This window comes from Carassius carassius, chromosome 12, assembly GCF_963082965.1.
Source record: "Carassius carassius chromosome 12, fCarCar2.1, whole genome shotgun sequence".
Taxonomy (NCBI): Eukaryota; Metazoa; Chordata; class Actinopteri; order Cypriniformes; family Cyprinidae; genus Carassius; species Carassius carassius.
Window position 1 is genome coordinate 10,392,001 of NC_081766.1, and position 144,179 is coordinate 10,536,179.

The 144,179-nt window shown below is 37.0% G+C and overlaps 9 protein-coding genes and 1 long non-coding RNA gene across 15 annotated transcripts; 4 read left to right on the plus strand and 6 right to left on the minus strand.

The window, feature by feature from the left end:
• Positions 1–1,657: 1,657 nt before the first annotated feature.
• LOC132154758 (electromotor neuron-associated protein 1-like) lies at positions 1,658–15,210 on the plus strand. The gene is made up of 5 exons (XM_059563425.1): positions 1,658–1,866; positions 8,993–9,094; positions 10,998–11,080; positions 11,584–11,724; positions 11,934–15,210. The coding sequence occupies exons 1-5, from the start codon at positions 1,719–1,721 to the stop codon at positions 15,057–15,059; spliced, it is 3,600 nt and encodes a 1,199-aa protein (XP_059419408.1). The 5' UTR covers positions 1,658–1,718; the 3' UTR covers positions 15,060–15,210.
• Positions 15,211–17,989: 2,779 nt separating this feature from the next.
• On the plus strand, positions 17,990–21,165 carry LOC132154760 (interferon-induced protein 44-like). Its single transcript, XM_059563426.1, has 8 exons — positions 17,990–18,433; positions 18,700–19,183; positions 19,280–19,331; positions 19,576–19,771; positions 19,885–20,037; positions 20,261–20,432; positions 20,540–20,640; positions 20,739–21,165. Exons 2-8 carry the CDS (start codon positions 18,706–18,708, stop codon positions 20,922–20,924), a joined length of 1,338 nt encoding a protein of 445 aa, XP_059419409.1. The 5' UTR covers positions 17,990–18,433; positions 18,700–18,705; the 3' UTR covers positions 20,925–21,165.
• A 54-nt stretch (positions 21,166–21,219) lies between these two features.
• On the minus strand, positions 21,220–25,595 carry LOC132154761 (rab GTPase-activating protein 1-like). The gene is made up of 8 exons (XM_059563427.1): positions 24,293–25,595; positions 23,838–23,906; positions 23,552–23,662; positions 23,339–23,443; positions 23,169–23,252; positions 23,011–23,082; positions 22,727–22,918; positions 21,220–22,007 (listed from the first exon to the last, which is right to left on the minus strand). The coding sequence occupies exons 1-8, from the start codon at positions 24,389–24,391 to the stop codon at positions 21,813–21,815; spliced, it is 927 nt and encodes a 308-aa protein (XP_059419410.1). The 5' UTR covers positions 24,392–25,595; the 3' UTR covers positions 21,220–21,812.
• Positions 25,596–26,345: 750 nt separating this feature from the next.
• On the minus strand, positions 26,346–30,179 carry LOC132154169 (protein FAM163A-like). The gene is made up of 2 exons (XM_059562777.1): positions 30,048–30,179; positions 26,346–28,058 (listed from the first exon to the last, which is right to left on the minus strand). The coding sequence occupies exons 1-2, from the start codon at positions 30,138–30,140 to the stop codon at positions 27,699–27,701; spliced, it is 453 nt and encodes a 150-aa protein (XP_059418760.1). The 5' UTR covers positions 30,141–30,179; the 3' UTR covers positions 26,346–27,698.
• A 16,325-nt stretch (positions 30,180–46,504) lies between these two features.
• Positions 46,505–59,047, minus strand: LOC132154762 (nardilysin-like). Its single transcript, XM_059563428.1, has 31 exons — positions 58,999–59,047; positions 58,366–58,645; positions 57,848–58,094; positions 56,175–56,256; positions 55,921–56,074; positions 55,638–55,711; positions 55,453–55,548; positions 55,248–55,370; positions 55,104–55,161; positions 54,955–55,028; positions 54,803–54,872; positions 54,405–54,482; positions 54,186–54,306; positions 53,827–53,885; positions 53,641–53,695; positions 53,358–53,462; positions 53,100–53,223; positions 52,407–52,493; positions 52,182–52,301; positions 52,025–52,076; positions 51,690–51,840; positions 51,480–51,607; positions 50,623–50,785; positions 50,376–50,407; positions 50,146–50,284; positions 49,973–50,020; positions 49,225–49,277; positions 49,055–49,138; positions 47,866–48,073; positions 47,671–47,760; positions 46,505–46,912 (listed from the first exon to the last, which is right to left on the minus strand). Exons 2-31 carry the CDS (start codon positions 58,539–58,541, stop codon positions 46,694–46,696), a joined length of 3,270 nt encoding a protein of 1,089 aa, XP_059419411.1. The 5' UTR covers positions 58,542–58,645; positions 58,999–59,047; the 3' UTR covers positions 46,505–46,693.
• Positions 59,048–63,588: 4,541 nt separating this feature from the next.
• Positions 63,589–68,664, plus strand: LOC132154763 (SLIT and NTRK-like protein 3). Its single transcript, XM_059563429.1, has 2 exons — positions 63,589–64,198; positions 65,253–68,664. Exon 2 carries the CDS (start codon positions 65,277–65,279, stop codon positions 67,923–67,925), a length of 2,649 nt encoding a protein of 882 aa, XP_059419412.1. The 5' UTR covers positions 63,589–64,198; positions 65,253–65,276; the 3' UTR covers positions 67,926–68,664.
• Positions 68,665–108,124: 39,460 nt separating this feature from the next.
• Positions 108,125–126,761, minus strand: LOC132154764 (programmed cell death protein 10-B-like). The gene is made up of 8 exons (XM_059563430.1): positions 126,602–126,761; positions 120,312–120,473; positions 119,491–119,544; positions 119,170–119,287; positions 118,906–119,032; positions 118,334–118,412; positions 108,750–108,832; positions 108,125–108,596 (listed from the first exon to the last, which is right to left on the minus strand). The coding sequence occupies exons 2-8, from the start codon at positions 120,399–120,401 to the stop codon at positions 108,515–108,517; spliced, it is 633 nt and encodes a 210-aa protein (XP_059419413.1). The 5' UTR covers positions 120,402–120,473; positions 126,602–126,761; the 3' UTR covers positions 108,125–108,514.
• Positions 126,762–127,905: 1,144 nt separating this feature from the next.
• On the minus strand, positions 127,906–134,534 carry LOC132154765 (Golgi integral membrane protein 4-like). 5 transcript variants are annotated; one of them, XM_059563432.1, is made up of 13 exons: positions 134,014–134,534; positions 132,946–133,020; positions 132,720–132,769; positions 132,557–132,610; positions 132,288–132,438; positions 132,066–132,148; positions 131,799–131,885; positions 130,100–130,433; positions 129,778–129,848; positions 129,177–129,314; positions 128,512–128,580; positions 128,320–128,407; positions 127,906–128,135 (listed from the first exon to the last, which is right to left on the minus strand). In XM_059563432.1, the coding sequence occupies exons 1-13, from the start codon at positions 134,198–134,200 to the stop codon at positions 128,068–128,070; spliced, it is 1,455 nt and encodes a 484-aa protein (XP_059419415.1). In that variant the 5' UTR covers positions 134,201–134,534; the 3' UTR covers positions 127,906–128,067. The 5 variants fall into 5 exon arrangements, 2 of the variants coding, with proteins under 2 accessions (XP_059419415.1, XP_059419414.1); XR_009437192.1 differs by having other exon boundaries at positions 127,906–128,149; positions 128,330–128,580; positions 132,720–132,796; positions 134,014–134,530; XR_009437193.1 differs by having other exon boundaries at positions 127,906–128,149; positions 128,330–128,580; positions 134,014–134,528.
• LOC132154768 (uncharacterized) lies at positions 131,898–133,038 on the plus strand. The gene is made up of 2 exons (XR_009437195.1): positions 131,898–132,195; positions 132,328–133,038. It is a non-coding gene; the product is annotated as an uncharacterized LOC132154768 (long non-coding RNA).
• A 458-nt stretch (positions 134,535–134,992) lies between the features above and the next one.
• LOC132154769 (pentraxin-related protein PTX3-like) lies at positions 134,993–140,047 on the minus strand. Of its 2 annotated transcripts, none has more exons than XM_059563434.1 (3): positions 139,727–140,047; positions 138,215–138,769; positions 134,993–137,370 (listed from the first exon to the last, which is right to left on the minus strand). In XM_059563434.1, exons 1-3 carry the CDS (start codon positions 139,896–139,898, stop codon positions 136,754–136,756), a joined length of 1,344 nt encoding a protein of 447 aa, XP_059419417.1. In that variant the 5' UTR covers positions 139,899–140,047; the 3' UTR covers positions 134,993–136,753. The 2 variants fall into 2 exon arrangements, with proteins under 2 accessions (XP_059419417.1, XP_059419416.1); XM_059563433.1 differs by having other exon boundaries at positions 138,215–138,772; positions 139,727–140,046.
• Between the last annotated feature and the right edge of the window lie 4,132 nt (positions 140,048–144,179).

Genomic DNA, 144,179 nt, shown 5'->3' on the forward strand with positions numbered 1-144,179 from the left:
GTATGTATTGTGATAGTTAAATTAATAAAAACAAATTTGTTAACATTATGCTGAAATTTTGCATAGATACTCCGTTGTAGGCTACCCTGCCATGACATCATGCACTGCAATATCTGTTCTCTCATTACACTGACCATTTCATTACTCACATAATTATTTTTATCTGAAGTGTGATGCAGGTGAGGAGTGTGCAGTACGTAAAGGTACAAGAGTTGGCAAGTTATGCGGCTGTCCACAAGGAACATCATGCCACTTTTTTATTTTGAAATGCCTTAAATGAGACAAAGGATATCTGGGAGAAAAATCTACAATTTGTCCTGATGCTATTTTGCCTTTTACTTCAGACATTGTAGTATTATAATTGAGTTTTTTCATATTACTGTTGTGTAAAATGAATGGAAGTTCAAAATAAAGTCATGAACTATGGTTTACTTGTTTTGCTTACTTTATTTAAAGTATAGGCTACAGAACTTGATTGAGTGGATATATATATGTATGTGGGTGATTCTATAATTGGGGATACAATTGGCATTTCATAAAGTAAAAAAAACAAATTGTGTTCACTAACAGAAATGATTTTCAGTAGCTTATTGAAAACATATTACATTTTAATAATTCAGTGCTTGCCAAACACAAGGTACCTCCTTTTTTTTTTTTTTTTTTTACTTTTAATGAAAAATCTGATATCTTTATGGTACTGTCAACTCTGTTACGGACAAATTAGGCAATGTGTAGAAATAACAATAAATCATAAAAGGAAAAATCCTTCTTGTATCATTAGACAAACAGATAATATTTCACCAATGCATACCTTAAAAATGACAAAAATGTCTCCACAGAATTGTCCACTTGGAGCAAATATTTTTCATCTGAAAATGTACTGTATTATGTACAATATCCAGTAAAAAAAAGAAAAATGTTGTTGAAATATTATAAGGGTGCATCATATCTCATTAATAATTTTAAACAACAATTATTTATTAGTTATTTGTAAAAATTGTTCATAAACAGAGTTGACTCTTTAAGTAATAGGATTTTAAAGTAACAGAATTGACAGAATTATCTGGTGGACTGTCAGTTATGCTACACTATTGTCAGCATTGTTTCTCGACCTTGGTAACAGAATTTGACGGTAACAGAATTGACAATTTTATTTAATTTTTGCCAAAAATATTCCACTTGCTAGCATAAATGCTAAGAGCACATGCTGAAATCATGAATAAAATTCCTTTAAATAACCCAGTTTGTGATCATTAATAAATGTTGTTTTCCTTTTGATATTTTGGTAACAGCGTTGACATTCTTCATATAACTCTTGGTATAAGAACTTTTTAGATTAAAATATTTTCTCAGAGAGAACACACAGACTTTTTAGTGCTTCAGATCTTATCAGTGTGGGAAAGTCTCATCATTTCCTGTATCTTACATAGTTGTGGGAGATAATTCTACTAATTTAAAGGCAACATATGGCATGGTAACAGAGTTGACGCAAGATTTATGGACACATTTTTATAAGAAAAAAGTTATTTTTAAAGAATGTTGTAGAATTAAGTAAATTAGTATTTAGGGAATTTATAAATAAAATGAATGAAATAATACAAAAAGAAAAGTAACTAAAATACACTTCCATTCAGCTGCAGTTCCATTCAAGTTATCCGCTTGTTCCTTCAAAAATGCTTGATTGTTTGTGTATTACATCATAAGAATAACTTTCCAACATGGCGTCGGGTCTAAGAGCAGTGATGGAATCGGAGGACCTGACAGCCCATCCTGGATTCAGAAATGACAAATACTCAATGTTGATTGTCATCGGTGCGCTCTATAGACCGCATTTACTGGACTATATTGTGGTGGAGATTGAACGAGGTAATGCTGTTTTACATTAAATAATTAAATAATGGCAACGTTAATCAATGCTTTTATAATATTACGTAAGGAAATTAACATTATATCTAGAATCTGTATGTTGTAGAACAGGTTGCGTGAATTCTGGAGATTTCATTCTTTTGATTTCAAGATTTACTGGTTGCTTGGTGAATTGAGATGGCTGAAGCACAATCACACAATGTGTAACTTACTGCGCCAGACAGTTTCTCTCGCGTTCAGCAATACATGGAGATGTATTAGCATTTAAACAATGTTTAAACCATGTTTATTCTGTTAAAATATTCTTAGCCTACAGCTGTTCCCTACACTGCAGTATTATAGCAGCAGATCAGTTTTCTTGTATGCTTAACTACATTTGCTTTACATGTTCAGTATATGATAGCTATAAAAACGAATGTGTCATTTAAGTCATTATGTGTTCTTCCTGCCCAACAGTTTAGACTCGGATCTGGACGTTTGCACCCACTTCAATGATCGGTTTTTGCTTGCATGTATCTTTTAATGGCCATTAGCCTGACGAGGACTCTACTTTAAAATAGCTGGTCTAAGCTAAGACAAATAATAATCATCTTAGACTAGCTAAAAACCAGCTACATGCTACAAAACACAGCTACCAGCTTAAGATGGATTTTCCAACAATACAGTCTTCCACATTTCAATAACAGTTAGAGAAAAGTTTTTTTTGGTACCATTTTGATGTGACCATAGAAGGCTTTAACGACATGTCAGGCCATCCTTAAAAATATTCTTGTTTGCCGTAACCCGACCGACCCTGTCAATTTAGCACCGACTCAATTTTTTTTTTTTTTTTGCCTTTAGTCCGACCGACTTGCCGATTGTAAATGTGCGTTAAGACCGACCAATTATTTTTTTTACTTTTCAAACAACTAATACAAACGCAATAAAATACTATTAATTATATTTAAGTAAGGATTGTAGCTAAATATATAAATTGCCTTGGCCTACATACAAATGAAGGCTATCTTCTTTAATTAAAAAAAAACCCTTGACGTCATCTGTGTTTACACGGATGTCACACTGTGGCCTGTGCGTTCGCTTCGTCTCATACTCTCACTCACTGTCAGAACGGTTCGCGCTTGGTAATGATGGCTGCGGCTGCAGTAAACTAAATGTTCGCGGTCACTGTTCAAAGTCATACGGGTTCGGGCACCATAATACATCTAAAAAAATTCATTAAAACAGCTCGAAACCGCTTTCAACTGTGCCCAGATCTTTTCCCATCCCTTCTCCTCTCTAGTCTAAAACCGTGACCGTGTAGACTGTCACTTTATGTTCGAAAATCTATTGCACGAATCAAGCACGAATCAACCAACACAAGTTTCGAAAACGAAAATAAGAAAATAATTTTAACGACCTTTTCTCGGAGCGCGTCCAGGTATTTTTTTTTTTTTTGAACAGGCGTCACACAGCAACTGCAGCTTCAGACAAACACGCATAACAGCAAATAATACTTCTGCACAATGTTTCTCTTTTTACAACAGAAATGTGAATTCAGCCGGTATTCAGTATCATACAGTTTCGGGCTTGAATCGCCTAGGGCTGTCAAAATAGCTGAAAAAACTAAATTCGAATTTTTACTTTAATATGATCAAAATTCGAATTGTATTCGAATTTTAAATGCATAATTTTAGTTAGGGTGAATAAAAAAAGCTTTTTGCTTCTCTTCTGAGGCTCAAGATAGCGCATCGAGCAAAATATTACTGCATGTTTATTCAAAGCATTAGAATACATGGTAACACTTTAGAATACTGTTTCTTACTTACTACATAACTAATAAGGAATTATTGAAGAACTAACAGGTGATTATTCATTAACACTTAACTCACTACTGTTAACTACTAAGAAAGATGTGTTAACTAATCAGTATGTAATAGAATTTTATGATTGTGTTAAGTAACAGTTAGCTAATCAGTAACTAATATATTCTGTCATACCTCCTGAAGAACTACTATTAATAATCTACTAGTTAGTGTTGAAGAAAAATAACTATGAAGTAACTACTAATGAACAGTTATACGCAAAGAAAAACACTGTAATAATCAGGCTGTGTCCCACAAATCAAGTACTTGAGTAAAAGTACAGATACCCCAATAAAATATTACGCCAGTAAAATTATAAGTAGGTCTATTCATTTCCAAAATTACTTGAGTAAAAGGACAAGTACAAAGTACTACTACAGTAGCAACTTTGTTACAGCCCACTTATTAGCCTATAATGGATATGAAATATGGATTTTGTTTGCTTCTAAATGTTTAACTTTTGATTATGAAATGTTTGTTAAATTAGTTCAAATGTGGGCAGTATACATGTTAAAATGGAATAAAATATGCTGTATTAAGAAATGTTCTCATCTGAAATAAACAGATGAGAGTATTTTAAAAAGTTTATGATTACTTTTATAGGTTGTTCTTAGTCAAAATGATGTAGTTTATTATTATTTACTAATAGGTTCACTTTAGAATTCTGTAAGTCCTGCAAAATTATGTGATAATTCTTTATTAATTACTAATGGGTTCCCTATGTTTTCACTTTAGAATACTGTTTCAGATTCTAAGTAATTCTTCAGGAATTATTTGATAATTCTTTATTAATTACTAATGGGTTCCCTATGTTTTCACTTTAGAATACTGTTTCAGATTCTAAGTAATTCTTGAAGAATTATCTAATAATTCAGCCTGATCTCACAATCAAAACGTACACATTTAGACGTAAATTAAAACTGTCCAATACGTATGTGCCTTTACGTATTTACAGTGTCGTTAACGTATTATCTGGACGTAATTAGAGGTTCGATACGTAACTAAATTTACGTAAAAACAACCTCAAATACGTACAGATAGAACGTTTTCTCTGACCAGTCAGTTATCCATAGAAGCTCATTAAGCTGCTTTTCAATGCGTATCGGATTATTATTATTATTTATTTTATTTTTTTTCCCTTTTTATAATTTTTTTTATAAATGTAAGATCCCTAAACCCCACCCGAACCTAAACCTACCCATTTTATACAGAATGTTAAAAGAATACAACATAATAAAACACAATTTTAGTAAAAATATAACATTAAAATGTTATTTTGAGCCACTAAAGTTAATCCTACACCTACCGCTAAACCTACCCATAACCATTTCTTAAAACTACATAACGTTACTGTTATAAATAAACAAATAACAGACAAACAAATGTAACATTAATCATTTATTCTTTGCGAAAATATTAACAGTGGTACCAAAAGTAGTTCAAATGATAATGAGTTCCAGTCGCAGTCCTCTCTGAAGGTAATAGTTTTTATAAGGTGCAGAGCAGAATTTAATTTATTAATCCGTGAAATTATGAATCTTCTCTCTGTGAAGGCGCACTGGCGCAGTAGCAGTACTGATTTCAAATGTCTATCAACTGAAACACAGCATGTCGCAATCTGTGACGAATAAGGTGAGAACCAATGAGAGTTCGATATCAGTGCCGTAAACCATGTCGTAACGTTTCTCGAGGGTGGCGCACTGGCGCTATTTTCAAATTCGAATCATAATCATATCATAACAAGCGCGGGCTTTGACTGTGACGGTCGCTGTTGCTGAGAATGAAGATGAAGATCGATTGATAAAGGGCTGAATTTGGATATGTTCCTTGCAAACATCTGGATTCTAGAGATATGGAGTACAGCAAACAAATAAAATGGATGTGATTTGTAATTTTATGCTGTGCTTTTGTGTATCTATGGTTGTAATGCCAGTCATTGGATAGGAGAAAATCGCACAGCAAAATATTACAAAATGGTTAAACAATTACATAAATTGTATTCATTTTAAGGTTTCAAAGTGTAGTCTCGTTTAACATTATGTAATCCCCGAAACGAGTTTGCAGCATGCACAGAAATGTTATTTCCTATTAAGTAGATGAGTAAACTGCTTTCAATAAATTCACTAAAAACATGTATTGATATGACAAATACAACAGATTTAAATCATTAAGGCCACGATTTTAATATTAATACATGTGAATTTATATACATTCACACTTTACGTTAGATTATTTAAGCTTTTTAGCTGCTAACACGTAAGTATTTTTACGTTTTACTGCTATAAATACGTCAAAGTTGTACATTTTTATGTGCATGAAAACGTAAGTAATGTACCTGTGGTAGAACCACATTTAACATAAAAATACACACGTATTCTCATGAGATCACGTTGCAGCTGAATAATTCTTTATTAATTACTAATGGGTTCTCAACATTTTCACTTTAGAATAGGCCTAATGTTTCAGGTTCAAAATAAGTCCTTCAGAATTATTTGATAATTAATTATTAATTACTAATGGGTTCCCTATGTTTTCACTTTAGAATACTGTTATAGATTCTAAGTAATTCTTCAGGAATTATCTGATAATTCTTTATTAATTATTAATGGGTTCCCAATATTTTCACTTTAGAATAGGCCTAATGTTTCAGGTTCAAAATAAGTCCTGCAGAATTATTTTATAATTCTTTATTAATTACAAATTGGATACTTATATTTTCACTTTTCCTCAGGCTTTGCCTTACATACAGAAATTGAATTAATGGTAATGTGGTATATGCTGAGGAGGGCACACATACAGTACTGTATATAAAATATAAAAACTAAGGTAATTATCGCAAGGCACTGGAGTCGTGGTGTGGTTCCTGTCGGAAGCTGAGTTCTTACAAAACACACTCACAAAACAATTTACTACATAGGCAAAACCTCTATAAAATGTATTGCATTTATTAATATTGCATTTTCATACTACTAATAATATTGCTAATAAATTTTATATGAAAGGGTCACAATTCAATGTAATTGTGTAAAACTGTTCATTAGTAGTTACTTCATAGTTATTTTTCTTGAACCCTAACTAGTAGATAATTAATAGTAGTTCTTAAGGAGGTATGACAGAATACATTAGTTATTGATTAGCTAACTGTTACTTAAGATAATCATAAAACTATATTACATACTGATTAATTAACACATCTTCCTTAGTAGTTAACAGTAGTGAGTTAAGTGTTAATGAATAATCACCTGTTAGTTCTTCAATAATTCCTTATTAGTTATGTAGTAAGTAAGAAACAGTATTCTAAAGTGTTACCGAATACATGACTGTGAAAAAAACATAATATTTAAAATAATGTTTATGAACCAATTATTATTAATTAAGTTGCTTAAAGAACTATAAACAAAACAGCATCATGTATGCATGCATTGTTTAATAACTAAAAAGGGCGGAAAACCAGTCACACAGGATACATTTTTTCATTTAAAAACATGAGATGCGCGAAATATGCGTTCTGTGTGAACGGCTTGGTTTCAGTTTTGATGTAAACAAGATCTTCTCCACATTTATTATTATTATTTTTTTTTAAGTGGCTTCAACTGGATAGGCTAACATAACCTTATAATGCAATGACACATATATTGTCATCGCATCTCGTGCGCGTACACGAGGTGAAAGATGAGAAAGCAGATATTGCGTGTCGAGCTCGTCAGCCTTTGAAAGTTGTGTAGACACAGCTGTGCGCGCGGCGAGATGGAATGGAACACGTACCGGGGCTCATAAGGCAGCTTCCTTAATGCACACCTAAAATTCATATGCGCATTCGAATGTGGATTTTTATTTTAAATTCGACGAATATTCGAAAAAATATTTTTTTTGATAGCCTAAGAAAATCGCCTATGCAATTTTTTTTGTTGTTGTTGAAATTTAATCGTAAACACAGCCATGTTGAAGCCTGCAGTAAATGTTTTGCATTATGGCAGTCCACTCTGCTTATTGTTTTTCGAAAATGTTGCACTCCTGTTTGTCATTTTGCACGTAACTTCACGCCAATAAATCATCAGAAATATTGGTCTTTACAAATAGATTGAATCTTTACATTCCTCCTGCCAGTTGTCCGTGGATTTACCTATATTTGGTGTTATTTGCCGTATAAAACTTTAGACATGCAAAATCGATTTTACAATCGATTCAATGAACACTCGTCACTCAAATCAAACAGGATTTTTTTCACAAAAGTGACAACCCAAGAAAGCAAAGTAAACGTTCTCTCATTTGTAGGTTGCATTGATATGTAGCGGTGGATGTAAGTAAAACAGTACCTCATTTTTTTTTCTCACCTAAAATTCATGCAATAGCCTAAACATGTTTTTGACAAAGATTTAAATTTATTTGTGGTCTATATAGCCTGCATCAAAATGAGGTTTGCAATGATGCGCCCGAAGGCACGGGTTGAAGACCCAGTCAGTGACGTCACGATATGCTAATTTGTTTAAATTCATACCGACGTCATCACCATCACAAACATTTTCTTTTTTTTTTACATTGAAACTTGAAAAAAAAAAATACTGTTACTGCAAACCAAAATATTTTTAAGGATGGCCTCATATTGACAGCTGTGTTGGCAATCAAATAGCCTCCATGGAAGTGATAAGGCAAAAATGGAAATTTGTCTACAAAGAGAGATGATTAACAAACAGTTCATAGTAAAATGAAATGGAAGTAAATATGGAGGGAAAAAACTCTTTCATTTAGGTTTAGCCTGACACAGGAGTAATTTGTCAGGATTTAAATTTTACTTAGACTATTAATATTACAATTTAGTTTATCGCCAGTCCACCAGTTCCTTTCTATCCATATCAGGAAATTTAACTGATTTGTTTTTTGCTATTTATGCCAACATTGTTAGATGTTTTCTTATTTCAGTCCTAGCAGTGATGAGTCGGCTTCTTTTTTTGGTTATAACAGATGAGAACATGTTGTCAGAGGCTTTTATATTTTATAAATACAGAAGACCAGTGCCACAAAACTGCTTTTTTGAGGGCCAGTCATCCAGCCATCTCATTTATCTCTGAAAGCCACATTGTGTCTCACATGATGTTTCAGTTACATGCTGACTGCAGTGCTTTTGCTCTGGGGGGATTAGCCTGCTTTCTCTCAAATCAGCGTTTATTGTTTTTAATAATAAATCCAGTACAGTAAGTTGAAAAAAATACATTAGCACATGTTTTAATATACTGAGTTTTGAGTTTATATTATATTTTACATATATTTTAATCGCTTTAACACAGGTGTTCGTGCATGGGATGTGGACCTGACAGTGTGCAATTTGGATGAGCAGCTGAAGCTATTCGTTTCTCACAAATCTTCTTATCAATCCAAAGACATAAGAGGTAAGGGTTGCCTTCTTTTGGATTGGTAGTGAAAGCTGGGTACTTAAAGTACAGTAGGCTACACTTTTAAAGAACACTGGGCAATCTTTTGGTGCACATTTGAAGCACATGATATATGTGTGGGAAGCAATCTTATGAATTAACAAAGAAGCAACTGTGAAGTTCACCCCAGCACAGCTCCATATACAGTATCAGACATGCACAACATTATTCCAGTAAATAATGGAATATGGTCATATTAAGCCAATATTTCAGTTTCTAGACATCTAAAAATAACAACTGGCACATTCCCTTATTAAAAGAAATATGGGTCATGCAAACACAAGAATAGCAGAAAAGCATGAATGAATTAGATTATTCAGAATATGCTGATTACCATAAACACATGGAAATTCCAGTGTCCACTGAGGATGTATATCTGTTCCTTGCTTAGTTTACATGTAGAAATTCAATAAATATCTGTTAATTACAGCCACTCTGATGTAAAAATGCAGAAGTATGCTCTCTTTGCTTTACTGGGACGAAATCATTCATTTATTATCATGTTAATATTTACAGTGGGTATAGAAAAGAATCACCCCTTTAAAATAAGCACATTTTGTTGCTTTGCATCCTGAGATGAAGACGGACAAAGTTTTTGTTTTAACCAGCTGTATTTACTCAGTGCAACTTATAACATCCAAGTGAAAGATATAACACCAACATGTCAGAAAAAAAAAGAAACACAGAGTTGGAAAATGGATCACGCCCTCCTAAAAATGGCTTGTAAACTCAATCAGTTGTAGCTAATCACCTTCTCAATGGCACACAAAGCCATTTGACTTTCAACTGTGGTCATTTTGATTAACTCAGCATGAAAAGAGCTTTCCTGGAGCATTTCAGTACTTGGTAGGGCAACTAAAGCAAACAATCACTAGTGGCACCAGTCAATCTCTGGGATAAAGTTGTGGTAAGGCACAAGTAAGGAGATGGATTCAAAGGCTTTATCAATGCCTAGAAGCACAGTGAAGTCTATTATTAAGAAGTAGAAGGTATTTGGTAAAACAAAGACCCTCTATGAATAAGGACTTCTCTTTAAACTGGATGAAAAAGCCAGGACGAAACTGGTCAGAGAGGCTACCAGGAATTTATGACAAAGATGGGTCATTGTTTGAATGTAACAACAATATCACAAATTCTCCACAAACGTGGCTTGTATGGGAAGGTTGCAAGAAAAAAAGCCACTCCTCAAGAAAGGCCACATTCAGTCAAGATTGAGCCCAGACATAAACCTCATTGAAAATCTGTGGAATGAATTGAAGACTGCAGTCCACAAACAGTTAGGGGGAGGGGGGATTATTTTCTGTGCCCACTGTATATTGTGTAATGAGAACTGTCTAAATTGCACAAAGTAAAAGTTGTAGGTTGGCTAATCTGCTATTTCAGTAGACACAGCAGAAAGACGGGAGGAAAGTACTTTCTACCAATTGTTTATTCTTTGGCTGCTGTTGGAAAAACAGCAGCGGAACATTCTGTTGCAGTAGTTTTGAAAGTAATTTTGCTGACAAACTATAGATAGACTTTTGAAGCTCTAATACTCATGGAAAACACTTTAAATTTGTATTACTCTGGTTGAGAATTGACTGTCAGTATCAAAAGACTGAAGTTTGGCTCATGATTAAAAAGATTACAGCATGTCCAAATATTCAAGTTCTTACATGGTAGAATAATGCATGTTTTTTTCCACTTTAAAATTTAATGCAGTTTGCTTTGACTTTTTGTGCATTCCTTTTTTAAGATAAGTAGATAATAATGCATTAAGGTATGCTATTGAGAAAATCCACATATGCATGGCATATTTGAGTACTTATTCTGATTAATTCCCTTTTTTTATTTTGTCTGTCTCCCAACAATCCCATCATAGGTCAGAAGACATTTCATTTCAGTTCAGATGTACTGGACATTAAAGTGGTAGTAAATCCATCTGAAGGGTTTCTCCACTCTGAGGTGTGTGACTAAAAGGCATCTCCTCTTTTCTTCCTCAATTCCAATTGTTTGTATTACATGAGAATCAATTAATGACAAGGGTCAAATTACATTACATATTAAGGCTAAAATTATACAGTGCCTCAGCAATATTAAACACCATAGCCATAAATTGATTAAACCCAGAGTAATATTTGAAAATGAATGATTAAAAAATCTCTAATTTAATAAACATAAACATTTGTAACAAAAATATATAGATATACATAAATATAAATAAAGTATGTGTGGATGGGTGCGTGTGTGTACTGTATGCACATATGTTATCTGCACATTTGTTGTTTTCATACACTTTCAAGTCTTTTTGTCTAAATTTTGTAATACTTTGTAGAAGCACATTTTTACAGTAGTGACAGATTGAAATTGAATTAATTGAAATTAATTGAATTAATTGAAATAATTTCTAAAATAGTTAAATATAGATTTAAATATTTTTGAAATTTAAGAATATATTTTTAATTAAGGTCCACAGCTTGATATCATCCATACCTCGACACAAACTGCTGGTGCTCACCGGACAGTCTCTTGAGGACTCCGGGGATCTGGTCCTGCACACGGGGCAGTTCACTCCAAATGATTTCACCCAGATCTTTTCAGATGAAGAGGTTTGTCGTACTGTAAATGTGTATGCTTATGTTTTAAATGTCCTTTTAACTGTCTCCACATAAGCTATGGATTTGAAAAACTATCCATCTTTGTATATATCATAATATGACTTTTCTGAGGATTACAAATTATTCTGTTGTGCAGTAATATAATAGCTGTTTTCACATATGTTTGAATTCATGCCTTTTTTTCTTTACATATCCAACAGATTCAAGCTCTGTTAAATTCTGTTAGCATACATGGCAAAGCAAACCTTACATTAAGCTGCCCTAAAACTGGAAAATGGAAAAACTCAGTGCTAGGGAAGCACAACATACATGACATTATTGACATTAAGGTGAATCCTTTAATGGTACTACCCAAAATGGGGGGCCTTCAGGAGTTCACAGACCACCTCTTTGAGTCCTCCGAGCCACAGTCTCCATTTGACCTCTTAGAGCCTCCTGGCACAGTGGGATTTCTCAAGCTGTGCCGTCCGTGCTGTTATGCCTTTCCAGGAGGGAGAGGCGACTGTGCTTTTTTTGCTGTCAATGGCTTCAATGTTTTGGTCAATGGTGGAGCAGATCCACGCTCTTGCTTCTGGAAGCTCATCAGGCATTTGGACCGTGTTGACTCAGTGTTGCTTACACATGTTGGAACAGACAACCTAACGGGAGTTAACAGCCTGTTAGAGAGGAAGGTTGCAGAGCTTGAGGAAAATAAAACTGTCTTACAGGAAAAGGAGCAATGGGTGAAGAATCTAATCTCTCCAGAGCTTGGTGTGGTTTTCCTCAATGCCCCAAATAGACTTAAAAAACTTCAGGGTAATCCTAATGTACTACAAAGCAGTGATCTAGCAGCACTTATTTTACAGCATTTGGAAAAACTAAAGATCTCACCAGAACCACTTTTACGCAATTCAAGTGGCTCCATAGAACCAGTAATCCTGTTCCAGAAAATGGGAGTGGGATGTCTTGAACTGTACATCCTTAATCCAGTCAAATGTAGCAAAGAAGTAGAGTTTTTCATGAATAGCTGGCCAGATAATAATTCTAAATCCAAGAGTTTAGATGACCACCTAACCTCTTTGGTCTCTATATGTGCTTTGCTTGTTTGGCATCCTGCTAACCCAGTGGAGAAAATCATTAGAGTTCTCTTCCCTGGCTCTACACCACAAGGAAAGATAATGGATGGTCTAGAGAGACTGAGGTATCTAGAGTTTCTCAAGCGGCCTGTAGTGTGCTCCAAAGATTTTGAAACATCTAAATCAGAAAAGAATCCAAAAGTTGCAGAGAGTCAGGATAGTCCCAAATCTGGGAAAAAAGAATCCAGACCAAGCAATGGTGCCTCAAAGGACAGAGCTCTTTGTGGAGATCTAGAACTAAAAGACAAAACCAAAGGCATAAATGGGAATGATCCAAGAAGTGAAGAAAAATTGAAATCTGTAGAAAGCAATGTGAAACATAAACCCTCAAGACTAGTTACAAGAAAGGAGTCTTTTAAGGACAGGAGTAATAAAAAAACAAACATATCAGACTCAAAGAAACTAGAAAATGGACAGAGAAAAATATCAGGTAGCAAGGATTCTTCGATGAGAAGACCAAATTTAGATAGCAAAACTGAAGAGAGAAAGCCTTTTGGGAAAGATATCAAGAAAACCTTCACTGGATTACTGAACTCAAACAAACCTGGTAATGTAAAAATTGAAGCTAAATTGAACAAAAAGGCTGAAGACAAAGCCCAAAACTTCAAAACTAACAAGGAGCAGCAAAACCAGAAGTTGTCAACAGACTCTGAAGATGTAAATCGCTCCATAATGCCTTCACCAGAAGATATGACAGCAGAATTTCTGGAAATGGATCAAGAGCAACATGAATTACTTGTGAAGAGGCAAACTGTTGACTCTGGGAACCTGAAAAATGTCTTGACGATTAGTGTGCAGTCTCAGTGTAGCAGCATAGCAAACCCTAGCAAGGCTGCAGCATCTGCAAGACCATCTGTCAAGATAAAAAATGAGCGCTATGTGAATCTAGACCTCACTCCAACTGAAAATACTTTGCTCGATGGGTATTTGAAAGAAAATATTTTAATTGGGCATGAGGAAGTTTGTGTCAGTCCTGATGAAAAAACATTAGAACTAGCATCTCCTAGATCAGGTCCAAATAGTGCTGGTCATACTCCTTATCACTTGTCACCTGAAGAGACCTGGGCCTCAAAAGATCATAGTAGTTTTGGGGTTAAGATATGTCTTAGTTCAGAGAACCAGCAAATGGGATTATCAAAGTTTTCAGAGTCCGGATGCCCTGAAAGTGACCAAGAGAGCATCTCAACTTCCTCCAAAGAGAAGCATTCTAGCTTCCTGTCTCTTAGCTCTTTAAAGGATATAATGCCTGATATATCTCCCACTGTTACCACCACTCACTCAATGCCTGCGGAAGTAAGTTCACCGCAGTCCACTGAGGTTGATGAGTCATTTTCAATGTCTTTTGAACAAATGCTGCCAACGGTAAGTGAGTCCACCAATGAAGACGAAACATCCTATTCCAATGGACACCATGTCATTTCTGATTTTAAAGTAGGGATATCTTTGTCTTTAAAGAAGCCTCACACCCAGAGGGCACCTCACGATTGCCCAGAAGGGTGTCCGTCTGGACTTCATGGTCTATTGCTTGATACTACCCATAATGTTGACCTCTGCTTGGTTTCTCCATGTGAGTTTAAACATTTCAAACTGGTTGTTGATCAAGAGGATCCACTCTCACGAGATTTTATTAACACCTGTCCATTGAAGCTTTCTGATGATAGTGACCACTCCCAAGATTCAGCTAAGTCCCTTCCCCCTTCATGTTCAGGTAACAAGACCACTCATCCAGTTCAGGAGACCCCTCTCACTTCTAGCACTGACCATTTCCCAATGGCAACAGACTCACATCTGGGTGTAGAGGTTTGCCCATCCATTACAGCTGACGGACTTCTGGATTCTGATGAAGAAGGTGGAGTCCACCTGCAAACACAGAACCTAAACGATGATTTCAATTCTTACAGAGGAAATCATTCTTTACCAAAGGATCCCCCACCTGCACCTGTGAAAGACTTACCTCCACTTCCGCCTCAGCCTGATGCTTGTATGCCTGATCGTGTTAGTGATGTAAAGCCTGGTGCAACAAAAGGCAGAAAAGCAGCAGGAGTTATGCAGAGGTTAACATCTAGTGTTTCAACAAAAGGCACGAAAACCAGAGCTGGAAGTCAGGGCACTTCTGTTATTGGCTCGAGAAGTAGTTCAGCAGGAGACATAATGGCAAGTCGTAGCACAGGCTACACTTCTAAAAGATCCGCAACAGCAGGTTTGAACTGATTTTACATTGTTCATTGTTGTATGCAAGTACATATTTATTTGACACTTACTTGTGTCTTGATTCATCAACAGGTAGCAAGGTTGGCACATCTGTATACTTGGATCTGGCTTACCTTCCGTCAAGCCATGCAGTTTCCACTGTTGATGTTGAGTTTTTTAGCCGCTTACGATCATCGTGTTACATAATAAGTGGGGATGACACACTCAAGGAAGGCCAGATGAGGTCCATTCTGGATGCATTATTAGAGGGAAAATCTGTATGGCCTGAGGATGTGCCGGTATGTATGAGTAGATATGTGCAACAGAATTCAGTTGCTTTAAAATCTATTACATTTTTAGGGGGATAATGTTACATACTTAGTCTGTATTATCTTCCAGGTGACCCTGATTCCCACATTTGAATCAATGGTGATGCACGAGTGGTACCAGGAAACCCAAGAAAAACAAAGTCAACTTGGAATTACAGTCCTAGGTAGCAACAGCACTGTGGCTATGCAGGAGGAGACATTCCCTGCTTGTAAAGTAGAGTTCTGCTAGATGAAAAGTAAAGACACATGTTTTCCATTTTCCATATGTGTATCCTATGCTTAAAGTCACACATTTACAGTTTTACCACTTGCATGCTCTTGGCATATATGGCAAACTACATATATTGGGTTTGTGAAAGATTCCTTAGCAGGTGGCTGAGGCCTAAAATACACAATAAAATCACAAGTATTAAATCAACACCCATAGATGTATTTACTTTAGGAGTATAACTGTACTGGTTTATAATTAAGAAGAGTATTTACTAGATTCCCACTTTGCGAAAATAGTCGTAATTAACTACTGCAAACTTGAACATAGCCTAGAGTTCAAATCTAATCACATTATCTCACATTCTAACTGTGCATGAAGACCATTACAAACAATCATTCAGGCAGACAAATTACACAAATTAGCAGTGCCATTTTAGGCTAGATTGAGGATGTTACATATATTTCTATTTCAATTGTCCATACAGATCAGATCACAAAACATGACAAAACAGACCTATTTTTATACTTTGAGATTTCCTTTGTTTTGGGTTGCTCTTAAAGGATGACATTTAAGCCATTTCTCAGTCCCTTTGACTGTTTGGGGACCAGCAGCTTCACACTGTCACACAAATATTGTATGAATGTATTGCACTATAATAGAATATCACTATGAAATCTGTAGAAATATGGTGGCATTTAACTGATATTTTAATTCATCCCATTTGGAAATGTAATAAGTGGTAGAAGTGCCAACTGCTTGACACCAAGTATACAGTAACTTGTAACTGCAGTACAGAGGCTCTGATATCTACCATATGCCTTAATGAGTTTCTGTTAAATACTAACTGCTGTAGGACATAATGGCCTTTATTCATTTACTGTACTGCACTGTAAAGAGAATGTCTGGTATGTTTGTGGGGCGCAAAATAATTAAAAAATCCATGAATTGCTACACTCACATAGAGGAAAGTGTGTATACATATATGTAATATGAATTATATGAATTAAAACATTAAAATGTCATTGTAAATACTGTGCAGATTCCTTGCCATTATGATAAATTAAAACAATCCCACAATGCACTGAGACATGATTATTGAAAAAATAATCAACCAATACAGATAAAGTTGACAGAAAAAATCTAAATATATAAATATATTTAATTCAGAACTGAAAATTAACAATGAAAACAATTCAAGCTAATTAAACTGAACTGTTTTACCAATGTTCCATTTAAGTTCAGATGATGAAATGAAGATAAGAAAAAAAAAAAGAAATTGTGATCAGCATTTAACCCATCCAAGTACACACACACCTTGTACACACACCCGGAGCAGTGGAAAGCCATGCGCCTGGGGAGCGATTGGTGGGGTCAATGCTTTGCTCAAGGGTTTCAGCTCAGTCTTATTTTGAGGGTGGAAGTCTGACTCTCTTACCATGAGGCTTCTTCTTCTTCTTCATGGACATTGTCCCATGCTTCAGTGGAAGATTTCTGACACCAGTCAGGAACATCGGTGTAATTATTAACTTTTTTTTTTGCACTTTTGCATTTGGTTAGGTTTTGAACATGTATGCCGGCTCAGAAAAACTGAAAAGAAAAAATGCAGCCAGTTTGTTATGGGCTGTATGAGTCTGAAATTGTTTCATCCAGCAAGCTGTTTGAGTTTGCAGCTGGTGTCTATGTAGATAGCTAGCTATTTGAATAAGACCACATCCGAGCCACACATGGAGTCCAAGGCAGCAATTTACCTGTCTTGTGTCGACCTGCCCCATGGAGAGGGCTGGGGTAAACAGTAACTCACTTAAACCATTTAGAGACAAGCACTGATATGGGCCACAGATCTGTTTTTGACAAGGTGAAGAGGGTGTTGTAGAGGGCGGTAGATAGTAACTTGGGGAGAAGAAATGTTGAATCAAGTCACTTTTTTGTTTTTCAACAAAAAATGATTATCATAGCTTCATAAAATTATGGTTGAACCACTGATGTCACATTAGGGTGAGTAATTAATGACAGAATTTTAATTTTTGGAGTGAACTATCCTTTTAAAAATGAAAATGACAATATTTCCACTATAACCAGAAGATGGCTGCAAAGGATCATTGGCTCATTTGCCATTTCCACTACCTAACGTAGTTCTCGAGACATTATGAAATCACTATTTTAACATTTAAAAACCACTAAAAACATTGTAAACATAAAAAGTTCAGCACTTGTTTGTACTGATAGGAAGCAACTCATCGGACCTACATGGTATCTAGACTAAACTGAAGTTTGAATATTTCTTGACAGCTCAGGTGAGTCCATGACTGAGTTGATTAGTGAAATCGATTGCAGGGCGGGGTTTGGACCTATTTTGCACCCCCCCCCCCCCCCCCCCCATCCCCCAGCTAAAACTGCTCTACTCCTCTGGAGACAAATGCATTGGATCGGTCACATTTGAGCCACTCTAACACGAGTCAAGTTTTTTGTATTACTTTTGAGTTCTTACATTATTTTAATTAAACATCAACAATAGGCTATTTAAACACAAAATAAAAGTTTAGAGCAGTATAGTTACATTGTTTGCATAAGAAACATTTTCGATCCTCAGAGCGTTGTAAGTAACAAAAAAGAAATTGGTGGAATGGAGCAGGCCTGAACTGGCCATCGGGAGCACAGGGAGAATTCCTGATGGCCCAACTAGGTGTCACTGCAGCTTGGAGTAATGGGCGTGCCGAAAAGTTTTTGACGTGACGTCACGCTTAATTTCTTTATTAAAAAAAAAATTAAAAGTGAGTTGCGTTTCAGCAAAAACGAAACTAATCTCTTTCAGGGTACCAAACGGAGAAGGCAGGCGACTTACGACTCCATCCAACGTAGGCTATAGTTTCATGTTTTATTTATTTATTTTTTTGGTCAATAATTTTTTTTTATTTATTTATGAATTTTTTGCATTACCTACTTGATATAAATTAACAGTTTGGATGAATCGAATCCTTTCAAATAAATTTTGGTCGATGAATTTAGGGACAAAATGCTTCAAGCTTATATGTGTTGGACGTATTTTTATACTTTGAAATATCTTTTATTTCTTTTTCTTTATAACAGCGTGCTTTAAAAGTGTTGGTCGTATGTTTTTCAGATCATTATGAGCACTGTGAAATCCAGCTTGAACAAATGGCAGAATAAGAAGCTCTGCTCATTGTTAAACTATGCCAACCTCAGCCTGCTGTTCAAAGCCAGTGTGCATGGCTACAATGTCAATACATTTCACCAAAAGTGTAATATGCAGGGACCAACTGTTATTGTAGCTTACAATAAGTCTGGATATGTTTTTGGAGCTTTTACTAGCAAGGATTTTCGTCAAACCAACCAAAATGTTGTGGATGAAAAAGCTTTTCTCTTCAGCTTTAATGACAAAGAAATTAAAGAAGATCCTACACGTGTGCTCAGTGGAAATCCCCAGTTTGCTTTCACTGACACGGGTCCAAACTTTGGTTCTTTAGTGTTTCTTTATAATAGCACAGCCACCGTCTACAGTAATCCTGGAGCATACCAATTTGATCCACAGCAAATGCATGGGAATGACTTACAGCTTACAGAATGTGAGGTGTACAGAGTGGAAGGTTGGTATTATTTTGTGCTACTTTTTAGAGAATTGCTGAAAGAGTAATGCACTTTCAGTAATTGTTCTGTGAATAACTAATCTGGATTTTCATCAGAATATGGAGCACTCATGGAGAAACCATGGAGAAATGTGCAGTGGAACTCTGAGTGAGTAAAGCAGACCAAATTCACTGTCTTCTCTGTATATCATTGCTCTTTTATTGAATTTGATTGCTTCTATTGTTCTCATTTGTAAGTTGCTTTGGATAAGAGCGTCTGCTAAATTACTAAATGTAAATGGTCCTTAAAATAATTTAAATGTTAATTTGGTGTGTTGCTATTTTAAGAATTGTTCACTGTGTTCCTGTGAGTGTTTAAGGAATTTGCCAATGATACTTAATAATGTTTTTAGGAGAAGAAAGGCACTCTTAAGCATCATCTATGGTTGGAAGCCTTCTGTTAGCTCAGTTAAACAGGCTCGGATTCTACTGGTGGGTCCTGTTGGTGCTGGAAAATCAAGTTTCTTCAATTCCATCAACTCTGTATTCAAGGGTTATGTGAGCAGCCAGGCCAACACTGGCACTGCTGGCACCAGTTTGACTACTCAGGTAGACATCTATCCTGATTATGCCACCTCTGATGTGTATATATATATATATATATAATATATTAGTATGTATTTGTGTATTGAAAATAATTGGTAAATATTTGTGCCATGTAGTTCCGTACCTACTACATAAAACCAGGCAGCGGTGTCAGCCATGTTCCCTTCACTCTGTGTGACTCGATGGGTCTGGAGGAAGGTTTGAACACTGGCCTGGATGTAGATGATTTTGCCAGCATTTTGAAGGGACACATTCAAGACAAGTATCAGGTGAGAACGTAAGGTAAAAAGTAAACATAATAGTTAACAAGTCTGGAAGATGTTTAACTTTTAAATTAGTTAGAAGAACAAAAAATTATGAACATTGCTTTATATATATATATATGTGTGTGTGTGTCTGTGTATTATTCTTATTATACTTTCTTTTATTCTATATTTTCTGTCTGAAATCAGAATGATTTAAAGATATTCTACATATCTTTTGTTTTCTCAGTTTAACCCATCAATGCCTATACAGCCTGACTCCCCTCATTTCTGTAAATCTCCTGGCTTGAAGGACCAGATTCACTGTGTGGTGTATGTGATTGATGCCTGCAAAGTCAAGCTCCTCCCAGACAAAATGATCAACAAGTTTGCAGTTTTTCGAAGGAAAACCAACCAGCTGAGTTAGTGACAAAAAATAATGAAGCAGATTTGAATTAATTTCAAGTGACATGAGTGTATTGTGTCATTTAAATGATGGAAGTTCAATTAACATTGTTCTGTTCATCAGATATTCCCCAGATGGTTCTGCTGACTAAGGTGGATGAAGCCTGCCCCTTAGTGGAGGATGATCTAAAAAATGTCTACCAGAGCCACTACATCAACAAAATGGTACTTTAACATACAATTCTATGTAGTCGGTACTGTTCTGTTTCCCATAATGTTCTTTTTCACATATTGAGTATTTCTGATGAGCTGTTTTGTGACAGATGCAGGAGGTAAGTGCTCAGCTTGGAGTCTCTCTGTCTGCTGTGGTCCCAGTGAAAAACTACTGCCATGAACTGGAAATAAACTCTCAAACTGACATACTGCTTCTAAATGCTGTTGTTCAGATGCTCAGAGCCACTGAGGGATATTTTGATGATCTTTACAATCCTGATGAGCGGTCTGAGTAGAGCTCAGTCTATTTTTCCCTGGCTGACCTGAAGGTTCTGCATGCATTTCAGAATTAGCAAATCGTATCTTTCCGTTTGCATCCATATTTACTTGTTTATATTGTTTTAGGTCACAAGCTCATCTCTTTTTATGTATTATAAGGTCCGCTAATATTTCTGCTATTACTTTGAACATGCAAACTATTTGTGATCCAAACCATGTAACCAGATATCAAATATTAAAAGCTTTTTTCTCTGTATTCGTGAACAGCTGTTTAAAATTTAAATTAAGGCCATTTTGTCATTATGTTGATAATTGTCTTTACTTCATAAAGTTTATTTGTTGTAGAACATAATGAAAGAAATACATTCACATTATACAGTACCAACAGTGGACCATAAAAAGCATTAGAAGGCAGTTGTTACCTTAAAGACCTATTTATACCTGATCTATAACCCTTAAATTACTTTTGTTAATGTAACCAAATGTAGTTAGGTTGATTTAGTGAAATTAAATTAAATTAAACTCAGCTCATTTAGATCTTCCCACATGAGGCGTAATCTTTAGGCTCACTAGAAAAAAACATTTTGCAGTGTGTGACGTTTTTTTAAAGCGTTATGCTTAAACTCACAGCAATACATAAACTTGATATAGTCTTCATGTGAGATTGCCTTAAGATGATGTTGCACTCATCTCTGGAAGGGAAGATATTGCTTCCTGCTGTCACCCATCCTTTGAGAATCCTCTCATTCCCAATGTTTACAACCATACGGATCTAGAAATGTCCTCTGGTTTGAGGGAAAAGCCTTCTCATAATTTGTGAGACTCATTTCAGGAATGCTCTCATTAAATAATTTTCTTCTCCACCAGTATGCTTAACCTTTTCATACTTTGGCTGCTCTCCCTTCTCAATGGGCCCAGGAGAGCCTCCTGGTGACCCAGCTGGAGTGGGGGTTGTGAGTGGGGCTCCAGGCAGGATCTGTTTGAGAGTAGTTCTGATGGCCGCTGGCAGCTGTCCTGAAAGAGCCCAAAGTTTTTCTCAGCCATGTGTTTTTAGCAGCCTGAAGTTCAGCCGTCAGTAGTGCATTTTGGTGCTCCAGCTCCTTAGGACATCAAGATGATAGACAGAAAAAGTGAAATAGCATTTGTAGTATAAAAGTATAACTTTATAGTCCTTAATGAGACACTTCAACAACACTTAAAAATAAGTTTTGATTAATTAAAGGTGCAGTAAGTGATTTCTGAGTAACGAATCAGACTGAGCACCAAAACATACTTGCAACCAATCCCCAGCAAGGGGTGTGTCCAGTCATGATGGTGGAGGTGCCTGTTGCATGCGGCATGTTTGTGAATATAGGGGTGGAGCTATCAAGATAGGGTTGTGATACTTTTGGGTACTGACAGCGTATCAACAGCATATCTCAGAAGTGCTTAGAATAAGGTAATGCATTAGGTATCATGAGCAATGAACAACATTTTTAACAGCATTTATCTATTGTAATGCTAATAAATTTACTATGGCTCATTTTTCACTCTCAGAAAAACAGTAACAAAAGCAGTCACTGGGGCTGTACCTTAACTCTTTAGGTACTGATATACTGTATGCACCTTTAAAGTACATATATGCACTCTTTAGGGATAAATAAGGTACAAATGTGTACTTTTATGTAGTGGATGAAAAGTTTCCATCTCTAATTAATTTTTTATTTATTTAATTTTTACATGAAAAGTTAAACAAGAAAACTTCTAATATAGCTTTTCTTTGTTAATTCAGAAACACTTCCAGAATTAGAAGTGTTAATAATAACAAAAAGACTCTTACCTGTATCTTGCATTTGGACTCCACCATTTGTAGCTTGGTCTGGGCCAGCTCTCTCTCTAATTCTTGGACCTGTTCTCTGAGAGATGCCTTGACTTCATCCTTAGCACAGGTATCTTCATCCTCAGAGCACAGTTGAAGCAATCCATCCATACTAAAGATGTGTTGGCAGTGCTCACACTCCAACATCTTGCTCTGAAAAAGTATCACGTATCACTAAATATCATGCTACTAAAATAAGTCTAATGATTAAGGTCAAAGTGCTTTGAGGTCCGTGTGTTTCTTACCTTGATAACTGCCAACTCTTTGTCTGCTTGAGCTTTCTGGTTTTCAAGTTTAGCATTCAACTGAGAGCAAATCTATAGGATGCAATAAATTGGGCTGAAATTTGGCATCAAATGTTATCATGTCTATTGAATTTATAGAGTTCTAAATGAATGCTTACCTGCTTGTAGTCTGCAATGATGTTGTTTGATCTTTTAATGTCTGCTTCTGCTTTGTCCAGCTCTCTCCTAAACATCTCTTTTAGCTGTCAAACATATCAATACTTAAGACAAGGGCAAAGAATGTCAAAAAACACTTTGTGTACATCAGTGATGTTAAAACTAAGCCTACCTGTGAAGCCTCCTCCTCCTTTCCTCTTTTCTCGTCCTCTGTAACCATCAGAAGCTGTTTGGTTTTCAAAAGCTCCTTGGTTAATTCATCCACCTGGTCCTCGGTCTGAAAAACACAGCAGATCTATCTCAACATACTGTACACAGCAAATTAAACAGAAAATGAAACTGGCCTTTGCGTATGGCATACGCAACTCGTAATAATTTGACAGACCTGATCTAAAGCATTCCTCAGTGCAATCTTGCTGGTGACAAGTTTTTGTGCAAGGTCATCATTCTCCTGCTCCAGGCGCAAACTGTTCTTATGAAGCTTACGGTTTTCTCTCTGGAAAGAGAAAACATTTTTTTATCCCACAGATCTAAAACCTTGAAGTATTCAATGCATGATTATGAAATTTTCACAAAATGTAAATGAAATAAAGAGCTACAGTTTTTGTAGATGTGTGTGTTGCAAAAGGAGGACAGAAGCTTTTTGTTTTCATCAGGGTGTGATCTCTTACCTCATACCTGTCGAGTGGGTCTTCTGGCTGCACTTGGTTTTCCCTTAATTTTGGCTTTTTAGAGGGCACCTGTTCAAAAAGACGATTCAAAGAAGTCTCAGGTGTGCAAACTCTTCAAGGCATGAAAAGAATGTACTGTAACATTATACTGTAATGATTGCATAATTGCAATTGATTTTAATAAATATGAATTCATTATTATTAATAAAAATGCTAAAAAGTAAAATAATAATATACAAAATTGATTTCATATATTATGCACAATATGACAATGATCTACTTTTTTATTAATGTACATGTATATATATAATTACATGTAAATTGATGATATATTTCTGCATTGTTGTAAAAAGATTTGAATCAAAACATGCTATTGTGCTATACCTTAAAAAACCCAGCATCCCAGGTTTGAATCAGTATGAGACTAACATGAGGTCAAAGGGTGCTGAACTTACCACTTGTTTTGGTAGAGTCTCCACTACTAGACTAGCCAGGATCTCCTCCTCTGACATATGGGCATCATAAGCCACAGCAATAGACACTTCTTCCATCATTTTGGCAGGTAAGTAGAACGCAAATGATCTCTAAATACAAAGTAGGTAGCTAAACTTGTCTGGAGAAATGACAACAGGTTTGACAGGCAGCAGTCTATATCTGTCTATCTCAATTCAAGCCCTGCCCTAACGTAACACTATGGGAGGGATTTCATTTCATTCCACCTTTGTCCTCTGGATCTTCACTTACCTAACAAGCAGGTGCAAATACTCTTCCAAATTCTCCTGATTCAACTTCCTTACAATATTGTTCCACAATCTAGCACCCAATACTAATTATTTCCAAACACAATTATCTCATTGCTGAAGCAGAACTAAGTTAAATATTATTTGAATGATTAATCCAACACAAGTAGGACCTGGAACAGATATATTTTTCAGAAGAGCTTTTATCGTCACTGTTTAGTTTGCTAGCCTGCCTGTCTGTTAAACTCAGGGCTAAAGACTGTGAAATTGAAATTTTTGCTGTAATCCTTTAGGTCGCCTCATACACAAAAACACTGCAGTTTTCCTGGGAAAAGCAGGTGCCAATACATTCCTCTATTCCTTAAGCTTCTTATCTGGCCACTGTATATGTTCGGCAGGAATGATGGAGGCTGTGAACTATTTTTATCATCTCACTGCGGCTTCAGGAAGGCATTATCTATCTATCTATCTATGCAGCTATTATTAATCAAAACTCGTTAAGAAGCACTAGAGTTTCTTATAAAACAGTTTGCTTCTTTGTCTGAAATACAGAGATAATCTGTTGTGGTCATCAGCTGGAATAAAGCCAAGCTAATAAGGGAGAAAGAGAAGGGGCCAAAAGAGAGCAAAAGTGGGGGAGGATGTTATTAGTAATTGAAAGAAGGGAGGAGAAGAGAGCAATAAAGACAAAGAGCAAATTGTCATGGTGTTCAAAGGTTCTTGTACTAGAGGAGGCGGCCACTTTTCAGACTTCAGGTTTCGTCATGATCTTGTGAAGCAAACAAACAAACTCACAGCTCTCTACAGGGAACATTCACTGTGACGGGGGAGTGACTCTCACATCAGTTTGTTAAGTGTGCTGCTTGTTATAGCTGAAAAACAAGAGGAAAGCTTCATCATGCTGAGAGTGAAATTCTTTTACATATGCTGAACTGCAATGCAAATGAGATACATGAAACAGCTATTTGTTTAAACAAGATCTTAAACTGGTCCTTCAAGTAGTTTGAAACAATAGACGGAATGCAGTCTCGGCCCTGCTTGGCACTCCCAGATCTGACAAATATCAAAGTGAAAAAACAAGCTGCAAAGAGAAAACCGATTAGTGAAGGTTTTTTCAAAATTACATAAATGCTGTTTCCTCACGCAGTGGTTTTGTATACTATACTATACTGTTTAAAATATAAAAAAAAGAAGAAATTATTAGTTTTATTAAGATTGCATACATTAAATTGATCAAAACAGATAGTAAAAACATATATATATATATATATATATATATAATTTTTTTTTTTTTTACTATTTCACATAATTTCTTCTCCACCAGTCACATTGTTGTTCTTTTGAACTTATTATTGAAAAAAGAATTCAGAAAAAAATTACTGAATCATGGCTCCCACTAAAATATTAAGCAGCATAAGTGTTAGGAAATGTTGTTGAGCATCAAACAAATCAAATCATTGTAATGATTTCTGAAGGATCATGTGACACTGAAAACTGGAGTAAGGCCATTGAAAATTCTGATTTGCCACCATAGGTATAAATCATATTTAAATGAAAAATAAAATAAAATAAAAACAATTAAATGCTAAGAATACTTAACAAAAGTCTATCGATCTATCTATCTATCTATCTATCTATCTATCTATCTATCTATCTATCTATCTATCTATCTATCTATCTATCTATCTATCTATCTATCAGTAAACAAAAGCATTTGCAGTTGGCTCTTAGATATAAATAGATATAGACTTGACAGGAAACATTTCAATCATTGAAATAATTAGATCTTTATGTACATGTTTTGGTACAGATGTGAAATGGCTTTTATTACTCTGATCACAATTGACCAATTTTATAAAAGTCTACAGGCATTTATAAATGCGTCCTTTATTTTCAAAAGCATTCTGTGAAATATGTGGACAATAAGCTACTCTTTTTTTTCTTCAGTATTTTAAACCATAGACTGATATTCTCCATATTTTTTCACATTTTCCCCAAAATGTAAAATAGAAGTGCCATCCTGTGGTCTGTATTGTGAACCAGTTACCAAGAAAGAGTGCTTCAGACAGAGTGAACATAGACATCAGAGTGTACAATTTATAAACTATATGGCTAATGAAACAAATATGTGAGAAGATATAATTTACAAAAAACCTATGCAAAGACAAGGAACGAATATCATTCAAGTATCATTTCAACTGCCATAATACCATACAAAAAGGAACAAGATAAATAAATGCATATGAATGTTTTCCAGTCATTTTACTCTCAGTGCCTTGAGAAGATTTTTGGAAATGTTTTGTACAATTGAAGGTTTCAGCAACTGCACTTTAAAAAGCTCTTATTAATCCTAGTATGTAGTGGATACGGACAAAGAAATGAGTGTGAATTAATAATTCAACTCCGACCTAAATCTTATTTGCTAATTCAGCAACTGTCAACACATCTGTCTCTGTGCCATTGTGAATTTGAGTTAATGTGACATATATTCAAATATGAACTGATCAATATAATCATCATCAATTATTCATTTAACATTTTCCCTACAGATCAACACACGTGAAGACAATCACATTTTGGATAATTTCTCATCCTACAATAAGTTTTTCAAAGACAAAGGCTCAGTATATCAGGGATATTTAGATAAAGCTGAATGTCATGCTCTTTCCAACAAAGATACTTTTTTAAAAAGCTATTGAAATTTGTGTGTAATGTTTGCCTTTTATGTCACGATAAACAACAAAATACTTGAGATGAGCCTAAAAAAGCTTCCTATTTCGATTTTCTAACTATAATATATGCTTTATCTGACTTTTCCATATAAATAAAATACCCAATTTAACGTTTAAGACTTAAAAAGGCCAAAAATGCCACAAACAATTAATGTCATATAACACACAGCCCTCAAAGCACGAAGAGGGAGGGATGTGTAAGAAAGAGGTAAACAGCAGGTAAAACAAAAGATAATGGAAGATTAAAGATGGCCATAGACCTGTGTGGAAGAATAACATGGCATCCTGTAGGTCATTTTGACCATTGGCGCATGGAGATGTAACGGTCCCAATTGCTCTGGTCCACAGATGTGACTCTGTTGCTGGGTCCATCTCCAGGTCTGTGAGGGTCAAACGTCAGTGCTGATGGCTCGTGTATTGGTGTAAAAGTCTGGGGTACTGCGATGACTCAGCACGGGGCCGTACATGGCGGCCAGACCAAGGGCAGTAGCACCATGGTTCTCGTAGTGAGTGGGCATGTAGGACAGGCGTTCACCGCCGTTCCGCATCTCATCCGTGCCACGGAGGTAGTAGGGTGAGCAAGTCGGGCAGTAGCTGTGAGCCGGAGTGGGGTCGTATGGCAGTGAGAGAGGTGTGACGGCCGGCCCATCCACTCCCGGAGCACTGCATGTGTTGCAGGCGAACTGTGGCTGAGGATCTCCGACTGAGCCCGCCTCCCCTTCTGACTCATTCCTCTTACAGCAGTAATACTAGGATGGAGGGATGATTTGATATACAGAGGAAACCAGATTAGGAATTGGGCCTTCAATGTAGATCTTCCTCAAATTGTTGAGTCACACGCTGAACTTATTTGAACACAGAACACGGAATGATTCTGCAATGGATTTTAGTTATTCCAATAATAGAGCATATTTCACTGTTGTGCTTAAATAAGTTAAAAAGTAAAAAAAATAAAAATAAAACCCTTTTTTAACTTTTGCTCTTTTTTCCCATTCATCTGTCTTTTCAAACAAAAAAAGTTGTTCTGTGTGAATGGCTCCTAATTCGACATTCAGGAATTTTCTTTGGGTTTTTATAATAGTGAATAGTAAGTAGTAAAATATGGTTTGCAGTTAGCACTACGTAAAGAGACGTTCACATTTCAAATTAGAATTTTGCAACAATATTTAAAGGCACAATATGTAATTTTTCTGCTTTAAAAATAGCAGAAAATCACTATATCTATGTTATATAAATTTTTTGTTGTGTACTTACATTATCCCGACAGTTTCCACGAAGTTTAAAATCCGGAGAAAATTATAGTTTAATTAGAAGACACGGCACGTTTCTTTATTTCCGTTTTGTCGCCCGTCTATGGCGTCATATAAACTTTGACCCCTCTAGTTTATCTAACTTCCTGCGGAACCGCCAAATACAAAGGTGAACAGAAGCAAAGCTTGCATTCTAATAAACAGGTATGCATCCATTCAGCTAACTGTATCTATCCGTATATTTTGTGAAATGATGATGTCTTGTGTAAAACGCAGACGGACTAGCTCTCATGTAGAGTATAATGTAAATCTACATGTGTTCTATATCTAGCTGGATAAAGTAGCTTCAAATGCAGTTCACTATCTTGTTCGATATCATAGTATAAACGTAGCCTAATTATAATTATTAACGAAAGGCAACCGTGTTTTTTTTAACATATATTACTACTAGCTAGATGGAATATTGATTTGATAGGGGTCTGATAATTCATATATCTCTCCGTTCGAAAATACGTGATTGTCAAAATACTAAGGCCGGTGACACACTGGCTGCGTGGCGTCTCTGCTGCTGCTGTAGGTGACATAGAGGGAGACCGCCGACAGACCAGGCTCTTGTCTTCATGACAACAATATCTATACTTCATGTTGAACATAAATATAAAGCCTACTGATAAAGGACACCGCCAACAGTATTGACGGCAAAATATACTTATGTTTGACAGGTGCAATATTTGAAAATTTATAATTATTTATTTATTTTTTAAATTACATTTGTACCTGAATTTATGTCAACCTATAGACTTTCAAACATCAAAATGTCATGAATTAATATGTATTTGTGTACAAAATTACATATAAAAATATTTTCCTATTATATTTTGCCTGGAAACGCTTCCAACACGCGTGCGTGTCGCGTGAAAATAGGCGTCGGTTCTATTTCTAGCAAGCACGCGTTTTCCGCGCGGCTCAAGCCGCGCCTGAGACACGCGTCTCATGCAGGCAGTCTGCAAGCTCTAACCTATTAATATGGGAGCCAAATTAAAAACTGACACGCCACGCAGCTGAGACGCTTGCGCCACGCATCCAGTGTGTCGCCGGCCTCAGTTAAAATGAGTGAGGAATGTGGGGAGCGACAGAGCGCGTGTTCCAATGAACAACAACTCCCATGAGCCTACGCTCTTTCCCGACGTCATCAAAGTACGCCTCATGTTATTGTTTTGATTGAGTGACCCCTGGTGGCCAAACATTCCATACTGCACGTTTAAACGTAAAAAACAAAACAAACAAACAATGGAAACCCATATCTCAAAAACACTAATTCTCTGCTGGGTTGTGGGACTACAAACTTTACAGCTCGCACATATTACATGCTGTTTAAACTAAATGCATTTTTGCATTTGCCCTATTTGACCATTGGGTCTTTTGCAACCTCTAGCTCATGACATATGGCTCCTTAGCCCTCCAATGAAATGTAAATGCAATGCTCACCTGGAGTCTACAGTAACAAAGCACTGCAATGATACACAGGAGTATCACTGTTGCGAGAATTCCTCCGGTTATGACAACAGTTCCAGCTGTCATCCGACCAGATCTCCATCAAACCCTGAGAAAAAAAGAGAGGGAGTCAATTGTCTTACTGAAACTCCATTCTGTACATAAAAACAGACAGATACTGCAAACAGTAACTTCAGTTGAATGATATGTGTCAACGTCTGTGTATGGATTGCATTCAGCACTTACATTAGAAGAGAGCAGAGTGGACAAAAGGCGACAGAGTATTTATTCTTCTCCTGATGCACTGCTCATGGGTTGCAGACACTAAACTGCACAGTTTCTGGATATCAAAGAAGAAGTGAAACATGTGATGTGAATGACAGATTTGTAAGAACTTCTGTTTCAGCAATAGTATAACAGCCACAATAGCCATTCTGTCCAGAAGGAGGCAGTACAATATAAGATCTGCATGGAATCACAGCTATACACATTATATTTTTAACATTTATTCAACTAAAAATAATGTGTTAATAGGTTTGTGATACTACAAAGATTATAAGCACAAGTTAAGCATGGCAAAATTTCACATATCTTAATATTGTACCAAGATCATAATTCAAAGCAATAAACAAGTAGTTTGAATCAAAGGTAACCAAAGCCAATGTCAGAAAATAGAAAAAAGAGACAGCAAACATGGTGGAAAACCTAAAAAACTGAATAGAACATTATACTGACTTTATGGCTCAGAGCCTGACATAAAATACTGTATAGAAGTACTTTACCAATGAGAAACAAGTAAACTTAGAAGCAACATTGCTACAGAGCACCTTATGTTAAGATATAATTGAAACAAAATTAACTAGTAAAAAAAAATCAATGTCCTCTTAAATGCAGAACCCAGACTTATCTAGTTCAAAATCAGGGATGTTATCTCATCCATCACAAGGCCTCTTCCTGTCAATTTTTCAGGGTAAAAGCACTAAATTATATACAGGAATGGTGGAATGCTAATGCTGTTAAAAGCAATGTGCCATCTATTCTCTCTGGATTGTGGCCAAGCAGTGTGTTCCTGTCCACTGTCCTGCTTGCCAGCAGTTAAACTCTAAGAAAGTACGGATGTGGGATTTATTTGTGGACTGCTGGAGGTTAAACTGACTGACATGTCTGGACAATTACATACAGTTGTTGAATTGGAGAGTGTTTGTGTTCATCCAAGTATTTTCTTGTGCTAAATTTGTGGCGATACTGTGAAATCACATCAAAATGCTGGGATTTCTGCACACAATTCCAAAATACAAAGTATGCTCACTTCGTCACCATCTTGGCAACAACCCAATTTTCTGTTATTTTCTAATTTCTACTAGAACGAGGAAAAGTCGTAATGCTTACGTAAGGCATAAATGAAAAAAAAAAAGTCCCTGACACAAATCGATTAAGAGCTAGCCTACTCATCAAAAGAGTTTGACATTAAATTATTTTAGTTTAAAATATATGTATATTAAAAATAATGTATATTATCTTAAAGCTTCAACTAAGAAAAATAGTCTAATGTAGAAAACAATTGAACTAACAACAAGACAAATACTGCAATGTTCTGTGTGGAAAAAATGATCAGAACTTCACATCTCTAGTAAGAATAGCATGCTACTCTGAATTCAGCCCTGTGAAGATTTTACCAATAAGGTAGTCTTTTACCCAAAAGCTAGATGGGACTTCCTTTCTTACAGCCACCTTGTAAAACAATACCATTCAAGTGGCTTGTCTATTTTTTCTTATACACAATATCTCTCTGACCACACATACTTCATAACCATATTACAGATAAAACCACACTGCAGTGCACACTGGAGCCAAAAAAAAATGAGAACCATTAAATTAAGCTGTGCTTAAAATTGGTCCTCAAGACCCTGGAGAGATTCTTTTCTAAATGGATAGTCACTTATTCACAGTGAAAAGTAAAAGACACCACTGGGCTCAATGAACACTTTGATAATAGAACTACCATACTGTTCATTTGGCGGATTACATTCCAGTGTTTTTGAATTTAGCTCAGACTCGCAAGCTGACGATGGCTTCCCCATCCCACACACATGTTCATTCAGTTGATGTTTGAGAGATTGTTTGTTGTATATTTTCATTTGTTTATTCATGAAACATGCATAATAATATGAGATGACCATCCCATGTATATTATGTAGGTATGTGAGGAGATGTTGACCGAGATGTGCTGCAAAGGGAAGTGTAACCCAGCGCAGGCCTTGTCAGCAAGCTCGTTTATCACCTGGCTTACTCTATTACACCAATGAGTCTGCAGATCAATAGACAGATGCTCGTATATCTCCGTTGCCATGGTACCTAGGGCTGCTGACCCACTTCACCCCAAATACCCCAACACCCCTCACTTTCATCCATTCTCTTGCTCCTTTTCTTTTATTCCATTTCCCCCTTGATTTCTAGTTACCACTATATTTTAGTGCATCACCAGCACACGTCAGCCATCTTCACATTGCGAAAGCAGCACAGAAGCCACATATGAAGCTTTACATGTACTATGAAAATGTGTTTTGGTCATTATTCCAGTCTCCAGTGTCACATGATTCTTCAGAAATCATTCTATTATGCTGATTTGGTCCTCAAGAAACATCTCTGGATTATTATCATTGTTTAAAAAATACTTTTGCTTCTTAATATTTTTGACACACTGACTCAGGATTCTATGATGAAAAATTCAAAAGATCAGTATTATATGACATTTTTTGTAACATTAAAATGTCTTTTCAGTCGCTTACAGTACATACTGAATAAAAGTATTTAGTTCTTTCAAGCTAAATATTACTGACCCAAACTTTTATAATATAATATAATATAATATAATATAATATAATATAATATAATATACGTTGTATTTTTTTTTAAGGGAGCACACTTCCCCTCAGTGCTCTGGTAGAGTGTGGCATCTGTCCTCCCTGCCTTTGCTCCAGAACAGTTATGAACTTGGATATCTGGCAGCTCTATTTGACCTCTTATCTGTCTGACCGCAGCAGACCCAATATAGCTTTGGGGTTCGACATGTTTATGACACAAATATGCCTACAATGTTAAAAGTAAAATCAAATCACATCAAACATGACAGAAAAACAATACTGAACTTAATGTAGCATCTAGAAGTCACATTAATGTCTCCAAACAGAGGCTGTCGTATAACCACATGTTAGCAAAACTCCTAGATGTTCAAAACTCTTCAAGAGTGCTCCTATGAAACATGAACTCACAGGAAAAGCGCAAAAAAACACACACAAAAAAACAATAAACACAAAGAACACTAATTAGATTGTGCCTGAGCTTAGCAAAGCTAATACTAGAAAGGATACCATGCTAAAAAGACCAGTTTCTAGTATGAAATTCCATGCTAGTCCAGGCTGGTTTATTCAATGCTTTTAGTTCTAGTCTTATTGGTTAAGCTAGTTAAGAAGCCTGGTGGGAAAATCAGCATTCCATGCTAGGCACCAACATCCAAAACAACATACAGTATGCTGGTGAGCAACTATGGTGGTCTTTTCAGCAGCAATGTTGTTTTCTCAGTGTAAATAACATCTCTGTTATGTATGTAACCATGGTTCCCTGAGTAGGGAACGAGATGCTGCGGTGACGTCATAGTATGGGAACAGCCCTCGATGTGACGAATGTCTGAAGCCCTATACCATCCCGCCAATCCTATTGGCCAAATAGCGCTTGGCACCACCCTACGCATGCGTACGCATTGTATACCTGGGTGCCGCGCGTTATTTCGCTCAGATTTCATGAACTGAAGAAGAAGAATGCTATCAAGGTATGGAACGGCTGGGACCGCAACATCTCGTTCCCTACTCAGGGAACCATGGTTACATACGTAACCGAGATGTTCCCTTTCATAGGTCACTTCGATGCTGCGGTGACGTCACCGTATGGGAATCCTATACCATAACGCCTGACGTACCTCATAGCTGGGATCCAAGGAAGCATCTGCTCAAGCGGAGAGAACCCGGGAGCCAGGAGACATCCTCACATCAAGACTGTAAAACTTGATAAAAGTGCTCGGTGAGGACCATCCTGCTGCAGCACAGATATCATACATAGAAGACCCACTGAGAAAAGCTTGTGAAGAAGCCACTGCTCTCGTGGAATGAGCTCTAATTCCTAAGGGCGAAGCGAGTCCGCGCGCCTCATAGGCTAAAGATATTGCCTCCACCAGCCAATGGGACATGCGCTGTTTTGTGACAGCATGGCCTTTATTCTTATGTCCGAAACAGACAAACAGCTGGTCAGACTCACGCCATGGGGCTGTACGAACAACATAAGTCTTTAGCGCTCTGACAGGGCAAAGACTTAGATCTCCTGACCCCGCCTCTGCAGGGGGTAAAGCCTCCAAGACCACTTGTTGAAAACGGAAAGGGTTAGAAGCGACCTTAGGGACATAATTAGGCCTCGGTCGCAGCAATACCTTCACAGAGCCTGGTGCAAATTCCATGCACGAGGGTGAAACAGAAAGAGCCTGTAAATCCCCAACTCTCTTGAGGGAGGATAAAGCCACAAGAACTGTCTTCAGAGTCAGGATTTTATCCGGTATAGTTTCCAGGGGCTCAAACGGATGCCCTGATAAACCTTGCAACACAATAGATAAATCCCATGAAGGAACTTGCACAGGGCAGAAAGGCCTGTATAAAACGAGAGACCAAAGAAGAATATTTCTCGCCAGCCTGCACAGGGGGCGAGAGCGTAATCCTCCTTGATGATTCAGATACGACACAACCGCTATGTTGTCTGACCTGAGCAGTACATGACTGCTGATCAGCAGATTCGAGAAATACTGGAGAGCTAGAAAAACTGCCAGTAATTCTAACCTGTTTATATGCCAACTGCGTTGTGTCGCTGTCCACACTCCGTGAGCTGGGTGCTCTTGACAAACAGCTCCCCAACCGTTCAAAGACGCGTCCGTCATGACAGTCTCTCGGAAAGCACAAATCCCCAGCCGAACTCTGGCTAGAAGGAATTCGGTTGACATCCACTGTTTTATTGACATAACACACCTCCGTGTCACCGAAATCGTCCGATGCGGAAGACAACGGGGTGAAATGTTCCGACTTTTCGTCCACCACTGAAAAGGGTGCATATGAAGTAATCCCAGACAGATTACAGGGGATGCCGCTGCCATTAGACCTAAAAGTCTGAGGCACAAGCTCAACATCACTGTGCGACCCGCTATTAAGCGACGCACGCATGACGCGATCGACTGAGCGCGTGGGAGAGATAGCTTTGCTGTCATCACGCGAGAGTCCAAGTCTAGTCTATTCACAGAAAGGTTATCCGTTGAGAGGGAATTAAAACACTCTTCTGGAAATGTGTGCGTAAGCCCAGGCTGTTTAGATGATTCAGCACAAGATCCCGGTGAGATTGTGCTTGAGTCTGTGATTGTGCTAACACCGGCCAATCGTCTAAGTAGTTCAACACGCGAACGCCCTGGAGCCGCAACGGGGCCAGAGCTGCGTCCATGCATTTTGAAAAAGTACGGGGAGCCAGAGCTAAGCCAAAGGGAAGAACGCGGTACTGATACGCTTTGCCCTCTAAAGCGAATCTGAGGAACTTCCTGTGTCTCTTGATGATCTGAATATGAAAGTATGCATCCTTCAGATCGATCGTGACAAACCAGTTGTTTGGTTGAATCTGAGACAAAATAGACTTTACCGTTATCATCTTGAATTTGATCGTCCTGAGTGTAAGATTCAAACGGCGTAAATCCAGAATGGGTCGCAACCCGCTGTCTTTTTTTGGCACCACAAAATAGCGGCTGTAAAAACCTGACTCCATCTGAGAGGGGTGTACTTCCTCTATAGCCCCTTTGCTCAGCAGAGTTGACATCTCCTGTCGCAGCACCGCTATTTCCTTTGGTTTCACAACCGTGGGAAGAATTCCGCGGGAAGGAGGTGGGCCTTTTAGAAACTGAATTGTGTATCCATGACAAATTGTGCGTAACACCCATTGTGAGACAACATTAGCGGTCTCAAGATTTCCGCTTTCTGCAACGCTTTCATACACGTTAAAATGTCCGGGCACGAAAAGCTTGCGGCGTTCGTGAACAGGGGAAGTGCATGCGTCAAAGTCGTTGTGTCTCGTTGTGTATAATCCTGAAACGTGTCCACGGCAGGAATTAATCCAACAAGATGAACATCGGGCTCTGCCGCTAGCGAAAAAGCGGCAGCTGTATGAGCCGTCATAAACGGGTCGTCTTTGCCAGACCCTTGAACCGTCCCTCGGATTCTGAAAGCTGAATTGCGCAGAGTGTCTGAGGGAACCCTCGGCATGATAACGCGATCCAATGCTGCTCGAAGCGCCCTTTGCGGCGAGACAGTAAGTGTTTGAGTGTGGGGACTGCAGTGAGAGGGTTGGATGCGCAGAAGCGGTCCAACACCGCTCTCTAGTGTAGGGCACATTCCCTGGCAAACAGCGAGAGTATTAGGAGCTGCTATTCGGGGCCCGAGAACGAGAGGCATTAGCCGTCGAGCTCAGGTCTAATCTCTTCCATTGTCGCTGGCAAGCCGGTGGAAAAACCTTAGGACCCCAATCCTTACGAGGGGGTGCCATAGACGAAGGCTCTTCCCGTGAGGCAACTCTTTGGCGGTGAGACGAGGTTGAGCGAGAACGCGCGGGCGCCTGCCGGCATTCAACCTCCCTAGGGCTGCGAGGAATCAGCTGGCGGAATGCGGCTGATTGCTGTTTCGCTGCTTTAAATTTCTCCACCACCGAAGTGACAGCCTCTCCAAACAAACCATCCTTAGAAACAGGAGCGTCCATAAGAAAAGATTTGTCCTTTTCTTTGATATCGGTGGGATTAAGCCAGAGGTGGCACTCAACCGTAATCAAACCAGCCATGGAACGGCCCACTGCTCGAGCAGTATGTTTGGTAGCGTGTAGCGCCAAATCCGTTGCTCGTCGTAGCTCTTTCACGGCCTCGGGTATGATACCCTCCCCTTCATCGAGTTCCTTTAAGAGCTCCGCTTGGTAGGCCTGAAGGACCGCCATAGAGTGGAGCGAAGCAGCCGCCTGGCCAGCGGCCATGTAGTATTTCCCGATGAGGCTGGACGTGACTTGACACGCCTTAGAAGGAAGAAGGGGGCGAGACTTCCATGCCGCGGCCGAATTAGGCGCAAGATGTTCGGCGAGAGTCTTTTCCACCAGAGGCATCGCTGCATAGCCATGGTTCGCCATGTCAGAAATGGTGGTGAAATCCGCAGCGATTAGTGATACCACCGAGTACGGCTGTTTCCAGGACCTCGAAACCTCCTGGTGGAGGTCCGGGAAAAAAGGCAAGGGCCTTCGGGGCTGCACAGTTGTACGACTGGTTAAGAAACGGTCGTCCAGCTTAGATGAAGGCTAGGCCTCTGCCTTCTCAACCTCCCAATCCAGTCCCAGTTTACCCACCGCGCGAGAAACCACATCCAACAGCTCGCTGTAGGAGGGGGAAAACACACTTCTCCTGTCCACTAGGAGGGAGAGAGCTAGCGTCGGCCGCAAAGTCCACAGACCCCGTGGCCGCGGTGGATAAAGTGTCGTCGTTGTAATGTCCACAACCGAAGGAGATAGCATCGTATGCCTCCGGTGTGGGCTGTAAATCCTCGTTAGAGAAAACGACTGGTTCGACAAAGCTCTTTTTCTGCACTAGGGTAGGGGAGAGCGAGCGATGTGGAGAAAATTCCAGCGCCGCGCTGTCCTCAAAATCCATGTTGCACGTGTCTCCCCAAGCTATCGCCTGGTGCAGTGCCTCGGCAGCCGCAGAAGTGACATGACGGGGGTTAGACACGGGGGCGACATTAGAAAACATGTCTACCCTTGAGCGCAGTACTCTAAGCCGCAGGCCATTACAGTGGGGACAAGAAGAAGAAAGGCCGCTAAGCGCCGCCTGTGCGTGATGTAAGCCTAAACATACTACGCACCTTTCATGGGAGTCTCCCTTTGTGACGAACCTGGTACATGGTTCCTTACATTTGCGAAAATTCATCGCGTCAGCGAAGAGGAGTTAACACTGCTCGGAGAAACGTGTTTAAATCTGTGTGACTATTAAACAGCTAATTTTCCTCAATTTTCTCATTATCCTTTCTAATGATTACACCAGCTTTGCAACACAACAAGCACAGCAGTTTGGTGCTAATAGAAAACATCTTGCAAAGAACTGAGATTGCACTCTGTGTGGACAGCCCAGTTCGAGCTTTCATTTACTCTAATTGCAGTTCTAGCCTTTATAGCATCCACTTAAACCACTGGGTTTAATAAGAGAAGAAAAAGAGAGACGGAAATCAAATCCCATTCAGCATAAATTTTCTCATAATCCTTGTTCGTTGTGGAGAATTCTCTTACAGTGGGCTGGTTTCTTAAAGGATTTAGAAAGATCATGTTTGGTTTCTCTTTGGGGGCCTAAAATAGAATTGAATTGAAAGTCAAATGTTTTATATTCGTGTATTTGTCTTATCGCAGGTCACTGTGGTGTTTTTCTTTCTTATTCTTCTTCTTTTTTAATTGCGGATTGTTCTCAGACTTTTAGACCAGAACAGGAAACAGATTAATAATAATAGTCCTTATGTCTTTGTGGGATACAACTCTTCAAACTCTTATTCTATTTTTCACTTTTTGTTTTCCAAGACATCAAATTTAAAATCGAAATTGCCAGAAAACACAACATTTTAGATTTTTTCATGATACAAATGAAACCTCCAAACCTTTAATGTAGCTTTAGTTTTAGCCTCCCTCTCCAGCTGGGACTGTATATGCCAGCGGGTCTCTGTTTCCTGATTTATGGATGGCCAGCGTGCACATCCCGCCCCAAGGACAAATCAAGAGACAGCTTCAGATGTCAGGCTATAAAGCAGCTGCTGACTGGGTTCTTATTCAGCAATTGCCCCTACCCCACTTAATTCACTGGCATTTATTTAAAGCACAAAGAGGGACCATGAAAAAATTGTGGAGAGATTTAAAAAAGAAAAGAAAAATTATGGACAAGAGGCTTATGGTTTAGGGAATTAGATACAACCTGTGCACAAATGCTATAAACTACAGACAAACTATAGAGACTAAAGACTAAATGAGACTAAATACTATAAACTAAATATTTAATAAAACAAGAATAAAAATAAACAGAATATTTTTTATAACTTATTTTAAATTATATGTATATATATATATATATATATATATATATATATATATATATATATATATATGTGTGTGTGTTTTTATTCCATAAATATTTGTCATGTTCAGAAATCACAAATTTATATAAATAATAGCAAGAGCATATAGTATAGCATATAGTTTTAAGAAATAGTTGTAGATTTAGGAGTATTGTGGCAACAAAGTTGTATTAATATTGGCAAATATATTTTTTATATCAAACTGAAAAAAAAAGTTTTATACTGTATGAAGCAGAATTTTTCCTATCGATAGTTAATGTAAAAAATGCATATATATTTGCTTGAATTGCTCACAGATAAAAGCTTGATTGCTTGTATCACTATAAAATGTAAACTATATTATCACCCATCTCAAATATGATAAATGTGACTAAGCCATAAAGATATTAATATATAAACATTAACATCATGAAAAGTGGTATACAAATAAATTTGTTCTGACTAGTAGACAACAATTTCAGGTCTAGAAATCAGTCATGTAAAATAAATAGTAAAACAAATTGTTCCCACATTTCAGTCATGACCACTGCTAAAAACTCCAAACCAGGCTACAATACATTAGGTGCCATGCTAATGAGTCCATTCAGGAGAAAGTGAACTTTTGAAATCACTGTTTACACAGCACAAGTCATTCAAAGTGCAAATGCCAATGCAATGAACCATGCACTTGTCCAACTCAGCAGTAAGTATTAAAGCTGTCTCTTTGGATAGCTCAAGCAATACTGAGCGGATGACTCAGTGCTCTGTTCACTCATATACACAATGTAATTTGTTTTTGATGTGTTCTATACATAAGTCAGCGACAAACAGAAACCGCTGCAATCACAATGCTGAGAGGCTTCTCTTGACACAGCTTGTCGGCCTGATCTATGATGTCACTTATAACAACACTGTGGGAGATAGTAAGGTGAACGTCCTTCTTCATTATTAAAATGAATCTCTTCTCCACAGCCATGAGAGCCAGTTCTCGCTCTGTGAAATGGAGAGGCAGGAGCTCAGATCATTTTTGAATGAATCCCTTCTCCTGATATATCCACTCTTAAATAATGGCCTGAATATTTCGTTGAGGAAGCCTCTTACTTTGCACTTGAAATCATGGCAAGCCTGCAATTTTAAAGTCGTCCTTTTTCAATTATTCAAATATCACTCCTGTAACAATATTTTTCCATCACCGGGCCATTTAGCCAGGTAGTGAAGGACAGATTTTCCACCCCATTCTCTTCAAAAAGCACTCATCTCTGCTGTGTGAGAGAATATATTTATGTTGAAATCTGGGGCAGCTGCATGGATTTAAAAAATGAACAGAGAGAAGAGGAATATCATCATTCATTTTTCTTGGTCTAAGAATATAAATGCAACCCTATCCATTTATATCTTAAAGATAATGATTATTTAAATATTAAAGTTGTTCCTAACTGGCTACAAGGCAAATGTTTCAAATTAAGGTTCTGCCATTGAAAAAAAAAACATCTTAATAGGTCCTTTTAAAAGAATGGTTCACCCAAAAATTCACATTCAGGCCATCCAAAATGCAGATGAGTTTGTTTCTTCATTAGAACAGATTTGGAGAACTTTACATCACTTGCTCACCTATTAATTATCTGCATTGAATGAGTACCATCACAATGAGAGTCCAAATGAATGATAAATACATCACAATAATCCACAAGTAATTCACATGACTCCACAGTCCATCTATTAACGTATTGTGAAAAACTGTGTTTGTAATAATCAAATCCATCATCATTTCATACTTCAAACCATTACTTCAAACTACAATATGAGTCCTCTATCCATAATGCTTTCTCCAGTGAAAAAGTAAACTTGTCTGAATCAGGTGTGAAATAAGCAATTGTAAACAATCCAAACTGTTATCAAATATATCAAAGGATTTTAATGTTAGAGGACACCAGAGTATTGATTTTTCACTCTAGCAAGTGTTATTATACTCATATTTTGGCCAAATGTTAAAATTCCTTGATAGGTTTTTTCAACCTGTTCCGATAAAGAAGTAAACTCTTCATCATGGATGGCTTGAGGGTGAGTAAATCTTAAGCAAATTCAAATTTTTGGGTCAATTATTCTTCTAAATACTGCAGTAAATGGCTAACAATCGTCTACCATTTCCCCTTTTAATCATATTATAGTATTACGTCATGTTCATGTACACGTGTCATCATCCTTTAGCTTTCAACTGCATTTCTTGCCACAGACAAGAATTGTTTTCAGAAAAGCCCTTGATGGGATCTCTCTTGTCAAGGAGACTCACAGTGAGGCTTTAAAAACTTCAGACTTAATGGTTTACCATAGCTTGACTCAAACAAACATGCTCCCTCAAGCAGTACATCTGCCAAGTGCACACTGCTGGAGAGCTTGCCATGTAAATCCAGCAAAACAAACAGTTGAAAAGCAGCTCCAAACACACCAGGCCCCCTTGGCAGATAGAGCATCACTGGCCTAGAAATCATGTATCCACTAAAACAGCATCTGTGTATCTGTCATGTCTCCTAGAAACAGACAACATATGCTTTCCCCTTGTGGAAAACATGACTTTTTCGCCAAAAGCTATAGCTCAGCGGGAAACATATGACTACTATCCTGCTTAAACATCACAAACAGGTCATCCATCTCTCTATCTATACATCTATCTAATTCATACACATTGATCTTAAATGCAAAAAAAAAAAAAAAAAACAACAACAACAAAAAAAACATAATACTAAATACAAAAATATATTTGGAGATGGTGGCCATAGTGTCCCAGAATCACCATATTTTAGGATTCTCCCACCTTCATAAATGTATTGTGTCCTGTGGTTCTGTATAGTAACCCCACTTTCATGGCTGTTGCATGCTTGCTTACTACAAAATGTGTAAAAAAAAAAGGATCCACAACCTGACAAATTTTGAATTGGCACTTCATCACTTACATTACACTTCAAAATCCAAATCAATCCATTTCAGCACAAGTGCATGTCTACTCATATGGAAGGACATCTCAGTTACCTTATAACCTGTCTGTCCTCCTTCCAGAATGTTTGTAATGCAGTGTGCAGGGTATTATTCCAAATGACTGATGCTTGTCAGTAGTGAACACTACTGTATCCGTTCATCTGGGAAATGCTCGTGTGAGGCTTTGCTTCGTTAGCAGAAATGCAGCGTCTTCTGCACAGCGGGCTTTGATTATCTATCTGAATGGATGGCTGTCACATCATCATTTGTTGCGGCTGTAATTCCGTAGAATCCCTGCGAACAGCCGCGTGTATGCTGTGAGAGAAAATATATAACACATCCGAGCTCGCAAATAAATGAGTGGCATTACCCAGATTGCAAATCAGAGAACGGTATGTAGTGTGCAGCATGTGAAGAGCGCCGGCGGTCGCTCAGGAGGATGCAACAGCCTGCGAGGAGATGATGTTGCGCGCGCGGAAAGGGTCAGGAAATGAACCCACACCTTTACAGACGTTAAGCTAGAGCAAAGCGTCAGCCTGCGAGCGTGCGTCATGTTTCACATGACCACTGTCCAGAGAATAGCCTGCACCGTAGAAAGAACATGACACTTGGCTTTATATTTTAGAAACGTGCTTGGTGAGTTATGATAGTCAGGTAATTAGGAAATATAAATAAAATTATAATTTAAAAAGAATCTATTGGTTACATAAAAGTAAAATATACTGCAAATCCACTGCATTCATCTACAGTATCTATCCCAAAATAACTATATATAAAAATAAATAAAACAACAACAATATATCCAAGCCAAATTAAACACTTTATATAAATGGTATATTAAGAAGAACAGGATTTTTTCATGTATCAGTGTTGTTGCAAGAAACTGGCAGATAAATCTTCAAAATGTAGCTACTTTTAAAAACCACTTATTTAAAACAGACCATGCTGGTCTACTGATATTTTATTGCATATTTTATATTGCATGATCGGACCAAATGAACACTTTAATATTTTAATATTTAATTTTATTAAATTATTAAATGTAATATTCAACTAAGAGCATAGATTTTGATAAATAAATAAAAAAATCAAATAAAAATTGAGTGAACATTCCATTAAAATATCCCAATTTCTCAATTTGTTTTTGGCAACATGCAAAGCTAATAAAAATACATTGTGTGCAAACGTTCCAGTATGTGGGAAGATTAATGAGGTTTGAGGTTGACTTAAATGAAGACACAAGCATGCACATATACGCAAATCCTATCATAGACTCAAGCTCTCCCTCTCTTTGTGTATGCACACACACACACACACACACACACACACACACAGAGTAAGGTGCCACATTATTGACAGATTTGATTATGAGGGCTGGCAGGGATTCGTTGCATAAATTAGAATAGTACCAGCAGAGGGGTTCTGTAATAAAGCTGAATGAAGGAGATTAAGAGCCTGCTCAACTCATCTGTGTCAATCCATGTAATGTAGGAAAAGTGCTTTAGTGCAAAGATGCCATATTGTTATATGACATCTTTGTAATTAAATATTTACACACGACACGGGAATGTCATTCCCTCCTTCCTGACTTCCATTACACTATGCCTTTATATGCAAATAAATAATTTCATTAAAATGCCACCTCGATAAGCATGTCAAGGTCTTGAACAAGATTCTTACAGCACATGACTTAAACAGTATATACACTCACCGGTCACTTTATTAGGTACACCTGTTCAATTACTTGGTAACACAAATAGCTAATCAGCCAATCACATGGCAGCAACTCAATGCATTAAGGCATCTAGATGTGGTGAAGACGACTTGCTGAAGTTCAAACCGAGCATCAGAATGGGGAAGAAAGAGGATTTAAGTGACTTTGAACCTGGTTGTTGGTGCCATATGGGTTGGTCTGAGTATTTCAAAAACTGCTGATCTACTGGGATTTTCACACACAACTAGCTCTAGGGTTTAAATGAATGGTCCGAAAAAGAGAAAATATCCAGTGAGTGGCAGCTGTGTGGATGAAAATGCCTTGTTGATGTCAGAGGAGACTGGGCAGACTGGTTAGAGATGATAAAAGGTTAGCGATGATAAAACTCTAATAACCACTCGTTACAACCAAGGTATGCAGAATACCATCTCTGAATGCACAACACGTTGAACCCTGAAGCAGATGGGCTACAGCAGCAGAAGACAACAACGGGTGCTGCTCCTGGCAGCTAAGAAAAGGAAACTGAGGCTACAATTCACACAGGCTCAGTTGAGCATCATTTAAATGCCACAGCCTACCTGAGTATGTTGCTGGCCATGTCTAATCTAATACTACATTTATGGAATATGATTATGTAATCCAAATGACATGCAATCAGTTACTACCCAGTATTGATTATAATGTTCAGCTTTTTAAATTCATAATAGTGCAGTTCAACAAAATTTAAAAAAGGTTATAATTACAACTATGAATTTAAATGTTCTTAAATTAGTTAAATTAGGCTGTCTGAATCTATCATTAGACTCCAGTGTCTCAGTATCAAAGGGCCAGAACCAATTAACCGGTCTTACAGAAGCCCTTATTTCACTCCCTGTGCTTTGCTGCCTGGGAGGCACATAATTCATCTCCTTCTTATATTTAACATGATCTGTAGGAGCAGTGAGACTCGCAGCTCCATGAGTAAAACTGAGAGAACTCCTTGTAGAGTAGGAAGAGTACTTCCACCATATAAGGGCCTTATTTATTCATATTATCCAATCGTTTTCTGTCTTCGCTACACCTCCTCCCATTTAAGCAGCTTGTCAATTAAGACACCCTGCAGGAGTGAGATAAAGTGACAGCGTAATGACAAATCGTCGAACTACAAAAGGCAGGCAGTGTATGCCAAGACAGTCTTATTATTTAGAATGTGATCCCTCTGAAACTGTGCCAATTTCAGCAGACTGATGAAACTCTAGCCCGTGTACTGCACCTCTACAGAGCGCTTCAGGACATCAGATGAAAGGCGGGGTGGTGAGAGAAGAAGAGCTATTCTGGAGTACAAAGAGATCGACTATCTTGCTGTGCTGTTATGTGCCACCTGCCTGGACAAAGAGAACACAATGCCAACTCCATGTGGTGCCTGGTAAGTGTTGGCACTTTGACTGTTCTCCACGTATTTTCAGCTGAATTTAAGGTCACCTTTGGAGAGTTGAGGGCACGCTTTTTAAAATGACTTATCACAAATGCTATAAATCACATACAGTTCACATGATTATAATATTGCTATACTGTAAATGGCACATTTTCAACATAGTCAACATGAAACATTATTTGCAACACATTTTACTTAATCCGATAAACAGGATATTAATTTAGCAGAAGTGTAGTGAGATTTCTATTTGCGTGTTTTCTATAAAATTGTATTAGTGCAGTGGTAGAGCCCCCACTGGATTTTATATACAGTATGATACATTTTATAACATGTTCACATATTTGGAGTGTTCTCTTATAAATTTTCCTCAATTAAAAAAAAAATCTTTATTGACATAGCCAGTGTTACTGAAAACTTTCTTCATTTCAATAGGGATTCTATTAAAAATAATGATAATTTGCAGTTCAGTGACCGTGTCAGATGGTGAAACAGTTCTGTAAAGCATCTTCAGACCAATTCAAATTTCATGGTTTTCAACCATTCATTCAAATAGTCTTGTAAGTGTGAAATCTTATTTATTTATTTTTGGTCTGGAATCTGGCTACACTGGTCACATTGTAGCATGTCGTTCTTGCATGCATCCATATGAACGTTTCTTTCCATTATTCCAAAGCAGCCTACATTATGTTTTTGTTTATCCTTTGATAAAGAAGGCAAACTTAAAAATCAACACTCAGGTAAAATCGAGTTACAGCTTCATGGTACTTTTAATAAATATATATTTGCATGTTCTGATTTTAAGCAGTGATATTAGGACTTGCTCAGTTTACAAACTGAAGTTATGCCAAATGCAGAATCATGCTATAGCAATAATAGAAGCATCATAATTTTGGTCTTGCATGCTCAAATGCCCACCTCTGAAGTACTACTACATATTCTCCGTATCAGGCATCAGCTGGCTACATAAAAAGCAGTCCAGCAATCTCTCTTTTCATTCATATACATTTCATAATTTTCAGCAGTGTCATTAATATTATAAATGTATTAGTACAAACTTAACACTGCAGACCACTTAATAAAATACACACAATTTTGAGTAGTTTAAAGTCATGTTTATGTTTGAAAGGTCCACTACAGCCAAGGAGGGAGCAATGTCATTTTAACAGCAGGGCTCATTATATGAACGCACACATGGCTGAAAATCGTTTCAAAAGTATGAGAGCATTGGGAGACCACCGGCCCCTGTTCATCCTTGCTCAAGTAAACAAGAAGAAAGGATGGAAGATGGATGTTGGGGGTGCGTTCCCGTGTGCCAGCTGGCAGAGTGAGTCCATGCTTTTGTTTATTTGAGAATTTTGTGGTAAGGGTAGAGATTGAGGGAGGAAGTGAAGGCCTGGATGTCTGTGATAGTAGTAACTGAAGCCAGTAAAGTGGAAGCAGGAAGGAAGGTGAGTTTGGAAACCTCTCCATACAATGACATCTTACTGCCTTCCTCTTCCTCTCCAGTGGCCGGATGTTCTTCACTAGGAGGGTCATTCTCTTCTACTCCATAACCAACAACCTGAAAGGAAACCATTCATCATTCAGACTTTCATTTGTTTCACAACGGTATATTTACTAAACAATATATGAACCAACAGATTTGCATTACACAGAGGAAAATAGTTCTTTTTAGGATACTTTTTTGTTGTTGTTATTTCTTTTGCATAAAGAGGGTCATACACAATTGTATACAATTGCTTCTTCAAAGTATACAGAACAGACTGACCCTCTGGACACCTCCAAACACCCACCCCCCAGCACTCCCCCAAGTCCAGACCACCTTAAATAAAATTGAAAAATCAAAAACAAAATTGCCTGCAAAAGTTGGAAGGAATTTAGTCCTTAAAAAAAAAAAAGTGAGTTCTTGGTAAACGCACAAACGGAGGAATAAAATACCTGAAAACTGAAAATAATACTAAGAGTTTAAAGTTACTATGCAAAAAAATATCAGTAAGTACATTAATAAACGTATATGGTTATTTGATAAATGTGAATTTTAATCCATCACAATTTTAAATATATTACAAAATGTATTTACAGCTACAGGAACATCTACTTTAATATCATATATATATATAAACACAAAATATGCATAAAAATAATAAAAATGGAGAAAGATGCCCCCCAGCAGGGACTGGATCTATATATATTAAGGGGAATTAACTGAAAAAAAAACGGAGACAAAAAAAGGCATGTAGAATTTCAATAAATCAAATCTTTGTAATTAGATTCAATGCAGAGATGAATCTCAGGAGAGTGATGTGCTGCAATGCTTACATGTACACTGAGCTTCCTGTTGCCTTCACCCCGGTGTCCCATGAACCAATTCACAAGTTCAGCCTTGGTCATGAGTTTCAGTGCATCAATCTGTTGTACAAGTAGAAAAATGACAATATCCAAGTATATTCCCACAATTCATCATTAACACATTGCTAAACTGTCAGCCTTTGCTCATGTGCAACAGGGCCTCACCTCTCGACTGAGTCTGTCGAAGACAAATTGCTGCGTGACCACCTCTGTCCAGTTCCTGTCCACCTCCTCGCCGAGATGGGTGTCTTCGCAACCCTTCAGCTTGACGAGAGCAGTCACCTGTGTCTTAAAAGCCTCATCACTCAAACTGTTCATCTTTTCTCCAAAGCTCACCAGAAACTCCTCAATCTTTGTCTCCACCAGCTCAGTGCTAGAATGCAGAAAGTGAGAGCAGAATAAGAGAAGAGTTTTGCCCATTTAACGCCACTTTGAAATATTTCAGTACCCAAATTAATGGTTTACATTATTTACTGTGTGGAAGCCATTGTTTGCAGCATTCAGTAAACTTAACTCAAGAGAAAATACTTTTCATATGCACTACTGTACTAGGAAATCAGGGTTCCTACAATTACGGACCATTAAAAATGGTTTTGAAAGAAGTCATATGCTCACCAAGGTTACATTTATTTGATAAAAATACATTAATACATGTTCAAATGTAATTTATGTGCAGTTGAACTTTTAACAGCCATTACTCCAGTCTTCAGTGACACATGATTATGATACATTTCTTATTATTACTAATGTTGAAAACAGCTGTGCTGCTTAATATTTGTGAAAACCGTCATACTTTTTTCAGGATCCTAGTCATTTCTTTCAGAAAAAAAAAACTAAAACTTACTGACCTCATACTTTTAACACTATTTCTATTTTTCCAGTGGTTTGTGAAGATTTGTAAAAAAAAAATAATAATAAAACCCTGAATAGAAAACTTTTTTTTTTTTGCTAGAGAAATACTTTACAATTAAAATAATTTTATACATAAATTTCTGACTTATAAGATATTTTTTTCCAAAATCACAATTCCCTTATATTGATTACTGTTTTACTCATTTATTATCTGATATAAAGTATATTAACACAAGATTATAAGATGTTATGTATGCAATAAGATGTTATGCATGATGTAAGTACGTGAATGCATTGTTAACATCTAGTGTAGGCTGTATTTCACTTCAGAAATAATAAAAAGAGCCAATCAGTGTAAAGTAACACTGCAATTTAGTCAAGATAGAGGTGGAGATAAAGGTTAATTATGATTCTGAAGTCAAGAGGCAGCAGCTGCAGCACATAAATCAGATAATTCTGATGCAGCAGTGAACTGCAACCAAAAAGCACAGTGAGAACTCACTTGAACTTGGTGGCCTGAGTCTCTACTGTGACTGAGAATCCAAGGACACCTGATGTATTTCTACAGGTTGGGTAGACATGATATCTGTGAAAACGGATGGAGTCATCTAATTAAAACCAGCAACTGGAACAAGATAATATCTTAATGTCATCTCTGCACCACAGACTTACCCCAGTGTCTCTTTGGTTCGGAGGAAGTCAAAGCATGGCTCCTCCATGTGCATCTACAACACAGCAGCCACAATGAGAAAACACGAGTTTAATAAAACAGTTAATGTTTTTATCCCATATGTAGGAACACGCTTTTTTCTGCAGCCACCGCAGTAGAATTGGACAGAAGTCTGATATTGGATTTAGCTGATGTAAGGTGCAGAGGAGTAAGAATGTCTGATTAATTGGCCAATGGTTTTTAAAATAGCTATATTTAATGTGTGAAAAAACAACATTTGCTTAGTTTTTCTTTAGTAAAGCTTTAGTTTTATATGCAAAAATTGTTTCAGCCGATATCTGGTACTTCCCAAAGCTGTTATCAGCAGCCATTCATCGTCAGAAATAAATAAATCGTTGGACCTTTAGAACAGTACATTACACTTTACAACGAGAGCCAGCTCAACCTCTTTAGAGTGTTCTAAAGTAACTGCTGAGAAAGACAGAGAACTGGACAGCATCCAAAGTCAGTCTTCAGTATAAAACTAAAGTGGATGAGTTGAGCTTATGGCCATGCAGATGTGTGTGCTCAGCGCCCTAGAGAGCAATAATTGAGAACTTCTTTTGAATCTGGCAGAAGGGACTGACTTTATTGCTTAAAAAACCCTGGGGCAGCTGTTCCTATACGTTTTATACATATATAAAGTTACAGTAATATTTACTGTAAGCGATACCCTTATGTAGTCAGCCAGCAAAACAGAGTCATACTCACCACTAGTAGCTCCATAAGAGTGTGCTCACGCAGGTTCTTAGGACCAGACTACCAAAAGACACAGGCAGATATTAGGGACGATCACTGCTAATTTGGGAATACGACATAAAAAAAGGTGAATATGCCTAGATGTTTTGTCCAGTTTGCTGATCTAAACCAAAAACAAGTATTACCTGGTAATACACAGTGACCTCGGAGTTTGCATCTCCCTTGTTGAGAGACTTCACTTTGCACAGATGATGTTTCTGAGGAAGCTCTACCACTCTGAAGAGAACAGGGACCTCTACTGACAGCTTCTTGAATTGCAATTTGCTGAAAGTGAAAAAAAAAAAAAAGCTATATAAAACTTTCTTTTACTGTGGTACTGCTATAAAAAATAAACTTGTGGAAAAAAAGCACTTACTCTGTAACATACTGCAAAAAGCCCATGGATTCCTACAGAAATTAAAAATGACAAAATCTTAGTTTCTTAACAGAACAACTGTGGGCCTGACTGTAAAAGCTTTTTGCTTTTACAAGTATTATATAATTTCATAATATTCTAGGTGTACATCAATACAACAATTTGCAATTGTGGGATATTTTGAACCTGGAATGATCCATGAAAAACAAATACATGCAAGGTGTATATAAAATGTGAGAAAACTCACAGTGCTGGTGAAGTTTCCCTGCACTAGTCCTTCAGCATATAGCTCAGACTTGAAGCTGCTCACAAACTCCATGAGCTCGTCCACACTGAGACCATCCAGCACAGCCTGGTACTTCTGAATTGTCGACCAGCGAGAGTGCTCTAGAATCAGCAGCCTCACGTCTCTGAGGAGGCATGTATAGACAGACAAAGAGCAATGAGTGGAAGACCATGCATTTTTGAAAAGATATACATAGCAATAGCTATATAGATGCTGGCATATGGGACTACGAGGGTTGCCATATGCTACCATTCAAAAGTCTGGGGTGAATACATTTCCTGAGCACCAAATCAGAATATTAGAATGATTTCTGAAGCACCATGCGACACTGAACCAAAAATGATTGACTCCTGAAACAGTAATGGCTCCTGAAAATTAAGATTTTACCTCATAGGTAATACATTTCAAAATATATTAAAACAGGAAACTGTAATAAGATGACTTATTTTTTTCTTCGTGATCAAGGACTTCTTTCAAAAAAATTTTTTTTTTTTTCAATCGTTCTAACCCCAAACTTATGAACGGCAGTGTATAGACTAGTATTTACACCGATCTTTTATGGTGACATGTATTTGTACAAAATCACAATTGCAAGAAAGAAATGTCACATGCTAAAATGTTGCAAACCATAGACCGGCAGTGTAAAAATGCTGTAAATAGGCTTGAAAGACATTAATTAGTCCATCAAATTTGCATTTTCTAAATTAAAGAAAACTTTAAAAGTTAACAAAAAAAAAACATTGCTGTGTACGATGTTACTACTCGTTGGCAGGTCTATAGGTGTAAGCGGAGAAAAGGTAAACGTGAAGGAGACACACTTTCCAAGCTTTTCAGGCTTGATGAGGATGTTAAAGTAGGTTTTCTTCAGCTGCTCTGCAAACATGCTGAATACATCAGGAGCAGTGGAGAAATCAGCAAGGTAATCCACAATCAGGTTGAACAGCAACTGCAACAAATGTCAGAAATTAAAAGATTTTTTTTTATTAAACCAATTTCTGTATACAACTTGATTTGAGCTTGTTACTTACCGGTAGTTTGTGGTTGAAGCCCTTAACCTTGATGACAAGACCATGCTCCCCTGCAACCGATTTATATTCTAGCTGGGCCACATCAGCTTCGTAGGCTGGCTCTGCCAAGTTATGCACCAGGATATTCACAAACAGGTCAAAAAGCACCAGGCTGGGTGGAGGTGAGAAGAGAGAACAAAAAGATGGAAAAGTAAGTGGATGAACAAGTATAGAAACTAGCGATAGTGATTCCTGAGACCCGAGTAGACACACTAATGGCTAGATGGGGTTTCCATGGCTACAGCATTTACAAGATCTGCCTGAATGACTAAGTTTTCACATGATCTTCAGCTTACTTTTTTGGAGACTTCTGAATCACAGGTGATATAAGGTGGAACCGCACATACGCTGTAGGAATAGAGAGAAACGTAAGTGTGAGCTGGGTAATAGAACAGAGTGCTACTGGACATCAGAGACATGATATATTGAGTGTAGAGACAAATACAATGACACCTTTGGGGATCTTGAACTTGTTGTCCTTCTTATACCACAAACACCCTCTGCCATTGTTCATTATTCTGACAGGGTACTCTGTGTCTGGACAGTCAGAGGTTTTGAGGGTGAAATCAGTGGCTGGAGGTAAAAAGAGACACAGGAACAATGGCACATGGCCTTGAAACAAGCTACAGATACAGTACACAACAACAAAACTAGAAGACATCAACTGAAGACACCCACCAATGTACTTATTTTCAGCAGGTAGGTGAAGGCTCGGGTTTAACTCAAAGTCTCCTGCCCAGAGCTCTCTCCAGTGCTGCTGTATCTCTGTAAGAAAAAAAAATGGGGCTTTTGTTTCCAGTGTTACACACAATATAGAAGAAATAGTGCTTAATGGTATTTCTTGCATAATGTGTTAAACCTAAGATGAATTAAGAATACATTTCAAGTAGATTTGAAACCAGGAAATAATTATTATAAAAATTCAAAGAAAAATGATCAAAGAAATTAAGAAATAACAAATAAATATTTTACTAAAGCAACAGGCAGAAACAGCTTGTTGTGCTTGGACTTAAGATGTATTTCTCATTTAAGTAATCACCTATAATCTACTAGTATACTAATATCAGTTGTCATTGCCTGCAGTTATGTTCAAAACCAGAATACTCCTACACAGTCAATGTACTTAATTTTGGCATCAGATATTCTTTTAAATATCTTTTAAATCTTTTAAGTATATGTAAATGTATATAATTTTGTGATTGAGCTTATTGTGACAAGTACATCTCCAGTGTTAACAATTCAGCAGTGGATTCTGACATTCACTTCCAGACTAATTTAATATGCACACAGATTGTAAGTTCTCAAACTTCTCATCCTGAATCTTGTATTTTAAACTGAACTAAAAATAGGGAGTTAAAAAGATGTGCAAACCCTCTACACTGTACTGAGTCCCAAACCACTTTTCTCTGAGTGGGCACTGGCCTTCATGCTCAGGAGACAACAGGAGCAAGTTAGCCTTCTCTGGTGTGAGGAGTTTCAGTGCAACAGAGATCACCTAAGAGAGGAAAAAAAAGATCATAAGTACTTTGTTTTCTTTCATTTGGCATGCTAAAATTGCACAAATATGTACCCATATTTTCCAAAACCTGTAATAAATCAAAATCAATGCTGCATGTGATTGTCAACTACCTCTGGTTTGAACTCAAACATGAGCTGGTCTCCTGTTAAGAAGTCTTCTTTTGGGAACAGCTGCATGTTTTCACAGATATCCTCCACGTACTCAATAGGATCAGTCTGTAAAAGCAACACAGAGTGCAGAGTCTACAAACAAATACTAATGTGCATCTCTTTTCAAATTGCTTCTAATAGCCAGAAATACAAAAAAAACTAAACAAAAAAAACAAACACCATTGTTGGTATGAAACAACTAAGCGTTCATTGGCTGACAACAGTTTACAATGTGTAACCTTACCTGCTCCTGATAGTGGAATTCATTGGCCTCAATTTTTTGAATTTCTTCATATATTCTGCCAAAGAGAAGCAAAGTTTTTTTTATGGTATCGTTCAAGCTACATTATTCAATGTAATATGTGTAAAAGTTCTGCAAAAAAAAAAAAAAAAACAAAAAAAAACATCCTTTACGAAAAAAGGCGCCTACCTCTGTTGGGGCCCAAGAGTCTGAAGCATTTTCAAGTACTGGAAGACGAGATGAGCAACCTGAATGAAGAAGAAAATCCAAATTTATTCTGAGTGGGACTAAACTTTACAGCAATCGTGTCTGTTATAATTTAGGAAAAAGGGTGTGTTTGTGCCTCAGAGGCTTTGTAATCCTATTTTACACATATCTAGCTAAGCTGTTGGTTTCTCAGCTTCCTCACAAATTTCTCTAATGACATTAAGTGTGAAAACAATATTATATCTTCAGGATGCTTGTAACCATAGCGCATGATTTTGGCATGCACTGGTGTAGGATCACAGAAATGTAAAACAAGGTCTAGACTGATGACCCTTGCAGACCTCATAGAAGTTCTGGAAGCCCTCATCAGTCAGAGTTATGGAGATACTAAAAATGGAATAGGTGGTGTTCTGATCAAAACCAGTCTCACTGTTTCCGCCAAACAAAGCTAGAGCCCAGCACCTAGACAGAGAGAAAGAGATTAAATTTTCTGACTTTAGTGCAAAATTGATGCTACATTGTCATTTATTAAAAACCAAATCGTGAGAGAAAGGACTTACTTCCTCCTAAGCACGGACAGGATACTTCCAGTCCCCTCGTGGCCAATCAGCCAAGCGATGTAATGCAGAGGCTTTACCCTGAGGACCAACATAAAGAGTTTTTGTTAAGCACCATATTTGAGAAATAATATTGGCATTCCAATATAGACCAACAAAATCAATATGTTAGTCCAAGTGAAATGGCTTTATGAATGCAGTTTTGTTGTTTGACATATTTGCTACTGAAAAAGGAAGTTGAGGTGACACATATCAGAGCCATGGATATATTATAGATGCCCTCAATGCGGACACAGACTTAGATCAACAAAACTCTAATTTTGAATTTCATTGCGTTTCTAACAGCACTTTTGAAAGATGTTGTATGAATGAATGTCAGTAAAAATGATTGATGACTAAACCTGTAGTGCTTCTCTTGCGGTGGAAGAGCCCATGTGATGGTGAGGGCATGTACTTTTCTAACAGGCACCACTGCAACAAACAACAAACAAAACATTATTATTAGGCTCTAATTTCGTTAAACCTCATTTGAACACTAAGTTCTACGACATACCTCGGTAAAGTTTGTTGAAAGCAGGTGTTTCAAAGGGGCTCAACTGGTCAGAAAAATCAGGTTTCGGCTGCCCACTGAAAAGCATTGAGAAACTCTTTAAACATATTCATATTTTCACATCTTACAGACAGGACTTGGGTTGAGCTTACTTGTTGGGCACCTGACTGAAGATTTCTCTAACCCATTCCTCAAGGGTGTCAAGACTCTCTATGAAGGTAAGAGTAGAAGATACTTTAGGATAATTTTCTATTAGAAAATCCATATCCAAGTTAAGTCCTGCATACTGTACCTACCTTTAGACTGCACAGCTAAGGTCATATAGTGGGCAGAGTAGTACCTCTTCCAAAACTCACGGAGCCGCTTGTAAACATTGATATTCTTTTCCCTAGGCTCAGTCTTCAGGGTCTGTGCATTTCCTTAAATACAATCACAAGATCATCAAAAAACAACAACTTTAGAATAAACCCAGAAGCTACTCTAAAGCAGATCTTTACTTACCCCAGCAGAACTTGCTCATGGGATGGTTGGGCTTTGCAAGGCTGCCAAAGAGCATTTCCTTACGGTGAGAGTCTGAAGGCTTAGCAAGCTGATATTCTGCAGCAAACAAAAAACATTAGGCTGTTAAACTTCACAGTTGAGCTATCAAGAAGATTTTAAATCTACAATATAAATGCTTTACTCACCACTGTCCACAGCCTCAACCTCTCGGTCAATGGCGTCTTCAATCATGAGAGGACAGATGAAAAACTGAGCCCATCTGAGATAACATTAAAAAAGACAATCCCAATATTTTAAAGCTTATGTACGACCAAACATATAAAGAAATGTGTTTTTTTTATTTTAAGGATTATAGTTATAAAGTACTCAATGGGATTGTGTAAAATATTCAGAAAAAAGGGAAAAAGAGGCCATCAGGATAAGAGGGGATGTGATACGATCACTTTTTTTTTTTTAGAGCTGCTTCACCTGTCAAGGGCTTCTTTGAAGCGTTTCCTCTGGACGTCAAATTGGAAAATGGTTCTCTCACAATCAGTGGAAGCATTATCACTGCCACCATGCTTTTTAAGGAATGCATCAAAGCCATTTTCAGAAGGGTACTTTTCGCTGCCCATGAACACCACTGAGACATAAGTAGAGAGATACGTTTGACTGAAACGTTATCACTGAGAATAAAGCATTATTTAATACAGTAATGGCAAACAACTGCAGGTGTGACTTACTGTGTTCCAGGAAATGTGCGAGGCCAGGTAGGTCATTAGGGTCACTGAAACTCCCTACGCCAATACACAAGGCCGCTGCAGACTAATTTCCAGAAAAAAAAGAAAGAAAAAAGTATTTAACTGCACTGAAATCATTTCAACACACTTAATCTGATTTTTGTGTGTAATGGCAAATTTATTTTCATGTTATGGTTCATAACTGGTAGTTTTATATTACTTTGTCTAAATAGAAAAAGAAAAACACTACAAATTAAGATCAGTCATTTTAAATACCACAAGTGTATTTAGACATCAAAACATTATAATGTACAGTAATGAGAAATGGATATTAATTTTGACATTTGCTAAATGTTAGATGGAACAGTGCCATTCAATTAAAATGTAAATATAAAAAATTCCATAATGAAATATCCAATAATGACAAAAATCTGTCATATCAGCTGAAATAGTCACAATGAAATGGAAGTAGAGACAGGTCCGAATGAAACAAACAAAAAAAAATGTACGGTGGACTTGTATGTAATATATTGTATTGTAAGATTGTATCGATCAGTTGATGACTGGATGGAGGTTGAACTGAATGAGTGATTCAGTCGATTGTAAGAAGGGGGCTGGGTTTAAGCGGACTAAATGATTGGACAAGTTGTTTCACAGGAAGATTGTCATGACTAGTGTTGTCACGGTACCAAAGTTTCAGTATTCGGTACCGATACCAGTGAAAATCCACGGTTCTCGGTACCAAAGCAAATCACACAAATATGCTAATTAATTATTTTTTTTACTTTACTTAAGTAATTTACATACTTATTTACAATTGTGTTTAAGGTTTTTCTACAAATAATATAATTAGGAAAAACAGTTAACAACTTTCACCCAAATTTAATTTGTCTTTTAATTAATTAAATTTAAACACATTTTATATTTTGGTAAATAAAGGGGATTTGCTATTAAAATTAAAACATGGAAGAAATATTGTGTGATTTATTTCTTTAAGAAATAAATTGTTATTAATTTTTTCAACAGTAGTAGCAGTATCACATACATTCTACTAAATAATAGTAATATTTCTAGTATTTATGGTAGTATTTATGTCCTCATTTTCATTGAGATGGCAGATGCTGAAACTACTGCAAGCGTCACACGCTTCAGTCTATGTAGTAAACAAACCCGCACGTCTCTGCCATTCATTCATTCACACAGAGACATGCAGTATTCATATTTCAACCAACTTTTGCAGCTTAACATTTACAGATACTGGTCCATATGGAGATTTGATTTGATTAATTCATGCTAACTTTGACAAATTCCGTGACTGTCCATATTCAAATGTAAGTTTCATTTTCATGTCTGGATTTTGAGATTCCGTCCGCGTTTTCTGCTTCGCGGAAATCATAGTGCTGTCTGCGTCAAGATCTGGGTTGACCGGGTCCTCTGTACCACCGGTACTTAAAGAAACCTGGTACCGTGACATTTTCATTTTTTTAGTACCGACTTGGTGCAGAAGTACCATGTCTTTTGACAACACTAGTCATGACAGTTTGGGGAAAAAGAATTAAGAAAGAAGGAAATATGGATAAGTGGGATTTTTATTTCATGCTGACTTTAATATATGTTCAACCAAAATAACATGGAGCGAGTAGAGTTTGAATGCGCTTAGACAACAAAACACAAACCTGTTTTTCAGATCCCTTTTTCTTCTTCCTGTCGATGTCCTCGTCAAGCTCCTCAAAGTCACTATCTTGACTGTCCCCTTCTTCTTCAGATTCCTCTTCCGTTCCTTCCCCCGAGTCTCCCTCCTCTTCCTCTCCCGCCTCTTCTTCCTCCTCCTCTTCTGAATCTTCCTCATCTTCAGTTTGCCCATCTAAACCACTCAGATCAGAGATCAGGAGAGCCCTCAGTCCGTTACTCAGCTCAATGTATCTGGATGAAAAGAGGGAAAATTTTTTTTTTTAGATGGCTTAGTCATCAGCACTTGCATGCAGGGTTGTGTTACACACTCAGGAGATGCAACCAGAGCTTGTGTTTTACTTGTGTGATCTCAAATTTCTGTAAACTTCCTCTATTTAAGTGCCAACATACAATATCACTCATAATGTAAAATGATCTTTTAAAAAGGTTTCACTTGGTACTTTATGAACGAGACTATGCTAATCAATAAAACCTAGTTATCACGGTTACATGTGGACTTTACCTGTATTGTTTGGGGTCACTTGGAGATTTAGTAATCTGAGTGTCTCCCTGGTTGTCATCTCCTCCACTGTCCCCCGGAGGCTCGGTGGGGTCTCTGAGTGCTTCTCCCCGGTCTGGACCAGCAGACTGAGCAGCGCTGCTGGCTCCAGCACTTTTGAACTTGTTTGTCTGTGGCATCTTGAGCAATGATACTTCAGCACTGGAGTTGAGGTGAACGGAAGTTTATGACCTGCTACAAAACAGGTGAAACGTAGGCGCAGCCTTGAAGAGAGCAATACTGACTTTTTCAGTCGAAAAGAAACGATATGTATATTAGAAACAGGGTTACCATAAAAATAAATACATTTTGTAATGCATATTGAATGATAGAATGAGTCGGGTCTGGCTTTTGACGATGGAATACTTTAACTTCAGATACATATTTTGACAATATATTTGTATCATCATAACTGTGCTACAATGAAGCTAATCTGCTACATAGTGACACAATATAAACCAAATACGTCTGATTCGCTTGCTATGGTTAATACATGGACTTCGCTAATTCGTCTAAAATATGAAGCATCCAAGTGCGATAAGTAGGCTACATCACATTATTTCACAAAGTTAGCCAATTTTCATCATAGTCTCATACCTGCTATCCTGATGACGGGTCAGCCGAACTTACAGCGATCAACCTGTCACTGGAAGGTGGCGTCTATGCAACAAGAAGAGTTCTGATTCGTCAAAGGTCATAGACGTAGTAAAACACGACTCTCTGATTGGCCAAAGTCCTTGCTAAGGCAAATAGCTACACGCAGAGCATGGCTCGGGCTACGTGATGCTGTTTTAGCTGTCTCAGCAATTTATAAATGTATGTTGTGGTTTGTGGAGATTATTACAGTTGTGTGTCCACCACCGATTATTAAATTAGCGGCAAAACTGTAATGACAAAATGTCTATATTACCTTTCTCTCTTTTAGTAAATTCCAGAGACTATAATCCAATCGAATTTAAATCACTTAGGCTACTTGTTAAATTCAAGCGTGTATACACATACACAGTGATTTTGGAGTTACTATGATCCAAGATAAATAATCCTGAAGAAAAGGGTGTATATAATTGGTAAGACATGAATATAACTGAAGAGGCATTCATGGCAACTTAAATATGCACTTTGCCTCCTTAATATACATGTATTTTAACTTTATATTTTAAGTTTATTATATTTATTTATAAGTTTATTGACATGCAAAGGTTTGCATATAAAACATTTTATTTTATTTTATTTTATTTAGTTTTGTATAAAATTTGATACATTATGGCTCATTAAGTACCATACAGTGAGAATATGGAGCTCACACTCGAGGAAAAACACATTGGTATTATTCAGATGGCCAAGTTTTTGCAATTTTGCTCAAATGTTGTTATTTATATGTCCAAACAGTAAGATAATAATTCTGATGAAAAGCTTCTAATGTAAATCGAAATGTGAATTTTATAACTGTAAACAGGTTGCTTACATAAAGAATCTAGAGCAAATTATTCCAGGAAATGTGATGCATCAGATACATACAAACATACTTCAGTAAACTGATATACACAGGCAGAGCTTGAGTGTTCTTATTAACCTTTATTCCCTTATGAATATATTTTAACCGTATATTTAGGTAAGAAAGGTTTATGGACATGCTACATCAACAACCCACACACATGTATGACTTCATATGACCTTTAGAATTACTGTAATGATGATGAGTCTAAGATATATATGTATATATATGTATATATGCACCCACTGCTCCGGGTGTGTGCTCACAGTGTGTGTGTGTGTGTTCACTGCTCTGTGTGTGTGCACTTCGGATGGGTTGAATGCAGAGCACAAATTCTGAGTATGGGTCACCATACTTGGCTGAATGTCACTTCACTCACTCACTATATATATATATATATATATATATATATATATGTGTGTGTGTGTGTGTGTGCGCGCGCGCGTATACATAAACACACACAGGCAGGACTTAACTGTTCTTTTGAACCTTTATTCCTTCCAAATTTAATCTCCAACAGATACCCTGTGAAAGGAGAATGATGAATGCCATACCCATGACAACCAGATGTGGAAAAGTATACTGGTAAGCTGAACTGTCATTATATGGCTTTCAAGAGTTAAAAGTAAGTTTCAGTCACATATCACATCATTGCTGCTTCTGTGGGTGAGACCTGTGCTTGAGTCTCATATGATGTGTTTCATGAGTTCTAGACCTGCTGTTGATGAAAGAAATGGACGGCTTCCATGCTAGGTTCTTATTTGCTGATGTTTAGAACAGGTAATCTGTGCTTAGTAATATAATTCTGGTTAATTGTTTCTATAATTTACTATTTGAAAGCTTTTAAGTGGAGATAATAATAATCATTGGATTCCCTGTATAATCCTGTGTAGGTATTACATGCTGTGAACACGCTTGCATTGTTTAGTAGTGGATGACTGGGATTCTCTCCGTCAGTAGGGGGAGCTCTCGTCGTGGAATATTTTCTGCTTAATTTAGTGTGGCTGTTTTGATGTAATCTTTTAGCAGTTCAAGTATGATGCTTCGCATGATAAGAGCTGATTTCCCTTGGAGCACTACTCCTGTTTTGCGAAATGCTGTGTCAAAACATTTTGAGTTTAGGTCTGGTGCTTTTCAATTTTTAAAAAGATGCTTTTGACATGGAAATGCTAGGCCAGAAAAGCACTCGAACAGACAAACAGATGAGACACTGAAAAAAAATCATTGTGCAAACATTTATGTTAAAGATAATAAAAGTATGCCTATAAAAAAACTGTTCAAAATGATTACTATAACACAAAATATTATCTGTGCAACATGGAAAGTGAAAAATGTTTTTGATCATTTGATCATTAAAATATTTTTTAAATGGCTATATAGCTGCATTCTATATTAGAAATGAATGCTGATTTTAATGGATGAACATACACATAATAATAGATGATTAAGCTATTGTGTCCCACTTTAATTACAGTATATAGTGACCCTATTGAATGGCCCTGAGTGGTTTTATGGAAACATTTAACATGATTTAACATAAGATTCAGTCACAGTATTCACCGGTCAGATATTTCCTATAATTTGTGGTCATCCATGGCAACACTGTACTGTATATCCGGTAACTGAACCAGTGCTACTCTCCTCATAGCACATTAATATTAAAATTACTGAAACATTGCTGCAGTTTTTGTGTTGTTGCTAGGCGGATTGTTTGGTACATTTTATTATGTAATATAAAATATGATTTTTTTATGATATAACTGTTATCTGTTTATATTGTAATATATATATATATATATATATATATATATATATATATATATATATATATATATACATATATGTATGTATATATAAAATCAAATGAATATTTTTAGCATTTATATGTTAGTGCCTGTCTTTACGGACTGTTGCATAAATTAAAAGGGCTTCTGAAATACCCCCCTCTATCCACTGCACTTAATCCATCAGAAGTTTACATAGGGACCCCAAAGGACAGGTTCCCATGGCAACTGATTTATAGCCTAATTAAATAGAAGAGTAGTTTAATTAGCTTAACACTGGTTATTGCTCAAGGCAGGCCATCTTTGGTGGAGGTCCATGTGTGTAAAGAGAGGGGTCATTGCTCTGTGGTATCCACGAGGTGCACATAACTAAATAGTAACAGCACCTGTGGATCCAGATACCCTTCTTTCTAACACCTCACTGTCAGCTACGCCCTTCATCTTCTGTTTTCTAAAGCTCTAATTAATGACCAGCTTTAGGTTAAATGAGCTTCAAATGGCCTGACCACCAGATTACATCTCGTCATTTTTTTTTTATTTCTTTTTTCTCTTGGAAAAATCATACCTAATTGTGTCTCCTCAGTTGTCGCAAATTGATTTTGTCAAACAGTCTTTGTTGGTTTCATGTGAGGGGGATTTATAATTAAACAAGAGTACTTGAAGTGATTTGTTAATTAGTCTAAGGTGGTGGAAATCATGTAAATCCTTTATATAATCATTCTTCAAACAAAGCTAATCTTTTGTAATAATATTAATTACACACAGTTACTTGCTTAAATTGAACAGTATGTGAAAATCATGGTATGGCTATTATACTATTATGGAACGGAAATTGAATTGTTTCTTTGAAGACGATTGAAATATGCTTTAGTTTTCAGAGACGGTTGGGTTTCTGGACCCCATTACGGTCTTGTCAATCACCGTGCCTTCTTCCTCCTGCAGTGCACAATGTGATGGCTGAAGAAAAATGGATGTCCAGCACCACATACCTTTAACAGCGAATAAAGTAATATAAAGCCTTATAATTTCAACCCCACAATTGCTAATATTTTGTTTGTTTGTGTTTTTTCTTCTCTTCAAAGGGCTCTGGTAAATACTCTTGCAGCAATTTGATGGAAAACACTGCTTTAATCACCTTTAACAGGCTTTAGAAGAGAAGGGAAGCTGCTGTCGCAAGCTAATTCACTGGAACATGTTCAGATCTGTAGCCCTGATCTGTGTGACGGCATTAAAGATTTTTTAAGGATCTTCAGGAAAACGCTTTAATGCTCAAAGGCACAGGGAGCTGCAGAGACAGAGTATTAACAAGCTTTACCTCAGATTCTCTGTTACCTGTGGGAAATTCACAATAAAGGGAAAAGTAAAGTCGATATGCTTGTGTGTTCAGAATATTACTTCGGGTATATGTGAGGAATTTAGAGGTTTCATTAGCCTAGCGTTTGCTTTGGTTTTTATGCACAAAACAGTGATTAAAGCTTGTAGGATATTAAATATTGCAGGCATATTCCGCAATAAACCAAAATGGTCAGATGAGAAATCATATTTATTTATCTGTGCATATCAGTGTCAAATGACAAACTCATTATGAAGTAATTAACTGGTGATTTATAAGATAATTAATCAGCCATCAGGCTGGAGAAATCAGCAAAATTGGGCATCAAGTCAACATTGTTCATTCTCGGTTCCAAAAAAAGCAACATGCCCATGTATGAAGCACCACATTGTTGTGCAATAGATAGCAGATGGCACTATGTTTCCATGGTAACCAAAATAAGGTTTCATTATATTGTTAGGGCCCTAATACCATAAAGGATGATGAACAAGTGACCCAAGAAGCCTCATCGCTCTGGGAACAGTTACAGTATTATTTAATATTTCGAGAATGATGTGATACAACAAAGTGAATAAGCCGCGTTACGCATTACAAACAATATCAACTACTTAATTTCGCAAATCTAACAAATATGTCTAGGAAAGCGAGAGTAACGCGTGTTAAAAAAGCACCACTAAAACTGAAACGGTGTGAAGCGCGTCGGCTGCTGCGTTCATATTCTTCTCAGCATCTCGAATATATTTGGAGCGTTTCATAGCAGGGCTGCGGATGCGCTCGCGCGCTTGTTTCAGTATATTTTACTTGGAAACCGAAGTCCGAGGCAGCGCCATCCTCTGATTTAATTCAATGCCAAGTTGCATACTTGAACCGGCTTAGTTTTCTAACTGTTTCTAGCCGAAATGTGCTAAGATCTCGCTCATCATCAGTTCTCACAGTGGTGTTGAACTGCAGCCTTCGCTGTCTTCACTGTTGAGCGCTCGTCAGGGGAGCGGACCTGCATCCTAAAGCAAACCTTTCTGAGACATTGCAGTCCTGTCACGTCTTCGGCTCTCCTGTTTGCCTCCACCACGAGAGCGGAGAGAAGAAGGAGAAGAAGAAGCGGCTCAGCGGTGGTGACATGGCAAGAAGCAGCATCATTTAAAGTGGTCCATCTTCTGCTCTTTTAATTCCACTGCAGCAACCTGAGTGAGTAGCGCACATTTCTGCCCAGTTAATTCCTCTTAATATAGAACAGGACGCGGGCGGTGGTAAAGGCAGACAAAGGGGAATGCTAATAGATTGCATTTTAGCGAGTTGGATTATCATTATGTGTTAATTATGTCTCGGACAGCGTAATATAATGGCATGAATTGCTCCTGGTTATCTAATGAACATTGTGTTTAGCTTCCATAAGTTAAGCTTTATCATGCATGCAGTGCTTGAATGGTTTCCTTATATGTCTGTATTGCATACTCAGTTCAAAGCTGGATCTGATCTGTTGAGAGAGTAATGTAGTCTGGATTTCAGTTTAACTTTGTCTTAAAAAATATATTTTTTTATCTTGTCTTGTTGCAAAATATGAATATTATTTTTCTTAAATCATACTTTACCTCAAAGTACTACAACTGTAAAAAAATGATTTATGTTGCCCTAAAGATTTTGCTTGCAATAATATGATTCACATTCATTAGTGGCGGCCTGAGGTAGCTACATTATTTCAATGACCTGTATGCACATAAACTTCTTCAGCAATCAATAGAACCTAGGTCTTATTAACATCACATTCCTAAGTGCCCTGCTGTGCACATTAGCTAATAGGTCCTCCTGGAGGAGGGGAGAAAGAAATATTTTCCATGGAGGTCAAATTGATATTCCAGAGTCATTAGCTGATTTAGAAACTAAAGCGAAACCTCTTGAGAAGCATGATGCCTTTAAATGGATTAGGTCACATTTAGCTTCTTCTCAATATCACTGTAACAAATGCAGCAGGCATACTTTTAAATCAATATTAAGCTCTGGTGCATTTGCTGACATTGGTTATTGAAGCTTTATTCTATATTTCGAGTATATTGTTTGCAGAAAAAACTGCAGTCAAAGCAGCCGAGCTGCATTTCGCTCTCTCATACAGTATATGATAGCCTTCCCTCCCTATTCTACAGTTATATCACAACTAACTTGCCAAAAGTCAAAATAATTTGTATTGAGCAGTGTTTATCATTCTTTCTGTATTCACGCCACTAAAACTGTTGTATTTTTTCAGTGCAGTGAAGGAGCTCTTGAGGCTATGCACTTGCCTGCTTTTGGTGAAAGCATGTTGTGGGTTACACTGCTAAGCACAATTGCACTTGGATGGACGACTCCTATCCCTCTACTTGATGATTCAGAAGAAATAGATGAGCCTTGCTTTGAACCCTGCTACTGCGAAGTGAAGGAAGGCTTGTTTCATGTTCATTGTGATAGCAAAGGATTTACAAATGTTAGCCAAGTCTCACAGTCATGGCTTAGACCGTTCAAGCTCTACCTGCAGAAGAACTCTTTACGGAAGCTCTACTTCAACAGTTTTCTGCACTTGAACAATGCAGTGGCCATTAATCTGGGCAATAATGCCCTGCAGGATATCCATGTTGGGGCTTTCAATGGGTTGAGCTCCCTGAAGAGGTTGTACCTTCACGAAAACAAACTGGAAGTGTTCCGGAATGACACATTTCTCGGACTGGAGAGTTTAGAATACCTTCAGGCTGACTATAATGTTATCAAGAGAATAGACAGTGGGGCTTTCCGAAATCTTCACAAACTCAGAGTGCTTATCCTTAATGACAATTTAATACCCATGCTTCCAGCGTTTCTTTTCAGGTCTGTCTCTCTCACGCACCTTGACTTGAGAGGCAACCGACTAAAGACAATGGCTTATAAAGGGATTTTGGAATATATCGGTCGCAATCTTATGGAGATCCAGTTGGAGGAAAACCCTTGGAACTGTATCTGCGATATCATCCAGCTCCAAGTCTGGCTGGAGCGGATTCCATACACTGCAGTTGTTGGTGAGATCACATGCGAGTATCCTTTTCACCTCCACGGGAAGGACATCAGAGAGATAAAACGCAGTGAGCTTTGTCCCTTATTGAATGAAGCCGAGATTGAGTCAATTCTAGGCATTCTCCACTTACCGTTCAACACAGGGAGAGTGAGGCCTACAAAGCCATCATCTATAGTCTCCTCCAATCAAAACACTGTTTCCTCTGTGGAACAAAGAGAAAGACCCTCAAAGCCAACAAAACGACCCAGGCCCTCAAAGACACCACCAACACCACGCAGTGTGTTCCCTAATCAGCCGCCTGTGGCCGGATACCAGACAAGGCCGCCTATACCGATCATTTGCCCCATTGGATGTACCTGTAACTTGCATATTAATGACCTTGGTTTGACAGTCAATTGTAAGGAAAATGGGTTTCGGAACATTTCTGAGTTAATGCCTCGACCCTTGAATGCTAAGAAGCTTTACTTAAGTGGAAATCTCATTCAGAGAATTCACAAGTCTGATTTTTGGAATTTTTCCAGTCTTGATTTATTGCACTTAGGAAACAATCAGATATTTTACGTCCAAGAGGGGGCTTTTGTTAATCTTCCTAATTTGAGAAGCCTTTACCTGAATGGTAATGATATTGTGAAGTTAACTCTTGATATGTTCCATGGCTTGCACAGCCTTGAGTATTTGTATTTTGAGTACAATGAGATACGAGAAATCCAGCCAGCTGCCTTCAGTTTAATGCCCTCCCTGCAGCTAGTCTTTCTCAACAACAACCTCCTCCAAACGTTGCCCATGGGAGCGTTCGCAGGTACCTCATTGACACGCCTGAACCTGCGGAACAACTACTTTCAGTGCCTCCCAGTCAGCGGTGTTCTAGAACACCTGCATTCTGTTGTCCAGATCGACCTGAATCAGAACCCCTGGGATTGCTCCTGCGACATCATCCCTCTCAAAGAGTGGCTGGACACGCTGAGCTTAGTGGTCATAGTCGGAGAAGTGGTGTGTAAGACCCCCGAGCTGGTCTCAGGAAAAGATTTACGCTCTCTGAATTCTGAAGTGATTTGCCCTGACCTCCGACAGTCCTCGCTGTCTCCTGCTGAATCAGATAGCAGGTTTGTTACTACATATCCCGAGGTGGGGCCGCACCCGCCAAAAGGTGCCATACCCCTCTCCGTTCTCATTCTCAGCCTGCTGGTTCTTTTCGTGTCTGCTTTCTTTGCTGCGGCAGCTCTTTGCGCATATGCTCTTAAAAAGCGTGAAAAGCTACCCTTTAGGAAGCAAGGGGAAGTGGGCCTGGCAGGTATACAGATGGAATGTGGAATATTTACAGAACAGCCACCCACCTTACCAGAGACTCCTCCTTCCAATCACGTGTATGATAGCATCGGTGCTCCCTCCTCACACATGTGCAGCAACCCCGTTTACAAAAGCAAACAGGAGAAGTCAGGGCAGAAGCATCCATTCTCAGAGACAAAAGAGAGCGGTTCGCACTACAGAACGCTGGTGGAGAAGGAAAAGGAGTGGACCATGGCAATCTCCAGCTCGCCTATTAACACTATTGTCACTGTCGGTATCCCATGTGGTGATATTGCCAGCTTCCATGAAAACGGAATTCTCTGCCCGACTGTCATTGATAGCCAAGGTCCCACGCCCAAGGTGGGATTAGTGGACAGTCTTTTTGGCACAACTTCCCAGTTTAGCAACCTGCCTGACAGACACACACACCCTCCCTCAGAGTATCCACATGCCAAACAGGATGCCAGACAAATGCAAATGATCACAAACACCACAGGGACAAGGACAGGATGTCCTAATCAAACCCAAAGTGATTACCCTGAGCTGAAAGCTAGACTCAAAACAAAGATGGATTACATTGATATGCTGGAGAGGTCATATCAATTCTAAGACATGTCAGATGTAAGACTGCACATCCAAAATGAAAATGGTAAGATGGAAAAAGAATTCATGCGATGTACGTTGATGGTATGGATTTCCCTCAAGTTGCTCTGGAGGAAATCCCTCGTTCAGATTTTTTAAAGTGCCTTCATAAGAGCAGCCAGCAATGTTGTAAATGAGTATTTTTGTATCACAGTTTTATTTATCTAAAATATATAGATTTAAATTAGAGGGAAAAGGATCAACTCCTGTTTCCAGACTTTGCGATGTTGGTTAACAAGTGACGCAAATTATACATATGAATGCAGGGCGTGTGGTCTTGGCTTTTAACTTGTTTGCATTGAAATCTTCTGAGATATTTTTTATTTAACTGAAAATTGTCCTTCAGCAATAGAGATACTGCAGTTATTGTATAACTGTTAATTGCTTTGTTGAATCTGTATTTTCAAATTGAGTAGATTGTCTTTATTGGGACTTAATGAATGGTTTTATGGACCAAGGTAAGGTCAAAATATGTAAAACCTTGGGAACTATTGATAATGTTACAGATGTACCTTTTCATGGTCTATCTCACAAAGGCAGATCTGTGCATATATTTATTCTTAGATTTCAGTGTTGCAATTATTATTGTAAGACATCATGTTAAATCGGTGTATAATGATTATGCCTCTGGTTTAGCCTTCCATTAAAAAAAACAACAACAACATAAATTCAATAAAGGGTGCTAAACTAAGCCAAGTTCTTTAAACTGTACCATTTTGAGTATTGCACATGCAGATTTTGGCCTCTACATAGCATGCACACACATACACAGCACTTTATCCATCTGCTTATAGTATGTTTCAAACAAGATTCAAAAGAACAAAGTGTTTCAAATGAGACCTCATATGCTAGAAACTAGTAAATAACGGTGAAATCTGTCAAGAGATTGCATGATATTAACACAGTCAATTTGCGGAAGACTGTCAGGTCACCCACAGACCTGGAGGAGAGGAAGCAGTGAAAAGGTGCAGCATTCTTATAGCATCCTCTGCAGTCTCTAGTCCCCTGAGTGTCCATGGGAGGGCATCAGTTAGATACACCTATACCATGCATAAGCTGGTTTAACCTAGTTACGCAGCATTGCGTAAGGGAGAAAAATACCATTTTGGCATTATACTGTAAAATCCTCGAATAAATCCAACCCTGGAAATAGATGAAGCTGAATAGTTATGAATATCGAAGTTCTGTCATCACACTGTTTGACGTTTGTCATTTTTATTTCCTCATTCTCATCATCTTCCTCCATTATTTCTCCTCTGATTGCATGAAATGCAATTACAAACCTTCACTTAGAGCCATTTGAACACATTATCTTATTTCAAAGAGCTACAGTAAAGTAATGGAGCATCTAAAGTATGAAAGTGTCCGCCTGATGTTTTAATTGCTCACAAAAGGGTTTTGCTGTTGGTCCAGGTTCTCTTGAAATTGGCCAGTATGCAAAGTATGAGGAGAGATAATCCTCCCAATGCCACTCCAGTAACCCTCATTATACGCCTCTGCCACCCAGTCCCACAGACGGCCTGGCCAACTGATCCTGTATGCAGTGAATGTGATCCCAGGGGCAGTCAGCTGCTCTTCTACATAGTGCTCATGTGCCTCACCAAGACAAAGTGGCATTTAACCACAAGACCCTGAACAGAGAGAAACAGATAAATGTGAAATGATAGATTATGTTTAATGGTTAATGGAATCTAACTAACCTACATTTACTTTCATTGAAAGTATTGTGTGACTTGGGAAGGCTCCTAACGTACAGTGGCATCATTATGAGGTTAATAATTACTTCAGAAAAATGCTCTCAGAACAGCCATTTAACAAAACACCATTATTATGAATTCTGAACACGACACATGGCGATGAATGCGAAAATGTAATGTGGTGCACAGCGGATAATGTGTTCCCAACACGTAAATGAGCCACAAAGTACCTGCGGAATTTTCAATGGGATGCAATTAAGTCAGCAAACGGTGTGTGCCGTTGCTCTCTGACATTTGCATTTTTACCGGAGACTGTGGCCTTTTCCTCTGGCTGTCATGCCTGTAATGTGTCTGCTCAGACATGCCGTCAAAACCCATGCCCCTTGGGAAATTCAGGGACACCACAGTGCAGGCAGTTGTCATTTTACTTAGTTGAAATGCTGGACAGTTGGACATGGTTCAAGTGTTCTGCTGTCATCAGAGCTGTTCTTTCTCAAAATTGATCAGAGCAGAAAAAGAGGAAATGTTTGCACTGGCTTGCATATAGATGTATTCCACTTCGACAAGAATTAGGTGTGTTACTGTTCTTAAAAAAATCAGCAAAGGCCTTTCTAATATTGACCAATATTGCTGCGGTATTGTGTTGTGTGATATTTACTGCATGTGGTTTGCACTTTAACCTTTCACTATATTGAAGTTGCTTGTTTGAGAGAGAAAAGGGGAATAATAAGATTTTTGCTTGAAAGGGACAGGTAGGGGACAGAGAGAAAATGGAAAGGTTATTTAGATAACGTTTATTTAGTTTAAAATGAAAAATCCACAATACTTTGTTAGATATGAGATTTTAATTTCCCACAAGCCGCCTGTTTTATTTAACCAAATGAATCCCAGTTAAAAACTATGCTACAATACAATACTTTGATTTTAAAAATTGAAAAAACTAGGAGCTGTTTGTTAATGCATATTGTTAACTAATGTTAATTAATGAACCTTATTAAAGTGTTACCAAGTTTTTTTTTTGGTGGTGTATTTTGGTTGATTCAGTGGTATTAAATAAAATTTTTGATTTGAGTAAAATCTAATTTAGCTGTAACCACATGAAGCACTTTTAGCAGGGATGGAAAATATCCAAATATATACCATATTGGTTATTTTCCAGTATATTCCTTTTTTTCAGTATCAATGATTATTTAATATATTATATTTAATTTTCATTAACCAGATTCTATATATTTTATACTGTGTGAATAATAGATGACTCCATTGCTAAAGTTAATCTTTAAAAAAAACACAATAATTTAATAATACTGTGACCTTTAAAACCTTTCTGAAAACTTTCCATACTGTTCATTGTAGTGCTGTGATGTCAAAATTCACTTGTAGAATTTGAAATGATTTTAGTTTTTTTTCATTATTGTGACAAAATAGTATAGCATGCATGTTGTATATTAATATAGCCGTTTATCAGTTAATGTTAAAAAAAAAAAAAAAATCCCTCATTGTTATCGTCAGAATTTTAATTTCAGGGCATCCCTATTTTCCCATTCCCATCTCTCCCTGTGGCTCTCATCCACCTGATTGTCAATTCAGCTCACAAACCTTGACTGAAAGATAAACTGTGGTTGCTACTGTATGAAACAATAAGAGAATATTACCTCACACAGCAAACTTCTTTAAAGGTACAGCAAGAACAGGCTGGTATTTTGTATTCTGTACAGGTTCAATCTCTGTTTGAAGCAGCTCTGACACCATGCTGAGAGCTTTGTCTTGGGAAAAGAGAGTAGGATGCTGTCAAACTAGATATTTTGTTTCTCCTCCTTTACTTTGCCTTCTTCATCTGGAATTAAACTCTGCCAGCAAGGAGAAAAGTTGTTTTAGTGACTGACGAATGACTTTTTATGCCCAGTTTCTTGGTACAGCGGGAGTGCTGATATAGTTAGCATGAGTTGGTTATTCCCTGTCCATGGTGCTGAATTTCTTTTATGCAAAGGAGAGAGAAGGTTTCGGCAAGGCGTTCTGCAATGCTCTGTGCTGTGCAGCTTTTGCATTGTGCTATTTCCTGCAGTTGGAGCTGATTTTATGCATTTGATGATGAATCTAGAATCTACTGTAGTACACTGTGATGCAGCCATCAGCACCGACTCTTAAGACTGCCATCTGCTGTAGTTCTTGGACATTTATGGTAGATCTGTCAGTGTAATTGTGTGTTTGTCTTGGCTGGGAGGGCATTGATCTGACCCATGGCATCTAAGAGAGCACCATCACTGTCTCAGTAATTACATGTTTTCATTAAGAAAACTTGATCAGCCTGGAATGGGGAGACAAATGGAAAACAAAGCAAATTATATGTGGTTTGTTTATTTGAATGTCTTGAATTTTTATATTTAACTATTTGAAGGTAGTTATTTTTTTATCTGTGATATCTGCCAAAGGGTTTATGGCAAATCACTATAAAACAAAATAAGCTGGAATGTTTTGACATGCTTTTAAACTACGTTTTTTTTTTTAAATTAGGCTTATCTATTATTCTCAGTGGAGAATTTTGCTGCTCGTGTTTTTGCCAGAAACATGTTTCCTGGAAGTATCTTTCACCTAGCATTTCCTAATGTCTCTCTTCAACTTACACAATATAAAGGGAGAAGGAGACAGACATGAACGCACAATGGGAGTGACGATTTTATAATACTAATTTAAAAATGCTGAAGTTAACACAGAGGTGTTTACGTCTGTGCCAGAGAGAGCAGCTTTGGGCAGGTGGCAACTAAATATAGAAAACTAACATAGGAACAGGCGAAAAAAAATTAAGCATAAAAACCTCATGTGGACAAAGGAAGCTCTTTGTTTATAAATCTCCTATCCATGTGTTTAATGCCCTGCTCAATCACTTATGATAGAAAATTGTATTAGAGTTTATGTACAGTGAGTCATTATCGCAAAATATGACAGGATGATTGGGAGTGTATCAATCTTGTATCAGCCTGAAGGCATTTATTTTACAATAATGGCAGTCTGATTGTTCATTATCATGACTGATCACTAAATAAATAAATAAATATGTGTGCATGAAATGTTGATTTGTTTTATCTTGAAGCTAAGAAAAGACACATTCACAACTAAAGCGCTACCATGGACGATGATGAATGTAGTTTGCAACTGTTGGGTCTTGGAAATAAAAACGTAAAAAAGTTTTAAAAAGACGAATTGATTTTAAACAATAGTATATCTTTAAAAATAGACCTACTGTGATCTACATTGTTAAACGAAGGTGTGTGCTTTTTTGAACCCACATTATATTTGTTTTTTTTGTGTGTTTTTTTATAATCATGTTCAACAGTGGAAATCCATGTGAAAACAACATAACCCATGATTCAGTGCATAAATGACCACTTTAAACATTTTAGCACCTGGCCACTCCCATGAAGCACCACAAATGATGTGATCAAGTGTTCCAATGCTTCCGAACTACGTAAATATCCATAACAAGCATATTTTGCAATAAATATAAAAAAAGAGTGTTTCTATGTATATAATTAACATATTGAAATCAGCAGTTTCATACTTCACCATTCTTTTTTAAATTGTTATTCACAGTGCTTGATGGGATTGTAGTTCTTTCCCTCAGTAAAGCCTTCAATTACAGTTTTGTCTTTGTCTTTTTTGTTTGATTTTCAATTTTCAATTATTATTATTATTTTTTTTGCTTCAGATTTAAGCTTGTTATGTTGTAATTCATCTAGTAGCTGGCTGGTTTGGTTCTTATAACTCATAAGCAAAGACTTTTTAAAAAATCCTAAGGGAACATACTTCCAGATCCAAGACCACTGAAAAAAAGTGGACAGGCACTGTTGCAGTCTATTAAGAAATATCTGAACACTAGCAGCGTGAATGACCAGTCAGAATCAACTATTCCAGAAAGCCATTTTATTAAATAATATGCTTCATTAATGATGGAAATGAATTTCATAATATAACACTAGATTCCATATTTAGCTAATTACAAGAGATTCCACTGAGCTAGATAAGACCACAAGCAGTGAAATGTACAGAATGCGTGCAACCTTTCCTTATTGTTTTGACAGAATGAAAGAAATAGTTCTGCTGTCTTAATGTTTGAATAAGCAACCCGAAGCTATGCAGTGTTTTAGCATGATAATACATAACCGTAATAAAGAGGGCTTTATGTTTTATATTATTAACAATATAATTACAAAGAGAGCATAATAAATGCCCTTCCATCTTAAAAATATGCATTTCTTTTTCAGTTGATCTCAAACCAATCAAAATATATCCACACATTTTTTTTCTTCTTCCATTTCACTTCATTCAAATGAGAGTGCTGACCCCATTAGATAAAAAATAGAAGAGGGGACCGACTGCATTCATTTTGAGAAGAGTGATTAATTACAGATGTTACTGAGACAATGAAATATAGATCATACCGACTGGGACTCCAGCCGGGTTTACTCAGTGTCAGGCTCTTCCAATTTTGATCAGAGGAAAAGAAATTAATCGCTGAGCTATTTGGCACAGGTTGCCGTGATCATTAACATTCACTTCAAAGGCTTGCAAAAAGCATGCTAACCAAAAAATCTATCGAAAGAGGGAGAAGGAAAGCTGTGACATGCTGTGGTAGATTTATTTAGATATTTTGTTTTTTTTCAGCATGTTGATACTAATTTGCAGCTCACGGCTTTTTCTAAATGGCGGTCTGAAATGAAATCTCTAAACCAAATCCTTGACGAACATTTGCTTTGGTCGACAGATGCACAAGAGAATGAATGGAAACGAGAGGATGTGTGAAGGAAAAGGCGAGAGAAGATATACTTTGCATGGCTGAGATAAAGGACAGATCATTAGTCAGGGCTCTTAATATAACTGCAGGAAAAGGAGAGCATGGCACTGTCAGTTTTTAGACATTTGGGATCTATTTTCATTTTATGTGTGCTTATTTCACAACTATCTGAAGAGATTTAACATCTAGCTTACATTAATGAAGTATTAAGAAGTGTGTGCTCATGTTTATTTTTTACTGATGTCTTTACTTAACCTTTTTGTTCTGTTATTGCCATCTTTTAAACTTTTAAAAACATTGACTATTATGTGTTTAATGTATAAAGATTCCACCTACATTTGCTAACATTTCCAGAGGAAACATTATGCAAAAAAGCAATTATTTTCATGACAAAGTGGAAATTCTGACAGACACAATTCTAGCTATTAATCAGATGTAAATGGAATAAGTGTTCTTGTTATAAATAATACACATACACATAAGTGGACACTTCAAAAACATTGTTACGTAAGGCATTCTTAAAGCTGAAGCTAAAGCTTTTTTTATATATATTGTTATTGTAGCTTTTTTTCTGTTAAATCATTTTTTTCTGTTCTAGGTTCATATGGAAATACTGTTTGTCTGAATATCCCGATCAGCCAGATAATGTGTCATTGGCTTAAGCTGTGGGGTGGGCCTATCTACCTAGATTTTGAAAAGAAGTAGAGCATTTAGGAAATCTGTTTGTAAATAATCATTATTATTGCAGTTCCGTTTGTTTTTTGCTAGTGTTGCTCAAATGTACATGCTTCTAGTCACCCTGGTTTGCTAAAAAATGTTTAAATATAAATGGGAATATATTTCAGAGATATTTTACTCATGAGAATTCTTACTTATAAGAATTTCTAGGGGTTCCAATAATTGTGGCCAACATGCATTGAAGAAAAACATTTATTTCATAATATATTTCCCTCACTTTCAGTTGTTTTACTTCAATGAAAGTTTAGAATTTTCTGAATTTTTTGAATGAAAGATCAAAAAGATAAATGATTTATTTTCACATCCACCTTATATGCAACAATAAGGAAGAAATTATAATTGCAACTTCTGTTTCACAATGACTTTAAGACTGATCTTATTTTTATAATTGATTATAGAAAAAAAAAATCAAACTTACAATGTCCAGGATTACACAGTAATTTTTTTATTATATTACTATATTACATTACAAACCATAAAGGAATTATGGATTAAAACACCAATTCTCTAAATATCCAGTTTAATGCCAGTGAATCAGTTCATGTCATTTATTTTTGCAAGTCTAGGTGAAATTCAGTGGAGTTAGCAGGAGTGATATGCTAACGTAGTTTTCTCTAAGCCTTTTGAATGTTGATGGCAGGCTGTTGGTGTCAAGGGATGAGCCCGCAGACTTCATAATGAGAGTGAGAAGATTCACCATCCACTCATTAGTGCCATATGAAAGGAAATTTTGTACTGGGGCAAAAAAAGCACAAGCTTTTCCCATAATACTACAATAAAAGCTTAATGATTTCCTCAGTTGTAATGAATGGATATATCTATGCAGGCAGAGTTTAGTGGCTTCCATTATGAGTCTTTTTTCATTTCCTTTGAGGAGGGCAGGTTATTGTTCACATCATCACTAGTCTCAATTCCACAACTGTTGGTTTCAGAGAGCCCAGTGGCATCAGGGAGTCTTCATCGCTCTTAGGCTCGCTGCCAATCTCCTCTTAACTCCGACTGCTGGAATAACACCCTCATAGTATCAATTATTCCAGTCTATTTCCCAGTCTGACACTCACCATTATCCTCTCAGATATCATTGCTGTCATTGAAACGGAGCCAAGGCGGAAGCGTTTGTCTACCTGGGAATTTGCGCCTGCTCATCCCTGACACAGAATGGATGCACAGATGTCATATTAAAATGATGGCTCATCTTTTGTGACCTACATATTCTATAGCCCATCTTCAGCAATGCAGGCCCCCGTCATAATACGGCGGGCTTCCACTTTGTCTAGACTCTTTAAAACGGAGGAGGAGGAGGAGGGTTCAGATGGCCAAATCGATTTCGCTTCAGTAATGTGCACACATGTCATAACAGTGATATTCAAATTCTTATTGAAGTGCTTCACTCTCAGAGAAAGCTCTTTACCCAGCTAGATATTTATTCGCTCACTCGTGAGTGAGTGGGAGAGAAAATGGCCTGCTGTGACTAAGCACAGTCTCTTTGATTCCAACTTGGAGGATTGTGGGAATCCAGATGAATGATATGTGACGGTTTCTTTCTCGTATGATTGAAATTGCATTCAGATCAATTTTGAAAGGAGCCTCAAAGTGATCAGCACTTTTTTTACTGCCAGTGTCAGCCTGGTTATAAAACGTATACACCATCAAACGTGTGAGCAGGACTGACCTTGGCTAGCACACATAAAAGGGAAAATGACAGTGGCAGCTGTATGATATGCAGTGGCACTGTCTTCTGCAGTCTCTTATTTAGGCCTAGTCCCCGAAGTCATTTGCAAGGATAATTAGAGAGGTACATGAATTGTATCTGCAGAGCTTCTCTCCCAGTCCTTAATAAAATATGACGTTTTTAATAACAGTGTGGTGTTATGCACCATTCATTATTCATCACTTTACGTAACCTTTATGTAAGTCCTCAATTAATCGCAATTTAAATAAATTTGAGGGATGGAATTTTGAAGGTTTCATAGTTATTGATTGATTTGGTCTGGGACAGCCCTACAGAAATCCAGTTTGGAGGATGAAGAAACATGAAAGGCAGTCCTGTATTTGTTCATGTGCTGGATACATAATCTGTTCCATACAGATTAAAAGAGATTATAGTTGTAGTTTGGTTGCATTTCAAAGCACCATACCTGGTTAATGCATTTCATGGCTTCGATGGCAGAGATAGAGGAAGTGTGAATTAGCATTTCCCTGAAAACAACACAGGAAGAGCATGTTGTTTTAAGGGAATTAACCTTTGATGTTAATGAGGCACATTTCCAAAGCACATTTCAGCAGCCATATCTGAACTCTCCACTGCATGCTATCAGCTAGCATCAGTTGCCACAAAGCAAACTGTTCTCTCAGTCTCTCTCTCTCCACAAGGCCAATAGCCAGGTTTTGTATCCCATGAGACCAAGAGGGAAGAGTTCACTGAATTATGGATGTTTTACAGTGACAGGAATTCTGTCAAAATCTTCTGCAAATAAGCTTTAAATCACTGTGGCGTCAACATGATTACTTTGCAACCGCTGAAACTCTGAAAATGCGGGCAAAAACTCAGCAAACCCAAAACTACAGCAAGGCAGTTTTGCAGACAATGCAGCAAGGAGGGCAGGAAGAATAAGAGTATGTGTCTTTGTAGTATGCTAATGGTATTTTTTTTCAGGAACTCAAGGGGGCGTTCACACTGACAGCTATTAAAATATTGGAGGTCATTAAGTTTTTAGTGGGCGTTCCCACTGCCTACGTTCCCATAGGTTGTTCTCGTGTCCTTTCTCTGCTCTTTTGCATAAAGTTGAATTCTGTTGCTTTGTCACTGTGAATCACTGTCAGGGTGTGGCTTGTTAGCAAGGTCCTCTTGACCCATTTCACAACTTTTTCAACATTTTTTTCAATTGATGGCCATTTAAAGGGTTCCTTGAAGGAACGAGACGCTGCGTCAAGCGCTTTGGGGAACGTCCCTGACGAGACCGACTCTGAATATCATGTGCAATCTTTCCAATGGAAGGGCATGACGTCACGGGCGGGGTGACGTAGTGACCAGGAAGCTATAAAAGGCACCTGCCACGCAGCTAGCTTCAGCTTCAGGTAGGGAAGCAAGCGCCGGCAGGGGTGCCGGCCTGCAGTACTATGGGTTGTGGAGTAACAGAGGGAACTTTAGGAACATAAACGAGGGTATAAGAATGCTTGGGCCATACCAGGGGCAAAGTCTAAGTAGTTAGGGGCCACCGAGGGGGCCTGAAGGTCTCCAACTCTCTTTAGCGAAGTAATAGCCAGTAACACGGCAGTCTTAAGGGTCAGATGTCTATCTGGAATACGGGACCGTACTGGAGGTCTCAGCCTCAGTGCACGGTGAAGGAAACGTGTAACTAGGGGGTGTCTACCCACTGACTGACCATTGAAAGGGACGTGGAAAGCAGCTATGGCCGCCACGTACACCTTTAAAGTGGAGTGAGTTAACCCCGCAGAGAGCCTAGCTTGTAGAAACTCCAGAACTGTACCAACTGGGCAGTTAACAGGGTCAAGCTGGCGGTCTCTGCACCATGAGGAGAAGAGTTTCAACCTCAGGGCATACAGTTTCCTCGTAGAGGGAGCTCTGGATTGGAGGAGGGTCTCAACAACCTCGGTTGAGAGACCGGTAGCTATGAGCTGTGCCCCCTCAGGGACCACACCCACAACTTCCACAACTCCGGGCGAGGGTGAATTATTTTGCCCTGCGCCTGAGAGAGTAGATCTGTCCTGATCGGAACCTCCCATGGAGAGCCGTCGAGGAGAGAGATCAGATCTGCAAGCCATAACGGGCCCGACCAGAATGGGGCTACTAATAAAAGACGGAACCCGTCCCTGCATACTCTCGCCAGAACTCCCGGGAGCAGAGCGATAGGGGGAAAGGCGTACAGATGAAGCCTCAGCCTGGTCTGTACCATAGCGTCCAGTCCCAGAGGAGCTGGATGAACTAGAGAGAAACAGAGGGGACATTGCAATATCTCTTGAGTCGCAAAGAGGTCCAAAAACTCTCCATATCTACTTCACCACCTCGGGGTGAAGCCCCCCGGGCCTCGGCCCCTGTCTCGACAGTATGTCTGCTCCCACAGTCAATCTCCCAGGAATATACACTGCTCCGAACAAGAGGAGTTTGTCCTGGGACCACAGAAGGATCTGGTGTGCCAGCTTGTACAAGGGGCGCGAATGCAGATGTCTCTGGTGACTGATATAAGAAATCGCCAATGTGTTGTCGGTGTGCACCAACACATGGTGACCTCTCAGGTCTGGGAGGAAATATTTCAATGCTCGATGCACAGCTAGCATCTTTAGACATCTGGTATGCCATGTCAGATGGCGACCGCTCCACAGTTTGGTAATGCGCTGCAGAGATTGGTGATTAAGGCGTATTCTGCACCTACTCTTCAGTACTGCAGGATTCAGAGGCGGTTGTTGGGAATGTGGTTGTAATCGCCATATTAGGAGAGACTGCCCTTATGTGCAGGGAAATGAGAGGGGGCAGGCATCATAGGCCGAATGCCTGCCCCAATGCAAGATCATTTTTTTCAGTTGGCCTCATCAGTTCAAGGCAATCCTGGGATTTACCTTGCTGCTAAATTAGGTGGGTGTGACGTCAAACTTTTGGTTGATACAGGTGCTCAAGTCTCAATAATACCGAAACAGAGGTGGCTTACTATTACGAATGGTGGGGCTCAGCTTGAACATCATGAGGGTGTGGTTAGAGTGGCCAATGGGGGGAGGATGCCGATTTTGGGTCGCTGGCAAACAGTATGCCAATTTGATTCACTAACTGTAATCACAGAGTTTCTTGTGGCAGATTTGGAGCCTCAGGAGATTTTGTTGGGTTCCGATTTTTTGCTAAAATATGGCGTTATTATTAATCTCGATCAAAAGAGCTGTCGGTTGATGGGAAAACAGATTCCCCTCTTGTTTGGCAATAATAATGGTATGCAGCCCTGTGATGTGATTGTGCATGTTGATACATCTGTTCCACCTCATAGTGAAGTCCTGATTACAGGGGCAGTGGAGGGGGTATCTGATAGTTTGCAGGGCATGTTAGAACCATCTTCCTCCCTTTATAACCATTGCGACCTTTTGGTGGCAAGGGTAGTGTGTCGAGTGGAGCAGGGTATTCTGCCCATTCGTGTAATTAATGTCACTGATGACACCCATATTTTAAAGCGTGGGATGAAAGTGGGTAAGTTATTTTTTGATGTTGTGGTAGAGGGTGGAGTCCTGGCTATGGGTAAGAGGCCTACATTCTCTGTGGATACGCTTCTAGATCAGCTAAAATTACACGAAAAAGGCTTTGGGGAGGCTGAAACGCGCGCGGTGCGTGAGTTATTGTGTAAGAATTTGTCAGTTTTTAGTGTGAGTGATGCAGATTTAGGGCAGACGCAATTAATAACGCATCAGATCGAGACGGGGGATGCCGAACCTATTCAATTACCTCCGCGCCGTGTTCCCCTTCATCTGCAAGATGAGGTGATGGAGCATATTAAGGGTATGCAGGCAAATGGTCCCTGTACGAAAGAAGGAGGGGACCCTTCGATTTTGCGTGGATTATAGGCGGCTGAATGATGTAACACGGAAGGATGCGTATCCCCTACCGCGTATTGATGATGCATTGGACAGCCTTGCCCATGCCCGGTGGTTTTCCACTCTTGACCTGGCCAGTGGATACTGGCAGGTCGAGGTGGACCCTAGAGATAAGCATAAAACCGCTTTTGTAACACGACAGGGGCTATTTGAATTCAACGTTTTAAGTTTCGGTTTGTGCACCGCACCGAGTACATTTCAGTGCCTTATGGACTTAGCGGATTAGCGGATTTACAGTGGACTACTTGTCTTGTTTATTTAGATGATATTATTGTTTTTGGGAGAACATTTGGGGAACATCTAAAAAGGCTGGATGAGGTCCTCGGTAAATTACGGCATGCGAATCTGAAGGTTGAACCCTCTAAATGTACATTGTTTGCCACTCAGGTCCGTTATTTGGGGCACATTATATCTGCTGATGGAATCAGAGCAGACCCAGTTAAAATAGATGCGGTGAGACAATGGCCTGTACCGAAAAATCAAACTGAAGTTCGGAGTTTTGTGGGGTTGGCATCTTATTATCGGCGATTTATAGAGGGGTTTGCTGAAATTGCGCGACCATTACATCGTCTCACGGAGAAAGGTCGGAAATTCAAATGGGATGGTGAGTGCCAGCAGGCGTTTTTACAGCTTAAAACAGCCCTTGTGACAACTCCAGTCATCGCGTATCCCGACCCGCACAAGGCATTCATTTTAGACACTGATGCGAGTGACATGGGCATCGGTGCAGTTTTGTCACAAGAGGTCGATGGCTTGGAGCGGGTTGTGGCGTATGCTAGTCAAGCTTTAACGAAACAGGAACGCAGGTATGCCACCACGAAAAAGGAGTTGCTTAGTTTGGTGGTATTTACTAAATACTTCAAGCATTATTTGCTTGGGAAAGAATTTATATTGCGTACTGACCATAGCTCCTTAAGGTGGCTTCATAATTTTCAGGGGCTGGAAGGACAGCTGGCCAGATGGGTGGACCAGTTGGCCAGTTTTCAATATAAGATTGTGCACCGCCCTGGGAAAAAGCATGTTAATGCGGATGTGCTTTCACGTTTGCCATGATTTGGTGCCAAGTGTGAAGATTTTTCAGATCCACGTCAGGAGGTTAGTGCTTCTGTGTGTGCTGTATGTGCAACGGCTCCTTTGGAGATTGAGGATGAGTTGGTGGGGGCGCAGAAGAAGGATGCTGTTTTACAGCTTGTAGAACAGCTGTGGTTGTGGGGGGGGGGGGGGCCGTGCTGAAGCACAGACAAAAGTGGAAGTGAGAGGGTTTTTGCCCATGTGGGATCAGTTGGAGTTTGAGCAAGGGCGGTTAGTGCGTAAACCACCTCTTAATACAGATGCTGCATTAAAAAGTCAGGTGGTCCTTCCAAAGGTGATGGTTCCAGAGGTTTTGAAAATGTTGCATAATTCTGCTACAAGTGGTCATCTAGGTGTGCAAAAATTACAGGCGAAAGTGAAGGACCGGTTCTATTGGCCTGGGTGGTTTGAAGATGTAAGGAAGTCGTGTAGGGAATGTACGGAATGTGCATCTCGTAAATCTGCAGCATTGAACGCTCGTGCCCCGTTGCAGCCCTCTTTTGTCTCTCTGCCTTTTGAACATGTAGCGTTAGACATCTTGGGGCCTTTGCCTTTAACTGGAGAGAAGAATAAGTATATCCTAGTAATTGGGGATTATTTCTCAAAGTGGACCGAAGCGGTTGCACTTTCAAATCAAGAAGCAGCGTCCATAGCTAAAGTTTTGGTGCAAGAGTGGGTGTGTAGATTTGGGGTCCCGCGCAGTATTCATTCGGATCAAGGTCGAAACTTTGAATCAAAGTTATTTACCGAGTTGTGTGGGTTGCTGCAGATGCATAAAACAAGAACTACAGCTTATCATCCACAGTCGAATGGGATGGTGGAGCGGTTTAACCGTACTTTACTTTCCATGCTGTCTTTGTTTGTGGATAGTAACCAGCAGAATTGGGACACGCTCCTGCCATACGTTATGATGGCTTATAGGAGCAGTATACATGCTACTAAAGGGTTTTCACCATATAAGGTCCTGTTTGGACGAGAGATTATTTTGCCTGTGGATGTTGTGTTGGGAGTGGGGGAGACGGAACGTTTTGATTCGGCAAATGATTATGTGGAGAAAGTAGCTGAAAGCTTGTCTAGGGTAGTGGAGGCTGTGAAAGCACACCAACTGAAAGCATCAGGACGGCAGAAACGGTGCTTTGATTTAAAAGTTTCCCATCAGTTTTATACAGAAGGGGAATTTGTGTGGGTGAAGAATAAGGTGCATAAGCAGGGGCTGTGTCCCAAGTTGCAAAGGCATTTTGTGGGGCCGTTTGTTGTTATTAAGCGGGTTACGGACATTTTGTATCGAATAGCTCCAAAGGAAAAAGGTCATGAGCGAGTTGTGCATTTTAATCGTCTTAAGCCATATGTTTTTAATATATTTGCAGGAAGGCCGGAATTGCAGAGTGTTGAGAGGGATCGAATGTTAGCTGGGGAAAGGAGTACGCTGCATCCTGACCCTGCACTGATGGCTGATTCTGCACTGCATCCTGACTCTGCTCTGCCACCTGATCCTGGGCTGGATGTTGTGATGCCTTCTGTTTCTACTCCGTTACCTGTCCCTACATTGGATGTGGGTGCAGCCCTTTCTGGTGACAGCCCCTGTGCGGCTGTACCTATTGGATCTATAGCCTGTGAGTCGCGGTCTGGGATAAAGAATGGATTGGCTGAAAGACGTTCATCGCGGGCCAGTAGGGTACCGGCCAGTTTGTTGGATTATGATTTATCTGCTTAACTCGAGGACTAGTACTTTTTGCCTGGAGGGGGGGGGTAGTGTAATGAGAAGGAAATAATTGGAATTTAGGTGTTATTAATGTACACGCCCCTTAATTTGAATGAATTGTTGTGGCTTAATTAAATTAAAGTGTACAGCTGATGGGGGAGGAGATGATGATTATTTAAGGATGGGTTGAGTACTATTCGAGAGAGATTCCGTGAGCTCTCACTGATGGGGAAACGCTAGATGGCCGCTCGGGATAATTAGTATCTCCGGCGGTGAAGATAGGCAGTCAGTGGTGGGGTAAATGTGTTAGGCAGCTAGGGATACGACTTTGGGCTAGGAGAGCTCGTGACTGATGTAACTGTTTAAGATAATACCGAGATTGGAGAAGCTGAGTAGATGGACTCATAAACTGATAATTGAAGATTTCCTGTGTATCCTCCTCGCCTGACGTGAGCTCGTCCGCTTTGTATGTGGGCCAATTTTAGCTAACAAGGGGGGTAATCTGTTTTATGAGATAATGTCATATTTTAACAAGCAATTAAGAATCGTTTATAAACTGCCATCTGATTGTGCGGTTCTCTGCCTTCCCTGTCCTTTGTGCGGTTGTTACAATATGTTTCTGCCAAAGGCCACATTTTATTCTCTTATTGGGTTTGGTCTGTGCACTCTGGGTTATTCCCCTCAATCCCCTGTATCACTCTTCGTCTAAATCCTAAGTACCGATGTTTTCAAGGGATGTTTTACCCCTAAACCAAATTAAAACACTAGCTAAAATAGAATTTAGACTGGTATATTAGATTATACCAATTAATTTTCATAGTACTTTTTTCATAGTCCATTAATGATGTCACTTTTAAGATCGTTTAAAATGTTTTCCTCTTTATAAAATTATACCTTTCAAAAACAGGGAATGCATTGATATAAAAATGTATTCTCGTACTGATAAGTCAGTTATTTTTTTCATGTTATGTCTGATACAATTCTATATTATTTTGTCATGACAAAATCACATATTAAAATGAATGTTCAATTTTGACATTTGCTGGAGATTAAATTAAATTAAATTAAATTAAATTAAATTAAATTAAATTAAATTAAATTAAATTAAATTAAATTAAATTAAATTAAATTAAATTAAATTAAATTAAATTAAATTAAATTAAATTAAATTAAAAATGCATACCTTGTTTTTAGACTGAACCAAGATTGCATTCACATTTCTTTAATAATTTCTTTGGCATCTGAAAAATGACATTAATATGTGAACAACAGACTTAGAACAACAAAGGTTTTGTCTAAAGGAAGATATTGGTGCTAGGAAAGAAACTTTTTTTTCCACTGCTACAGTGCAGAGAAAGATCCATCAAGACTGTACTTGATATGTCTGTTTGGTATATTGTTTATGCCCATTTCATCATCATGGCCACCACCCCAATGATTGCATCATCTCTTGCACTGAAACATTTGCACCCCCCGAATCCACCAGAATTCCCCTTAGGTATTCTGTGTGAGTATGACTGCAGTCCTTATTTCAGTACTTATATTTTTCAATTTCATTTCAACACTCAGACAGATTAGTGAGAGACTGTGAACATCCCATAGTGTTTGGGTTAATAAATGCAATTCTACTCTAAAGTTTCAGCACAGCAGAGTGTCAGAGAGAGTGTGCTATTAAGCATTGTGAAGTTCAGAGAATTCCATGAGTTGCTTCACACAATGGCTTAATTGAAAATGACTTCGGCTGAGTACAGCCTTCGCAGACACAATGTCTGTGCGGTGCTGTAATTATTATCCGTTGATCTGGACCATGCTGTACAATTTACTCTTTCTCCCCTCTTTTTTCTCCTATCCATTATTGTTGTTTGCTAAAGTAGAAATACAATTTCACAGCTCAGAGGCTGGGTCAGGATTGGAATTATGATTAATAATATTCCAATGAAAATTATTCAGTCCTCTGTGTGTTGGTGAAAAATAATTATTCTTTTTAATTTTACAAAATATTGCTACACAAGACATGGAGTATTAGAGAAAAAACAAAAGACATGTATAAAGTTAGTTTATTTAACCAAAGTTTCGCTCAGAACTTTGTAATGACCCCTCAAGGCGTATCGGTGGTGTGCAATTATTGATGATTCAAGAGAAATTCCTATTGAATTATTCAGAAAAAGAGTCAAGGATTTTATTTAACATCTCTAGCTGTCCGCTTTATGGTCCCTGTTCCCTTTTCAGATAATTGAGCCAATCCATTTGGCTTGGTATGGTGATAAAGTCCTCAGTGCTGTGAGTTCAGTTATGACACTTGAGTTATTAATTACTGCATCTTAAATTTGGTCATTGAGCGTAATGCATGGCAGTTAAATTGCCACCAGAACCCAGCTGCACATTGTGTCAATTTACATGAAGTTAAAAGTCTTTTCGAAAATGCATTATCTTAACTTCTGCCCTGTAGCTCATCCCTAGTTATTCTTCCCCTTAGACAATACACGGAGGGAGAATAATCTGATCCTTTACAGAAGCAAGCACCGTTTATTTATCACATGACCGCTGTTGCTTGGCAACCCAAAGCCTTTGGTTGATCCACCAGCACAAGTAATAAATCCATTATACAGAAAAGCAAAGTAGCCTCCAACAACAGACATACAACCCATTCTTGCATGACCTACGGCAACAGAGCTTTTTCATTTAATATGATATCTATCTATCTATCTATCTATCTATCTATCTATCTATCTATCTATCTATCTATCTATCTATCTATCTATCTATCTATCTATCTATCTATCTATCTATCTATCTATCTATCTATCTGTCTGTCTGTCTGTCTGTCTGTCTGTCTGTCTGTAGATAGATAGATTATCAATGATTAATTATTATCCAATCAATAAAATGAGTTTTCTGTATGGGAACTTCATAGACACCGGTAAACCTGTGAGCAATCCAGACTGTTCCAATATCAGATAAGAGAGAAACAATAGCTTTCTCTAGATACAATCTCGCTAACGTGTCCTCTTGATTTTTTTTAGATTGCCCTTGTGCTATCTTTAGATCCCGTCCACTGACTTGCGAAAAAACAAAGGTCCTCTAGGTGCTAAACTGTAAAAAATACCTCTGAATGTGGGGTGTATATTGCGTTACGCCACTTCAACCACAGAGACAGAGAAACTGAGCCGACTTTTAATGTTTTTAGACTTCCAGTACATTCTCTTTTACTTGGCTACATACAATCGGAAACGCGATCGAATGTGACCTTTTTTCCTACACCGAAGTGGGAGTATGTTTTTGAAGAGTTCATCTCAAAGCCTTTGACTTGATTACTCGAGCTGTGTTGTTTGTGCTTGCAGCCATCGTAAAAGACAGAGAAACACAGAAAATAGCAGTTTGAGAGCTGCTGTTCATGTGGCAGAAACACAGGTCAATGACAGAGCTTAAAAGCTTGTTATTATTTCAGAAAAAAATAATAATTAAAATGATTTGAAATAAATAGTAGTATGTTAAAATGTTCTAGTTTATTTTTCTAACCTGAATTTCTAGGAAGGAATCCTTCAAATAGTATCTGTAAGCAAACTGAGATACTACCCAGACGACCTTGCCACAGAGCAAGCAGAGAGCAGATTCATCTTTGTGTGTGGTCACTGGCTGTGAATGTATTTAAGGTTGGAGGACCAGAGCATCAAGTGTGGTGCTTACAGGAAAGTGCGGGAAGCCCTTAACTGTGACAGAGAATCCACAAAGACGCTAATTCGAAATAATGCCTCCTACCTGCATTTAATTTATTTCTATTCTCTTCCGTAATGATGTGGTGGGTTGATGTCGTCCCTGTGACCGTCTGCCTGCAGTGATTAAAATAATGATCAATCACAGTGCACTGGATGAGGCCTCATCACGCTCACATTCCCACTGGGGCACAAACACATTGATGAGAGCGGTTGATCCATTCACTAATGATTCAGAGCTGAGTTAGAGTCGAGACTCATTACAATAACAGATGATGTGCTCTTTGATGCTATGGAATTGCTCCAAGGAGTAGTTATTGAAAAAGCCCTCACTAAAATTTACGGTGAGAATCTGTGTTTGTGCAGGAATAATAGTGCAGCCTTTAGATGCAAAGAAAACAAATGCAACATAAAAGCTGTGTGCCTCCTTTCCATCTTACATACAGCCATGAGTTATCCATTCATATATCTTTTTTGCCCATGGAATAACTAGTCTCTCATGTTTAGGGATAGGAATAATTAAGGAATTTAACATTTTTGGTTTTGATGATTTCACTTAAATGAGTAGTTCACCCAAAAATGATGATTTGATGTTTATCCGCTTAGCCCCAGGGCATCTAAGATGTAAGTGACTTTGTTTCTTCAGTAGAACACAAACAAAGGTTTTTAACCCAAACTGTTGCAGTCTGTCAGTCAGATAGTATAAGTGAATGGGAATCATGGCTCTGAGAGTAAAAAAAAACATATATTCAAATAAAACCCTGCGGCTCGTGATGATACATTGATGTGTAAAGACATGAAACAATCAGTCTGTGCTAGAAACTCAACAGTATTTATATCAGGGTTTTTGTTGTTGTTTTTCTTCTTCAGTCGTCACATGACAAGTTGTCTTCTTCTTCTTCTTGCTTTACGACAGATCACAGACTTATAAGTGCATTAACCTCAACTATCTCTCAAATGGACCATTGACACTCTATCGACAATATCAATTAGGAGTATCAATGGTCCATTTGAGAGATGGGTGAGGTTAATACACTTATAAGTCTGTGATCTGCTGTTAAGCAAGAAGAAGAGACGCGTCGCCGACTGAAAAAGACAGTTCGGACATTATGGTGAATTAGAGGTAAAAAAAATGTTGTTGGAGAAATAGCCAGTTCATGTTCGAGGCCAACATATGGGAGGCCGAAGCAGAAATCAGGCTAAAGTAGAAAGCAACCTGTTAAAATATGTTAATGCATGCTAATGCTAGGCTGAAAGTAAGCCCCGTTCATGCTCTTTCTATATCAGCATTTCCCTTTCATATTCACTATCACCAGCTCTCTCTTAAGTATACTTTTATTTATTCTTTATTTTTTCCAAGCAAAATGTGAAGCTTTAAGCTCCTCTTGGCTGCAGCATGTGCGGAGTGATAACAAACAAATCTGCCATAAATTCTACAAACCATTTATGAATCACTTTGGAACTGTATGCATTACATAAAACATTTCTCATAAAAACCTAGTATCAGAGCATTAAATAGATAAACCCAGAAATTTACAAACGAACTCGCTGCCTCATTCAGCTCAACTGCACACAATCTGTAAAAAAAAAAAAATCTTCAAAATGACAGATATTTTTAAGATGGGCTAAAAAAATAAACAGTCTTTTCATACGTATACATTGTTGTCCTGCAGCCAGAGATCTCTTGCCGTATGGGGAGGAGCGCATTTCTGTGTGTGTACAGCTGTGCAGCTTCTGTTTAGACTCCACTCTGGGGACGTTGCTTGACAGTAATCCTACTCCAACCCTGATCTTTCAAACACACTCAGCTACAGTGTATGATACTAAAACAAAGAAATGCCTCAAACTAAAAATCGAATGTGACTATAAATAATGCTAACTAGCCATGTGTTAGGGTCACATAAGTGGAAAATATGACACACCTAGCCTGTTTAATCAATAGGTTCACATTAATGATATCCATCGTCATTATCATTGTGGCATTAAGTGCAAGGCTTAACCTAATAGAAGCATTAAGTTCCTTATGCCCAGCTAATATGTTCTAAGAATGTTTTGCTAATGTTGCCATTAAGTTACAGTTTCTTACATGTAATTTTTTTCTTGATTGTGCAAACATTAAGGGGACATCGCATTTTATTATTTTGCAAACATTATGGGAATGTTAAGGTGATGATACATGGGGCAACTTTTTGAACATTGATGCTGGGCTACCAGGTGAGACACAGGTCCTATGAATGATCTAAAATATACAGATGTGAAAATATCCAATTTGTTGCCCACTCTCAAATGGAAAGTGCCCGAGCAACATTGCTCAAAAAAGTTTCACTGTGTATGATCACCTATACTTTTGAATGTTCTCTAAACATAATTAAAAAAAAAAAAAATTCTTAGTCGAACATCCAACTAAAATATTTCTGTAAATAATGTTTTTGTGTTAACATTTTGAGAACTTTAAACAAACTTTAAATGAACATTCTATTAATGTTACTGGAAGAATGTTTGTTTTTAACTTTGAGAGAACCCTGGCAGAACTTTAGCCACGGTTCTTAGAACATTCCCTGTTAGCTGTTTGATTTCAACACCTTAGCAACCACCCTGGGTACCCTAGCAACCGCATAGCAACACCCTAGCAACCACTCCGGGTACCCTAGCAACCGCATAGCAACACCTTAGAAACCACTCCAGGTACCCTAGCAACCTCATAGCAACACCCTAGCAACAATCCAGGGTCCTTTAACAACCCCCCCGGGTACCTTAGCAACCGCATAGCAACACTCTAGTAACCACTCCGGGTACCCTAGCAACCGCATAGCAACACCTTAGCAACCGCCCCGGGTACCCTAACAACCGTATAGCAACACCCTAGCAACCACTCCGGGTACCCTAGCAACCGCATAGCAACACCTTAGCAATGACTCCAGGTACCCTAGAAACCGCATAGCAACACCTTAGCAACCCCCCCAGTACCCTAGCAACCACATAGCAACGATCTATCTATCTCTGACAGACTGTATTGCCTTCAAACTTTATGCTTATTCAATTTTTTTTACTATTTCAGACTGAAACCGTCAAACTTAAAACTTTTTAAACTTCTTAAACTTTTTAAACTTTTCAAACTTTCTGGCCAGGCTTTCTCAAGCCAACTTAAAGTTTGTCTTGACGAACTTTTATATCTAGTTTTGGTTTGATCTATGCAGTCACTCATGAGCATGCCTTAAAACAGAGCAAATAAAACTAGAATAATACTATTTCTCTGCATTTCCCATTGGCACTGATATTCTGTGTCAAAGTAATTAGGATCACTGTATTTAAAGGATAATCTTGGTATCTCTTCCTCCGGGGAATGAGAACAAACAGGAAGCATTTCTTGTATTTATGGAAAAACTAGAGCATTCCTCTCATCACTGCAATCTTGCAACTTCCATATTTGTCTCCTCACTGTCTGAGCTTTTGTGCATTTAAAATAATTAAAATACTTTAATTAATCTCAGCATGCAATAACAGTCTTGGAGTGTTTAATTAGTTTAATAGTTTGATTCAGTTGTAATACTTCAATGGTGAATTATATGTCCCATTTATCGGAAGCTGTAATAGCTCATTTTGCAGAATCATAGCATAACTAATAAATAAAGGTCTTCTTATGTTGTTTTTGAGGATTGTGGCGCGCTCTAAATCCATGGTCCAGACATCTACTGATGCCTATGGGCTTTAAACAGAAAATTAATTAGATTTTCACAAATAAAGCATCTGTATGAATCCTTTCGAAGATAAAAGCATTTAATTACCTTGGTTCTTTGAAACGAGTTAAGCTAAATCTATTGTGAATTAATTTGCAGTTGTACATAATATCTTACAGGTGGTGAAGTAAAAACCAGACATAACCTGAATTCAGCTGCATTTTTAATTATGTATAATGTAAATTAATATCCCATGATTGTACTGGAAATTTATACTTAAAGCTGGCAGTTACTTATAGGAAGAAATTTACACCATGACTACAGCTTAGAGAAACAGGGCTTTAACTATTTTATGACACAGTTATATTGTATTACTTTTTAACATAATAATGTGTGCTATGAATCATCACTGTTAATTAATACTTGACAATGGCCGATGTTGTATCGCACCGCGGGACATCAGAGCATTCATGAGGAATTAGACAAAGTGTTCTCCAAAATTCACTCACTTTTAAATAAGCATTCATTTGTAACAGATCAAACTGTGAGCTCAAAATGAGGTTCTAAAAAAGGGTGAAAAGAGCGAGAGCCGCAGCTCCAGTACTGAGCAAAAGAGCTGTTTTGTATGTACAGACACAGAGCTCATTACAGAAGAGGCAGAAGCCAAATCCTTCAGTGCCCGTAGGCAGGGATTTACCGAGGAGGAGATAAAAGCTGGTTCATGATCGCAATGGAAGTACATGCTTGGTCACTGCACTTAAACACTTCATTGTTTTGGCGTTCAGTTGAAATAGTGCTTTGATGGAGCTGATTGAATACAATGGTTTCTGTCAAATTACATCTCTGTTCTCATTATAGAGTTTTGCTGTTGCTGCAGAGAAAGTAAAACACATCGGCTAAGTTGGGAAGCTGTAAGTGGGAATTTTGCACGCTTCGAAAACCATCATTGTCAACACCTTATGTGTGCTTTGCAATTGTTTCTAAAAATGTGTGACTTCTAGTTGCATGAACACAATTCATTATCATGATGCAAGGGCATCAGTGAAGGATTCTGCTTAAAATAGCTGCAAAAATGCATGCTTGGAACGATGCATTCATTTGAAATGAACGTTTTTGTAATACCAAGAAATTGAGTCTTCGTTTTCTACTGTAGGTATTGACATCGATTCCTGTATGTGTTTGATTCGCTCCCCTTCATTTTCTTTAATTGTGCAAGCTGTTTGACATTCCCCGAAGAGTCAATAATTGTGAGGAATTGCGGCGAGAAATATATCAATGCTAGACTGCGTACATGACAGATATTCTTTTTTGACTGTGCTGACTTTGTAATCCAATAAGAGTATAATTACCTGGAGGCTGTATTTGTGAAGGCTGGTATTCTTTTTTTTTTATGTCTGATTACAGAATTTACAATATGGTACAAATCAAACCTCAAGGGGTAAGGATGGAGGATTAACAACAAATAAGTACATGCATATATTCCCTTAATATCTTTCTGGGATTCTGTTTCCCTTATTATGTTTAAAATCAGGAAGATTAAACATGCAGATAATACATTTTACTGCAGAGAGCAATCACAGAATATGGAGTAGACCTCATTACGTATCCCTCACCAGTCTACCGTTTAATATTTGTAGAACATTGTAAAATGATGAAAATTAAACTGCTTGGATTCATTAGATCTATGTATTGCAGCAGTAAGAAAGTATTAAACCACTGCAGGCATTATGATGCTCAAGTTAAGAAAGAGGCCAAGTTCTTTGAAATTGTTTGTGCTGTAATGAAAAATGAATCAGCATATTTTTTGATAAAGTTGTTTTAGATTAGCAGAAAGACAAGAGCCATAATTTTGCCTTTTTAACCTCTCACAGATTTACAGTGGTCTCACTGTTTGTTAAATTTGATTTTAGTTCTTTGTAATGCTGACAATTCTGATCGGTCGTCGTGCCTTTCAAAGGTTGCCGCAACATTATGGTTTTCAAAGTAACAACTACATTACCTATTATTCCACACAGACAATTTCACCAATCAGAGAGTATACACGAGAAAATCGTGGCAAAAGAGCCTTCTCCCATGAAACACAATAAAGGATAATCAATTTATTTAACCTATGCTTTCAAAATACATTGTGCAAAACATTTTATTATTTTGTTTTTAGAGATTTTTAATTCGATTCTCATTTGCAGTGCTTCATGGGATTGTAGTTCTTTCCCTCAATAAAGCTGTTAGGTACACAGTCTTGTACCTGTGTCTTTTTGTCAGATCAAATCAAAGTTTGTAATGTTGTGATTCACTTCGTAGCTGGTTGGCTTGGTTCAGTGATTATAATGACTTAATGAAGACTTTTTAAAATCCCTATGGGAAATATATAAATGTTTGTAATAATTTCAGCGGAAATCAGAATTTTATTTGGTAAGAAGCTATATTATGAGATAATATACAGTCAGATGGGGATAAATGAATTTCTGTTAATAACAAGCTAACTACATTTTCTCATATTTATTCAATTTATAGGGAACTTACAAGATTCTTCATAAAAAATTTACAAGGAAATGAGAAAAGCAGCAGCTAGCAGCCACTCTCAGATAACAGAAAGCCAAAGTACAGAATGAAAGAAAGAAAGAAAGAAAGAAAGAAAGAAAGAAAGAAAGAGAGAAATGAGTGCATGAATTTGTGCTGTATAAGAACTGCAAAGTCTTATTGGTTTGTTTATTGAAGATGGTGAAAAACTCATTTTATGGATAGTAATAAACCTTTCTGTTTATTGAATACACAGATCAATTATAGACTGAGGAATGAAAACTGTAATCTTTTTTCCCCCTGTGAGCACAGACCCACAATTCTACTTCAGCTTTTCGACAAACAAATGAACCTCTGTGTATGATTTTTTTTCACAGTCCAGATATAAAAGAACACTATGATAACAAAGGTTGAACTGAATTTTCTTTGTCTGTGTCTGTTTTGCAAAGAAACACTTTTTTTTTTTTTTTTGTCACGACTTTTTCATGTTTTTCATCCATCTGTTGGCAAAGGACTTCGTCATGCAGCTTTCATCTTTACTCTTCTTCACTATGGTACATTTGTTCTGACCCCAGAGAGGACAAACCTGATTGAACATACCTTTTTCAGAGAAACATAAACATCCTGTTACAACCTATGTGCTCTAGATCATGTAAACCCCGCTGATGCCTTCCCTGTGCTCTCTGAAGTCAGCTCATAAAAACAGATGGCTGGCTGAATTGTCAAATCTGCCAGTTTGATTAACGTCAAAAAACAATAACAATCAATTACATTCACAGCGACTTCCTGACAACCAGTTGCCCATACACTGCAATATTTGATTTCACATTTACCAACTGCTTAGTGGCACATTTCATAGAAGCTGGCAGCTCACTATCTCTTGGTAAATCTGTTTCTTGTTAATGTAAATAAGTGGCAATTGTGACATCCTCTGGAGAAAATAAAAATACAATTTAAAGATATTTATGCTCTTTGAACTGACCTAAATTGTTTAAACATTAGTTTAATAAAATATGTTAATGGCTAAGTGTATGCTTATTTATTTACATTTATATTTTGTGATTTAGCTGCTGTTTTTGAGTGATTTATTATGTGATTTTATATCATAAATTGTTATATATATATATATATATATATATATATATATATATATATATATAATGTTAAGCATTCTGTTTAGATAATCTGATTATTTATATATTTAGGTTTTGTTTTTGGATTTATTAAAATATAATTAATATTATTTATTTAAAAAATAGATTTTTTAATTTTTTTTATAAATCTTGCTCTCTAGGAATAAACATACAAAAAGTTTGTTGAAGCTGTTTGTTTTGGCCCAATTGCACGGAACTGATTTTCTCCATTTTGATGTATTGTTTTTATTGTATGTCTATAACAAAGTCGAACATGAGAAATGAAGTAGAGGTATGATTATTGATTGAATCCTCAAGCTGGTTTTAGTAAGAGCAGAAAACCCATCAGCACCTGTCATGCGGTTCTGGAAGAACAGCAGTGAGAAAGTCAATGAGAAGGATAAAAGCAAGAGAGAAAGGCAACACGAGAAAAGAAGGGAGAAAGAGAGGGAGAGAGAGTAAGAGAGGATAAAGGGGATGAGAGACCTCACGAGAATCGACTCTTCTGTAAATCAATTCTCAGCCAGGTTTCACAACAGTCTGAAATCTTCTATCATCATGATGAAGTATGAAAACACAGAGGAGAAAAAAAACAAGACTTTTGTTAAGTTTTACACATCAATATAATGTCTGAGCTTCTATCTTGATACAAAATCCGGCCCACATTTGGGAAAGAGGTGTATGCTACCTGCAGGTAGCACCAAAAATGACATGGTATTCCTAAAAAAAGAAATAGGAACTTGTCTGCCAATGATTGCATTGTGGTGATTAGTCCAGCATGAAGGTTAAGAAAAATAGCAGCACTGAATATCAGCACTCTTTCTTGTTTGATTTTGCTTTTACATAGCACTTCTATAGCGAAGAATTTCGGTAACTTCAGATGAAAAACTTTCAGACAAACTATTTGTACATAGTTTTTCATCCACCAACAAAAATGGTTCTAAAAGAAGCCAAACCATCAGTCTTTGCACAGCATCAAGCAACTCATAGATGGAAATAGAATCTATTCCAGTCAAGTGTTCTGAAATTACTCCACAGGCTTTTTGTTCCTCATTTGCTGATTCATATGTCCCAATGAGCGAAAGCATAAATGCTCCAGCCTAGAACATAAAGAAAACAGGCAAGTGGAGTGAAACAAATTTTCTTTCGAATTGTCCTATCAGAACTGATGAATAAAAAAAGTTCAAACATTTCTCACACCTTGCAAATGATAAAAATGTATGTGCAGTAAGAAGTGTTTTCATTTGTAATTCATGCAGTGTCATCTTTGCTATTTTTTGCCACTGTGAATGAGTTTATGTAGAGGAAACATCCAGGGAGCTGAGAACAAATGCCACACTGATTAAAGTAATCTTGAAGCACAACATAAAAAAAAATGTTCATCAGTATTTTTTGTGAGTTATTGAACGTTAACTCATATGGTTAGACCCAGCAGGGTCGAAACATTGCCTTTTTATTAAATATGGGAGTTAGAAGCAGTGTTGCAGACATTATATATTTTTTTCACTTTGTCCTGCACCTGCCAGAAGGTGGGATGTGCACACAATTACTTATTTAACAATAGAGATAAATGATACCATGCTTTTCTGATGATTTGACTTCTCTTATGTTTATTTGACATGTTGGTTGTACTCTCTGTAACTCATCTAGATTGTAGATTAAAGGATGTGACTCCTTTACCAATGTGAACAGGATTTTATTAACATTTTGTGTGTTCTGCTAGTGTTCATTTGCCAGGTTTTAAAAAGTGTTTTTAAATGTTTTAAGTCATATCTTATGCTTACCATGGCTGTATTTATCTGATCAAAAATATAAACAGTAATATTGTGAAATAATAATACAATTTGAAATAACTGTTTTTGTTTTAATATATTTGAAAATGTAATTTATGTTATGTTAGGGTTAATGTGATGGCAAAGCTGAATTTTCAACAGCCATTGCTTCAGTGTCAAATTATCTTTCATAAAATCATTCTAATATGGTGATTTGGTGCTCAAGAAACATTTCTTATTATTAATGTTATTATTATTATATATAGTTGTGCTGCTTAATAATTTTGTGGAAATGGCGATACATTTTTTTTTCAGGATTTTTTTCTTTTATTTATAGAAAGTTCCGAAGAATTACATTTATTTGAAATGGCAATCTTTTGTTCTGTTACCTTTGTTTGATTTAAGAAATAAAATGATCTCTTAACAAGAGTATTAATTTATTTAAAAAAAGAACCTTAATGACCCCAAACTTGAATGGTAGTATATGTTGTTTTTGATGTCTTATGAAGGCTCTACGTATAGACTGATGGATAATGTGCATCTTAAAGTTTATCTCTGTGATCAGTCCAGCCCACCGGAGTGTGATGTTGGATAAGTTGGATAACTCATCTTCTTTACCAGGACCATATGTAGAAAAAAAACCCAAACAAAACAATGAAAACTCCTGAAAGTTCACACTTTTCGGACATCATTGAGGCTCTGGGGAAAATTGAATCTATTTCATGAAGATTATACTCCTGGAGGCTGCAGATGGCTCTCACCGGGCTACATACTTTTGATAATTGCTACTGCAGAGAGGCCTGAGGTTACAGCAGAGTAACGGAGCATTCCGAATGAGAGCCATCAAAGTGCTTTTCATTAGCCTCCTTCAGTCTCCTTATCAATTAACTCCTTTAAATCACACATTCACAAAGATACCCAGACGTTCTGTGAATGTGGAATGGGACGTGAATAACTCCATCGTGAAGCACCCTCATCAAGAAAACAGCCAGACATCTCACCTTTACAGAGAGTTATTCTAGCGGGAGTCGTCTTGTATCCTCAGCCTTTTACTTTGCGCTTGTCTCTAATAGCCATGATTATGCATAATTAGTTATGCCAAGGGTTGGATTGACTTTATCAGCTCGAAAAAACAGTGAGGTGGGAGTTTTGGAATGAGACCCTGTTTTGTCCCCACCTGACAATGAGGCTGCAATTACTGATTTGCCATTTCCAGTGAGTCCCAGGCCCATTGTTTTAAAAGGTGCTGAGGCAGTGATTGATGCGGATGTTTTTGTAGCTGTAATAGAAGCCCTGTCACTGACAGTGAAGACGTGATGGCCTTATTGTGTTTTGTGGGGTATCCATCTATCAGATTGTCGTATGGTGGCATGCTTTGCACCGATAAGCTAATTGCTTTTTATCAAATAAAAGAAAGCAAAAATTGTCAGATCGATAAGACTATCTTTAAAATGGCCTAATTGCTTATAAAACGGGAGGAGAAAGTATAAATGTGGCTATTAGAAATGTTTGCAGGGATAATTCGCTCATTAAATTCAAGCCTTGATCCACAGATGCACTGATACAGTTAGCACTGAAATCTGTTCTACTTTGATTCTACATTCACAGCACGCGTAACGGAAGAACATCGCGGTCTCAATAGGACTTGAGATAACCCCTAATTCATCTGGCACACTTAAAATTCAGTTCGAGCACAGTAATTCAGTTCTTAGGCTCTATTATTACAAACAACGTGCTACTTATAACAACGCACAAATCATATACACAGTGATGGCCATATTTACACATTTGCCTTGGGGTCACTGCCATGACTGACATGTCCTTGATCTTTTATTGTAATTTTGTAGAAAAAAATATATTTGTTAACATTAGTAAATCTTGAAAACTTTTGTGTAGCAAATGTTGTAGTACATGTGGAAAATGTAGTGATATTTATAAATATTTTTATCTTTAAAAATATATTTCAATACTTTTTTTTTAAATAACCACGAAAGTGTACATTAATAGTTACAATACATTAAGTACAAGTAATTACAAGTAATACTTAAGTATTAAGTAAGTGTATGTTTTTTTTACATTTTACTTGAAGATTAGTCCACATGACATTTAGAAAATGGCATAACCATATGAAACTGTTGTTTTTTGTTAACCATTTAAAAACATATTTTCATTAATTGAAATTAAGCAGAAAATATGAATATTAGATGGACAACCAAAAAAAGAAATTGAATTTAGAAGTTTTATTTTGCCAACTAACTAAAATTAAACAAGTTGAAGCTGAATTAATAAAATAACTATAATTATAGCTTAAATATACATGTATTAGAATAAAGGTAAGCAGGAATATAAAGAAAAAAATTACAAAAGCACAGTTATTAAAACTGAAATTAAATTTAAATTGAAAACTGAAATTCTAAAGTTAAAAGCTCATTCAAAATATTAAATATCTTTCGATTTGACTAACCCTTAGTATTTTAGTCATTTAAATGTTAGTAATAATATATTTAAAATTTAAATAATCATAAAATGCAAAACAAAGAAAAATAGGACATTAGTATATAGTATATAATACTAAAATAAAACTGACATTGAAACCAACATGAATACAAAATGGAGATTTTAGAAGATTGCTCCTTTTTTTATCAGACCACTAGCAGAGCAGCACATTATAAACAGAGCACAGTGCATCTCATCTCTTTCCAACAGGCAACATTTGGATAATAATGGATTAATCTGACAATTATTTAGTCTTAGGCACAGACCTCTAGTCACGGCTGTAAGAAGATGCAGTGATGAGCTAATTTAATGTATTGTCAGAGGGCCTATCATAGCTTCTTATCAGGCTGCATGGCAAATCCTAAGCTAAATGATCTGTGTCCAGCCTTCTGAGGGAGAAAAGGCATTCTGCAGCACAAGTTCTGCCAGCGAAAATGAGATGCAAGATTTGAAGAGAAATCCTCTCCCCCATACAGATATAAAAGCAAGGATGTGCACACAGCCACCTCCCGATCCAAACATTGACTCATCAGCACTCGCCACCTGTGAAAACACCAAGCTATTTTCACAAGAATAAAGAGATGTACCAACTTGCACATTTCACTGTTATGCGCCGCATTTAATTCCGGCACAGTTGTGTGTGTCCTAAACCTACAATTTATCACATAAATGCCAGATAAACCTAATCACTATGCTAACATTTGCAGCTCCAATTGTGCCAAACACAGAAGCGTTAATTAATCTAATGTTCTTGCGGCAGACGCACACATTCGCACATGCAGTCACACTGAGGGAGTGATTTGTAAGGCACCATGTGGGGCTCTAATCTGCGGGTTGCAACGGGATCTTTACAGCCTGCTCACAGGCCCGAGTGGCAGACATTAGGCCCAAATTCAACCAGTTGTCCAGGCAGGGCCGGGCTTTTCCTGCAGGCGCCTTGGGACACAAGCTCCATCTGCACTAGGGGGTAAGGAGAGGTTGGGGAGTTATGAATATTGCGGGCCACCATTTCTCCGCACATTAGTGTCACAGCTAAACTAAATAAGGACTCGAGGTTTGAATGTTTAGCTAAGGAGTAATTTAATTTATGGAACAACGTGGTGTTGTAAATCACAAGGATGAGACGGTGGACTGCATCTGGAGAAGGGTATTTATCTCAAGGCAATACCACAACATTAAGTTAAAAAGAAATCACGCCCTGAGATTATATTTCCGCAAACAGCGTTCGCATCTCTGTATTTCTGTCTTATTTGGAAGCCGAAGTAATGCCGGAGCCAGAGCCGAAAACATCTCCTATTTTTCGAGTTAACTTTCATACGGTCATTGTTGAGGGATTTTTGCAGCGGCATTGAGCGCTGAGAGCACTGTATTACCCGATTGCATCAACTAATCCGCCAACCTATTTGCTGAGGAATATACAAAGCAAGACACTGGAGAATGTATTCGCGTCTGACTCGGTCGTCTGTGAAATTGATAAGCCACCAGAGATTGACCATTTCTTACGAAATATGTCGAGCCACAAACATGCATAAAACGTTGTGGAACACAGAAGAGTAGGAGCCATATGCACTGTACTCAGGTAAATTGTCTGCATATCTCAAATATAATTCATCATCCCCAGCTGCAGTGATGGCATATTCATTTCTCTCTCTCTCTCTCTCTCTCTCGCTCTCTCTGCATGTTGAAGGACTGTGGGCGATGTGATAGGGTGCATAGGTTGTCCCTTGAGGCCAAACTGACATGATTGGAGCTCCCATTAAAACCAGAATGAAAAGTCCTCACAATGGGAGAAACTCTTGGGAGCAAAATCCTCCCTGGAGACCAGAATAATCCCAGGGTTTTTTCATCAGCAGGTGAGAATCTTGCATACCTTTGCAGCATTCATTGGTAATAGAACTGATTCTGCAAGAATGATATGTACAAGCTGTGCATATGAAAAGAAAAAACATAAAAACATAAAATAAAAAGCTAATCCGCAGCCATAGTTTATCCTTTGGTGCAAATTAAGTATAGTTAGTTTGTAGGAGCTTTAGCTGCACAATCAGTGCAGGGGTTTGTGATGCAGTGCTCCATTGGGACCTAATTTACAGAAAGAGGTGCTCCACAATACTACAGAGCAAAACCCCAACAAACAAACTACTTACCAATTCATTTATTCCGGCACTCATGCACAGGAGACACAACTATTTTCACTTTTACCTTGTGCTTCAGGAGCAACGTTTCAAATGCAAAAGGTTTTTTTTTTTTCAAATCTTTTAAAGATAGAAAGAAAGTCGGCATGCAAATAATTGTTTACATTCTTAGCAACATACATTCATGCGTATAGATTCAAGGTTTTGGTTAAGATGGCAGTCTATAACTTTATTCATATCAAGCATGCATTGTGGATTTAGCTTTAGAGAAATGTACTTCAGCGAAGTACAGCAACACTGAGTCACTCTTGCAGGTTTTATGTGACTTGGTTTTTTAATAAGGTTGATTTTAAATCATAAAGATGATTATTTTGTGTTTAATGCCTTAAAGAAAACATTGAATTTCTTGGTATGGGATATGACCACTTTTGATTTAAAGGGCTTGAGCTGACATGGACCTCTTAAGTGATGATTCATATTTTCCACCATGATTTGAGAATGTTCCAAAGAGCATCTTTTTTGCTTAAACGAAAGCAAGACAAATGTGAAAAAGAGTTGTCACAAATTTGATTATTTGATCAATGACAGAAATTGTGCAAAATCCTAACTATTTCTCATTATTACAGAGCACAGTGTATTACTAGAATGTGATTGGTCAACTGTGGTATTGTGGTCGGATATTTTCTAATAATCGCTGTTGTCCTTGGCAGCGCTGTATATCTGGGTTACGGAAACAAGTGCTACTTTCATGTTTCTCAAATCACCCTGCAGACTTTCTCTATTTTTAATACAAACACAACATGCACTATTTTGCATCTCAGTTGTTGTTAAATTGACCTTTTCAGTAATTGATTTTAGTTAAATGGAGGAAGTATTAAAATTAATGTAATATTGTTACAGTGTTTTTCTTATTGTCTGGTTGCCTTCTTGTTGCCTGTTTTGTACATTGTAATGATTTAAGATATGTCAAACTGTAAAAACTGTATTTAAAAATATATCATAATTTAAATAGTTTCATGTTTTTTATGTATATATTTGGTGAATAGCTCCATGTTGCTGTTTATTTTGCAATAATGAATGTACTGTACTTCGATGAATGTAGTCATGTGCTTCGTTTGTGTCACATTTCTTTGTTTTAAAACATTCAAAATCCCAAAACTTTGTTTATTTACAAGTTTAAATATGATTTGAGCCAAACTTTCAATGTGACGTATATAGTGTATCAGGGTGCTTTGTATGATACTAATCCCTTTTTTTCTTCCAGATGCTGAATGTAGCATATGTTTGACTTCACAGTTAAGCTGTCATTTATAACCACACATAATTTTGATTTGGGAATATTATTCAATTTACAGCCCATCGTGAAAGAGGGTTTTTATTTCCCTCACAGATGTGAATCCATCTGCCCAGTTGCTGTTCCTGGTAACACACAATAAAAAAAATATCAAAATGCATTTTTGCAGCGCAGGAAGGGCAAGAAATGATCACACTCCTCCATTACAGAAGCAAATAGCGGGCTAGAGGGGGAGGAAAAAAGAACATCACAGGATGAAAGAACATCAATGTGGAGAAAATGTGTAAAGCCACGAAGAAGTACTGCCCGGCATGACTCCGCTACCACACAGGGACCAACAACTTTCAGACATTAGGCAGAGAGACAGGATGCCTAATCCTTGCCCAGTACTCTAGCTGTGGGCACTGCCTGATGCAATTAAAACGAGCCCACAGAGCCCATGCGCAGACGCAGTGAGATGCCGTATTACTGAACTATCACATCAGTGTTGTAAGGCTGACCGGACCATAATCTACACTTTTTCAACTGCTGGCACACCATACATAATTAACACACATTACTAATTAAAACCTAAAGTGGTTCCCATGTAATCTACTGCAGTTCACTTTAATTAAACACGTGTACTCTCAAACGATCTGCAACCATGGAATATGTGTGAATGAATAAAGAACAGCAGTGGGATTCTGGTCATGTGCAAACAAGATGGGATAATTTCAGGGCACTTTAACATTATGAGATACATAGGACCCAAAATGTATTTGGACACTTAAAAATGTATGAATTTCATTGCACACATAACAAAATATAAAAGCGGCATCTCCAGACTTCAAGAATTCAAATTATATGAGTAAATCATGGGATGGTGCATAAACAAGATTTTTAAAAGCAAACCCTTTATCAGCTGGTGTCCATAAAGTAAAGGCCGAAACTCTGCAATGATTTGTAAGTGAGCATTTGAGATTGCCAGGCTAACCTTTGACCTCTCCTAAAACACATTATTAAGATAAACCTTTTAAAGAAAAGTCGGGAGACTGGATTAACTCTATTGTGCTTTAAACACAGTAATGGAAAAAACCCCAGTGGGCAAGGCTTCTCTGGAAAGTGTTATCAGACAGCTGACCTACTGAAAAATCAGTGTTGTGACCCACGCTGCCCCTGCATTAAAAACAGCTGTCTCCTCACAGAGCAAGTCAGCTGAAATGGAAAAAGCCTCTTTGGTAAATTTGACAAAGGATCCTCAGTGAACTGAAATAATGTTTTCGATGCAAATTCATTCATTTCCTTCTCTCTTCATTCATTTCCTTCTCTCTTCCTTTACTGTTCCGGTTCTGCACAGGTTTGTACACATACACTGAAATTCTGAGGCAACACATTGTGGGTGTTATGAAGGTGAAGTTCAGAGACAAATTGTGGAGGTGTAAGAAAGGCAACACAGGAAAATGATACATCTGTTCTGTTGCTGCTCAAACATGTACTTTGACACAATTACCTTGTGTGAGTGAATTTTCACCCTTCGGCTTGTGAGAGGTACAGCATACCGGTGACAGGTGGGAACAGGGCTGAGGATTGCCTCCAAAGTGCTTGGAGAAAATGACAAGCTGCTAGAGGGATAGCAGCAGTTGATACGTCACTGCCAACAAACATAGTGATATGACTGCTGAATCCGCCTATCACTCTTTTAAAGGGTTGACCGGTGTTGTATGTCATACACCAGCAACATGCATCATCTAAAAGCTAAATAATTTTTAACCGGTCACATTATGGTAATAAAAAAACCCACTGTTTAAGAAAATGTAAGAAAGAAAACCCTACTGTTACTGTAGTCAGTATATCAAGTCAGTACTATACTGGCATCCAGTGGCTAATATGGGAAGATTGTGGGAATGCCTATAGCGGTTCTACTTCTATATGCGGTTACACCAACAAATGACCCTCTTATGATATGTACGTATGAACATTTACACACATTTGTCCATGCATGTGGAATGAAGCATGAATAATTAATCAATTTGGTCAGCATTTTAAATAGCAAATCCTTTGCAGTCTACGTTAAAGTTATAGTTCACCCAAAAATGAAAATTTCATTTGTATACAATTTCATCTCTGGAGCAGATGTAGACAAGAATGACTTCTAAGCGACTGAGGTTTTCTTTTGTTGGATGTAATAATGGACCTAGCAGTCATCATTTACTCCTGACATCTGAGCCGCTGAAGAAGCACTGGAGTACATTTGTTTTTGGAGGGAATGCACACCCGATCTACCTAAATGCGTCTATGTTTGCATGAATCATTCGTGATCCAGCTTCAACCAACAGAAGAAGTGACTAGAAGTGTTTTTTTTTAATGAATCTTTGCAAGTCGCCTTTCTAATAATGTGCTAATTAGCCATTTTCATTATCAATGCGGCTAAAGTAAACAGTCCCTTAGAGAGCAGCTCGGAAGAGAGGGGCGGGGTCAGCAGAGCTCATTAACATTTAAAGGAAAATGCTACAAAACGGCTTGATCTGAAAGGAGCTGTTTTTGAAAGGGAAAAAGGTGGGTGAATGAAAAGGTAGGTTATATATGTGATTATACAAATTAGCCACCAATTCACCTATAAATGGTTACGAATTTCCACGAAAGAGTTCTGTTGGCTCTCCTTGTGATTGAAGTGGAAAAGGAGACCATGTCATCAAAACATAACTTTTCCTCAAAACTCATCTTGAATTTAGAATTGTAGAAAGGCTGTAAAAAGACGGGGATCCGTGTTAAATGCTGTGTGCTGAGACAGGAAGCAAGAGACGTGCTACTCTGAATGTGCTTACGCTTGTGTATTCAATTACCTCGCCCCAAGTTAATCCATGGTTCAACAACAATTTTAATTTCACGGAAGAGTAGACAAATACCTGGGGATTGAAAGATTTCTGCATTTTAATGAGCTGAGTTACAGTATCCTGCCTGCACCGTCTGCAGACCTTTTTTGAGCAATGGTGCTAGTTCTGAATGGCAAAAATAAACAAATGCTCACCAATCAAGCATGTTACGGTGATAACTAATGGAGTGAAGAGGTCCCGCGTCTCTTCAGAAGTGCTTTCTCCATCAGTAACACCAGCAGGGATTTTCTGATGGCTCTTTATACATCCTGGTAAGAATTCCTCCCAAAATCGAGGTGTGATAGAAGATAAATAACTGATATGAAGTGTGCCTCTAAAAGAATATTGGAAGCCTCAGTGCTTGTGCACATTTGTAATTATACTTAGGATAGTTGCTATAAATCTTAAACTGGAACTGAAAGTCAGCAGAAAAAATACAACTCTGTGAAACTTACCCTAAATGATAACTTTGCTATTGTGGTGTGGGTCAATCTGACTTACATTCAAACTGCTTGAAACACTTGTTAAACTATTTCTTCTCAAAATGCTGTGGCTTTGAATCTGCCTTTTTAGACACAGATGTGTTTTGGAAGGCTGTATAAATTTTGGTCACTAGTGTTGTTAGGGATCAGATTTACCTCCCACTGGTTTTCATGCAATTTGACAAAAATCTACACTGCTTTTCAAATGAATTTACAGAGACTAAAATATGAAATACATGAGACTGTATGAAATTAAGGATTTAACATTTACTTGAAATTGAAGACTCATTTACTAAATCATCCAAAGGGAATGAACTGCTTTAAAAAAATAAATAATAATAAAATAAATTAGAAAAAAGGTTGTTAGTTTTTTTTTCTTCTCACTGTTTTGGAGCACTGAAAAGAAGTGTGAGAAAGCCATTTTACCCTCAAAAAAATTGGGAACCAGACATAATCCAGAGACTTTTTACACTAAGTAAAAATAGCAATAAATAAAAAAATGTAGCCATTCACACTTTGCAGTGGGAAAACCGCTCATGTAGCCATGACACAAAAAAAAACAAACAAAAGAAATCTCATTGTGAACAAAAATATGTGGGAGGAATTGACCCCTAAAACAAAGTTCATAATTTCTCATTTTTTAAATTTTTTAGTCTCTGACAGGCTACAAGAGTTTCATGTTTTTACGACTCAGTAGTGTTTTCGGTTGTCTTGATTTTTGGCAAACTGCCCAACAAATATGGGACAGCCATATTGAAACACAACAGGCTATAAATAAATCTGCACTGACAGTTCTAAATCCTATTTGTGACTGGACAGACTTGTGTCCAGATGTGTAAACCTGCTCTGATGTTGCAAGCATGCAGACAAAAACAAAGCTGTCCCTGATAGTGGCTCGTTAAACTCAACTCAGACCATTTTAAATGCTAATTCTGCAGTGGCCCATGGGCATTCTGCATTAATGCCAGCACTTTTTTTCTGAATCCAGAAGACTGGAGAGCATCACATGAATATCAAACATTGTGTATAAATTAAATTGGAGATTTGGACTGAAATGACTTTGAGCATCTGATTTAAATTTAAAATTCCAAATGCAAAGCCCACTTTGGAAAATGAAATGGAATTTGTACTTCAGAGCCATCAACTCTCTGGGTTGTTTTTATTCTATAACAAGCACTTATTATGATGAGAGCTATTAAAGCCAGCAGTAGGGGAAACCGTGTCAGCAGCGTCTGCAATGTCAAAAGCCTCTGTGAAACGTCCATAAAGAGGCTTTTCAGCAGGTTCTGCCAATGCCAAAGGTCAGATTACGCACATAACTGCTGTTGCTTTACCAGTCTAATGGACAAGTCCTGACAAACCCCTTACCAAGAAGCAGCGGCCCTCTGTCTCATATCGACAGGTGGAAAAAAAAAATTAATACAATCGACTCGCACAGTCATGCCTGCTGACATTTCCAATCAATAGGCCCCTATAATTGATCAATCTGGTGCAGCTGCAAACTTCTAAACTGTTTCAACAAACAGCTCCAGACTAAATAGTTTTCACAAGACAAATTGGTGAGCCTAAAAGGGCATCATTAGATATTAAAGCAGAAGCAGCAACTTGTCTGTGCTGGCCTTGGGCGTTCTATTTAGAGTCAGTAATAAATGGTTTGCTCACCAGTATCATCTGTCGCCTTGCCTTGGCAGTCACTTAGCTTTTCTCTCAGGGATTTTATCACACAAAGAAATGCAGCAGAAGGCCTATATTGGCTTATGTGACTGTAAGGTAAATATCAGGGATAATAATAGCAATTTCTGTGGGAAAGAAAATAGTTACTCATATAGTACTCAAACTTTGATCCATAGCAATCATCATATTGATCCATAATATTTCCTCTGTGGAACACAATAGATGTTAAAAAAATAAAATAAAAAGCTTCTATCATAGGATGAAATGGGGTCAGTTGGGTCTAATCTTTCATTGTATATGTACAGAAACAGTTAAACATTTTTTTTTACTTGTTACTTTGCACTTTTTGTTAGAAAACATTTACTATTTAAGTTTTTTTAAAGGTATCTAACATTTTGATACTTAATTTCCATGATCTAAATATTCTTAACAATTAAAAGTTTGTTGTCATTTGAAAGTGTTTTGGCCTTCTTGCATTATTTTGCTTTTATATTATGATTATATATTCAGTGGCATAAAATGGTCTTAAAATTACAAAAATATTGTTTATTGCAATTATTTCTGGGGCAATCGCACGACAAACAGTTATGACAGGCCTACTTGTGACTGTCCACAACTTTATTCCGGAGATCTTTTGACAGTGTCTTACCACCCAAAGTGGATTGTTTGCTTCAGTTGCACTACCAACGACTGAAATGCTCTTCCATTAGCTGTGCTTCTTAATATACATTACAGAACAGACCTAATAAAACCTGTTTTTTAAACTTCCTTAGTGCATCTGTGTGGATATTTTAAGTGAATAAATTAAAAACTTCCAAAGACCGAGACATTTGGATATTAAACATTTGGAAACTATTTATTGAACATTTATAACCAAATATCTTTTAAATACATCATTTATTCTATACTTTATGTCTCAGTGACAAAGAATACCATTATTTACACTTTTTATATGGAATGTTGAATGACACTTTAAGGCGCAAAGTCTTTTGGCTTTCATTTGATCAGAACAACAGTGAAAGAAAAAGTTAAATGAAGCTGTCAGGAAGGGTGAAAATCATGATTATTCAGCTAAGAGTAAATTAACATGCCTTGAACTCCTCATTTCAAGTGCCTTTAAATGAGGCAAAGTTTATAAATTATACTCTGAAAAGAAAAAAATCTTTGTATATTACACATAACTGGCTACACACTCCCACACACATCGCATCTGCATCTCCTAGGCGACAGTTTTGAAGTTCTGCAATATCAAGTTAGTTTGGTGGATCAGTCTGTTGGCACTAATAAAGACGTTTATTGCCCTGTGAATGAGAAAGAGAAAGTCAGTGCTCAGGACATCAATTGGCTGATCATTTTTCATTGAGAAATGCACTTTCATAGAAGATGTAAAATAGATGTCTGCTAGAAGCATGAGGGCACTTTGAAAAAACGTCTGTTACTGTCTGCTTGCTTACTTTCCATCTTTGAAGTATGTTTTCAGTGTATCACTGAAGCTTTTGGAGTACTTCACAAACTCCTTCTTTTCGTGTTCAAGTGCCTGGGGAAAAAAATTAATAAAAAGTTAATATTTGATACATACAAAATGTGCAGAGTAGGGGGTCGCAAGGACTGGACATGATAAACACTGACTTTAACTTTTCTGTTAAAACTTTTATTTAAGATGTAAAGTCATTTAAAGGTTTTAGCCATTAAGCTGTCATGGCTACAAAGTTGTATAATTAGATGCAACTTTAAACATAAAAGATTAGTAAGCAATTTCTTCACACTAAAAAGATTTGTGGGTATATTACTACAACAATGAGTACAAGAAAAGGAGGGATAAGTCAAAATTAAATTTTGTAGTAATCAACACTAAGCACTATCAAGTAAGCGTCAAGGAATAGTTCACCCCCAAAAATTGTACCCCATTGTAAATTTTCTGGATTTACTCACCCTCAGGCCATTCAAGGTGAAGATCAGTTTGTTTCTTGATCAAAAATGTTGATTTGCCGTGAATGGGTGCCGTCGGACTGAGAGTCCAAACAGATGATAAAAGACATCAAAATATTGTAAAGTTAAAAACTGTGTTTTTGTAAGAAATCCATCAAGGTGTTTTAAGTTTAAGCTATTGAGTCCATAAACCATAATAACACTTCCACCAGTGAAGGCCATTCCATCTTCTGATATCAAAATCCAGTGACATAACGTTTTTCGCTTGTAAACCATTGAAAGATTATTTGTTTTTAATTAACTCTGGTTGAATGTATTTGGAATCAACTGTAGGAAACTGTACTTTGTTCACAATAGTGTGAAACAACTGGCCCATATAATCAGGCTCTTAGGTCAACATCAGGTCAATGAATGGGCTCTCCATGGGAGAGATCTTTTCAAGGCATCAAAAGGTTACACTATCATTGTCTCTCCATGGGGTGTTATTGTATTGTTTGTAGCACATTTGTTAACAGGTATAAAGGTCTGTTCTCACAGACAGTACTTTGGGTTAAGATTCTTTTAAGAATGACATGCTAACATCACTGCTGAAGAACTGCTACCTTCAATAAATTCTTCTCCTCACAAGAACTTTGGTCAAGCTTACTTATTTTATGTATTAGAAACATCTAGTACATTGGCGAGCCACCCAAACTACTGCTAAGCTAAATACAGCAAAATCTAACAATTAGACGGAGCCAGCCAGGAGAGACTGACAAGAAGAGAACTCACCAATTGCAACAAGAAGTGAACAAAAGAGTTTACGAGATTCTACAGTTTTTGTGTTGAAGATCAACAGACCGCATCTGTGGAAATAAGTTATTTGAATCAACTTGATCCTGTCTCAAAGATTCTAATTTGGTGAGTGAAACTGTCAGCTCTCCAAAAGAACTTAAAGAACACTTTTTCATAAGTAAGCAGATCATTTGATGTATGTAGTGTAACCATAAGAACCAGTGTAGAACTCACCAATTGCAACAAGAAGTGAACAAAAGAGTTTACGAGATTCTACAGTTTTTGTGTTGAAGATCAACAGACCGCATCTGTGGACATAAGTTATTTGAATCAACTTGATCCTGTCTCAAAGATTCTAATTTGGTGAGTGAAACTGTCAGCTCTCCAAAAGAACTTAAAGAACACTTTTTCATAAGTAAGCAGATCATTTGATGTATGTAGTGTAACCATAAGAACCAGTGTAGAACTGTTTAAGAAATGTTTGGCTTAGGCCTTTCTCTTGAGTCTGTAGGAACCTTTAAAATGATTTAGTTAATTCTCCTGAGACTGTAGGAGCTATAGAAAAAGTGTTTATAGCTTGGTCCAGTCCTCTTGAGTCTATAAGAATCATTCAAGAAAGAGGATTAGTCCATTCTCATGAGACTGTAGGAGCCATAGATGTGTAATTATAGGCTTAATCCTGTTCTCTGGAGTCTGTAGGAATTGTTTAAGAAACAATTTAGTCCGTTCATAAAGAGATTGTAGAAGCAGAGGCTTGGTCCGTTCTCTTTTTGTTTGTAGGAATTGTGAAAAAAAACAATTTATTCCATTTCTCCAGAGACCGTAGGAGTCATAGATAGAGTTGGGACTGATGTTGCTGCAAGAATTGGGAATTCTTGACTGGGTGCTAATTCAGTAGCCACTAATGTATATTGAAATTAATGTTCAAACCGAGTTAGAAGATGATGGCATAAAACCATGAAACTATAAGTTTGTTTGCCTTTTATAAAAATACAGAAAAAAAATATAATGTAAATTGTCTAAGGGACAAATTTGAAAAAGTAATTCAGCCTTCTGAGCTAGAACTAAATTCAGAAATTAAACAAGGAAAATGAATGTAAATGTTTTGCTTTAAATGGAAGATTGAAAACTAAGCTGAGCTTTTAAACTAATGATTTGTCTGTGTAAAAGAAAATGGTCAGTCTAACAGACTGCTGTGAATTTAAATCTGAATAAGTACCTTTAACAGTTCTAACACCTTTTGTTCTGTTTTCACACCTCCGTGGACACTTTTCCTGTATTCGCCATGGCTGAGTCTGCACAAAACAATGGCAATAGTCATGCATTGAGGCCAACAACAGAAAGACATGGGACAGAACCCTCCAAATGTTACCATTGATCAGATGTTGGAGAATCTGAATGCATATCTGGACAAAAGGCTGGGACTGAGAAAGTGCCATGATGACATCTGCCAGAAGTACAGCATCAAGTGCTCAGAGAGTGGACTATGGGCTTTGCCGGACATTAAAAGGGCTTAAGGAAAGATGAAGCGCTTAAGGACAAACACCAACAGAGATGGCTTGTCTGTAATTTTGCTCAAACAAATTTGACAGCATCTACAGAGATGTGAAACTGACAAATTACAACATGAGAAAAAAAGCAGAGAAAGCAAAGGTTCGAGCACTGGCTGAACAATTACAGACTGTAAAGAAGGACAAAGAAAGACTGTTACATCAGAATGACAAGTTGTTAACTTTGCTCTCCAAACGACTGGAATCAAAAGCTTCAAGCAGCTCTGATAACAGTGATGCAGATATCAACACACATACTGAAATTACAAAGGACAAACTGAAGGTTAGACTTGCTCCTGTAATTATTAAGAACAGAAGAACTGAAGTTGAAACTGAAAATGAAGAAGAGTATGAGGAAGATGGTGAACGACGAACTCGCACAGTAAAAAAGGTAATAAAGAAATATGTTCCATACAGAACATACCAGCCAGCTACTCCAGAGCAAATTGACAAATGGTCAAAAGAATTGCCAGATTTGTACAAGCAACCACGGAAAGTATGGCAATTTCTTTAACGCTTGCAGAAAATCTACAATTTACATCCACTGGACAGTGTGATGATTGTTAATGTGAACTTAAGGCGAGACACTGCAGGTGAATAGGGATTTTTTTTCTTTAAACATATTAACTTGAAACTTTACCAATAAATTAAATATATTATTATTAAAAAATTTTGAATTGCAAGTTTCCTGACAAAATTTAGTTATTTTTTATGCAAATTTAGTTATGCAAATAAGCTGATATCTAATTAAATATGTGCATATTTACATATATTTAAAAAAAACAGAAATCTAGACACTGAAAACAGTTACACTTGTTATCTTTATTTCATTTTAATAACATATCAGTGTTACAATTTTTTACAGAGAAGATTTTGGATATCTCCTTTTTTTAATGAAAAATATTAAGATACTATAAACACATTAAAATGCGATTATCGCCATATTTTTTAACCCCAAAATGGTACATAAATCAGGTAAAAAACATTGTGTTAAAAAATCCTTCTGTAATAGCCTTCAGAATATAACTAAGAATGAACATGGAAAGTATGGCTTAGGTAAGTGCTACACAAGTTGACATTTTTGGTTCAGAATGTTGCAAAAAACTCATTTTGAGAAAACAACTGCTAAAGATATTGATTGCATAATTTCATATTTACAGATAAAACAAATTACACTTTTTTTGTAACAGTAACTCATTTTCCCCAAAGCTATACTACATAAATGAATACATATATAGACTGTGTGTGACTTCTTTGTGTGGTTTTTATTATAGATAGAGACGCAATGAGAGGAGGACAAATCTAGGAGAAGTGTAACAAAAAGAGGATAGGAGTAAGAGGTGGAGCGAGGAGAGGCCCCAACTTAGTCTGCCATGCCTGCCTCATATGTTGGCCCTTCTTTAAGCTCTTCCTTGTGTCTTTTGACCTTCTTGTCTATGTCACAGCTCTTTCTTTTGTATTTTGCACAAGCAGAGGTCACAGAATCTGCTTTTACTATCCGAAGCTTGTCTGCACTTTTGATTGCACTAACTGTGACCTCTGTGGTCTCAAGCCACAATCTGTCCATAACAGATAACGTGGCAGAAGCACCTTTGTGACGAGTGGGGCGGGGCCGAGGGACGTGGGAGCGAGGCCGGTGGAATGATTGGAGATGAGCTACACCTGTTCGACCCACCGGTCTCGAGGCCCATGGAGGAGATGGAAGGATATAAAACTGGAGCGACGACAGTGAAGGACGAGAGAGGACCAGGCCTACTCGTCACAACCTTCATTGAAGGTTGAAATAGCCATACTGGCTGCTGCCTCCACTCTCTTTTTGCCAACAAATACAGTTTTGGGACACCTTGACCAAATGACAGAATTTAAGCACTCATTTGCATTTTGGGTGCCCCCATGTTGCATTCTCTGCAGTAGGCTATCGCTAGACATCCTATGATATAATGGAATAAGCTTTTTGCCAACCTCTTTTGTCAGAGAGCAGCCTGCATGCTCATTGTGACTCTCTGGTGTTACACCATGTTCCTCTGCTTTCCTGTACCAGCACCATGAGGGTTTGCATCTGTTATGCACGGGGTTATCATCAGTTGACATGGGGTGTAGGAGGCTAGCCCAAATAGCAGTTCTCATTTGTTCTACATTGCCCTGATTATTAAGGATTGCCCCTCTATAATAATTTTGATTGATGATAATTGATGATTCATAAGTTATTCATTCATTGTACAGTGGAAATATAGTTGGCTACCTGAACTATCTGAACAACCTGTTACAATGCTTGAAAATGTCTAACTATCTAACTTTACCGGTAACTTTTCTATCCTGTCTCTGAAAGGTCTTCACATGTAGTGTAGGGATACCCAGTATCTTGGATATCTTCTTTTAAAGCAGCATATCCCAGTCCTAACTCGTGTGCTAACAGAACCATTCTTATGTTTATATCAAAGGCTACATCACTCTTTGTTGACTCCTGTAGACGCGAGGATGAGAACACACTTTTTCTGTAGCCATTTTCTAGCGATTTACATTTTTTGCACTCCAGCAACAGACTGCTACAAAAGCCTTGATTTTGGGGATCTATATTTATTTGTAGATCATTTGACATACAGTTTGGACAAATCAAGTCTTTAATCAACTCGTTCAAACGCGACACATGCATTATTAGCCACTGCTGTCTAACTTGTCTGTGATCCACGGGGATATTCCTGTCATCATTCATCGCATGTATCTTACGCTTCGATGCACTATTAGTGTTTATTTCCTCGTTCTCGCAAACTAATGCTTTTTTGCAAGCGCTTTCCTTACTTAATCTTGCTATAGATAGCTGCTTGCATCTTTTTTTTGATGCATTAGCATGGAATTTCTGCGTTTTCCCCATCTTCACTGCACTGATGTCTGTGTTTCTGTGAGCTAGCGGAGCATGTCACGTGATACGTGTTTTCAAATGCGACCACAGAGATATATCTGATTGAAAAATGCTAATTTCAGACAAAGTTAAGGAAAACTGACAGCGGTATGAGAACAAAATGCCTAAAAATAAACATTTTATTGTGAACTTTTGTCATTTTTATAGTGTCCCTGTTAAAGAAGACATATTATAGAAGCAAAAAATACCATATTCTGAAAATCGACCAGTATGCACAAAAATGACTTTTTTGCCTGCCGTGTCTCGCCTTAAGAGACAATGACCAACAACGACTTACAGAAAGTGTTGAAAGAAGGATTGGTGAATCTCAAGAAAACATTGAAGCTGGATGGGAAGCAGTTCAAACCTTCTTATTTGAACTGAAACCTGAGGTTAATTGGACTGAAATTACCTCTTGTGTGCAGAAGACAGGAGAAAGTGTTGGAGAGTTTGAAGAATGCTTCAGACAAACTTGGATGGAACATGCTGGTTTGAACAACAACATTGAAGAACTCTGTGAAGACACTAGCATGCCTCTTAAAACCACATTTGTGAATGGACTGAAACCTGAGGTTTCTAAAACTCTTAAAATCAGGTATGATGACTGGGACAGCACTGGAACAACATTTATGCAGATTGTAGAATGGTCAGCAAAGATTGAAAGAACACAGGAAGTCGATCTCAGAGTTTTACAATCCAAAACCTTGTCATACAACAACAGGACAATGGTATACGAAAAAAGTGAATATCAGAGACACTCAAGAGAAAAAACTCAGGAAAGATTTAGACATTGCAACGAGGAAGTATGAGACATCAAAGTGATGACGACAATAGGCTTGTTGCGATAGTCGGTGTTACCGGTGATACACGGTGTTTAACCCACCTACCGGTCATAGCACTTGACCACCAGCACCGTCCCCATCGTGTTGAAGTTTTAGCCTATAGCGATAAAGCACTTAATTCAGTTAGTGACTACGTGCCTTCGTAATTTAGCATAAGTGGAACGAGCGCCGCAGTAAAGCAGCAGGTGTCCGATTTCATTTATCATTTGAGGAGAGTGAGGCGAGCTAACTGGCAAAGGATGGCAGAAGATCTGGTTTCAAAGCGAACTGTTGCAATTTAAAATGAAGGTTTTTCGTTTATTGTTTCTCATTTAGCCTATTTATAATTTTTTTGTACGGTGTAGCCTATGCAGTTAATAGGCCTACCTCTTTTTTTTAACAGCTTAACGTGAGTTAAATTTTTATATTAGTTTTTTTTTTGCACTTAAGTGTCCAGTGATTATTCGGGTAGGCTACCTCATTTAACGAAGTTTTTGATGTTCGTTCGTTTCATATTCGATGGTTGTGCGGTGTTTTTTTTTTTTTTTTTTGCTGAAAAAGGCAGGCACTTTATTTAACGAATATTTATAATTATTTAACGAGTCTTGTTTGATACTTGCACGATGTGTGCAGTGGTTCGTTTTGTTAATAAATGCACTTTAAAGGTGTTTCATAAGTGCTTTCGTTTAGTTTTTGCATGGAGTGTTAAGTTATTATTCATTTTGCAATAAAGATGTGTGTAATACAAGCGAGTGTCTTATTGTTTTGTGTATTTTTATTAAGAATAAAATAAATTAACCCATGATTAATTCAAACAAATGCTACTGAATTGCCGCTAATTAAAGTGAAAGTAAATTGAGACATGTGCACGTCTGCACGACCGCATTTTCGGCCTCCCGAAATCCCCGACACACAACCCCGGTGACACCGGGATTACCGTTTTTTTTACACGTCGATTAACCGGTGGAAAAAATCCGTCACCGCAACATCCCTAGACGACAACCTGTTGAAGAGGTTTCAGCAGTTGACAGCCAAACAAAAACATACTCTGCTAAATGCTGTGGAGCCGCAGGGAAACTGAAGAACCTCTCTCTGCAGCACCAGCTAGTGACATCTTATCCAAAAGCTGATGGACTCCATGAAACCTCAACAACTGAAGCCAAAGAGGATGTCCTAGTAGACAGTGCTGCTAAACAAGCCGTAAAGGAGAGAGGTGAACATGCAGCGGCATTAAGACAACTTCATCAAGACTTACAAACTGTTCTACATAGTAAACAGATTCAAATTAAATTGGCCAGGAAACAATCATCATTGTTAATGGAAGATGTAAAAAAACATGATGACAACCAATGCCTTAAGGAAAACCATGAGGAAAATGGACTATGCCCTTTTGAACATGTCACAGGCCGGCCCATGTCCACTGAAAATCTAACATCTGACAGCCTTGTCCAAACTGATGAAAGACTCAGTCTGGCAGTACACAATGCTGATGTGTCGCAACAAGAATGCAGATGGGAAAGACCAATTGAGGATCTTTTAGTAACCGACACAGCAGTTAAGGCTCAGGGAAACAATGAGTGGATTGATGTGAATTTGCCTAGAGATGAGGGCTAGATGGCAGTAGTGTTTTTCAGAGTCCAGATATGGTTGGACTAGGGTTTTTAGGCTCTAGCTTGTCGCCTGAGGACGAAGACATGAACATGTCACCACTGATAAACATTGTAGTGTCCTGCCAACATTAAATAGGGATAGTTTTATTGGTAACTAGGCATATTTTGTTTAAACTATTTCTTTGGAAAGATTTGTTTCCCTTTTCTCTGGTGTGATTGTAGGTGTCCCAGCGTTTCAGAGGATGAGCAAAGACATCCAACGCTTGGACCAAACTGCACTGGCCACCTAGATAAACATGCCCTAACCTCCACAGAACACAACATCCATCACTTCCAAAAGATCGCAACATTAAAATAAAAAAGAACTTAGGCATTAAAGATAATGAAAACCTCACCATGAACTCTTATTCTGTCATCTTAAGTAAGGGAGCCTGTATGCAGCATTCTGTATTCATGATTACTGAAAAGTATTGCAAGAAGGAACCTGTATACAGCATGTGTGCATGACTACTAAAATTATAACTGTTTTGTATGTTCTTTCCATTATGGGTGATCAAAAATGATCAAAGGGGGGATTGAAAGATTATTTGTTTTTAATTAACTTTGGTTGAATGTATTTGAAATCAACTGTAGGAAACTGTACTTTGTTCACAATAGTGTGAAACAACTGGCCCATATAATCAGGCTCTTAGGTCAACATCAGGTCAATGAATGGGCTCTCCATGGGAGAGATCCTTTCAAGTCATCAAAAGGTTACACTATCATTGTCTCTCCATGGGGTGTTATTGTATTGTTTGTAGCAAATTTGTTAACAGGTATAAAGGTCTGTTCTCACAAACAGCACTTTGGGTTAAGATTCTTTTAAGAATGACATGCTAACATCACTGCTGAAGAACTGCTACCTTCAATAAATTCTTCTCCCCACAAGAACGTTGGTCAAGCTTACTTATTTTATGTATTAGAAAAGTCTAGTACATTGGCGAGCCACCCAAACTACTGCTAAGCCAAATACAGCAAAATCTAACACCATGCATGATCTTAGAATATTTCTCGCCTGATTCAGAGGAGACTACTAGTTTGGAGGTAGCGTTATCATTGGAGGACTTAGTTGAAGTTAAAAATATCATGATGGATTTGTTTAATTACACAGCTAACATTATACATTAAACACTCAATTACATTAAACAGCTGTTTGGTCTCTCATTCTGATGGCACCCATTCACTGCAGAGGATCCACTGGTGAGCAAATTATGTAATTCTACAATTCTCATAGTCTGTTTCCTTGAAGAAATACACTCACCTACATCTTGGATGTGCTGAGGGTGTAAATTTATTTTACAAATGTCCATTTTCGGGGGTACTTTAACTTGTATTAATCCCAATTTTATTTAAAAAAATATCCCAACTTGCTTGTGCAACAGTGGAACTTTAATCTGTGAAATGAGAAATACTTACCCTGCGATTCTGATACTGATATTTCTTAAACACATTGTTGACCTTGTCCAGCAGCTCTTTTATAGCACTGGCGATGTCTCTGTGGAAATCAGCGAGAGGTCAGGAAAGATGAACACATTTATGAAGAGCGAAGCACTGACTCAGCAGTCAGGAAGTAAAGAATGGCAAGATAATAGAAAAGAGGCCGTTAAAATGCCTACAAATCCTTCATGTTTGAACATCTCCTGAGGTCTATGTATCCATGGTATTGTCAGCTATTTGAGATTGCTTAGTCGATTAATTGTTGCCTGATTGCTTGATTAAAACTTAAGCACTAGACCTTAAGCAAGACTATGAGGGGTGAAAAATCAATAGGCTCCAAACGATTTTGACTGCAGTTATTGTGTGATCATTACTCTAGTTTGTTTTAAGTAAGTACAACATAAGTATTCATTTAGCAAATGCTTTTATCCTAAGTGACATACAGTATACTTATTACTGGGACAATCTCTCTGGAATGACTGGAGGTTAAGTGTCATGCAGATCTTTAACCACTATGCCATCAAGGTGAAAACAAGGGACAGGATTCTCACTTTATGGTCTGTAGGAAGCGCACTCTGTCATTGATCTCATCTGGGATTTTACTCAGGATATGTTTGAGGGCTCGAGCTTTCTCGTTTAGGTCCTGGAATTCCTGCTCACGTCTTTCAATCAAGTACTCTGTAAAATATGAATCACAAAAACCACCCTGTTCTTTACTGGAAAAACAAAGGAACTTTATCATTTTGAGTGTTAGTGCAGGAAAGATCCAGAAATATGGACTGTACCAGAAGCAAATTATGTTTGTTTTTTTTTACCTTCCACGTCATCTGCAGCCATGCGCAGTAGTGACTCTGTGAAGTTGATCTCCACGTTCTTCTTCTCCAGAATCTTCATGATGATATCCTGAGTGAGGCCTGGGTTCTCCTTCTCTGCCTTTGGAGGGTGGCATTGATTGAAGAGAATTAAACTCACATCAGTAAACTTCATTTTATGTTGAACATGAACTTAATCTTTAGAAAAAACAAGAAACAAATACATCAAAAGGGCCAGATGAAAAGAGATAACATGTCAGAAAAATAAATGTTGTATTATCGGCATTTGCAAGCTGATGAATGGACACTTTCAGGAAGCCTTACTTTGATAAATGCTGCCCGTAAAGTCTGTGCCGCGGACAGGTTTATCCTCTCCAACTGTCAACAGAACGAAATCAAAAAAGATGTTTCATATTCACATACTTTATGATATAATATAAACTGCTTTAAGTTACAAAATGTAAAAGAAAAAAAAGACATTTATCAAGAATGTACAATGTACAAAACTTAAATTATAGCAATTTAAAATAACTTTTCTATTTAAAAATATTAAAAAATGTAATTTATTCCTGTTTTGGCAAAGCTGAATATACAGCAGTCATTCCAGTCTTCAGTGTCACATGATTCTTCAGAAATGCAAATGGTTCAAAAGTGACAATGAAGACATGTTTAATGTTATAAAGGATTTCTATTTCAAATAAATGCTGTTCTTTTGAACTTTGTATACATCATGGTAATAAAAAAAAATGGTTAAAATAGATAATATGAAAGGTTTCTTGAGCACCAAATCAACATATTTAGAATGATTTCTGAAGAATCATGTGACACTGAAGACTGGAATGACTGCTGTATATTCAGCTTTGCCAAAACAGGAATAAATTAATTTTTTAAATATTTTTAAATAGAAAAGTTATTTTACATAATTTTAAATTGCTATAATTTAAGTTTTAACTGTGCTTAAAAAATAGCCTTGGTGAGCATAAATTGTACCAACCCTAAACTTTAAAACAGTACTGTATGCTGTCCAAATCTATCAGTTTGCACAACAACCAGCCTATAAAATGTTTTTATTGTCTGCTAAATGACTAAATGTTACACAAACATAACTTATTCTTCTCACTACATATTTGCTTAAATGTAAATACCTCATTGAAGACGGGGTACATGACTGCATATAATGTCATAGAGACAACTGAATTTGTGTCAGCTTCATTCTTCATCTCTTCCATTGTCATCCTCGATGGAGGCCCACCACAGGAAAAAACGGGCAATTGAGCCACACAATCCACTCAGTTCTCTCAAGCACTCTACATTTGAAAAGAATACACTGAATTAATGGATATCTACCAAAATATCTATATAACTTTATAAAACTTCAAGTAATAACAAATCACTTCGGGGGGGGCGTGTCAAGATGGCGGAGTGATAAGTCGAACTTTTCACAGGCTCTGATGTAATTGTGTAAAAGGCCGTCTATTCTAAGTCTACGTTTTTTTAAGATCATTTATTTACTCTAATGTTTTCTGTTTCTACATTCGTGTGATTTTTTTTGTTTATACGAGTCTATTCGCTTGCCTTTTTGTGCTACACTCGCTGAAGCGTTATGGCGGGGAAAACTGGAGAACATGCCTATGTTGGAATAGCTTCAGGGGAAGAAGGAGACGAATCTATAAATACGATGGAGATTGAAGTGTCGTCTGTTAAAGATGTTAGACAGAAGACAATGCCTCACACCCCTCTCAAAAGTCCTGGACCCAAAAGAGTGAAAGCAGTACAGGAAAAGGAAAAGGATGATATTTCCACTAGCGTTCTGTACGCCGCCATCCAAAGCCTCAGTCGTAAGTTCGATGAAAATTCGGAATACATTCGTGCCTTTGAATTCCAACTTAAAGTGAACACTGATGCAATTGTCAAAATTTCCGAGTCTCTGGATGCCAATACGACGGCGTTGAAAGGTGTTAAGGAAGATGTGGTTAATTTGAAATCACAGGTAACTCATCTACAGAAGGAAAACGAAGCGTTGAAACAGAAATGTGTGGAGCATGACCGATACAAACGCAGATGGTGTTTGAGGCTAAATGGAGTTCCAGAAAGAGAAGATGAGGATGTCAGAAGTGTCGTGATTGATATTTTGTCTCAGATTGTCCCTCACTCTCCAGAACAACTGCAGAATACTGTGGACACAGTTCATCGCCTTGGCAAAAAAGTGAAGGGTGCAAGACCGCGGCAAATAATCATTCAGTTTGGCATGAGATTTTTACGTGACATGGTTTGGAGAATGTCGAAGAATGCACAGGTCTGTATGGAGAAAAGAATTCGTTTTAGAGAGGATTTCTGCAAGGACGACCGGGAGGCTCATGCTCGTCTATGGCCTAAAGTTGAGGAGGCAAGAAAGAAAAACTTGAAAGCATACCTTCGCGACGGATATGCAGTGATTAACGGTCAGAGAGTGACAGCTTAGTTAGTGGTGAATGAAGTGATGTGCCAGTTTTTGAGTTACTTTAAATCTGTGAGGAGAGTAGGTTTCAATTGACTATTAAGGCACAGCTATGTCGTATTCAAGATCATGCGATTGTAGGGATCCAGGTATTTCATTTAGAATTCTATTCAAAGATATCGAATATAGCCTACTATATTACTTGAACGTCATTCCATAAGGCTTATTTTGAGTTTGGTTTTATCGGCCTTAAATGTGTTACTATATGTCTGTGTAAGAGGAACGATTTTTGATCATCTGAAAAATCTGTACTTAATTCAAGGTTATGTCTTTTTCTTTGTTATCTCTAAATATTCGAGGTATTAGGTGTAATGTTAAACGTAAGGCACTTTTTCTTTTTTGCAAGGAGCAAGTAAAAGTAAATTGTTTCTTTCTTCAAGAGACTCATTCAACTGATGTAGATGTGAGATTTTGGAAATCACAATGGGGTGGAGAGGCTTTATTCTCTCATGGAACTTCTCACTCAGCAGGGGTCGCTTTTTTGTTTAAACGGATGGACAGCAAAATTGTTGCAAGTTCAAGTGATAATGAGGGTCACTGGATTATGGTGGTTCTTGAATCAAATGAATGTAATTTAATTTTGATAAATGTTTATGGTTACACGAACAAGGCCGCTAATAAGTTTTTTTTTCAGAATATGGCTACAAAAATTGATGTCTGGAAGAACACATATTTTACAGATAAAATTATTATTGGAGGGGATTTTAACGCTGTTCCAGATGAATGGCAGGATAGATTCCCCACTCCTTTCACCACTTTTTCCTATAACCCCCTGATTTATAATATATCTCGGTTTCTTGATTTAATTGATGTTTAGCGTGTAAAGAACCCACATAAGAAACAATTTACATGGGGTTCCTTTTCAGGGCGCATTCAGCGTTCCAGGTTGGATTTTTGGTTGATAACTAGTAATCTTGTTACTTCTACATTTGACTGTAATATTTCTCCTTCAGTTTTAACTGATCACAGTGCCATATCACTTTCTCTTAGGAGTAATGACAGCCCTACATCTACCAGAACTCACTGGAAGTTTAATAATAATTTACTAAAACGTAAATCTTTTTGTAATTCTATTTTGATAATGATTAATAATGTTAAAACCATGTCTGAATTAACCTCAATTGGCAAATGGGAATGGGTCAAATTTAATGTAAAAAAAATAGCGATTAAAGAAGGCAAACAAATTGCAAATGCTAGAAAATTTAGGCAGACAACAATTTTATCAAGACTAAATTTTTTCAGTAATAAAGACATACTTAGTAAGAGTGAGGAAAAAGAACTTTATACTCTTCAATCAGAGTTGAGATGATTTTTATACAGAAAAGGCTAAAGGAGCATTCATACGATCTAGAGCCAGGTGGATTGAGGAAGGGGAAAAAAATTCTTCATATTTCTTTAATTTAGAAAAACAAAAACAAGCTTTGAAAACTATTAATAGACTTAGCATTGATAATTGTATAAGCCAAGATAAAACACTAATTGATGACTACATATATTCCTTCTATAATGATTTATATAAAGCTAAATATTCAGAAAGCGATTGTGATCTTTTCTTTTCCTTTTTAAAAGATAGAGTTCCTATTATTGACTCTGATTTTAGAAATATGATGGATGCTGACATTGAGATTTCAGAATTAGACTGCTATAAAGCAAATGTCTAATGGAAAGTCGCCAGGTATTGATGGCATCACAGTAGAACTATATAAACACTTTTGGCACGAAATAAGAATTTTAGTTTTTGAAGCACTAAAGGAATGTATAGATAAAGCTGAATTATCTCCATCAATGAAGCACGGTTTAATTATTCTAGCTCCAAAGTCGAACAAAGATAAATTATTTTTAGATAATTGGAGACCGATAACTCTTTTATGTAATGATTTCAAATTGCTCTCTCATGTTTTTGCAAATAGACTAAAAAAGGGTATTGGTGAAATTATCAGTGAAACACAATCGGCTTTTATCAAAGGGAGAAGTATTCACAGTCATATTAGACTAGTTCTTGATATGCTTGATTATAACTTTTTAATTCCTCAGACAAGCTTACTTCTATTTCTAGATTTCTTCAAGGCATTTGATACCCTTGAACACTCTTTTTTGTTTAGATCTTTAGAAACTTTTGGTTTTGGCCCTATGTTTTGTAAAGTAATTTCCATGTTTTATAATGATATTTTTAGTAGTGTTTCTCTTAATGTTGGTTTATCACCCAAAATCCAAATTAAACGAGGAATTCGTCAGGGATGCCCTGTCTCACCATTACTTTTTAATCTTGCAGTTGAACTTATGTCTTTATTTATTAAAAATTTTGATGATAATATAGGCATAGACATTCTTGGCCGAACCTTTACTATAAGCCAATTTGCAGATGACACTCTTTTATTTCTTCAAAATAAAGAGGTACTTCCATTAGTTATTGAAAAATTTTCTGTTTTCTCAAAGGCATCAGGCCTGACTCTAAACTTTAAAAAATGTGAACTAATGGCAATCCATAATTGTAATTTAGACTTTATAGAGGGCATTCCAGTAAAAAAGGAGGTTAAGTATTTAGGGGTTATGATTACAAATAATATTGTTAATAGAGAACACTCAAATTTTAACTCTAAAATAGAAAGTATGAAAAAATCCTTAAATCATTGGTTATCTCGAGACCTATCTATATTGGGTAGAATTCTCTTAACTAAAACTGAGGGAATATCCAAACTCATTTACTTATCTCAAGCCTTGTATACTGCCCCGAGAGTAATTAAATCGGTGAATTCAATCTTATTTAAATTTATTTGGAAAAATAAAACACATTATTTACGTAAATTTCATATGGTAAAAGAGTATGAACATGGAGGTTTGAGAGCCATTGACTTTGAATCTCTTCTTGGTACATTCAGAATAAAATGGTTGAAAGAGTGTTTAACAAAGACACACTCGATATGGTACCATATTCCTAACCACATTTTTAAAAAAATTGGCGGCCTTGATTTTGTGTTGAGATGTGATCTCGACCCTTGTAAAATTCCTCTGAAGGTATCTAATTTTCATAAACAAGTAATGTTTTTTTGGAAAATGATATTTACCCATAACTTTTCCCCTCACAACTCCACTCTTTGGAATAATAGGGTTGTAATTGTTAATAGAAAATCTCTGTTTAAAAGTGATTGGTATAGTCAAGGTATTATTTTTATTCATGATTTGTTAGATGATAATGGCTTTTTCTTATCTTATATTGATTTCATTAATAAACACAGAGTTAAAATTACATTAAAAGGTTATAATAAGGTATGCAATGCTATACCTACTGGATTGTTAAGAATAATCCAAAGCAGTTTTTCTGATCTTTTATCTAGACCAGTAGTTTCTCTTCCCTCTTTGAAAATATGTAATGTTGACCTTTTAGACCATAAGTGTAACAACAAACTTATTTATAAAGAACTTAAACGTATCATCACTGGTGATTATAAATGTTATTTTTTGGGAGATGTTGAAACCTCAGTAAAGCACAAAGCTTTTACCCGTTATATGGTTTACCCAGTTGCTCCAAAGGTCAAGGAGACTCATTATAAAATTATGTTTAGGATATATCCAGTTAATGACTTTATACAAAAACGATTTCATTTCGATGTAGATCCTTGTGGTTTCTGCTCTTCATTTCCTGAAACACTTGATCACCTTTTCTTTTATTGTGAGGTTTCTTCTAAATTTTGGTTTGATATACATAGCTGGTTGTCAGTAAAAATGGAGACAGTTTCTCCTATAACCCAGCAAGATGTGCTCTTTTTTTAAATGTGATTTAAATTCATCCTTCTCTGATGTTGTGAATTTTGTTTTGTTGATGGGTAAATATCATATACATACTTGTAAATGGAAAAAATGTAAACCTTCCTTCAATATATTTTTATGCGAGTTTGTTAAAATGTTTCAGAGCTTAAAATGCCTCAAAACACTTAATAGAAAATCTGAAAGGTTATGTTTCTCTTTGTCAAAATATCTGTTATTTTTTTTTTTTTTAGATTTTGACTACAATTTTGGTTTCATCCTTGCTCCTTGCTTTTGTGTTGTTGTTTTGTTTTTTGTTTTTTATTTGTGTTTATTTATTTATTTATTTATTTTTCTCTCTTTAATGTAAACTTTGTGCTCGTCTATATGATAGTGTCTTACATTGTTGGTTCCCTGTCTTGTTATGTAAATTAAGCAATAAAAAAAAAAAAAAAAAATTAACAAATCACTTCATGATGAATTTTCAACATTTAAAGGAACAACATTTTGAAAGACTGTTAAAAAAGTTTTAAACATTTGTGATAACGAAGAGAATACTACACAAAAACTAAAATATTCAGTAATGTTACATTAAGATTGTTACTTTGAGGTGCAATTAAAAAGATGCGATTAATAATATAACTCTTATTGCATTTAAATCAATATGATCAAGTTTGTCTCAATGTAAATATATTTAACGCATATGATTAATACCAAAAGATAACAGTTAAATAAATAATATTTATGAAGGAATGTATATATTTCACTGCTAAGGTTTCACTCTGTCAAAGTTGACTGCAGAGCCACACCTACACGACAATCTAGACATCTTGTTTTTGTCACAAAAATATAGTCTAGAAAGTCCATGCTAGTGAAACTATGCTTAATTATTTAACCTGCTAACCTGTCCATTACAGTGGGCATGCAGCAAATGTTTTTCTAGTCTCTTTATTATGTCACAACCCCACCGACTCCTCTCGGTTTAGTTTGGTTGTTTTTAAACCGTCAAAGCCGAATCAAACAGATTCTGACGTTATTGAAGCTTTGCTGATTTCTCAATTGATTTTTAGAGTTAGCAGCCTAGCTAACTCCTTCATACCCAGATAGAAGCAGGTTGGCTATCAAAGTTAGCAAACAGATCTGTTCATCTCGATGTTTGTACACTTAATATGATCACAATCTCAACAGGAATACCTGCTCTCGTCTTTGCCTGCACGTCCCACAGCTGAGGGGTAAGTAATAAAAGTTGCCTTGATGCTTCGCTAATAGCAATGGTTAGCAATGTTATTTTTTATTTATTTATTTTTTTTCTTCGGAAGTCGGAAGTTTGCTGCGTGAGCTGCGAGAAAGCTGACGACTTCCGTCTCCTGACCAACCAGATGGGCGAGGGTTTTATGGCGGATTGCAACCATGATTTATCAGGTGCATACCGCAACCTACTGTATTGGAGCATGTAGCATGAATAATATCTCAATGAATATACTTTACATTATTAGAAATAAAAAAAAAAGTAAAAAATAAAATTACTATCTAAACCCTATAATATACCCCTGTATCCTTCAGATATTCCACAACAGCATCCTGTGCATCTTTCTCCTGTTGTTCCCAAAAAAAACCTTCAAGGTTCCATTTTCTTCCTGATTTATCTTTTGCTTTAATCTAATCCTCTCTTCCCTATACTTTCTATACAATGCAACATTATATGTTCTGAATTTTCTGTGATTTTACATTCCATACATTCATCCGATTTACCTTTACCTAACAAAAAACAATGTTTTATTTAACCCTGTGGTCAAACCTCAGCCTGGTTAAAACTGATTCCTCCCTTCTACTCCTTCCATTCACATCCTATGCAGTATGCATTGATAAATTTCTGTAAACTGTAATCTTTCCTAAGGGTGTCTAATATTTCGTATTGAATATAATATAAAATACTGTATGAATATTTTAAAATCTTTTTATGTGCATAACAGTAAACATACAATATTTACTTTGCAAAAGCAAATACAGATATATAAATAATAGTATGCGTGGTTAAGAGAAGAAAAAAATGTAAGGGGGTGAACCTGAACAAAAGAACCACATTAATCAGAATTTTAATAAAGCTAAAAAAAAAACACATTTGTCTTTATGTAAATATTTCAAATTATAATGTATTTTATAAGTACATTTTATGTCCACGTTAAAATTATTTAAGGTTCCTATACATTTCATATGATAATAACACAATGCAATAAAAGAGCTCATGTACAGCTTTACTATATCATATTTTTATATTTGTTTAGGGAAAGTCCAGATGTGCATTACGTTCTCAGAAGAAAGTAATATACCAGACAAAAAAGTTAAATGTTTCTTTTCTTTTTCATCTTTGTTGTAACTTCAGTCCCTTTACTACTTTTAATAAGTGAAAAGAAAGAACTGAAGATTAATTGGAATATTTCTCCCTGACATAAGAAATTAAAAGTTGACTTATTTTCATTCAGCAGGGTGCTGAATTAAAAGGCACTTGCACAAGTAGTCATTTCTTGGGGGAAAAACAAGGGATCACAGTTGTTGCACTTTAGTTTTCTGCTAGAAGAGATGTGTAAAGCCACTCAGCAGACACTAGAATCAGTCCCCTTCACATCTCAGGCTTTTGATTGCTTTCCCCAAGATCTTCTTCATCCTCTTTTTATCATTTTTTCTTGGAAACTCTCCATCTGATTGGCATCATTTTCAGCTTCTGTGTATTCATTCATGGCCCTGAAACAAAATATTGTTTGATATTTCAAATCTTCTGTGCTCCAAATTCACTTATTTAGCCTGTCAAACATTTCGTGCATTTACTGTTCTGCATTTTCAGCTAAAGTACAAAGTTTTCTACATGTTTCTCACTACTTTTATTTGACTGATAGGAAAGGACTTCTTCTTCATTTGGCTGACCTGTGCTCCATTATGCTCACTGTAGGGATCATCTTCACTCTCTTCCTCTTCTGCTCTCTTCTGTCTGTCATCAAGAGTCTAATGGATGTCGCAGTGGGGATGATGGGAACAAGTCATTTTTCATGTAGCATTTTGTATCACTTCCTTAGCACACCAGTCCATCAATGCCTGTATCCCCTCACCTCATCCTCTACATCATCCTCATATTGCTCATCTGGTTGGTCCTCTTGCTGCTCTGGATTGCCTGCCACCTATTGATATAGTGCTTCAGTAATCTGCTTATCGTTCCATACCAGTGGATTTAGTTCTACTGCTGGGAACTACTAACAGCAACTTTGTCAACAGGTTTTTACATTTATTTACAATTAGTATTTTGTCTAAATAAAAAATAAAACACTAAAAACGAAAATAAAACATTTTAACAGCTACAACATTATAGTGTGCAATATGAAAATGGATATTCATTTTAAGACTTGCTAAAGTTATTACACGATTAGTGTTTTTTAATTTACTTTAAGGTGACAAAGGTAATTTAAATCTAATAAAACATCAGTAAAAAAAAATTATGATATACACTATCAAAGGTTTTTTTTGTGAATATAAAATGCTTTATAGACACTTTTCATCAGTTTAATGTGTCCTTGCTAAATAAAATTAATTTCTTAAAAATATATATAAATAAATAAAAAGATCTTACTGACTCCACACATTTGAATGGCAGTGTATGTTTAATATTGCCAAATAATGATACATAAAAATAAAAAAAATTAATTAATTAAATAATATTTAAACAAATATAAATGAATAATATAAGAGGAGCTTGTCTATATCCTTCTTGTTAACTCACCACAAGTTGCTCATCCTCTTCAGGCCTGATCTTATTCGCATTGGTCTTGTACTCTGTTTCTTCTTCTGCCTCTTCAAATTCATCTTCGTTCTGGTTGTTGCCCTCATTCACAGCATTCAGTTTTTTTTCTCCTATGCCCTGCTCAAAGAAGTCATTTAAGGAGAGAGAATAAGTCATTAATAGAAATCTATAACTTCAAATGATGTAATTTCCTGTGATAAAACTTTAAAGAAATTGTAATTTGCACTTCAAAGTCAAATAATTTAGCTTTATTGAGAAATAATACAAAGAAAACACAGCCACAGTGTTTATGCCACACTGCCTTAATATTATTGAATAATTAATTTATGACTATGCATGCAATTTGTCATTCACACAGTGTGTAAGTAGTCCAAATCAGTTTTTCCCTCTCTACACAGATTCCTGAACAGCATAAACAAACATTGATCTTTTAAAATCTGTTTTAGGCCTCTTTCATGTCTTATCATGCAGTTCTTACTGCAAAGACTCTCAGTGCAGAGGAAAATTTGCAAATGCAGGTCATAAAAGAAACTGACACATTATATATATAATAACATACACACTGCATTATCAGACACACCTTGTCATGCTTTTGAGTCTCCTTTACATCATCTTGTCCAGCCATAATATAGTGTGATTGAACAGCATTCCCTGTTAATTAAATGTTACTTGTATTACTTTGTGAAATTTAACATCAATTTCTGAGTAAAACTTTTTCTTTTTTTCCAGCGTAGAAACATAAATGTGCCATTTAAATGTATCCCTGAAGGAATTTTATTTTTTTCTCTTTTACAAATCTTAGCTTGGTAGCACTTTGTACTTTTGTGCTAGAACCCTTAGCTTCATAAAATTTAGCAGAATCATAAAAAACAAATATCTGCCACAGAAATATAATTCCTTACCAGCGATTACTGTATCCAAAGCCTCAAAGTGTACTTTGGTTCTGTGAAGTGGCTCTGTCTGTGTCTGTTTCTCCAGGCTTTGGCTTAGCGTGTTGCGAGGGTTAATGCCCAGCTCTACTGGGTTTGATAAGGAATGTTCCATCACTGCCTTTTTCCCCTTATCCTCTCCTCCTCTATCCTTTGATGTGCTTTTCTCCTCTTTCTTGCCATTTCCCTCAGAAAAAATATCAATTTGCTGAGGCTGCTTCATTGCCACTTTGGTCGCAGTGTTATTTTCAATCTCCAACACACCCTGAGGGGATAACCCTTTTCCATTTTCCTCATATCCTTCCACCTGCAAAGGAGAAACATCCGCATCACCAAAGTGTAGTTTGTGGCTTGATGATAAGACACTTGCATTAGCCACAGTCACACATTTACATTATTAGGTTACATGAGTCCTCTCATCCTGGAGTTGACAAACTAGCCCAAATGGTCTTTGTGTATATACTTCAACTGCAATAGAAAGTGAGAATAATTTCTAAAAAGGATTAAGACTTAATCCATTTGTGATGTGAGAGTGTGAACAGCACACATTCAAGTCTACAGTAGGCTAATCCACAGGCTTCCTTACTAATAAAGGCAAAGTAAAAAACCAAATAGTAAATGAGTCAGTCTTTTAATGTTGTATGTTCCATTTCCTTCTGTACTTGAATTGGCTTATTATGCAGCTCCTCATTTAGACGTTCTAGCATGGATTGGGTAATGAAAGTCAAATAGTATGAGTGCCGACTCTATGAAAGAAAGATGCTAACTCAGCACAGAGACTGTAAAATGTCAATTAAATATACAGCCAATGAGAAAACGTATTGCATTTATAATGTTATATATTATAACCTTCATAAATAATTGTTATAAAATATATTCCCCATTCTTATTTGAGAACAAAGGTTTATATAGTATGACCCTACTGAAGAAATGATTCCTGCAATGTAAGATCAGGAAGAATAAGTAGTTTACATGTTTGAATGTGTCACAGTGGCACATTATATCCAGTCAGATATAATGTCAGTATTAAAAGGGTCAGATGCCAGGATGACGCATGAACCTGTGGTCTGAGGCAAAGAAAAAGATAAACCATAATATGAGGCTTTAGATATGCTTAAGATGTAAATATTGCTAGGCATGACTTTCCAACAAACTTAACTCCATTTCAAAGCTCTTTGCACATTTTCCAGCTGTCTTTATAGGGTGAGATGCCATAAAATGAGGTGAGAACATGATTAGTAGGTTAAAAAAGTTTTGAGTCAGTTACATTGTTTGAGAGAAAGAACTAATACTTCTATTCAGCAAGGATATATTCAATTGATCTAAAGTGACAGCAAAGACTTATACATTGTTAGCAAAAATCTTTCTATTCATTAAAGAACCCTGAAAATAAATATTTTTTATAATAAATTAATAAATTAACTCCTTTACTGTATTTATTTAACAAATTCAGCCTTTGTAAGCATAAGAGACTTACATTGATAGCAAACACTGTATATTAAATGTTAATAATAATAATACCCAGCAATCAGTTGTTCTTTATTTGCCAATTTGTTTTTGTATTTGTTAAAGGTGTGGCAGTGGCGGAATGTGATATACTTCAAGCAGGATACAAACACAAATACATCCAGATTCTGGCTAATGTAAAGCAGTAGTCATGACTGTGTTTTACCTGGGCTGCAACAAGTGCATTTTTGTGGTCTTGTAATGTGAGTGAGAGATGATCATCTTTTGAAGCTTTCAGGTTTTTGTGCTGTTCCTGGAATGGTGAAGACGAAAAGAATAACTATTATTTCAGTATGTTTAGAATAGTAAATGTCCAGGTTTTAGGACTACAAACTAAACACCAATAAAATAAAATCTTCATGCAAATTCTTTAAAACTTCCTTTAAACCCTAATCATATAATGCATCACCCAATCCTTTGTAGTTTCTCTGACCTGCACATCAAGTAACTGTGTGTAGATGTCCTGATGAGCTTTCCGCAGCTGTCTGTTCTCCTCTCGAAGGTTGTACACATTCTCTAAAAGGAGGAGATCTAGTGATGAAAAACTATAGCACATATACATGGTCAGGCGCATTTTATATGGCCAGAAATGAATTTGGTCTGAGTCTTAAACCTGATTACTCTGAATGCATACAAGAGTTTCACACAGATTTACCTTTCAGTCTGGATATTTCAACCTCCTTCTCCCTCTGCAGGTTGTCTATTTCCAGCCTGTGCTCATCCAGAACATGTTCATGATCCTGCCCTTGATTCTGGCTCTTCTCTTGAAGTTCATAATATTGCATCTTCAAGTCTTCATGTTGGGACTAATTTAGTCATTTACAAAAGATGTCAGAATTATTATGTTTATTATCCTCCACAATTAAAATGTCAGTTTTGTAACTAGTTTTTGGACTTCTAAGAACTTCCATTGTGCCATCTCACCTTCAGTATTTGATGCTCTGTCTGCAGAGCATTTAGTCGATAGGTTGATTCTTGCTGTTAGGTCAAACAAAACTGTAAGTAATTATGCATCCACAGCAGCTGACAGCAGCTCTATACTGTTCACACATCATTAGTAATCAAAACACCATATGTTTTGAATTACCTTTTCTTTGTTGAGGGTCTTCTGTGATTCCCGCTTAAACACAAGCAAATCTATGATGTATTGACAATCAATAGAGGCTTTTAAAAACAAAGGTGAAGCAGACTGCATTCAGCACAACCTGGACTCATTATCACTCAATGTTTATTATCATTATCAAATCGCATCCAGATTAAGTGGGTTGTGTGTATCAGGAAATCAATTATTGTGCAAATGAACAGGACATTACCTTCTTCAGCCTTCTTATGCTCAAGTCTTTCTTTCTGGAGGGATTTCTCTAGCTTAGAATGATGCTCATATACAACTGAAAAGAAAAAAATAATCAGTATAAGCACTCATATGCAAATGTAATGTATATACAATTTCCATAAATAAAAAGTTAAAACATATATAAAACTGGAAAAATGTCTTATATTAGCAAATATATCAACCCCATTCAAAAATACATTTTGGACATATATGTCACATATTCATTAATATTAAATATAAAAGATGAACATGTTTAAAAAATGATTACAAAAACATATATAAACAGATTTTTGTATATATTGATTTTATTTATTTATTTATTTTGCACAATGGTTTTATTTTCAGCATTATTAAGCAAATGTTTTCCCCAAATCATTAATGCAAATATCTTCTCATTAGAGTATTATGGAAAATATTAATATATAAATTATTTTATTTTAGTTAAACATGATGGTAGCATATAGTGTACTGTCTTTAATGAATTCCAGTTAATTGGTTTTCATTTAAAAAAATATTTTTTTACAGTAATATATTACTGAAAAATATTGAGAAAAAGAATACCAAACACTTTATAGTGATTATTTGCTTAACTGACGATAGTAGATTAGATTTATTTTAAGCCAAATATGATTTTTTATTGTGTTCTTTTGGACTGAAATGCAATCTGGACATTTCTTGACGGGTTTCACGAGATTTGCCTATATATTATGAACTCAATAATCTGGCACAGAGAGGTGAAAATCCTCAGTGTAGTGTTACCCAAATTTTGTCAAAGGACCCCATTCAAAAGCTTAGAGGCAAAAAGCACTGCCATCAAGTGAAAGCAAATAAGTATTCTCAAGGAATGTTGCTCACAAGAAAATCTTGATGCTGTTCTTATGTGTGTCCTCTACTTAATTATATACCAACTATTATGTTTGGACAAGAGGAATTAAAACATTTTCAATAGAAATCTATGCATCAGATATCTCAAAACAATCAGATAAGCCCTAATCAAACATCTAATACAAAGTGTCTTCGCTGTAGGATTTTTTCATTCATTTTCTACCTTGCAGCTGTGCAGAAAGTGACTCTTGATGCTGCTGGTACTTCAAAGCCGTCGCCTCAGTCTTTTTCAGCTCTTTTTGCATCTCATATGAGATCATGAAGGCGCACAGCGTCCCGCAGACGAAGATGAGAAGCAGAAAAGAATGAAATATTCTTCTCTGTCTTCTCGAACAAATTCCCTTCCCCATCCTTTCCTCCTCTTCCTCTTAGACTGCAAAGACTATGTGCCATCCGATTCTTCAGTAACGTAAATGTTTAGGAAAGCCACAATGATCCGTCTGTTTATTTATTTTTTTCTCCTCTCGATGCTGCCCCTTTAAAGGACGCGGGAGTTGATCTCGCGTAGACTTCTCGAGTTAGCTCTAATTATAGGCTACTTATACCTTACGGAAAAAGTAAGTCCAACTAATGGCTATGAATTGGATTTTTCAAATCTTTCATACGTGTCATTCTCAAAGGACTATCATTAAAGTCAGTTTGTTTTAACCAACTCCTCCCTTTTGAGTACAGTGCCACCCAGGGGCCAATGCTACTGTACTTCATAACGCATTTCAGAGATTTAGAGATGAATCCACATCAGAAATCCATCCGAAAGGTGACAGATTCTATTATGTTCTATTCTATTTCCTTTTATGTTTATTAGCGTTTTGTTGTGAAGAAATACTGTGAAATATTAAACATTGCTAAAGTGAAATGCAAACGTATAGGCTAAATTCTAAATTGTATGTAGGTAAACACACCTAAATAATATGTTCAACTTGAAATTACAAACAATAAAAATTTTATTGTTATCTTATTCTCATTTCTTGCTGCTGCAAATTAAAGCACATGAAATTCAAATGAAAAACTTGGAATGAAATGAAAACACTTTGCCCATATTATGCAAATATACAACAATTTTGCATTCACATATATTATAATTCTTTGTCTAAGATCTTAAATGAAAGTTATTAATAATTCAAGCTTTTTAGATTTCCAAATGAGCTCTATAATTTTAATTACTTTATGAACAATATATGTTATACTAATCTCTGTTTCATTCAACAACTTTACTATACCATTGTCATGTTATACTATAGCAATATTTTTATGATGCTTAAACCACATTGTAATGCAGAAATAGCAAGTAATATGCATAAACTTTTAAATATACAGTCATTGGAACTAATGTGTTAGGCCTTCATGATAAATAATATAGTTGATTATAGTTAACTATGGTTAAATATAGTCTATATTTAGGTTGACATGACAAAGTTAGGCCATTTAAAATGAGAAGGGCTATTTTGACCATATACCTCACACACCACTGGAAAGTACTGCTCATTGTAATTATCATTACATGTACACATGTGTGTGTCATTTCAGAGTTACTGCCATTATGGTTAAAGCACACGCCTTGTTTTGGTCATTTTATATTATTTGTGGTCAGACTGGACCAACTGGCAATAGTTATACTGGAGCAACACCTATTCAGCAATACGCCAGACATTGTAAATTACTAAACTATAGAAGAAGGAAAATCTGTTTTGAATTATTAGTAAGCAATGTAAACATCCATGTCCAGCATGGTGATGTAAATAAATCCAGACTTGCCCCACCTTAAGTCATTAAAATGTACATTTGGACAACAGAGTTCTATTTGTAGTCCATTAATTATGCCCACTGAGCCACACCGCTAGAATTTATTAGCTTTTTACTCATTTAACTAATTTATTTACATGGTAATGCAATTCTCTTCTAAAATTTAAAAAAGAATAAATAATATCTGTCATCATTTACTCACCCTTGTGTTGTTCCAAACATGCTTGATTTTTATTCTTCTCTGGAACACAAAAGATATTTTGAAGAATGTTTCAGCTGTTTTGTCCATACAATAAAATTCCATTGCACCCCGTTGGATTTCATTGTATGGACAAACTCACTGAGAAACTTATCAAAATTTCTTCTTTTGTGTTCCACGGGGAAAAAACATACAAAAAATCATACATGACACAAGGGTGAGTAAATGATGAAAGAAATTTCATTTTTGTGTAGATTATCCCTTTAAAGGAGTAGTTCACCCAAAAATTAAACACCCTTAGGCCATTCAAGATTTATTTGACTTTCTTTCTCCAGTAGAACAGAAATGAAGATTTTAGCTGGTCCTTGGTGATTCATAAAATATAGGCCAATGAATACCGTCACTTTAAGAGTAAAAAAGCAGTTACAGAAATACAAAATGAATTCTTCAAATTGTGTCTCCTGATGATATATTGAGGTCTTATGAAGTGAAATGATTGCTCTGTTTAAGAACCCGAAACTGCATGGATTATAGGTAATGATGTTGTAAATAATATTCAGTTTCAGAACATTTGGAACATTCAGTTTCACACAGACCAGTAGTTTTACTACATTAGACCTCACTATATCTTCAGGAGCCACAGCGATTCATTTAGTTTTTTTATATATCTGCTGTTTTTCTCTCAAAGTGACTGTACCCTTGACTTGCATTTTTTGAATCACCAGGGATCAGGAGTTGAGCTAAAAATCTTCTTTACTCTTCTACTGAAGAAAGAGAGTCACCTATATCTTGTATGGCCTCACGGTGAATAAACACACAGCAAATTTTCAGTTTTGGGAGAACAAATCCTTTTAAGCAGTGCTTTTTATTTGAAATGAAAAAGAAGGTAAATACAAAATCATTGATGATATACAATGTAATATTACTTAATGTGCAAGATTGTATTGTGATGCATGCAGTCTCAGTTGATATATTGAGCGGCACCATGTGGAATGATCTCTGAAACACCCCATCCAATCACATTCCCACGGCTATCACAGTATCCATCTTGATTGGCATACTCTTTAATCCTCCCTGCTTCCAACATGTGGTCCCACATATTCACCCCTGTCATTTTTCCAGTGAAGGCAACCGATGAGTCCAGATCTCTGTAGATACCCGACTGGCTGCGTTCTTGCCCAAGAAGAATGAACCCATTACCGGGCAGTACGTGCCCTTCGGCTACTCCAGGCACTTTGGCAACGTTCTCTCCATTCACCCACAAAGTGGCCAACCCCTGCTCTGAGCTCCAAGCTCCACAGAAGTGTCCCCACTGACCATCTGTTACTACGCTCTGAGCTTCCACTAGATGGGTCTCACCACCCACTGTGAGGAGCACCGAGTGTCTTGCCAAAACAAGCTGGAGCTCTTGAGGGTTTTTCTTGGTTCCGTAAGAGAAAAGCACTGTTTTATTCAGTGACTGAGTCACTTTGGCCCACAGACAGATGGTGAATGATTGAAGGGACATGGATATGGAGGGTGTAACCTCGGCGAAAAGGTGCTTGGAGCGCATTGGGAATAATAAAGCCATTTCACAGCCTTAAAAAAGAGGAAGAGCAAGCAAGAAATTAAAGATTCATTATATAGTCTGAATCATCATGCAAGTACTGACAAAGTACAGTGTTTTCAAAGTATTTATTTATAATTATTTCTCAGGGCCACAGATATTGTATTTTTACAAATATTGTTAAGTTTGGAATCACTGAGAAATTTCATAAGTCTGATATGCTGCATTTATTTGATCAAAAATACAGTAAAAACAGCAATATAGTGAAATATTATTACAATTAAAAATAATTGTTTTCTGTGTGTATTTCAGCAAAAATTATTTCAGGTGCTCAGTCATTAATGCATGTTCTTAATATTGTCAATGTTGGAAATGTTTTTGCTACTTAATAATTTTGTGGAAGCCGTGATACTTTTTTTCAGGATTCTTTGATGAATAGAAAGTTCAGAAGATCAGTGGTTATTTACAAATAGAACTATTTAATAAAATTATGTCTTTACTGTCACTTTTAGTTTGTTCTATTGATTCATTCAAAATACATAAAAAAATATTTCTCGATACTACTGTTTTTGCTGTATTTTTGATCAATTAAATCAACAAGATAGATAAGATTGAGGATAAGATAAATAGATCGTTTTTCATCTCATAGATTGTTGTCTGCCTTGTCTGTTCCTCATGCCCTAAACTAAAATGCCCTTAATAATTTAATTTAATTTAATTTAATTTAATTTAATTTAATTTAATTTAATTTAATTTAATTTAATTTAATTTAATTTAATTTAATTTAATTTAATTTCATTTCATTTCATTTCATTTCATTTTTTAAAACAGTGAAATCATCATGAATTAGGGGTTTCTTACAGTTAAAACATCTACCTGAGGGCAGGAATCGGTGTGCCGTTGCTCGTTGGAAAAGGACTAGCTGAGCTTGTATCCTTTGGAGATCTGCAACGGTCGCCATTAGCGCTTTCTCCAGCTTACCACCATCTGCATTGCTTGCTTCTTGTTCCTTTGGATAAGTGGACAATGACTTCATGGCCACTTGCCCCAGACCTGCTCCCAGCAGTGAGCTGCTCTCCAGTTTGGTGAGACGGGTGGCCTGGTTCCTGCTGTACTGAATGAGCTGCTGCAGCGTCTCATTGTTTTGGGCTTGATACATATCTGCAGCCTCTCTGAGCTGGTCCATGGCTTGGTTCAGATTGCGGTTCATCTGTTCACTTACACACTTACAGGTGTTTTCTGAGGCCTGGACACACACGTTGTTGTTGTTAAGCTTATGGAGCTCCCTCCGTATGGAGTTCATCTCCGCATTAACCATGTCTTCATTCTGCTGCAAGAACATGTCTTGCTTCATTTGATAGTCCTCCAGCATGATGAAAAGTTTGTCCCAGCGTGAGAGGTCTTGAGGCGGACATGGAATTTGTGTAGCTCCTGCTGTGAACAAAGAGTGTGGGATTTACTGCTCTGTGTTGGTGCAACATAACCAATTTTAAAAGGTAAAACTGTCATATAATAATGTACTTATAATGAATAACCTTATTGTGTGTTATTTGTTGTCATCCCTTGTTTTTCCCAGGGCTGCTGCTAAAGGTTTTGTAGTGGCCACAAGGATTACTAACTGCCACTTTGCTAAACCACTTTGGATGCAAGTTCTTTAAAAAAAAAAAACCTTTATGATGCTCCTATTCGTCCTCTGGTTAATATGTTCAAGCTCCAGGCTTGGGTTTGCAGGAGAGTTTCAGTGGAAAGGTATGTAAATGTCAAATGTCAAGAAACCTTCCAACACTTTTGTATTTTTTGAAAGCTATGGGTCATGGCTCATGACATTATGCTTTCATATCACTGTGCATTACAAATTCAGATATTTAAATAGATTTAAATAGTTGACATGAAAGATTTTTTAGAAAGTTGGCACATTTTGTGGTGCGACATGCTCAAAACTTTTAACAGCCATATTTAGCAAATTTTTTTATAATTATATGCATGCGGCTGTTATGACAAGAGATTTTATTTAATATTTGTTCTATAAAAATTAATTTGTCACACATTAAGAACATAAAAAATTTGTGAATTATTATTAATTTGTCACACTTGAAACCATATAAAACTGACTGGTGAAGACAAAAATGCACTGAAAAATAATAATAAATCTATACATGTATATACAAGTCTATACAGTCTATACAAGTTTTAAAATGTATACATTTCAACCTGAAATTTTTATAAATAAATAAATAAACTACCCATTTATTCAATATTTCTGTTTTTCAAATAATTTGTCATGCAGGCGAGATTACTTTTTTAAAAGTCAAATAAGAAGCAACATTTCAGTACAGCAACTTATATAAATGAAAAAAGAAGAGATATCTGGAATTGAAAAATACTTACTTTGCAGTTCACCATTGGAGATTTCATTATAGTAGGAATCAGAGTAATCCTCTCCGTATTCATAACCAAACACATTCCCACTCAAAAAGCAGGGCAGGCAGAGGGCCAGCACGGCCCCGGGCGCATACATTCTGATGATAATGCTGGTGTGTATGTTAGTCTGCCCCTGCATGTAATCAGATTATTTTGAAGTAAAACAGATGTTCCACAGCCACTAAGATGCCTTGTGGTTGTTCCTGAGCGTACATGAGGCTAAGTGAGCTCTTTTTAAACACAGCACTCAGAGCAGGGCTGTCACAGTGTGAGTAATGCTTTGTTGGAGGTGGGCAGCATATGTGATGTACTCAAATGTCACAGCCTTTACTGCTGGTTGAGCAAGAAGTTGTCATGGGGGTGTGGAAAGAAAAAGTAGGAAAGGAGTTGGGTCTCCCCATTGAGAATTTAGCCTCAGGTCAAGGTGAAAGGATAGAAAGAGAGATCTGGGCTAAATAAATAAATAAAAATGTTGATCTTATGGGAGTAGCTATAATAACTCCAGAGGGAGCTTTCCTTTGCATGTTGTCCAGGAGTTAACCTCTTTATATCTTTCTTATCGCTGTTTAGCATTTGAATATGCCAGTACCTGATTCTTAAAGGGATGGATCACTCAAAAATAAACATTTTATCATCGGTTAATCAATGGTATGTCATTCCAAACCTCACGTCATCCAAAAAACATTTTTGAGCTCCACAGAAGAAAGAAAGTCATATAGGTTTGTTATGACATAAGGATGAGTAAATCATGACAGATTGTTCATTTTGGGGTCAATTATAAATATTAATTGTGGGTGCATTGGAGCATCAACTCTGATTGAAGTTTAACTCATTCGCCATATTGTAGAGATTGAGAATTGAGCTATGTGCAACATGATATTGAATTAATTGTGTCAATAACTATATTAATAAATCAAGATAAACAATGAGTGACTCAGCATGTCATGTCTATTTACACACTCAGGCCAAACTCTTAACAACACAAACAAGTTAATAAATACAATACAAAACAATGACGTGATATCGCAACGCAACAATCTGTGGCTGGAACACCTGAAGATCTGTTTCCAGCAGAATTTTTTTTTTTTTTTTTTGTCAGCATAAATCAGACCGAGTTTAAATGAATGCTCCACCCACTGCTTATGAGCAGTGAGAAATTTTTAGAAGCACAACCAAATAATTTATTGAGGTGAGGACAAACATCTGTTAAATACTCCTTGTCTGGGGTGTGTCTTTAGTTTGCAATATACTGTAGGTTGTTATGAGAGAGACAAAAATAGCATCTAATAGCATTTAACTGTAGACTGATTCAGTGTTTGTCTACTTTTGTGTTTCTATGTTTTTCTCCCAAAATGAAAGTTATTGTTTCATATTTTATACATATTCAAAAATAAAATACCATAAACATAAACATAATAAACATAAATGGTATCTGAAAGCTGTTTGAGATTATGATATATTAAATTTTTGCTGATTTATTATAGTGTCTTTGAACATATCTCAGAGCTATTTATGTATATTTACCTTTATAAAACGGTTTGGTTTAATCATGGTTTATTTTGAATAGCAATTCATTATTTTGGCATCATTAATATATATTGTTAAGAATATTAAAATATTCTGCATTATTTAATTTTCATCGTTTGGTTGTAGAGAACACTTTTTTCCCTCACACCTTTGGCACACACAGTTGTTAAACGATGCTTGATCTGTGCATATTTCTCCTCTGATTCAGACAAGACTGCTTTTTCACTGGAGAAACCAATATAACATTTGCTTATGGTTAGGGTTAGGTTATCAATAGAGAATTCATATTTTAGCTGAAAGCAATGGCTTTAAGTTACATTGAGGTTTAAATAGAAAAAAATGCATTAATGATGAATGATGTTTCTAACAAACACGCAGCTTTTCACAAGACTTTAATTGATTAATTGATTAATTGATTAATTGATTGGACTGGAGTCGTGTGGATTATTGTGATGCTTTTATCAGCTGTTTGGACTCTCATTCTGACGGCACCCATTCACTGCAGTGGATCCACTGGTGAGCAACTGCTATAATACTAAATTTCTCCAAATCTGTTCTAATGCAGAAACGTACTCATCAACATCTTGGATGGCCTGAGGGTGAGTAAATGTTCAGCATTTTTTTCATTTTTGGGTGAACTATTCTTTTTAAACTTGCATTTAAAATTCAGAATTCATTAAGAAACAAAGACAGCTTTAGTTGTTTTCCTTTACAAAATGATATACTATTTGAGCATTGTATAATTACACCATTTAAAATTATTTTAGCTCTGTTGAAAAATATCTGACAGCAATGCTTTTCCATATATGTATATATATTTAAACATACACACACACACACTGCACGTTATAAAGGGCAGATCTATCTACACCAAGTCAGTCAGATAACAACAAAATGCCAAAATACAGAAATTCTGAGAAGCAATCATTAATCTGAACATTTATGAAATCACTGCTCCAGTGATTTATCATTGCTGGCAGTGAGTTTCATTCCATTCTCCTTTTTACTATTTGTTTGTGGGGGGTTTACAGACATGCCACATACTATAATGTGTCACATAGAAACAGAAAAAGTAATCACATGTGATTAAGTTCAGCATTCAGTTCACAGAACAGGGCACTCTCAGTCAGAACAAAATTGAGAACATGTGGAGATGGAAATATTTACACTTTTGGGCCTTCTGGGGGGGTGAGGTGGGAATTAGACCCAGCGTGAACCAGGCAACACCAGATGTGGGCAGTTTCTATAAATGGGTTTTGAATTGTGAGGTATAACCTACAGTAACTGGACTTTCTGCAGGTGTCCTGTGACGATGTCAATATCTCAATAAAGCAATGCAGCTGGTTTGCAGGCAAGGACAATAATCGTACAACAAGGAACCGGTAGTGTATACCATTTACCAGAGGGGTTTTACACTTGAATAAAAAAAAAACTCAACTTTGCTTCCCTCCTGTGACACACATTCAGGAATGAAAAATTGACCTCAGACCTGTCACTGTCTGAACAGCAGAGAGGTGAGAGGTTAAGAATGTTTCATACAACAGCAGGTTGTATATTCACCATCGGTTGCCAGGTCTCTACTGTATGTCACATCCACAGGCTTTGGGAAATCATTAGCATGTTAAGAAAATATAGCTGACTTTCCTTTCTAAAAGAATCACAATTAGTCTCACTGGCTTACAAGCAGCCAATCAAATTTGCTTGGGGTACTGGCAGACAGGAACAAAAACATTCCTTAGGTGAAAGGAACATGTTCTCCATGAAATCAGACACAGAAACATACTGATTTACGTCACACGGCTGTATGGGCTAAGCTTGCTATGGGCGAGAACTTTTTTTTTTCCAGTCTCAGGGGGCTACTTTAAACCTGCCTCATAAAATGCTGTATTGTTCAGTTTTAACTGTGCTGTACTGCTGATGACATTCCCTTGACTTTAAGTTTTTAGATATTCGATTCACTCAAGAATATCTTGTTGGTAATGATGGTTCCTCCCGGGTCTATGAAGCTTCTGCACTATGAAATGAAGCACTCGTAGAAAATTCTGTGCCTACGCAGACATCATTTATGGTTTTAAATATTACATGTTCACCCCTAGCAAAGATGCAGTGTGTGCGTTTCTGAACCTGTGAGGTGAAACATAACAGCTCTCTAACCAGATCCCAGTAGTGCCATTCAAGGAGCCAGCAGATCTGGAGTACATTACGAATCCCCCAGTCACTGACAGAAAGGATGAATAATTACCTGATTAAAATGACTCAGTGAGTGATTTATGCTAGAAAAAGCTGCAAGATGTTCTTCCTCTGGGACATTCGGTTTATGCAGTGCTACTCAGCTGCCAGTATGAAAGAGAATGACATTTTGCACTTGCATGACTGACATGCGATGTCATTTAAATGGCTGTCCAACTGAGCTCATTTTCTGTATTTTGAAGTGAGACATATATTGAAGTCACAAACATATTGTGTAACAAACTGCAGTCAGAAGCAAAGGGGATGGGGCTATCTCTCTTGAGTATACAGCTGAAAAAGCGGCTTGTGTGCAAGGTGTTATTTGCATGCCTTATTGACATGCTGGCATACACAGAAGCTTCACTGTTGCAAACCTGTGAGAATGAGAAAAAATGAGAATGTCTCCCAAAAGTGAAACATTTCAAAATAATCTGTATAATAGTAATTCATATAACTATCATGTAATGCTGGAAAATGTTTTACTTCCTTTTTCTTTATTTGCAATGTCGGATTTGTCCAAAGCATTTAATAACATTTTAATGCATAAGAATGCATAAAGAACAGGCTATTTTAAGTATCTTACACAGAATATAACAAAACTGCAACTGCAGCAGGATATTTTGTCTAGAGTAGGTCTTGTTTACTATTTCTCTCAGTAACTTGG

Excerpts from the sequence above, each read along its gene's own strand:
- LOC132154758 (XM_059563425.1), top strand. The coding sequence starts at position 1,719 with ATGGCGTCGGGTCTAAGAGCAGTGATGGAATCGGAGGACCTGACAGCC. Across the intron at positions 1,867-8,992 it reads TGTGGTGGAGATTGAACGAG|GTGTTCGTGCATGGGATGTG; the intron begins GTAATGCTGTTT and ends GCTTTAACACAG. Across the intron at positions 11,725-11,933 it reads AGATCTTTTCAGATGAAGAG|ATTCAAGCTCTGTTAAATTC; the intron begins GTTTGTCGTACT and ends CATATCCAACAG.
- LOC132154760 (XM_059563426.1), top strand. The coding sequence starts at position 18,706 with ATGAGCACTGTGAAATCCAGCTTGAACAAATGGCAGAATAAGAAGCTC. Across the intron at positions 19,332-19,575 it reads AATGTGCAGTGGAACTCTGA|GAGAAGAAAGGCACTCTTAA; the intron begins GTGAGTAAAGCA and ends TAATGTTTTTAG. Across the intron at positions 20,641-20,738 it reads GCCACTACATCAACAAAATG|ATGCAGGAGGTAAGTGCTCA; the intron begins GTACTTTAACAT and ends GTTTTGTGACAG.
- LOC132154761 (XM_059563427.1), bottom strand. The coding sequence starts at position 24,391 with ATGATGGAAGAAGTGTCTATTGCTGTGGCTTATGATGCCCATATGTCA. Across the intron at positions 23,444-23,551 it reads TGAGGAATGCTTTAGATCAG|ACCGAGGACCAGGTGGATGA; the intron begins GTCTGTCAAATT and ends TGTGTTTTTCAG. Across the intron at positions 23,083-23,168 it reads TCATTGCAGACTACAAGCAG|ATTTGCTCTCAGTTGAATGC; the intron begins GTAAGCATTCAT and ends TGCATCCTATAG.
- LOC132154169 (XM_059562777.1), bottom strand. The coding sequence starts at position 30,140 with ATGACAGCTGGAACTGTTGTCATAACCGGAGGAATTCTCGCAACAGTG. Across the intron at positions 28,059-30,047 it reads TTTGTTACTGTAGACTCCAG|TATTACTGCTGTAAGAGGAA; the intron begins GTGAGCATTGCA and ends CCTCCATCCTAG.
- LOC132154762 (XM_059563428.1), bottom strand. The coding sequence starts at position 58,541 with ATGCCACAGACAAACAAGTTCAAAAGTGCTGGAGCCAGCAGCGCTGCT. Across the intron at positions 55,549-55,637 it reads GGTTGAGGCTGTGGACAGTG|AATATCAGCTTGCTAAGCCT; the intron begins GTGAGTAAAGCA and ends TGTTTGCTGCAG. Across the intron at positions 53,463-53,640 it reads AATTCCACTATCAGGAGCAG|ACTGATCCTATTGAGTACGT; the intron begins GTAAGGTTACAC and ends TTGCTTTTACAG.
- LOC132154763 (XM_059563429.1), top strand. The coding sequence starts at position 65,277 with ATGCACTTGCCTGCTTTTGGTGAAAGCATGTTGTGGGTTACACTGCTA.
- LOC132154764 (XM_059563430.1), bottom strand. The coding sequence starts at position 120,401 with ATGACAATGGAAGAGATGAAGAATGAAGCTGACACAAATTCAGTTGTC. Across the intron at positions 119,545-120,311 it reads TGTACCCCGTCTTCAATGAG|TTGGAGAGGATAAACCTGTC; the intron begins GTATTTACATTT and ends TTCTGTTGACAG. Across the intron at positions 119,288-119,490 it reads TACGGGCAGCATTTATCAAA|GCAGAGAAGGAGAACCCAGG; the intron begins GTAAGGCTTCCT and ends CACCCTCCAAAG.
- LOC132154765 (XM_059563432.1), bottom strand. The coding sequence starts at position 134,200 with ATGGGGAAGGGAATTTGTTCGAGAAGACAGAGAAGAATATTTCATTCT. Across the intron at positions 132,770-132,945 it reads GCATAAGAAGGCTGAAGAAG|ATTTGCTTGTGTTTAAGCGG; the intron begins GTAATGTCCTGT and ends AATACATCATAG. Across the intron at positions 129,315-129,777 it reads AGACTCAAAAGCATGACAAG|GGCATAGGAGAAAAAAAACT; the intron begins GTGTGTCTGATA and ends TTCTTTGAGCAG.
- LOC132154769 (XM_059563433.1), bottom strand. The coding sequence starts at position 139,898 with ATGCAGGGGCAGACTAACATACACACCAGCATTATCATCAGAATGTAT. Across the intron at positions 138,773-139,726 it reads CTCCAATGGTGAACTGCAAA|CAGGAGCTACACAAATTCCA; the intron begins GTAAGTATTTTT and ends CTTTGTTCACAG. Across the intron at positions 137,371-138,214 it reads ACACCGATTCCTGCCCTCAG|GCTGTGAAATGGCTTTATTA; the intron begins GTAGATGTTTTA and ends CTCTTTTTTAAG.